At 41.1% G+C, this 144,179-nt stretch overlaps 2 protein-coding genes and 1 pseudogene across 2 annotated transcripts; 2 read left to right on the top strand and 1 right to left on the bottom strand.

Moving 5' to 3' along the window:
• Positions 1–51,713: 51,713 nt before the first annotated feature.
• LOC133766151 (U2 spliceosomal RNA) lies at positions 51,714–51,829 on the bottom strand (annotated as a pseudogene).
• A 6,381-nt stretch (positions 51,830–58,210) lies between these two features.
• LOC133765856 (probable ATP-dependent RNA helicase DDX60) lies at positions 58,211–112,185 on the top strand. Its single transcript, XM_062199414.1, has 16 exons — positions 58,211–58,335; positions 63,105–63,268; positions 66,821–66,976; positions 68,089–68,238; positions 69,719–69,838; positions 70,722–70,817; positions 89,562–89,677; positions 91,000–91,139; positions 94,508–94,617; positions 94,713–94,817; positions 96,103–96,228; positions 98,121–98,248; positions 100,344–100,496; positions 102,441–102,585; positions 105,192–105,344; positions 112,155–112,185. The coding sequence occupies exons 1-16, from the start codon at positions 58,281–58,283 to the stop codon at positions 112,173–112,175; spliced, it is 1,938 nt and encodes a 645-aa protein (XP_062055398.1). The 5' UTR covers positions 58,211–58,280; the 3' UTR covers positions 112,176–112,185.
• LOC133765855 (la-related protein 1B-like) lies at positions 59,255–61,561 on the top strand. The gene is given in 1 exon segment (XM_062199413.1): positions 59,255–61,561. A coding segment is annotated over 1 exon segment (2,277 nt). The 3' UTR covers positions 61,532–61,561.
• Positions 112,186–144,179: the final 31,994 nt, after the last annotated feature.

Raw genomic sequence — 144,179 nt, forward strand, 5'->3', positions numbered from 1 at the left:
CAGCTCCTTGATCAAGCTCAGCCCACACGCTCAAAGACTGGAACCCCAGAGCTTCTGCAGGATGTCTGCATAGATCGTGCCTGGGGCCCTATCCTTTACAGAGCAATAGTAAACAAATCATCTAAGTTTCTTGAAAGAGGCTGCTTGGCCTCCCCTGGTGAACAGTCCTGGATACATTGTTTTGCAAAGCTGAAATGTAAGTTTTCCAAGATCCACCTTTGGTAAAGAATAAAATAAGTACACCAAGTGTCATGAGGGCTTTGTTCTATCTGGAATCTGCGAAGCAAGACAATATAACAAAATACATTCCTCAGGAACTTTCTCACACAATTAGGGAAACACTGGGTATCACAGAGGCAGAATCAGAATTCAGTGGGGCCATAACACACACCCAACCATCTATTTGGTTTCCCAGTCAATGCTATCACTGCTGTGCTGGAGAACCTTCAAGGCAAGCTGAGATAAACTATCTTAGCAAATTAGGTAAAACAGGAGTCAAAGAACTGTGAGCAGAAACATCCTTTCTGGATGACTAGATCCATTTCCCAGCTCCTAGCCACAAAATCCAGAAAATAATAAGAAACCTGAAAATCAACACATTGGCTGGGCATCTTAATCGCCCATCTAATGGGAGATACCCACCTGGTGGTTCACCCATCCTGGAATCAGAATTCAGCCAGCTAGGCTCATGACTCCTAGAACTGTATGTGATACCTCCAAGCACATATACTTCTTTTTTAAAGATTTATTTATTTATTTGAAAGTCAGAGTGACACCGCAAGAGGAGAAGCACAGAGAGAGAGGTATTCCATCCACTGGTTCACTCCCGAATTGGCCGCAATGGCGAGAACTTCACCGATCCGAAGCCAGGAGCTTCTTCCAGGTCTCCCACACAGGTACAGGAGCTCAAGGACTTGGGCCATCTTCTTACTGCTTTCCCAGGCCACAGCAGTGAGCTGGATCAGAGTGGAGCAGCCAGGTATCAAACCGGCGCCCATATGGAATGCCGGCACTTAAGACCAGGGCAGTAACCCACTATGCCACAGTGCTGGCCCCTATACCTTTTACAATATACAATTTGAAGTACACTTATAACATACAAAATATAATGTATAATACTTACAAAAACAATTTATAATATAAAATATAGCATTTCATTGGTAAGATGCAATATAATACACAATTTGTTCTTCCTTCCATCTAGTTCCTGAAGGCCTGCGTGTCCCTGACATGTGGCTGGGACCTGTGGCCAATAGAAGATCAGGGAGACTAAAATACAACTCTTGAAAACTCAGTGAACCTGACAAAACGTGTATCCCCAGGAAACAAGGAAAAAAAAGAGAACAGACTCAAGGGATTTAACCACAGAAATGACAGAGAGCACACTACTACCAACCTTACCAAAAACGTAATATAAAAAAAATAAAAGAACACTATGGAAACACCAAGGCACAAGAATTTGGTGATCCTAGGTACTCTTAACACTTTATAAGCATTTACCCACCTACTTAAAAACTTTTCATAACAAAATAAATAGCTTTCGGGGCTGCCGTTGTGGGTCAGTAGGTTAATCCTCTGCCTGCAGCGCCTGCATGCCATGTGGGCGCCAGTTCTAGTCCCAGCTGCTCCTCTTCCGATCCAGCTCTCTGCTATGGCCTGGGAAAGCAGGGGAAGATGGCTCAAGTCCTTGGGCCCCTGCAGTCGTGCGGGAGACAGGAAGAAGCTCCTGGCTCCTGGCTTTGGATCGGCACAGCTCCAGCCGCTGCGGCCATTTGGGAAGTGAACCAGTGGACAGAAGGCCTTTCTCTGCCTCTCCCTCTCACTGTCTGTAACTCTGCCTCTCAAATTAAATAAATAAATAAATAAATGCAATCTTAAAAAAAATAAATAGCTTCGTAACATTTTGCTCTGTGGATGCAGCAGAATTTACTACTTACTTATATATTATTCTTTTCCACGTATATGTTATTCCTAACTTCATTTGTCCTCCCTCATCAGAAAGGAAGACATGCTCAGTTTTGAAAAAGTGTAAATCACAATCACTCAAAAAGGAGAGGATAAAAGCCACCATAACACCTTCACTAGAATTATCATCCCAACGTTGAGGAATACCTTCTGTGCATGTATCCCCTTCTTCATTACAACTAAGGTGATTTTAAACATCTTTGCAGGTCAATGTTTGTTTGCATTCCTATTTCTTTAGAGTAGAAGATTGCAGAATAAGTGGCTCATAAAGTACTAACTGTTTTGTGATCCTAGAATGTAATATCTAATTTCCTTTGGGAGCATTTCTTTCAATGCTGTTTTCCTTAATGCAACCCCAGATTACTAAGAGTCTGAAGCTAAACCAGAAAATCGTAAGGTTCCAAATCAACCATACACACATTTGACATCCTAGGAGCAGTAAGTCTCCCTATTCATGCTCGCAGCCCAGGCAGGATGCCAGGTGTCTTCCCTGCGAGAGCTCACAGGCTGAAAACTCAACACCTCCTGGGCTGAGCTCACTCACTCCCTTCTTCCTTCTCCTGACAGGCCGGCACCACTGATCACCAAGCATTAGAACTAAGTTATCCTGAACAACCAATGTTACCTAAGTTCAATTGGTTAAGTTGTACCAGTAGCTACAACTGCACTGTCACTAAGGCCAACTGGTCCTATTTCACACAGACCTTGCACATCCTCCCCCTCCACAGCCACTGTCCCAGTTCAGAGTCTCATCATGTCACCTACATAACTGTAACAGCTTCTCCCAGAAATTCATTCTTGATTTTAATCTATCCCAATCATCTAAAATAAAAAGTCATACCATTTCATTCACATCTGTCCTTACACAACCACAACCACACGCACATGAAACTCAATGTATCCAACACCAAACTGCTGATTTCCCCCACGAAACCTCTTGCTCTGGCCCCCTAGCTTCCCCTGCAATAACTGACCCACCATTTCACCAGCAGGTCAAGTCAAACCCTAGCATCAATCTCGCTCCTTCATTTCCATCAAGCCATCAGTGCCACCTATAAACTTTCTCCACTTCTCTCCATTTTCAGCCTGAGCAGATGTGAGCTAAGCAGATTTGAAGCCAGGAGCCTGCAGCTTCCTCCAGGATTCCCAAACAGCTGCAGGGGACCAAGGACTTGGGCACTCTTCTACTGCTGGGCCGGGCCACAGCAGAGCTGGAACGGAAGTGGAGGTGCTGGGACTCGAACCACCACCCAAATGGGATGCTGGTACTGCAGGCAGCAGCTTCATCTACTATGCCACAGCTCAGCCCACCACCACCCCAAATGCCCAGGTTGTTCCACTCATGATCCAGCTGGCTGCTAACAAGCCTAGGAAAGCAGAGCAAGAGGCCCAAGGACTTGGGCACCCGAACCCACACTGGAGTCCTGGATAAAGTACCTGGCTTCTGCTTCAGCCTGGCCCAGCCCCAGGACATCGTAGCCACCTGGGGTGTGAACCCATACACTGAATCTCTCTCTGCCACTGCCTTGTCTGTAACTCTGCCTTTCACACCAATCTTTGACAAGAAAAAAAAAATCTAGTACTTATCATGAGGTGTCAGAACCTTGGGCAGGCTGCAACAGAGCACAGAGGGATTCTTGGGGTTTCTCTAAGCTTCTGCTTTCTAGTCCTTGTGTGCGGTCTGTGAAAATTCACCGGATTACATGCAAGTTAATTCGCATGCCTCAGGCCAGTTTTCCCGCACACACATTACAGTTCTGAACAACCCAGGGAAGAGAGGCCGGGAGTCAAGGCCGCTTCTCACGGACACGGCCAAGACTGCTTGCAGCCAGGGCCAGGAAACCCCCAAAATGGAACCCGGGCTGTGGGAAAAGTCCTTCCTCTCCCAATCCCCGCCTCCACCCGCACTCCGGCACTCCTGTCACACTCGCCCTCCCTTTACGCTGCCCCACACACCTTTCTTCCCCTTCCTTCCATGCCACCCCACCTTCACGCCACATTTTCCTTCTCCCCCCTTCCTCTCTCCTCCAGAATCTCCCTTGACTGCCTCTCTCCTCCTCCTTTCCCCCCCAGCCCTCACTTGCACCCACCTTGCCCACTATCTGAACCCCAGGCCCCACCTACCCCATGACAGGAAGGCCATCGCGTCCAACTCATCGCGCCTGTTCCTCTGGAACAGGAACCAAGTCCCGAGGGGTAGTCTTCTGGAAGCTGTCCAAAAAGAGAACCGTGCCTACCAATGTCCAGAAGTGCAAGGGAACTGCCGCAGCTGTCTCGGGCCGCAGCCTCTCTGAGCCCGGCCTGACCCCGGGACGCTGGGTCTCCTGCAGGCTCCGCCAGCAGCCTCGAGGCTGGCTCCCGACGGCTCGCAGGGGCTCTCAGGCAGGAGTAGACAGGACCCGGCGAGGCCTCTCCAGTCTGCGACCCAGGGACCACGCCTCCCTGCCTCCTGGTCGCCCTGAATGGAGGTCAAGCCTCCTGGCTTCTGCCTGGTCTGGTGCTGGCTGTTGAAATCACTTGGGGAGAGAAGCAGAGCATGGGGCATCGCGAGCACTCTTGCCTCTTGCTCTCTCTCCAGGATCGGCCATCTGGGGGTTCAAGCCCCAGGTGGCTACTAAGGCCGGCACTGAGCCAGGCCAAAGAAGAGCTAGGGGCTCTATCCCGTGCTCCACTCTGGGTTCAGGGGCTTGAGTCCTTGGGCCGTCTCCCTCTGCTTTCCCAGGCATGTCAGCAGACAGCTGGATCCCAGAGGGAAAGGCTCCCAGGAGGGGCCGGCGCTGTGGGGGAGCAGGTAAAGACACCGCCCGCAGCGCCTGCATCCAGATGGGTGCTGGTTTGAGTCCCGGCTGCTCCATTTCCAGTGCAGCTCTCTGCTGTAGTCTGGGAAGGCAGCAGAAGAGGGCCCAAATCCTTGGGCTCTTGCACCCATGCAGGGCACCCCAGGGAGGCTCCTGGCTCTTGGCTTCAGATCCGCTCAGCCCCGCCCATTGTAGCCAATTGGGTAGCAGACCAGCAGATGGAAGACCTCTCGATCTCGATTCCCTATCTCTCTCTCTCTCTCTGAATTCCAAATAATTAATATCTTCAAAAAATAAAAAATTAAGAAAAGGAAGACACAGCTATAAATAAAATACTACATTGAGGCCAACTACTACAGTTCCTTTAGAATTTCATATTGTATGCATTACATACACCCTATTAACACAGAATTTGAAAACAAATTTAACTCACGCTTAGAAAGGGTGTTGGTACCCATTCTTTCTCTTCTGCCTTACAAACGTTCCGTGTGGTATTATCTATGACTTACACATGAGGAAATCAATGTAGTCTATTTATTCAGACACCTGGGTACCCACTCGCACAGGGACTTGAGACACCTGTGATCTACAGAGTTCTCCACTGAACACAGGTCTGCTCCCCAACCTCTGCCCTCCACAGTCTAGCCCTGCATTTAACAGATGGAGCATGTTTGAACTAAATAAACCGTGTCTTCCACAAAGCATGATAGAATACATAAAGGGTGTCCCTGAGGTCTCCCTCTTGGCACTTTCTACGTGCATGTTATCACATTGGTACTTTTTCTCTCCTTTCTCAACATTAGATACAAATTGGAAGGGAGGAAGTCAAACTATCCCTGTTGGCAGAGGACATGATTCTATACTGAGGAGATCCAAATGACTCCACTGAGAGACTATCGAAAACTCAGAGTAGAGTTTGGTAAGTGGCAGGATAGAAAATCAACAGCCTTTGTATACACAGACAGAGCCATGGCTGAGAAAGAACTTCTAGGACCAATCCCGTCCACATAGCTACAAAGAAAATACAGGCTCTTGGAATCAATGTAACCAAGGATGTCCACTATCTGAGAATCACAACAGATTACAGAAAGGAATAGAAGAGGACAAAAAGCAAAAAACCAACTTGAGAAGCTTCTGTGCTGTAAGAGAAACATGCGGCAAAGCACAGAGGCAACTAACAGAATGGGAGAAATTATCTGCAAAGTATGCAGCTGGTAAAGGATTCACTACCAGAGGTTTTCAAGAAACTCAACAGCAGCAAAACAAACCACCCACTCAAGAAACGGGCAAAGGACTTCCGCAGGCATAGTTCAAGAAAGGAAATCCAAATGGCCAACAAACACGTGCAAAAGTGCTCAGGGTCACTAGCCATCAGGGAAATGCCAAGCAATACTACAACAGCCTTGAAGATGTTGGGGGAAAGGCGGCCTACTCCACTGTTGGTGGGAATGTAAACTGGTATAGCCAATGTGGGAGACAGTATGAGAAGCCTCAGAAACCTGAATATAGATGAACCAGCCATTCCACCCTGGGGAATATACCCAAGGGAAATGAAATCAACATATGGAAGAGTCATATTTACTGCAGCTCAATTCACAACAGCAAAGATATGCAATCAACCAAAATGCCGCTCTCCTGAAGACAGAAGAAAGAAATTATGGGCTATGTATACCACACATACATATACAGACTGCAGGGGAGAGGAAAGGCCATCATTTTGAAATAGCCCTGCCTGTATGTTCTCCATTTGAGAACAAGGAGACCACTCTACCCTAGAGCCTAATCGACCTTGGGGAAGGGTAATTGGCCAACTCCAGCCCCTGGAAGTCTTGCTGTCTTACCCAGGGGATAAAAGAGCAAAGAAAAAGGCTAGAAAATTATTGTGAGAGCTACAGGCTAGGGATGTAGGCCAAGGAAACCAAATTTTCAATCCTAAGATTAGACATGCTTTCTTCCTCTAATACTTTAGCACATCATCCGGGCTCCAGATCTATACAAGACACAGGTTCTATTTAAGAAGGAGTTTCTAGGGAAACCCCAAAAAAGGGTGTGAGAGACCAAAATAAAGGCACAAAAGGAAAATGAAACCTCTGATACCTACAGCAAAGCAAACATTAAGTAGCCTAACTCCCACACAGAGGAACATAAACCTCACACTAAGAGACCTGCTTACTTTGCTTTCTGTTACCTGATACATTATGTCCAGCTTTCAGGAAAAAAAAGCTAAACCAAGAAAAATGCATAGTCTGAAGAGACAAAGCAAGCATCAAAACCAGGCCCTAACATGGCAAAGATTCTGGAGCCGTCTGACTGGGTTATTAAAACAACTGTAATAGAAAAATTGGGCGATATACAGGACCACGTGAATAATGCAAACAGATAGATGGAAACTCTCAAAGAATCAAAAGGGACCGCCAGATCAAAACAACCACGGAGACAGAAACAAAGAATGTCTTTCAGGGGCTCATTATCAGACTAGACACTAGAGAGAAGACAATCCGTGAGCTGGGTATGTATCAATAAAAACTTCCTAAACTAAAAACCACAGAAAGAAATGGGGAAAACGCTAGTGGAACACCTAAGATTATGGGACAATTACAAAGGTATGACACACACAAAGCAGGAATACTAGAAGAAGAAAGGAAGGAACAGGGGCAATATTGGAAGTAATGATGGCTGAAAACATTCCAAAAGCTGAAGGTAAAAACGATAGAAGTTGAGGGGCTGGTGCTGTGGCGTAGCAGATACAGCTGCCACCTGCAGCATCGGCATCCCATATGGGTGCCGGTTCAAATCCCATATGCCCCACTTCCGATCCAGCTCTCTACTGTGGCCTGGGAATGCAGCAGAAGATGGCCCAAGTCCTTGGTCCCCTTCACCGACATGGGATATCCAGAAGGTCCTGGCTCCCGCCTTTGAATTGGCACAGCTCTGACCATTGTGGCCATCTGGGGAGTGAACCAGCAGATGGAAGACTTCTCTGTCTGCCTCTGCCTCTCTGTAATTCTGCCTTTCAAATAAATAAATAAATAAATGAATAAAACTTTAAAAAAAGGTTGAATATCACTGGTAGAAGATGTTTGGTGATAGAAATATCTAAGATGAGAAACAATGACTTGATCAGCCCTTGTTCTGACTGTCCAGGAACAACTTATTACTTTATTCCTTTTAGTATTTGTTTGTTCTACTTATTACCATTGGTTGAACTCTTTAATTTACACACAATTATTCTTAGGTGTTTAAATTTAATTGAAAAGTGATCCCTGCTAAGTAAGAGAGGGAGGGGATGTACAGTTTGGCACATGCTCACCCAGACTTGCCCTTAATGGTAGAGCTAGAAACGTGCCAGGGGATTCCAATTCAATCCCATCAATGTGGCATGTACCAATGCCATCTTACTAGTCCAAAGGGATCAGTTTCAGTACATAATTGATCATAATGAGAAGATTAAATTTCAAAGGGATCACATAAACAAGACTAGTGTCTGCTACTACTAACTGAGAGAATTGAAAAGGAGAAAACAATCCAACATGGGAAGCAGGATACACAGCAGACTCATAGAATGGCCAAAGCCCAAAACAGCACTCTGGCCTCCGAATCAGCCCCTAAGGCATTCGGATCTGGGTAAAAAGCCCATGAGAGTATTTCAGGCATGGGAAGTCAAGACACTCTGGCAAAAGGATAAACAACCTAGACCTAAATTTAAGAACACTGTGAGTGAGATCCCAGAGGAAAGAACAGGGCAGCAAAGAAGGAGGTACTTTTCTCTGAAGGGAGGAGAGAACTTCCACTTTGACTCTGGCCTTGCCTAAATGAGTTTGGTGTTTGTGAACTCAAGAGGCTTCCATAGTCTTGGCAGCTCATGACAAAAGCCTCTGGTGATTACTGATGTCATCAATAAGAGTGTCAATTGTTAAATCAACAACAGGAGTCACTGGGCACTTACTTCCCATGTAGCATCTCTGTCCTTAATGTGTTGTACTCTGTGAATTAATGCTAAAACTACTACTCAAACAGTACTCTATACTTTGTGTGTCTGTGTGGGTGCAGTCTGTTAGAATCTTTCCTTAGTATATACTAATTTGATCTTCTGTACATAAAGAGAATTGAAAATGAATCTTGATGAAGAATGTGACGGGAGAGGGAGTGGGGGATGGGATGGTTGCGGGTGGGATGGATGTTATTGGGGGAAAAGCCGCTATAATCCAAATGTTGTACTTTGGAAATGTATATTTATTAAATAAAAGTTGAAAAAATAAAGTATCTGTGTATGTTGGTACAGTAGAGCATATGTGTAGTTTCTCAAATGGTAGCATCAACAGGAATAGAACAAAATTTTTCAAATTAAAATAGAAGTCAAAAAATCTATTAAAACAGAAAAAGGAAAATCAATGTATTTAAAACTATTTTGGAAAATAAGAAAACAAGTATTCAAAATCAATCCCACGAAAACCCCTTTTGATGCCAGCTTACCAACAGAGGACGTATATGCTCATATAATCATAGGCTCAACTAGGAAGTGATCCTTAACACTTTATAAGCATTTACCCACCTACTTAAAAACTTTTCATAACAAAATAAATAGCTTTCGGGTCTGCCATTGTGTGTTTGTGGGTTAATCCTCAGCTATTCTTTAAAACCACATGTGTACTTCTTGAAACTGTATTTTTGTTAAAGAAGATGATTGTAGAGTTTGTAAATTTGTAAATGTACCAGAAAAGTTTATCAAGATGTTGCTTTATTTGTAAATAGCGCTGGAACGCGAGGTGAGCCGAACCTCAATAGCCTGAGACACCAGCGGGCAAGCAGAAAGAGGAGACTAGAGGGAACGAGGCTTGAAACTCCGTGGGGAAAAGCTCACCAGGCTAACTAGAAGAGAGAGAGGAAAAAAAAAAGTGACCAATACGGACACGAGTTTCTCTCTCTCTGCTCACCCCTCAAAGGCGAGCAAGACAAAGAGCAGGTGCCATTTTGGACATACGTCATAAGCAAGGCGAACTCAGGTCTGCACCGGCCCTGAGCCTAGCAGAAAAACCTGACTCTGGGGGGAGGGGTGAAATAACAGGAGATTAGGGTCTAACTTGGCAACCCAGTGGGAGACTGCAGGAGAATTGGAGCCCACACTGAGGGCAGCAGAGATTCCCTGTGTGGTCCTTGGGAAAGAGCTTCCAATCTCTGGCTCCTGTGGGTATATCATTAGCCTGCTAACTACCTCCAATTACGTTCAGCTGTGCGGAATTACTTCCCTTTTGAATCAAAAAAAAAAAAAAGAAAGAGAGATTTACCACGCCTAACCTGGGAGTGTCATCTTTGACACACCCCCAAACCTGAGGAACCAAACACAGCTCTCAGGCCACACTTATCTCAAGCCTCTAAGGCTCCACTGAAAGCAGACAGTCCACTTAATATAGAGCCATAGTGTAACAAGAAAAAACACCACAGTGAAGAAACCAAATATCTCCAACATGCCATACAACAAATGCAAAAACCGAGGTAACAAGAACAAGGAAGACACCATGATGCCCCCAAATGAAAAAGACACCCCAATTCAAGATTATGAAGATGATGAGATAGAAGAAATGCAAGAAGTGCATCTCAAAAAATTGATAAGAACATTAAGAAGTTCTCAAAAACAAATTCTTGAACTACAGAAATCCTTAATGGACAAGATAGAAAATCTCTCTCGTGAAAATGAAATATTAAGGAGGAATCAAAATGAAATGAAACAACTAGTAGAACAAGAAACAGTGATAGTGACAAAAAACCACAATGAAATGAAGAACTCAATAGATCAAATGACAAACACATTAGAAAGCCTTAAAAACAGAATGGGCAAAGCAGAAGAGAGAATATCAGACTTAGAAGACAGAGAACAGGAAAGGAAACAGGCAAACCAAAGAAAAGAAGAAGAAATTAGAAATCTAAAAAATATTGTCGGGAATCTACAGGATACTATTAAAAAACCTAATATTCGGGTTCTAGGAGTTCCTGAAGGCATGGAGAGTAAGAAAGCATTAGAAGGCATTTTCAGTGAGATACTAGCAGAAAATTTCCCAGGTTTGGAGAAGGACAGAGACATCTTAGTACAGGAAGCTTATAGAACCCCTAATAAACATGACCAAAAGAGATCCTCACCAGGACACATTGTAATCAAACTCACCACAGTGAAACATAAAGAAAAGATTCTAAAAGGTGCAAGAGAGAAACGTCAGATTACTCTCAGAGGATCTCCAATTAGACTCACAGCTGACTTCTCATCAGAAACCTTACAAGCTAGAAGGGAATGGCGAGATATAGCCCAGGTACTAAGAGAGAAAAACTGCCAGCCCAGAATATTATATCCTGCAAAGCTCTCATTTGTGAATGAAGGTGAAATTAAGACTTTTCATAGCAAAGAGAAACTGAAAGAATTTGTTGCCTCTCATCCTGCCCTGCAAAAGATGCTTAAAGATGTGTTACACACAGAAACACAGAAACATGGTCACCAATATGAAAGAAGGTAAAGGAAGGAAACCTCACAGCAAAAGATCATAGGAAGCTCAATTTCTCTTTGACATAGAATTACACTCTGATGCTCTGTTAAAGCAATGTGTTAAAGTAATCTAAAAACAAAAAGCAATTCAAATCAATTGGCAATCTACAAAAAGATTTAAAGATTTTAAAAGCTATTATTAAAATTGCTATATTGGTCTATTATGCTATGTTATATGTGTGTACATATTGTATGTCCACATAGGAAATTTTATTAAGAGTTTTATTTTAAATGGCTTATAGATAAGATTGTCCATAAATTTAAGCTGCTAAAATCAATCAAAGATACATTTTAATTCGTGTGACCTGAATCTGTGTATCATATGTTTTAAACTTGTTGGTAGAAAGAAACTAAAAACATTTTACATGGTTGTGCTTAGGTTTACTGGTTAAACAAACTACACCATGTTAGATATTTAAGAGGTGTTTTCAAATACATGATTCTTAAAATTTATAGAAGGCATTGGACCTTCTGGTAAATGTTTTCTTAAGTTGTTATCTAATGGTTGAAACGGTTTGCTAAGTATTCATGTAATATTGCTATTGTCAGCAAGCGATCTAGGACTTGCTCCCTCTTTTCTCTATTCTAAGCACAACTTGTTCTTTCATTTCTCTATTCTCTTCAAGGTAGGAAACTAATTCTATTATAAAGGAATCTGTAGGACACACAATTTAATCTTTATACCTTATAAAAGAGATGGCTAACATTTTTCTGTAATAGCATAGCCAAAATAAGAATTTAAATAATAATCTCATAGCTAGATTCACTTCGCCATCAGCGAAGTATACAGTAAGTAGAAAAAACCTCCCTTTCAGACCAAAGGGAAAGAAAGTTTTAAAGTGAGAATATAATTTTCCTCATGGGCATTGTCTACCTTAGAAAAACTACTACAGAACATGCCTGTGACTATAGACTTGTAGTTCAGGCCACCGAAGATTAGAGATGGGATACAGGCACTCCCTTGACTTGCATCCTCTGGTCTGCTTGAACACAAACCAGGAGGAAAAGAAAGCTCGGCATCAGAAGCAATGGGTGGCAGGCCTATTAATGGCTGATCTGTACAGTGATCTGCCCTCAAGGAGACCCAACAGGCCAGTCTACTGCAGTGGCTTTCAATGTGGTAAGCCTGGGCTTCAGCAGAAGTCAGCTTGTGAAGAGCCCTGGCAGCTCTGCCAAGAGTTGGATCACTGGAAATGGACCTGCCCTGGAGTCGAAGGATGCCCAGGTCAGAGCCACAGATCTTATTGGCTCTAAGCTGAAAAGCCCTTCACTCAGCCCAACTTCCAAAGTGACCACTGCAGCTGAGGGGATGGTCAAGTAGGGTCAGCAACATTGCAGGCAGAACTGTAAATTTCTTGTTAGAGATGCCCCCTGCCTTTACCTGGCCAGCTCTCCTCCCAGGCCAGCCAAGTAATGAAAGTCAACAGAGTGCCTTCCCCTAGGAGGTTCACACCTCCCTTAGGATATACCCCATGTGAAGAGATAGATAGGTCTGGGCCTCTTAACTTACAAGGCCTAAAGCCCACCAGATTATTATCAAGCCCCTTCTATCAGGTTCTATTTGCCTCTCAATCAGAAAACTTAATTGTAGCTTAGACAGCACCTTTCTTAGTACATCTAATAATGACTCTGTCCTTTGTTCTAGACCCTGTCTAGTGTACTTGGGCCTCATTCCTTTGTAATCATAACCTCTACTCTACCACCAATGGCTCTACTCCCAACCTGTGTGTACTGATGGTCCTCTTCCCCACTTAATGCTGTATAATTGTTCAAACCTGGTAAATGCCACTCTTGGGATCATTGGTTACTATCCTCACTCTGTCTTTTATGACCTTGTCTAAATATGATCAGAGTCGGCAAACTTGGAAGGCTTCCATAGCCTTGGCAACTCATGACGACAGCCTAGGATGGTTACTGGCGCCATAAACTAGAGTGTCAATTTGTTGGGTCAACAACAGGAGCCACTGTGCACTTGCTCCTCATGTGGGATCTCTGTCCTTAATGTGCTGTACATTTTGATTTAATGCTATAACTAGTACTCAAACAGTATGTTTCACTTTGTGTTTCTATGTGGGTGCAAAGTGTTGAAATCTTTATACTAAATTGATCTTCTGTATATAAAGAGAATTGAAAATGAATCTTGATGCAAATGGAAGGGGAGAGGGAGCGGGAGAGGGGAGGGTTGTGGGTGGGAGGGAAGTTATGGGAGGGGGAAGCCATTGTAATCCATAAGCTGTACACTGGAAATTTATATTCATTAAATAAAAGTTAAAAATAAAAAAAAGTAAAAAAAATAAAATAGAAAAAATTAAAAAAAAAAAAGATGGCTACTCCCGCTCTTTTTTCATTTCTGTTGGCTTGGTATATCTTTTTCCAGCATTTCACTTTCAGTCTGTGTGCATCTTTGTTAGAAAGATGAGTTTCTTGTAAGCAGCAGTTAGAAGGGTTTTGTTCTTTTACCCAATCACCCAATCGGTTTCTTTTAACTGGATTGTTCAAGCCTTTAACGTTTAATATGTAGTAATAAGTAGTAACTTTGCCCTATCATTTTTGTGTTTCCTGTGATCTTTTGCTGTGAGGTTTACTTCCCTTACCTTCTTTCATATTGGTGACCACATTTCTGTGTTTCTGCGTGTATCACATCTTTAAGCATCTTTTGCAGGGCTGGATGAGTGTCGACGAATTCTTTCAGTTTCTGTTTGCTGTGAAAGGTCTTAATTTCACCTTCATTCACAAATGAGAGCTTTGCAGGATATAATATTCTGGGCTGGCAGTTTTTCTCTCTTAGTACCTGGGCTATATCTCGCCATTCCCTTCTAGCTTGTAAGGTTTCTGATGAGAAGTCAGCTGTGAGTCTAATTGAGGATCCTCTGAGAGTGGTCTGATGTTTCTCTAATGCGCATTTTAAGGTCTTTTCTATATGTTTCACTGTGGTGAGTTTGATTACAATGTGTCCTGGTGAGGATCTCTTTTGGTCATGTTTATTAGGGGTTCTATAAGCTTCCTGTACTAAGATGTCTCTGTCCTTCTCCAAACCTGGGAAATTTTCTGCTAGTATCTCACTGAAAATGCCTTCTAATGCTTTCTCCCTCTCCATGCCTTCAGGAACTCCTAGGACCCGAATGTTGGGTTTTTTAATAATATCCTGTAGATTCCCGACAATATTTTTTAGATTTCTAATTTCCTCTTCTTTTCTTTGGTTTGCCTGTTTCCTTTCCTGTTCTCTGTCTTCTAAGTCTGATATTCTCTCTTCTGCTTTGCCCATTCTGTTTTTAAGGCTTTCTAATGTGTTTGTCATTTGATCTATTGAGTTCTTCATTTCATTGTGGTTTTTTGTCACTATCACTGTTTCTTGTTCTACTAGTTGTTTCATTTCATTTTGATTCCTCCTTAATATTTCATTTTCGCGAGAGAGATTTTCTATCTTGTCCATTAAGGATTTCTGTAGCTCAAGAATTTGTCTTTGAGAGCTTCTTAATGATCTTACCAATTTTTTGAGATTTGCTTCTTGCATTTCTTCTGTCTCATCATCTTCATAATCTTGAATTGGGGTGTCTTTTTCATTCGGGGGCATTATAGTGTCTTCCCTGCTCTTGTAACCTTGGTTTCTACATTTGTTTGGCATCTTGGAGAGTGCAGAGAGAGGCTAGTGTCCCAGCTGGTTCCCTCCCCTTTTTTTTCTTCCAGTCAGGCTGGTGTAGATCCCCCTCCCCCCCCTCCCCCGCGTGAGCTCCGACCATGATCTAACCTTCGCGGCCAATTCTCTGGTTACCTGTGCTTCCAGCACTGGGGCTCAAGTTCTGTGGGTGGGCTTCTGTAGCTGGGATCGTTGTTTTCCCAACTCTAGTGGCCCCCATGTCCATGGTGCGGCTCAGTGCGGGTCGGGTCGGGTCGGCGCGGCACGGCTGGGCGCTGCTAGGTGCGGCTCAGTGCGGCTCCGTGCGGCTCGGCAGGGCTGGGCGCGGCGCAGCAGTGGGTCACCTTACTCTCCCCGTAGGTCCTCCTTGTAACATCCACTCGATCCGGAAGAGTTTCCTCTGCAGTTTTTTCCTCTGAGTCTCTTCTTAAGCGTGCAGTAACTCCACCCTTGTTAAAATTTCTTTTCCCAAACTGTTGTGTGCGCCCTCACTCTTCCGCCATCTTGGCTCCACCCTCCTGAGTGTTGTTTTTAGCCTCTGAAAATTCCAAGTCCAGAGGCTTCTAATTAATGGGACATTTTGAGCTAACTTGGATTATATATTTACTTAATGTTTGAATGTGAGAGGTGGAGATACAGATAAACATGCAGATATCTCTCACCAGCTGGTTCATTTCTCTAAGTGCCAGCAATAGACAGGGTTGGGACAGACCAAAGCTGAGAAAGGAACTCAGCTTGGGCTCCCATACTAGTGGCAGGAACCCAATTACTTGGATCATCACACTGCCTCCCAGGGTCCTCGTTGCTGGGAAGCTGGAGTCAGGAACCTGAGCATTTGAGTCAAACCCAAGCAGTCTGGCATGGGTCGTGGGCATCTTAATTGCTAGACTAAATTCTCATTCTCTTGAACTCCGTAGAGCTAGGTGAGTTGCATGAAATAGAGCAGGCGTCACAGAGTTCATAACACTTCTGCACTATTTATGATGCACCTTCTCACATTGCAAATGTTATTGCTTTCATGAAAACACTTGTAAATCAGACCCTAAATCCCATCTAAAAGTCAGAATGCATAAAGAATACAATTACTTTCTCATTCCCATTCCCATGCCCAAGTCAAACTGATGTTTGATGCTTGAATGTTTGCTCACCTGTTTTTAGAATAATATGAGTTTATCTATATGCATAATTTTCTCCATGCAGAGCCATCGGCTACAACATGTTCGTCAATATCTGAGTGAGGACTACTTAATGCAGATAATAACAGTTCTAACTTGATGAAGACAGGTTGGGCTTGCATGACAGTGAAAAACATCTCCTGCAATAATTAATCAGTAATAAGTCAACGTTTTTAGACTCCTAGAGTGTTTGAGCTGCAGGCTCTTAGTTCTATTTCCTTCCTGGGCTGCTCTTACAGAGTCTCACAAATTGGGTTCCTTAAAACTTACAGAAGCTTTTGGCTTCCCAGTTGTGGAGGCTGGAAGTCTGAAGTCCAATGTCTGTGAGGGGCCCTTCCAGGTCTGTTTCTAGCTTCTGCTGGTTTGAAGCAGTCCTGAAGCTCCCTGAACAGCAGCTGCAATACTTGATCCCTGCTTCCATCTTCACGCCGGCTTCCCTCATGTGTCTCTGCCTTTGCTCCTCTTCTTATAAGGCAGGGAGTTATTACAGGGTTAAAGACTTGCCCTACTCCAGCAAGACCACGTGTTAATTAATGGCATCTTCCAACACTCTGTTTCCAAATAAAGTTATAATCCAAGGCTTACATTCAATGCCTTTCTGCATATGTTCCGAGACTAATACCAACATATCTTTTGAGGGAGACACAATCTATCCCTTAACAAAACACCTCTCTCAAATCACTTTCTTCAAGGATAAGAAACTAATCTGCATTGAGAGAAGCATCTTTATAAGTTAAGGCTTTGTGTGCATCATTTGCTTTCTCTGTAATAAGCTTTGAGCTTAAAAGACATTAGGTGCACATGCATTCATTAAGCACTTGAGGTTGTTGTGGAGGAAAGTTGTCATTATTGTGGCAAAATCATGAGATGAGTCCTAGGAGTCTTTTTTCCTATGTTGAACATGTGGGTTGTATAGCAATGCTTTTCATTAAGTTGTATTTCTCTCTGTAGCAAAGTAGGCATTTGATGAGTTCCACACTATTTCAGGCCACCCGAAAAATCGTTCATTATTACAAAGGGGCATTTGCAAGCACTTGTAGCCGTGGAATCTCAAAGCTTGTGGAATCGCAGACACCATACAAATTCTAGTACAGCTCGCAAAGTACGTCAGGAAACAGCTCGTTCCAAAGGAGCATTACTGAAGAAATCATAAGTCACTGATGCCATTGATTATGGTGTCAGGTTTTCACATACAGTTCTTGATGCCGAGAAGAAAGGAAGCCAGCTGTGGTACTTTATTTTGATATATTATACCACGTAGTAGAATATAAGGGTGACTTATAGGCAGAAAACAGTTTCTTCCAAACAAGTCAGGTACAGGCCTTTTAATGCTGCACCTGCTAACTATTTGCAGTGCCTGACATTAGTATTTGCAACTAAAGTTGAAATTTCAATGCGACTTTGAAATAATTTTAGCTCCTAAAAATTGTATTAAGTGTTTCAGGGTGGATTAGGCCATGGATCCCTGGAGGAATCGGGAAAACGACACATGCCCTGCAGGAAATTGTGTGTGTCAGAATCATAGAGAAGCTTGAGTGACATTTTTGGGACCTAACAGGTTGCTTATTCTGTACCTCCACCTTCAGGGGTTTCCCTAGAAGGATGACTCTTAGGTTTTATGTAAAAGAATGAAATGTGAATCATGAAGGAAATTGCCATTTTTGAGGCATTCAACCTAGAACATCATAACCATTCTCACTGGAAACCATGCTGAGGGATTTGGGCTCCTTTGAAAATCAGATTCTTCCGTGATAACACTAGGAACCCAGTATAACACCAAGCAACTTAGAACATATGCTTACTTATGCCAGCCTTTGAAATCAATTATTGAATGGAATACATTTGGCTTTTTTTTAACTGGCCTGAAATAATCCACAAAAATTAGTTAAGATAGTAAACAGCATTTCAATACAAATGTTTGTTCTACATTTCTAATTGGTCTTTTTCTCAGAAGTTGTATACATGGCACACAGGTTAATTTCACTAAGCATAATGGCCCCCAAAAGACAATATATTTTTTTTTCTGATTTGTGGTAACTAATACGTAGAGTACAAAAATGTAATATAGCTCAGTGAAATCGACATTATGATATTTGATTATTGTTCATATCCCTTGTCTAAACTCCTGAGGAACAGCGGTTTTCCAATAATAATTATTTTAAAAAAACAGATTCAAAAGAAAAGTATAAAGAAGTAAGTATATTATTTGGGTGCAAATTTGTGAGTTAATATAGTAGTTCTGAGTCACTCACATTCTGTCACATAGAGATGAACCATGAGAAACATTTGTAGGTCACTTTATGCTGACCTTGGACTATGACCTTTTTTTTTTATTAAACTTTTATTTAATGAATATAAATTTCCAAAGTATAGCTTATGGGTTACAATGGCGTCCCCCCTCGCATAACTTCCCTCCCGCCCGCAACCCTCCCCTTTCCCGCTCCCTTTCCCCTTCCATTCGTGTAAAGATTCATTTTCAATTCTCTTTATATACAGAAGATCAGTTTAGTATACATTAGGTAAAGATTTCAACATTTTGCCCATATAGCAACATCAAGTGAAAAAACTACCATTGGATTACTAATTATAGCATTAAATAGCAATGTACAGCACATTAAAGACAGAGATCCTACATAATTTTTTTCAAATTAATTAATTTTCTATGCCATTTCCATTTTAACACCAGGTTGTTTTTTTTTTTTCCTTTTTTTTTTTCATTTCCAATTCTCTTTATATACAGAAGATCACTTCAGTCTATAATTAGCAAAGACCTCATCAGTCTGCGCCCACACAGAAACGCAAAGTATAAAAATACTGTTTCAGTACCAGTCATAGCATCACTTGGCTTTAGACGACACATTAGGGACAGATCCCACATGGGGTGTAAGTACACAGTGACTCCTGTTGCTGACTTAACAATTTGACACTCCTGTTCATGGCGTCAGTAATCTCCCTAGGCTCTAGTCATGAGTTGCCAGGGCTATGGAAGCCTTTAGAGTTCGCTGACTTTGATCTTATTCCGATAGGGTCATAGTCAAAGTGGAGGCTCTCTCCTCCCTTCAGAGAAGGGCACCTCCTTCTTTGATGGCCCCGTTCTTTCCACTGGGATCTCACTCACAGGCTGACTCATGTCAGTACCTCTGGGAGCTGTGATAACACAATCTAATAGAGTCCATCACTGCTTACTCCACAGCTCAGGCAAGCATTGCCACATTAGCCTTTGTCTTACTACATTGAGCACAGATCATGTCCATTTTGCCACAGGCTTAAGAGAAAGACCAGGTTATTTTGTCTATATAGGCCAACATTCAAAACAAAAAGTATATATTTCTTTTTAAGGTAAAAAATATGTAGGTAATAAAACGGGCCATGCAATCCATGGCATATTCTACTAAACCTTCATTGTTGAGAGAAATAGAGAGAGAGGGTGGAAAGAGACAGAGAGAGAAAGAATGGAAAGGAAGGAAGGGAGGAAAAAGGAAGAATGGATGCTGGAAGGAAGGGTGACCAAAGGAAGGTTGGAGGGAGAAAGGAAAGAAAGTCTTACCATAAAAGCACTAGAAATCATTGACAATGCGGTTCAATATGTATCCACAGAATTCTGAACAGTATTTTTTTCTGGGCAAGCATTGATTATGTATGCAAACACACGTGGGTTCCTGGAAAATTCATGATATATTTTGCCTCTAGATCTTACTATATTTTTATTAGTTCCCCTTGTTTCCTCTGCCTACGGCTCTCTCTCATGATCAATCATATCAAGGTTTGATGCACCTGCACTGGGTTTCCCTGCACCCATCCTGCCCATATACCCTGAGACAGGCCTTGTCCCTCTTGTTCCGTTTTTCCCATCTCCAGAGCATGCATCCGATGTTTGACATGGTACTTCCTGTATGCATGACATAGGCAGGTGTGAATAATCGATATGTGGAGCAGTTCTTTCTTCTTATCCACAACATGGCGTAACATGATGCATCCTGAGTTTCCACATTTAGTCTTCCGTTTTTATTCCTACACCTACTAAATTATCTTCCTCAATCTTTGATTTCTCTCCTGTTACTTGGAAGTTTAGAAATATCTCAAAATTCCTGCATAAATAATATTATACATATGATTCTGAAAGGCCAAACTAATCAAATTATCATCACGTCTAAAACTATATAGAACCCACTTAAGTGAATTGCTTAGAATTCTGATCCAAGATAATCTTTCATGTATTTAATAATCAATAGTCAATATTCAATTTAATATTCAATTAAGTGCTAAGTATGTGTTAATAACTATGGTAGGTGCTAGGAAAAAATCATAAATGAACATGATCTCTCACAATCTAGTGGGATCGACAAAAATATAAATAAATAAATTTAGTCTTATTTCTACATATGAATGCTTTTCCATGTTACATTTGTATGTGAGTTTTGTTTTAAAATAACTTGCAAGGAAGGTTATAACAGTATGATAAATGCTAAATTAAACATTTCCCAAAGCACTGGAGGCAAATTGACAAGATACAGATCCTTGCATAAGCTTCTCTGGAGGCTGAAACTCCCTGGCCCACAGGCCGATGTTTCTGTTATGTGAATATACGAAGTAATGCAGTGAAAATAGTGACGTCTTCTCTGTCTCATTGTCACCGTGTCCTTGTATATCAGGGTTCTGCAGGGCAGCTTGCCTTACTGAAGATGGCACAGTGACTGAAATCCAGTATTGCTGTAGTGGGGCCTCTGTTCATATTTGTGAATGAAAATAGCCAGCCGAGGGGTATCTACTCATCATACAATGAGTTTACAAATCTGCACATCAGTCCAGGAACTAATTCTCCATTAATCAAGAAAATTACTTTGTTGTTTATGTAAGAGTACTTCCAGAAGTTCATGGGAAATATAATTGAAAGAACTTGTGTTGCCAAAATTTTAAAATCCATACATATCTTCAAAAAGTTCATGAAAATACAAGTTATGGGGAAATAAAACTGTGTTGTTGTGGCACAGCAAGAGTGTCTGGTATCAAGTCCTGCCTTCACTGCCAGTCCAACTTTCTGCTGATGGGCACCCTGGCTCAAGTATTTGGGTCCTTGCTTTCCATGTGGGACATGGCTTCAACATGGCCCAGTCCCAGCTCTGATGACATTTCAGAAGTGCACCAGAGGATGGAAGATATTTCCCTCTCTCTCCCTCTCTCCCCCTTCCAAATACAATACAATATATATAATACAATACAATACAACACCTTCTACAATGAAAAAAACTAGGCATCGATTTCAAAAATTTTAGCACCATAATAGACATCTTTTAGTTCTGTTTTTCTACAGACTTTTTGGAAATATTCCCATAATCTTAAATCACTTTGGGGATTACTTCCTCAATTCCAAAAATGTAGTGTGACCCTCCCATTTCCCTTCTCTTTATTATTTTATATAAGCCAGGTAATGTCATACTGCTTTTGAATGGTATCCTTCCATGGTTTCTTGTGTCTTGTGATCTGACTCCTATATCCCCGTTCACACCTCATTTTCTTTTTCTTTTTTTAAATTTTTGACAGGCAGAGTGGACAGTGAGAGAGAGAGAGAGAGAGAGAGAGAGAGAGAGAGAGAGAAAGGTCTTCCTTTTGCCATTGGTTCACCCTCCAATGGCCGCCGCGGTTGGCGCACTGCGGCCGGCGCACCGCACTGATCCGATGGCAGGAGCCAGGAGCTTCTCCTGGTCTCCCATGGGGTGCAGGGCCCAAGCACTTGGGCCATCCTCCACTGCACTCCCTGGCCACAGCAGAGAGCTGGCCTGGAAGAGGGGCAACTGGGACAGAATCCGGCGCCCCAACTGGGACTAGAACCTGGTGTGCCGGTGCCGCAAGGGGGAGGATTAGCCTGTTGAGCCACGGCGCCGGCTCACACCTCATTTTCTACAAGGAAGCAATGGCCATCCACTGATCTATTCATTATGGGCTTTGTTGTTTTTCTAAATAAGTTGCCCCTTCCTTGTATTCCCTTATGTTTCAACAGCTTTGATCACCACAGAAATCTTTCTTAGCTTAAATTGGATGCTAGAAGGCACAAGGTACTACAGGAGTAATGAGCATTACTGCTATACAAATTAGATAACATTTGCAGCCACCTTGTACAACATCATTAAATCAAATCAAAGGAGAGAAGTATCTCCAAAATGAGCCCCAACTGTGCATTGTCAGTTCTGTGATCCCCTTAACCTGTCAACTTTCATTACTTCACGGAAGATGAAAACTTATTTAGAATGGCAAGATGAGTATGGTGATACTGTGTTCATAGGTGCACACATTCCCGAAATTGAAACTGACATTTTCCTCTGCACAGTGCTGAACAGAGAGCATCATTGTTCACCTCTGGTCCATCCAAAATTCAAATGAACCATGACTTATGAGCTGTTTTATTTCCAAGACAATGTCACAAAAATATATAAGGCATGCTGTGTTGATAGAGCCAGGGGTTATCTTATGCTGTGTTCTATCTCACATTGTGGCTCAGAAGGTAGGCTGGGTGAAACTCTCTCTCCTAAACCATTAAAAATGTGTCATTAAACAAGCTTATCTTCATGTAACAATTTCTCAGAGTCTGAATGAATAACCCAAAGACATGTAGAAAAACGATTCTAATCATTTTGTTAGTCTAGTCTGCATTTGGAGTTACATTGGATCCAGGAGTATGTCTTCACTGAATTGTGGACCCTTTTTATTTTCCTAAAACTTCTTTCAAACTTCCAGGGATTCTCAAACACCCAAATATTTTATTTAAAATGTGGAGGTCCAGGCTAGCTCCTTTATACTGTTATACATTTTTATCATACTAGTTTCTAGTGATTGTCCATTTCCAATAATTTTACTTTTAAAAATCAGAATTGGTAGAGAAGTATTCTATTTTTTGATGCTGTGAAGTCTCCATGTCGAGTTTACTGAAGCATCAAAGTCCATTGTCGTGTTTTAGATGGTGCACCACTTGATAGCACTGTGAGAGTCACTTGCTTTGTTCTTTGAGCTATAGCAGCTACTATCTTTTTGGGGACTAGATATTTACTGATCTCTCTCCTGAATCACAATAACATTGTAATCCATTATCTTATAAGTAATGGTTAATAATACAAGATGAGTTTCTTCCTTATTTAGTATTTCACTATCTGGAAGGCTTTTGCATTTCACCTTAAATAAGAATTCTAATAAATGTATTTTTGATGGAATGATCATTTTGTCAGAAATTTTCCTTTTAGGTAATTTGTTGTTGATTTGAGGTAGTTGATTGGCCAAGGATATTTGAAAGTATCATTTTACTGGCATGTTCACTCAGCAAGTATTTCTTGGTATTATCTATGGGAAAATCTCAACCCAGTGCCATGGGCACAGGAAGAAAAAAATCATTTAATTGTACTCCTTTTTTCAAATATTTTATTTATTTATTTGAGAGGCAGAGTTACAGAGTGAAAGTTCTTCCATCTGCTGGCTTACTCCCCAAATGGCAGCAATGGCTGGAGCTGGGTTGATACAAAGCCAGGAGCCAAAACTTCATCCAGGTCTCCCACATGGGTGCAGAGGCCCAAGCACTTCAGCCTTCTTCTATTGCTTTCCTAGGCCTTAAACAGAGAGATTGGAAAAGAAGCAGCCAGGACTTGAACCGGTGCACATATGGGATGCTGGTGCCACAGGAGGAGGCTTAGCCCACTATGCCACAGTGCCAGCTCCAGTTGTACGCCTATTTTACACAGATGCCATTCATGTTATCCAGTGATGGGATGACTGGGGCATAATTCTATTTGTCATGCTGTACAAGAACCAAGCAACAAATCCTTCAAACCTCATGCTTTTTCTTCCTCTGTTTTCAAAAATAAGCTTCTTGAAGTACAGCCGAGGCAAGTCTGAAGACCCCTGGCACTTCAAGAGTGTTAATAATTTATTCTGTTTACCAATAGCAAGCTGAGAGTCTAGGGTTCCACAGGGATCCCTTTGGGATTGCATGCTTGTTATTCTGAACCTGAAGTCATGCATGGTAAGATGGTTTCTTAAATTTTCTTCCAGCTTTCTGACTTTCTCACACAGCCCCTTCAGTCCAGGATCACCTCTGTGTAGGCCTCTCCTACGTGGTGCTCAGAGCACCAGAGCACTGGCCAGGTAAGTGATCCTTCAGCGGCTTTCGCCTTTTGCTGACCATTCTAAGCTCCTTCGTGTGGCCTGGCAGCATCCAGGATTTCTTTCCCACTTTCACCTCCTCCTGCCCGGACTGTTTCTGTACAGCGCTTGAGCTGTGAGATTTACGTTCCCAACACCACACACACTTCCAAAGTATTTTTTTTTAAGATTTTATTTATTTATTTGACAGGCAGAGTTACACACAGTGAGAAGGAGAGACAGAGAGAAGGGTCTTCCTTCCGTTGGTTCACTCCCCAAATGGCCACAACAACCAGAGCTGCGCCCGATGCAAAGCCAAGAGCCAGGTGCCTTCTCATGGTCGCCCATGCGGGTGCAGGGCCCAAGCACCTGGGCCATCCTCCACTGCACTCCTGGGCCACAGCAGAGAGCTGGACTGGTAGAGGAGCAACTGGGACAGAACCGTCACCCATATGGGATGCCGGCGCCTCAGACGGAGGATTAACCAAGTGAGCCACGGCGCCGGCCCCCCGAAGTCTTTTCTCTCTGCCTGCAGTGGCACTCTTCCACGTTGGACTGCTAATCGTTTGTTTTTGCAGTATTAAAATTGAGCTCAGGTGCCTCTCTTCTAGGAAGTCTTTTCTATCTTCTCCCATTGAGGGTGCCTTCAGCTCTGTGCTTCTCAGTAACTCATTTTATCTCTAATTTGGAATTCCCGACAGTTCAGTAGTGATTTTGTTTACGTGCTTTCTTTCCTATAACACTACGGGCTCATCCAAGGCGGGACTGCAATGTTCAGATCTTCATGTTTAATGACTGCCATCATAATATCCTGTCCCCAGAAGATAGTTGCATTAATATTTGTGGGATGAATAAATCATGAGTAAATGCTTGATCCTGGCTGGTAGCACAACCATTTCTTTCTTTTTTTATGCTGTTTTAGCTTCAATATTTAATGTTCTTTATTCTTCTTCTTCTTTTTTTTTTTTTTTTGTGAATGGCAGAGTTATACAGTGAGAGAGAGACAGACAGAGAAAGATCTTCCTTTTTCCATTGGTTCACCACCCAAATGGTTGCTACAGCCAGCCCACTGTGCTGATCCAAAGCCAGGAGCCAGGTGCTTCCTCCTGGTCTCCCATGCCGGTGCAGGGCCCAAGCACTTGGGCCATCCTCCACTGCCTTCCCGGGCCACAGCAGAGAGCTGGACTGGAAGAGGAGCAACCGGGACCAGAACCCAGGGTACCAGCGCCGCAGGCAGAGGATTAGGCTAGTGAGCCGCAGCGCCGGCCAATATTTAATATTTCTTAATATTTTGCCACATTTATTTTGTATGTAAACATTATATACACTTACATACTATTCTTTGCCATGATAAGGATTGTAACGTGGGGAAAGTTGCTTATATTGTCATGTACATGGTATGAGTCAATGAAGTAATAATTCTAACTCTATGCCAACTGATAGGACATCCACAGAAATTTTTACACTTTATGTAATTTGTTTCACACAAAAAGGAGAAAAGGGATGTTTGTCATCCGGAGTCTGGCTTATTTCACTTAGCATAATGATCTCCAGTTCTGTCCATCGTGTTGCAAATGTCAGGATTTCATTCCTTGTTATGACTCAGGACCATTTCTTTACATGTTGTTACTCCCTATTTCTTCCTCCTTTGCAAACCCTCAATGAAAATGTGTGTGCCCTCCTCACCTCCTGGCCACAGGCTACCTTAGTGACTGCTGTTCATGGAGAAGACCCAAAATCTGCCACTGAATTTTAGGTTGTTGCTGCGTGAAAGGGTAAGGAAGCCAATGAAATGGCCACACCATTTGCCTAGGAAAAAAATAATTAACTGTGACACATTTCCCTGAGTTGTACTTATGTTTTGGAAAACAGTTTGCTCATGACCTAACCATTGTTTCTTAAAAGGTCACCAATAAATCTAACAGCATGATATGAAGTATTTTATAAGAGAAACCTTAGCCAATGCAAGCAAAAATTCAACTACCATGAGTTACACATTTTCATGAACTTTGTTCAACCCCAAAATATAAATGCTCATCATTTCAAAACATCCAATATGATGCTGTGTAGGGAGACTTAAGTCCATATTGCCTAACGTCCATTAAACATTGAGGAGCAGGAGATAAGGAGTTTTTATCCCCAAAACTCTTTTACTAAAATCATTTTAAGGAGTTTAATTGACAAATATTTTCTACTTAGATCCAAGATGGACATCCTAGAATACTGGTTTCATACGGATTGTCTCCATGTTGGCATCATTACAAGCTTTCTTTACATCACAATTCAGTTGCTTTCCCTCCTAACTGTTGTGTGGCAGGGCCATTATTGAGTGGATGCAGGGATGTGATACAGTTCAGTTCAAGTTAACCTTGCTTCCCAGCAGTGACATGAGTTAATTTAATTCCTGTCACCAGACTTCACAAGGGTATATTGCATATTATGTCTCCTTATTACAGCCACAAGTCATTATCTCCAAATCACCTCTTGTAAAACCTATATGTGACCCTTCTTACATGCACTCCATACAGATAGAGACAGGCAACATAAGGAACATCCATAGAGAAATACAGCACAAAAATGCACCTTACAGGAAGTTCTTACAAACTTACAAAAAGTTCGCTTAGGAGTTGGCATTATGGCACACCCCATATCGGAGCACCTGTTCAAGTACTGGCTGCTCTGCTTCCGATCCCGCTTCCACCTAATGTATCCTGGGAAGCAATTGCAGATACCTGAAGTATTTGGGCCCCTCTCACCCATATAGGGGACCAGGATGGGGACTGGGGCTGTGGTGTAGGGGGTTAAGCCTCCGCCTGTGACGCCAGCATCCCATTTGGGCACCAGTTTGAGTCCTAGCTGCTCTATCTGATCCCGATCCCTGCTAATGTGCCTGGTTAAGCAGTGGAGGATGGTCCAAGTGCTTGGGCCCTTGTACCCACATGGGAGACCTAGATGAAGCTCCAGGCTCCTGGCTTCAACCTGGCTCAGCCCCTGCCACTGAGACCATTTGGGGAGTGAACCAACATATGGAAGATCTCTCTCACACGCTTGCTCAGTTGCTCTCCTCTCTCTGTAACTCTGCCTTTCAAGTAAATAAAAATAAATCTTAAAAAAAAAAAGGAGACCTGGATGGAGCTTCCAGTTCCTGGCTTCAGTCCAGAGATTTAGCTATGGCAGCCATATGGGAAGTGAACTAGAAGATGAGGTGAAAGGCTTCTCTCTGTCTCTTCTTATCTTGGTGTATCACTCTGCTTTTAAGATTAACACTGAAAAAGTACTTTTTGAGTTCCAGTCCATTTTTCCCTTCCTTCTTTCTTTCCTCCTGGGCTCTCCATGCCTCCCTTCTTGCCTCCCTTCTTGAGGGTTAAGTGGGTGCTTAGTGTGTGCTAACCCTTGTTCTTCTGTTAGTGATTTACCAATGTAAAAATAGACAAGGCCCATGCTCTGTTGAACTTTAATTTTTTTCTCATTATTCATTATCTTCAGTCACAAAATTATTTATTGAATGCCTGTTATGTGTACAATATTCATGAGTAAGCCTCCACTAAATATCTTAATAAAATCTCTTACTGGTAGGGGTGTGCACCTGTGAGCAGGAATACAAAGTCTTGTTGTTTGTTTAGAATGTTGATTGAAAATTACATAACTCGATGTATGCAAATTCTCAAAATATTCCACTGATCAATAATTTGAAAAGTCAAGCAAGCTCTTACAGGGTCTCCTCTTGTCCTAACTTAAAAAATAGCAAGTCGGAGAACCTATGACAGATCTGAATCTTTATGCTGTCATGTTTCAAGCCTTGACACAAGGATCAGGGAACTGTGAACTCTGACAGCCTCCTCCATCCCCACACCATCCTGCTGGACAGAAAGAAACAGCTAAGGTCACCAAAGCCACAGATGAATCTGAGTCCCCTAGGAAAAAGTTGTCATCAGTCATTCCCTCTGCTCTAATCAGAAAGGAAAAAAAAAATTGAGGGGGCAGGAAGAGAAGAGAACCTTTCCAGCAATGGTTCCTGGAAGTAATTCCCGGATGTATCATGAGAAATTCACTCCTTTATCTTTGGGAACCAGAATCTTCTCTCCCCATGCAATCTGCATATGCAAGCACAGAATATTTATATACATATATAATATTTATATATTATATTTCTACTTTTATATATTATATTTTTATCTATATATATATTCCCCCCCAAAGACACCTTTTATTTAAGGAATACAGACTTCAGGCATTTCATAAGTACAACTTTAGGAATACAGTGATTCTTCCCACCATACCCACCCTCCCATCCCTCCTCTTCCTCCCTCTCCCCATTCCCAGTCCCATTCTCCACTAAGATCCATTTTCAATTAACTTTATAGACAGAAGACCAACTCTATACTAAGGGTTCAACAAATTGTATGGCAAACAAACAAAAACAAAACAAAACTAAAAAAAAAAAAAACAAAAAAACAAAAAAACTGTTCCTCAATAGTCACAAGGGTTGTTCAAAGTCATTGCATGTTGAAGTTAGTTGTACTTTCTTTTTATTTTTTTAGAAACTTAATTAACTTTGAGATTTTTTTATTTATTTTACTTGAAAGTCAGAGTTACACAGAGAGAGAAGGAGAGGCAGAAAGAGTGAGAGAGAGAGAGAGAGAGGTCTTCCATCTGCTGGTTCACTCCCCAGTCGGCTGCAACAGCTGGAGCTGTGCCTATCCGAAGCCAGGAGCCAGGAGCCTCCTCTGAGTTTCCCACGTGGGTGCAGGGACCTAAGGACTTGGGCCATCTTCCACTGCTTTCCCAGGCCACAACAGAGAGCTGGATAGGAAGTGGAACAGCTGGGACTCAAACCAGCACTCACATGGGATATCACCACTGCAGGCAGCGGCCTAACCGGCTATGCCACAGTGCCGGCCCCAACTTAACTTTAAAGAAACACCTAAGACTGATATATCTTTTGTGAGCACTTAGGCATAGTTATAATAAAACTCTTTAAGGACAGAGGTCCTACCCGGGGAGTTAGTGCACAGTGACTCCCGTTGTTTAACAATTTACACTCTTACATATGAGGTCAGTGATCACCCGACATGAGCTGCCTAGGCTATGGAAGCCTTTTGAATCCACAAACTCCATCAGTATTTAGACAAGGCTGTAAGCAAAGTGTCAAGCACAGATTATATGTGCATACAATCAAGACAACCCTATAGACTCAGTAAACAGGAGTGTATCTACAAATCTTTTTCTTTTCTGCTTCTATTTTTTTTATTTTTATTTTTGATTTTTTTGACAGGCAGAGTGGATAGTGAGAGAGAGACAGACAGAAAGGTCTTCTTTTTTGCCGTTGGTTCACCCTCCAATGGCCGCTGCGGCTGGCACATCTTGCTGATCCGAAGCCAGGAGCCAGGTGCTTCTCCTGGTCTCCCATGGGGTGCAGGGCCCAAGTACTTGGGCCATCCTCCACTGCACTCCCGGGCCATAGCAGAGAGCTGGCCTGGAAGAGCAGCAACGGGGACAGAATCTGGCGCCCCGACCGGGACTAGAACCCAGTGTGCCTGTGCCGCAAGGCGTTTGCTTCTATCTTTTCTATCATGTTTTTATGTTTGGATCTTTGGAGCTACTCATGCCTGGCAACATACAATTATTCCAATAAGTATGTGAGTGGCACAAAAGTTTATTTGAAAAGACAAATGAGAGTCAGATGTTGCCACAAGCCTCTGCACTGCTAGAGTAAACAAACTATGGAAGCAGCAGTGATGACATCAGCTGCAATGAGCACAGCAAAATTATTGCAAGAATCAGCAAAATCCCCAATATGACCACAAATAATGAGACTGGCTTGTCATTCATGGTTTATAGATTATTTTAGTTTCCCAGAAGTAAGTAGCAAGGCTGCCTTTTTTCACTCAAATTCTATCTTACAAACAAAATATGCAAAATTCATACCAAAAAGAGTCTGTTCTTTATTGTGTTGATAGTTCTAATTTTTAGAAACATATAGAGGGGCCGGTGCTATGGCAAAGTAGGCTAAGCCTCTGCCTACATTGCCGGCATCCCAAATGGATGCCAGTTCACGTCCAAGCTGCTCTTCTTCTGATCCAGTTCTCTGCTAATGGCCTGGGAAAGCAGTAGAAGATGGCCCAAGTGCTTGGCCCCTGCACCCAAGTGGGAGACCCAGGAGAAGATCCTGGCCCCTGGCTTCAGATAGGCCTAGCTCTGGCTGTTGCAGCCATTTGGGGAGTGAACCAGCAGATGGAAGACTTCTCTTTCTCGCCCCTCTCTCTCTGTAACTCTGGATATGAAATAAATAAATAAATATTTTTTAAAAAAGAAATATATGTATATACCTATAGTGTGTGTGTGTGTGTGTGTGTAAGGAGTAGGGGATAGAGAGAGAGACTTCTAATATAATCTTAAAATAAGCCTCCTCCTGTGTTGCCAGTGCCCCGGTTGCTCCTCTTCCAATCCAGTTCTTTGCTGTGGCCTGGGAAAGCAGTGGAAAATGGCCCAAGTGCTTGTCCCCTGCACCATGTGGGAGATCTGGAAAAAGCTCCTGGCTCCTGGCCTCAGATCAGCCAAGCTCTGGCTGACGGCCATTTGGGAGGTGAACCAGCAGATGGAAAACTTCTCTCTCTCTCTCTCTCTGTCTCTCCCACTCTCTATAATTCTGCTTTTCAAATAAATAAATAAATCTTTAAAAAAAAGGTTCTACAAAACAAAAGGCCTCAAAAGAGGACACCTTGCAACTCAGCTAGGGTAAAGGAATCAATTATGTCACTGCAATTAATCACTTCTATTGAGTAATATTTAAACATCATACATTTCATTACAGGTGAAAAGTTTACAGTGGAAAAATTATGATATGAAAACATTTTCTAATGAATATTTAATTCAGTTTCAAGGTTACAAAATGAAATCAAATGTCAATTTCTTTATTAATCAAGTACAAATAAAATTTATTTTTAAGCAGAAGAAACCTAATGTTACTTAGAAATTTAATTTACAAATAATGTAAGTATACATCTGGAATTTTATTACTGAGCATTAACTGAGGGAGAGTGTACAAATAGCAAAATTGACATGTAATAAATTTTTTAGATTATTTGTAGGTGTTTAAAATATACTTCTAATTTAATTATTTAACCAAAAAAGTTAATATTTTTAATCTTTATACTTATGAACCATAAACAAAATAATCATTAAATCATTATAAATATAGAAAAATGCAATGGAAAAATAAGATCTGATGACAAAATTCAGTGTATAGATAATTCTATATTATCTTTAATATAATGACATGCAGAAAGGTAAGTCAGAAATAACTTAAAATTTTACCAATCATTATCTTTGGATAGTAAAAAATACATAGTTTATTTAATTTTTAGTTTGAATTTTTAAGTGTTCTTAAGTGAAATTCAACGTGTTCACAATAATTGATCAAACACAAACCCCATAGATAACAAATGTCAGATCTAGGAGCTGATCTAGTTCTAAAATATACTATCTTAGCCTTTACTGTAGCTATTATAAAATTTATTGGATTAAAGAATTTAAAAATAGCAGGGCTGGTGTTGTGATGCAACAGGTTAAGCCACTGCTTGTGATGAAGGCATCCAACATTGCAGCACCAGTTACAATCTTGGATGTTCTGCTTCTGATCCAGCTTCCTGCAGATATGCCTGGCAAGGCAGTAAATGATGATGGCTCAAGTCCCTGAGTCCCTGCAGCTCATGTGGGAGACAAACATGGATTTTAGGCTTTCCTGGCTTTAGCAGCCATTTGGGGAGTGAACCAGCAGATAGAAGACCTCTTTCTCTCTCTCTCCATCTCTTTTTCTGTATGTGTGTTGTCTGAGAGACTCTTTCAAATAAATATATAAATCTTTAAAAAAAAGCAGCATAGATTAGAGAAAGTACTATCATATCTCAAAACATAATAATATATGCATATTATTCCTGTAGGAGAAATGTAGAAACAGAAAACATGCCAGAAAGAATGTTTGGAAATAAATTATCTTTCAAATAATTGAACCAAGACAAAATCTGTCTAAAAATCAGGAGGTAGATTGGGAAGGATGATACCCATACCTATTACTAGAATTCAGATATTTGGTGTGCATTGAGAAAGGAAGTTATTAATAGGAGCCATAAGACTATTAATATATTTAAGGAGCACTGTTGTCCCAGACATTCTGTTAGGAAGATGGTGTGTGTGTGTGTGTGTGTAATGAAGTTGGGAGCTAGTGGTGGTCTGGTGAGGATTGCCTTGAGTTTTATTGAATAAGAGAGCTTTCATAAATAATTAAAATATAGGGAGCAAGCACGTAGCCCAGTGGTTAAGGTGCTTGCATCTCACATCTGAGTGCCTGTGTTCAAGTCCTGGTTCCAGCTCCCAACTCCAGCTTCTGGCTAATGCAGACCACAGGAGGCTGCAGTGAATGCTCAGTTGGATTTCTACCACCTACATGGAACATATGGACTGCATCTTGCCCCTGGCTTTGATCCCAGCCCTACCCAGCCCATTGCTCTCATTTTGGGGGTGAACCAGTGTATGGACAATCAATTCTCTCGCTCGCTTGCTCGCTCCTGCTCTTTCTTTCTCCCTCTCTCCTTCTCTGTATCTCTGCCTTTCAAATAAATACATAACTCTTTTTTTTTTGACAGGCAGAGTGGACAGTGAGAGACAGAGAGAAAGGTCTTCCTTTTGCCATTGGTTCACCCTCCAATGGCCGCTGTGGTAGGCGTGCTGCAGCCAGCGCACCACGCTGATCCGATGGCAGGAGCCAGGTGCTTCTCCTGGTCTCCCATGGGGTGCAGGGCCCAAGCACTTGGGCCATCCTCCACTGCCCTCCCAGGCCACAGCAGAGAGCTGGCCTGGAAGAGGGGCAACTGGAACAGAATCCGGTGCCCCGACTGGGACTAGAACCTGGTGTGCCGGCGCCGCAAGGCAGAGGATTAGCCTGTTAAGCCAGGGCGCCGGTCCATAGCTCTTTTAAAAAAGAAAAAAGCAGCATGGATTCTTGATCTTAAACATGTTAGTTGATATTGGCAATGGATTTCTGATATTGGGCTGCATAGTTGGCTCTCTAGTCTTTATGACGGTCGTGTGAATATGCTTCGAAAACATGTCTGCCAACACAAGGTATCTGAAGTGTTGAGAACTGCAGAATCTCAGTTCAGTCATTACTCATGTTAGGAAACTGGTGCAGCTTTAGCCAGGTGGCCGCATGGCCCAGCTGCCTGAGCCAGGCTCCACCCCCATCCTAATGGGATTCGCTGCTCCTGCTTCTCTGCCCTTCCCTCAGGCAAAGTTTTAAAAGGGCCTGTTCCTGAACACGTGCTCCCTTGGTTCTTCTCTCCTGGCCCTTCTCTCCTTCGCTCTCTTGGTTCCTCTCTCTAGCCTCCTCCTCTGGTCTCTTGGATCTCTCTCTTGGCTCCTCTCTGCTCTCTTCTCTCCTTGCTAGCTCCTCTCCTCTCTGTTTCTCTCTTATACTGTCTTTCTCTCTCTTTTTCCTTCACCACCCCTTCAGTCCGGTCTGTTGGGTGTTCCCCAGTAAACCCTTTCCCTTACTCCAGTGTTCGGTGTGTTTTGCAATGGCTAACATTAATATATAACAACTCAGGAAACAGAAAGACTTTGACTTCCAGAACCAAGGTTCTCCTAACACCTGGTTTTACTCAAATTCACATCTGCCCTGAGATCACAACTTCTCAGTCCACACGTTCCTGTCCAAATCTCTTACACCTCTGAGCCTAGGGGCAGAAGCTGGCCTTAGCTTGTTCTTCATTCACCAATGTCCTAAGAATATTCAGCATTAATGGAAACAATTAAAAAAAAGACCACAGGAAAACGGTTATTATTTTAAGCAAGACTAATGCATTTTACAGCAATAGTTTCAGCTTCTGGCTGTCATCTGCCATCTGGCAATTTTTCTGTGTCATTCTAGTTCTCCATTTGTTCCTTAAATCTTGCCATCATTTCTGAATGTTCAGGTCTGCATGATGTATTTACTCTTTGACTCTCAGTTCTGTGATTCCTAAACTCTAATATTCACTGCCATTCAACTCATGTCAGACATGTGTGTGTTAACACATCCACAAAAATACAAAAATACACCCTCACTTTCTTCCTGCTGAACTTCTCAGCAGTCTCCTCTCTTAAAGAAAAGGCCACATCCATTGTGTTTAAGCCTCTTTTAATTCATTTCTCAGTGCACCTCACTGTGGGTTCTGCCGCTGCGTTTGTCTTATCAAGGTCATCAGCGCATTTTAAAAACATGTAAATGTAATCTGTGAGATGACTTCCAGGATAACCACTACAGCAGTGAGGGGCTCAGCTCAACCTGTGTGTCCTCACAGAAATTACAGAACATTTCGAACAGGAGAACATTCGCCATGGAGCTGCAACTCAATGCAGAAGAGGAATAAGAAAAAGTATAGAGACAGCAGTAAAATATCAAGAACTTGTGTAAGTAAGTCCTTATGGTGTGGTCCCTCAATCAACAGTTCAACATCAACTTGGAACTTATTAGAAATTTAAATCCTAAGGATCTATCCCAGACATACTGGGATATCCCAGAATCAGAAAGTTTGGGCTATTGAGCATAGCAAACAGTATTGTAAGAGGCTTTGAAGATTGTTTTGATACATAATAACTTATGAGCCAATTTCTTAAGTGTGTATGTCAGTATGAACATATATCAATCAATTTATACAAAACATATGTGTGTGCATGTGTGCATGTAAACAAAGCGTGGCATTCTATGAAGAAAAATAGCAACGTGCACACATTTGATGTAAAATAATTATTTGAAAGAACAGGAAAAAAAAAAAGCAATGGGTCTAGAATGGGTGATCCAGTGAGAAAGTAACAAGATGCTAAGAGGCTGAGCAGATCATGTGCAATCCTGAAGGTAAGGAAAGAGGCTTGGATTTCATTATGTATGGAATCGGAAGACATTGGAAACTTACAAATAAAGAAGTGTCATGACTTGATTGACTTTTAAGTTACTCTTGCTGCTTTGGAGAAAATAGATTGCAAGAGACAGAGTGAGAGTGGAGATACTGGGTAGGACACTTTCACGGTGCTTCGGGAAACAGTTGGTGGTGGCCAGCTCACGGGCCATGGCTGTGATGACCGAGAGACATTCACAGGCACCAACCAGAGGAACTTTGTCAGGAAGTCCTAACTCACTAGTAGGATACCCACCTGGAATTCCTCTTTCTTTTCCTTCCCTAATCCTTATAACAATCTGTACTTTTTCTTCAGAAATGTGATCAAACTTGTCCCTAAAACATTTGTGATTCTGTACTCATAGATGTGTATGTGTGCTGGAGATGAAGCTTGATTTTAACTACAAAGTGCACATCCACTATCCCTGTTTTGCTTTCATTAGCATATTTTATGCTTTTTCATAAAATTTTTAATGAGTTTTTCACATTTAGCTTCATCTAGTTCTCCATTCTATTTGCTGTTATATCCAAATAAGTGTATATAATATTATTTAATGGTTCCCTAAGTTCTGTTTTTATTATTAGTTTTTTCAGCATTGCCAAGGGGTTTTTGTTTTAGTTTGGTTTTCATTGCTTTTTTTTCTTTTGCAAGAAAACAAGTGGTTGAGTATACTGATGGTCTCTGCTTTCTAAATCACTTGGCTCTGCCTTTACCATCTTTATTTCTCTTTTTATTTTGGATTTTACTTTCTTAAAGTTATGAACTGTTTTTCTGAATTCTTGAACTTAGTGCTTAATTCATAGTTTTACATATTTTCCAACTGAAGACCTTAAATTTGCTTCTCTAGTTACCACTGCAGATCTGATTGTTTGATATTTTTGATTGTTATTGTATTCTAAGAGTTTGTTATTTCCATTAAGATGTGTTCCTTAGCCTGTAGAATAATTGTAAGACTCATTTTCAAACTTGTTTGTTATATCTCAATTTGTACTTTAATAAGATTTTTCTGAAATTTAATTTTTTGCACTGAATTTGTTGATCAGAGACACTTTTGTTGATCAATGGATACTTTCTTTTCTTTGTAGGCTAAAATGTAGCTGTGATAACTATGGTTCCATAGATTCTTTGAAAGACTGTATATCCTGCTATGTATAAATTCCTATGCATATTTAAAGGAAGCTTCTTATTTGTAGATCTTAAAGATCTGCAACTTCCCAGAGATATGTCAAGGTGAACATTTTTGAAATAGCATTATGGACAGCAGTTTACATAGAATAATATATTAAACTACAATTATTTCAGCCACCCTTGGAACAGCACTATTGTGTTTATGAATTTATCGTGCGACATGCATGTTCTGTGACATGGTTTTGTGCTGCAGCCTACTCTGGTTTTCATTTTGGCCATGAACTCATCCATAGCAGGAGAGCCCCACCCCACCTATGGTATAGAGACCTACAGATGGATCAGTTCTTATTTGCCCTGCTAGTACTGTTTAGAGTTTACTGATCTTGAAACGCTTTCAATTTTTTTTTCTGGCTGGATGCTCCTGTATGGGAGGGAGACATATGTGCAACACAGTCTCAGAGTTCTGGGTTTGTTGAAGGTGTTGTATTTCTACTCTTAGGCTTGGCTCCACTCCAACCATGGTTCAGAGAGTAAATATCTTCTGATCTGTTTGGGTTTCTGGATTCTCACATCAAGTCTATGTCAAGCTCCTGTACACATGGTCCCTGAGCATAAAATCACTTCCTTTAATAAGAATTAAATCTCCACATGCCCTAAGGCCTCTATGCATTTGCAGTTCATGTTGCTTTGAGAATATCTATGTACTTAACATGTTTGAGTGGTTTTGTGTATGTTGTGGGGATGAAAGTCAGTTCATTCAGAGGAGTTGCTCCAGCATTTGACCTAACCAGCATTGGATTATTTTTTTTTTAAATTTTCTGATTATCTACAGATTCTGAGCACCTGGGGACTAGGCCCCATATTTTTCTTTTTCTTCTTTTTTTAAGATTTTATTTATTTATTTGAAAGGTAGAGTTACAGACAGTGAGAGGGAGAGACAGAGAAAGATCTTCCATTTGCTGGTTCATTCCCTAAATGGCTGCAACAGCCAGAGCTGGGCCAATACAAAGGCAGGAGCCAGGAGCTTCTTTTTTGGTCTACCACGTGAGTACAGAGGCCCAAGTGCTTAGGCCATCTTCTACTGCTTTCCCAGACAATAGCAGAGAGCTGGATCAGAAGAGGAGCAGGTGGGATTAGAACCAGTGCCCATATGGATGGAGGATTAACCTACTGCACTACAATGCTGGCCCTCCATATTTTTCTTGGATTTCTCTTTTCAGCATGTTGCCCAAAACACAAGTGTTTACTGACTGAATTAATATTTCAATGTAGTCTTATAATTTTCTTCCAAAAACATGAAGACACAAACAATATTCATCCTTCCTTTTCTGACGTTTACTGAGAGAGGATAAAATTTCAAGCCTATTTGAATCATAGCATATCAAGATGGAGTCAGTAAAGGAAAAAACATATTTAAGAAAACTGTAGATGAAATACCTAAAGCCAAGTTTCATTTCAGGATTCATAACTATCGTCAAGTACATGTGTCAGTATGGGAGAAATTTCACACCTATTATATAAGTGTTTGTGATGATTGTTTTACCTCCAGCTGCAAGATACAATGCCACATGCATTAATAAACAAGGGCAAAATGTCATTGACATACAGAGCGTTAACTTCAAATATAAACACATATATAGGCTAGAAGAAAACAGCAAAGAAGTCATAGAGATTGGCTTATAAAGAAAAAGAGAGTATCTCTTATAATCCTATGTGAATTGTCTCCAAGGTAAATTCACAAAAATTGTGGTCCATAGTGTTCCAAATTATCCAGAAGCTTTATCACTCAATTCTGGTTTGGAATGTGTTTGGAAATTTCTTCTTCCTGTCAGTGACAGTAGAGTTAGCAAGTACATTCCATGCTTTAGACTACAATTTCTCATAGGTTTGAGGGACAGATAATTAACAAATATTTTCTTTGCAGCAACAATCTGCAAAGTTTCATGTCAAGGATCATGTTGAGTTATGCATATAGAACAGTAAAATGTAAGGCGCACAGCTTCAAGATATAAGACAGAACGTGGCATTCAGGTACTCACAGGTGAGCAACCACTTCAGTATCATCAGGAAAAATGGATAAATGGAAATGTAATAATTTTAGGAGTATTAAAAGCAAAAGTATTTTGTGATGATAATAATTTCTATCCTAATTAATGATGGATTTATTTAATAATATCTTTTTTCCATGTTCCAGAGCAACAGAGATTACTGAAACTAAATTCCTGAGTTTTCCAAGTGTATAAGCCGGTAGAGGGAGAGAACCATAAGTTGCACACATTTATAAAGTGTAGCAAGATCTATGCTATTTGGAATCCTGAGAAGTGGAAAGGAGAAATGTGTTCCAGTTTGAATGAGGATAAGGGATGCAGTGGTTAACAAATGTTTTATTTAGAATGAAGTCTTTGAATAGTATGCTGATATAGGACAAAAATAAAAATGCTTGTTCATCAGACTAAAACAGGCAGTCATATGTGATGTGTGTTTCTCTAACTTCAACATGTGAGCAGAGAGTGCAACAGATGCACACAAAGCCACAGCTAGGCCTCTGGGGGAGTGCAAAAGTCTAGATGGGACAAATAGTCTGATGGAAGCGGAAGACCCTTAATCCTGGAGATAGGATTTATAGATACAGTTCCAAGAATATAAGCATATTCCCTTCCTACCTCCCCCCCCATCCCTCTTTCCTTCAACCCTTCTATATTCTCCCTTTCTTTTAGTTTTGGTTTTTGAGATAACATATTTTAAATTTATATTATAGTAAAAATGTTTAATATTTCACTGAATAAGAAATTAAACAAGTAAAATGCGAATGACCCTAGTTTAGTGGGAATATAGACAATGGCTGTATATAGTAATTGAATGGAGAAATGACGATACAGTACATTTTAAAGTAATCACAGATCATTAGAACTGTAGTAGTGCAGCATTCTTAACCATTGGCTTGACAAAGGTATGACACAAAGTTTAAAAAACTATATTGCAGCAATACTGATACACACAGACATTTCTTTTTTTAGATTTTAGCTCCCCCATATAAGAGAGAATTTTTGGTATTTGTCTTTCTGGGTCTCTCTGGCTCCAGCTTAATTCACTCAATTCCAGTAGCATCTATTTTGCTGCAAATGGTAGAATTTTATTCTTTTTTAATAGCTGGATAATATTCCAATGTGTATATATACCACATTTTCTTTATCCATTCATCTGATGATGGACATCCAAATTTTGGCTATTGTGCACAGTGCTGCCATAAACATGGTGGTGCAGGTATCTCTTTCCTACACTGTGTTCAAGTCTTTTGGGTATATACCCAGTAGTGAGATTGCTGAGTCATATTGCAGGTATATTTATAGTGTTTTAAGAAATCTTCACACTGTTTTCCACAGTGACTGTGCTAATTTACATTCCCACCAATAATGTGTAAATCTTCCCCTTTCTTCACATCCTGGCCAGCATTTGTTGAAGAGACTGAGCCATTTTATCAAACATCAGTTGGCTCTACATACATGGATTAATTTCTGGGCTCTCTATTCTTTTCCATTGATCTATGTATTGGTTTTTATGCCAGTATCATGCTATTTCAGTTACTATAGCTTTGTAGTTTGTTTGAAGTCAAGTATTGTGATGTCTTCAGCTTGATTTTTCTTGTTCAGGATAGTGTTGGCTAGCCTGGGTCTTGTGATCCCATATGAATTGTAGGATCGCTTTTTTTAGTCCAGTTAAAGAATGTCATTGTTATTTTGATAGGGTTTGCATTGAATATATAGATTGCTTTAGAGAGCATAGACATTTTAAGATATTGAAGCAAGGATTATCTTTCCATTTTTTGTCCTTGATGATTTCTTTCACCAATGTTTGATAATTTTCACTGTAGAGATCTTTCACTTCTTTTTTTTTAAGATTTACTTATTTTTATTTGAAAGTCAGAGTTACACAGAGAGAGGAGAGGCAGAGAGAGAGAGAGAGAGAGAGGTCTTCCATCTGCTGGTTCACTCCCCAGATGGCCGCAGTGGCTGGAGCTGTGCAAATCCCAAGCCAGGAGCCAGGAGCTTCTTCTGGGTCTCCCACACAGGTGCAGGGGCACAAAGATTTGGTCCATCTTCCACTGTTTTCCCAGGCCATAGCAGGGAGCTGGATTGGAAGTGGAGCAGCCGGGTCTCAAACCAGCACCCATATGGGATACTGGCGCTTCAGGCCAGGGTGTTAACTCACAGCGCCACAGCGCCGGCCCTGAGATCTTTCACTTCTTTTGTTAAATGTATTCCTAAATATTTTATTTTTTCACTATTGTGAATGGGACTTCTATCTTCATTTCTCTTTCTGTGATCATTAGCATATAAAAAGCTACTATTTATTGTATATTTATTTTGTAACCTGCAACTTTACTAATTGGTTTATCAATTCCAACAGCCTTTTGGTGGAGTTTTTAAGTTTTTCCATGTACAACATCGAGTCATCTGCAAATGTGGATAATTTAGCTTCCTCTTTTCCAGGTTTTATGCCATTTATTTATTTTTCCTCTCTAATTGCTCTTGCTAAGACTTCCAGTACTACATTGAATAAGAATGACAAAAGTGGACATCCTTGTTTGCTTCAGATCTGAAGGGAAATGCTTTATTTTTTCCCATTCATAATGATCTTAGCTGTTGGTTTGTGATATATACCCTTTATAATTTTGAGGCATGTTCCTTCTGTACCGAATTTGTGGATGGTTTTTTATCATGAAAGGGTGCTGAATCCTAGCAATTACTTTCTCTGCATCTATTGAGATGGCCATATGGTTTTTGTTCTTCATTCTATAGGTGTGATTTTTGATGTTTATTGATTTGTGAATGTTGAACCACCCTTGCATTTCTGGGATGAATTCCACTTGATAGTGAAGTATGATCTTTTTATGTGGTTTTGGATTCAATTTTTTAGTATTTTATTGAGAATCTTTGCATCTATGTTCATTAGGGACATGCATCTGTAGTTGTGTGTGTGTGTGTGTGTGTGTGATGTCTTTCACTTTGGTATCAAAGCAATGCTGGTTTCATAAAAGGAGTTTAGCTGAATTCCACCCTTTTCAATATTTTGGAATAGTTTGAAGAGCATTGCATTTAATTCCTCTTCTGTTGTTTGCAGAATTCAGTAGTAAAGACATCCGGTCTTGGGCTTTTCTTTGATGGAAGACTTCGGATTACTGCTTCAATCCCTGCTTAGATTGACTATATCTTCTTGATTTAATCTTGGTGGGTTAGACGATTCCAGGAATTTATCCATTTCTTCAAGTTTTTCTAATATATTAGCATATACTTTTTTCATAGTAGTTTCTTATGGTCATGTGTATTTCTGAGGTGTCAGTTGCAATATCTCCTATTTCATCTCCAACTTTATTTGAATTTGAATTTTGAATTTCAGGTATCTTAGCCTAAGATAAAAGAAAGACAAATGCATAAACAGGAAAGGGGGATCTCAAGCACTGTAGCTGCTGTTCCAGCAAGCTCCTAAAATGTAGCAGGATTTCTTCTTGTTGCCAGTGTCACTCCATGAATTATTCCAGTCTGACACATGGAAGGCCATCAGTAAATGTTTTTTGATTTATATTTTAAATCACAAGTTAATTAAAAGATTACTGAGTTTATAATTGACAAGCACTGAATTGTGTAGATGAGATCTACTTTTAATTTAACATTGGTTTAGCAATGTAAATTAGGATGTATTAGTAAATCCATCAAATTTTCAAAAGTAGAGTGAATAATATTTATAACAATATTTTAGGAAATAAAATTATTATATATTTCTACTTAATGTAGACATTTAAAATAAACCTAATATTTATTGTTGCTTTTGAATCTTCTTTAATATGGCGGTGTTTATTTTCATTTACCTAGTGTTCATTGATTCCATATTAGCTTATTTTTTTCTCATGTGCCACTTTGCAATATCAAACATTTAGTGTTCGTTGAACATGCTCCAAAATGTGCCACATTAATTATTCAGTTATATGCTTTCCCAGTATTGGGATGCCCCTCCAACCAAATCCTATGTCTACACAAGTCCACCCATCCTTAATACACATCATAAATCCCTGCTTTTTCATAATGTCTTTTCTGATTTATTGGTTAAAATTTGATATCTCACTTTATTGAGTCCCCATCAAACTACTTATGCTTCTTATTATCATGCACTATTTCAAACCACTTAAGTAAAGTCAGTATAGTGTGGTGTGATGTTATAGATCCCTATCAGCTTGTAAGATTCTTAAGAGAAGAAATTGCGTTAGCAATGTTTGCCCTGCCTGAATCCACCAGTACACTGACCTGTACCTAAGAGAGAGCGAGTAATGCACACTTATTTATTACCCACTTTGCTTCAAACCCTATTTGAAAAATAGTTCACCAAATTGTTTAGCTTACTTGAACTGAATTGAAAATAAAGTATCAGGCATAATAATCTGTCCTCTGGAGAACATTATAATTGCCTTTGCAAGTGCTCTAAAAATTTAAATTTCTTTTTAGTCAATTATCTTTTAATAGACATATTTTAGATCCAAAATTTCACAGTTCTTCCTTATGTTAGATTTAAACACCCACCTTTTAGTTGCAGATTTGTTTAAGACACATACAAATACTGTCTTGACACACATGCTGTCATAAAAATAAAATTCGACTTTACGCTGATAACATTAAACACTTGCATTAACATTCCAAGCAGCACCATTGGAAGTGAACACATTAGTTAGCTGCTCTTTTTGAACATCAGGGAAGAAAAGTGATTATAAAACATCAAACTGACTAATCTGTGACACAATGTGGTCTCACATTGAATCTTCAGGCTTATTAAATTCCAAGCATCAATACAGTCCAAGTTGGTCCATGGTGCCAATTTAATGCCAATGGAGACACCATTTTTTATAGAACATAGTTGTTTTTAGTAAGTATCTTCAGGGACATTTATATCTCCACAAAGGCTGTTCCCATCAGCTACATGTAGGAAGGAGCCTAGGATGCATGGATTTTCATAAAACTCTCCATGTATATTGGATCCTTCATCAAAATTAAGGAAATTATAGATCATCATGTTACCTAGCTCTGTGATAACACTCTGGTCCCAGATATGATAATAGTAGTAGGATGCATGGGAAATAGTTAAAACACATTGCCGCCATCACACAAGTAGTCCTTCTTATCCATGGCTTGACTTTCTGTGATTTCAGTTACTTGTATCAAATCATGGTCCAAAAGTATTAAGTGGAAAATCGCACAATTCTGGTTTATTATGGGGAAGCACAGGAAAAATGCATGGTATGTGTAGAGTATGACACTATTCGGTTTCTGGCATCCCTGGGGCTTGCAGAGTGTATCTCCCCTAGATCATGGGAGTTGACTATACATCTGTTATTAGTTTTGGTGAGCTTGAAAAATCAGTGTGAGATAATTTGAATGATTAAATATTTTGAAAAGATCTTTTCTGTGCTTATGTTTTAGCCAACACCAGAAAGAGAAATAACACCTAGATTTGGCCATTACAAATCCCCCATTGGAGCCGGTGCCACGGCTCACTAGGCTAATCCTCTGCCTTGCGGCGCCGGCACACCGGGTTCTAGTCCCAGTCGGGGCACCGATCCTGTCCCGGTTGCCCCCCTTCCAGGCCAGCTCTCTGCTGTGGCCCGGGAGTGCAGTGGAGGATGGCCCAAGTGCTTGGGCCCTGCACCCCATTGGAGACCAGGATAAGCACCTGGCTCCTGCCATCAGATCAGCACGGTGCGCTGGTCGCAGCGCACCAACCGCGGCGGACATTGGAGGGTGAACCAACGGCAAAAGGAAGACCTTTCTTTCTCTCTCTCTCTGTCTCTCTCTCACTGTCCACTCTGCCTGTCAAAAAATAAAAAAAAAAATTAAAAAAAAAAAAAACCAAAAAACAAATCCCCCATTGGGCCATTTTGTAGATATTCAAGTAAATAACTCAGGGCTTTATACAAGAGTGATCCAGTACATTGATTTTATCTATAGATGGAGAAAAGTCGCCATGGTGCTGTGTGGGAAAGATAATCAGGCGGGTGTGTAAAATATCTCCAAATAATTGTCTCATGTATCTTACAGATATGCGTTATGAAAGCCATATATTTCAGTATTTGTTGACTCCTGCAATTTTTTTCTTGAGTTGCGATGCTTTCCAGAAAATCCACCTTACTTCCTCAGGAAGAATCAGAGTCGACCCTGCAGAACAGCCTCTGTCTGTATCATTATCCATAGACAGTGTGTGCCCCGGGATTTTCCACCCATGACAGTCATTAAATGACTGTGTCCTTCACATAAGGTAATAAAAACATCCATCACATGTTTTGCTTGTTTTGGCTTTTCCTTAAAGTTTCTTGAATTTTTTCTGTCTGAGCATATGGTTCATCTTGGTTTCCATTTAACTACAGTAAACTGGAATCAGCTACTCAGACCACTGACCCTGGGTCTTTATTTCTACCAGTCCTATTGTTTGGGATGTGCATTGCATTCTCTACAGAAACCCTCCTCCACCTTGCACTTACCCACCCATCCCCATCCTGCCAGACCAAGGGTGCTCTTCTTTCCAGACCTCACCACCAGCTGCTCTAACTGGCAGCTCTGGAAATCACCTCTATACTAATCAATTACAGGGAAGTAAAGAATTGTTACACAGAATTATCATGTTAAAGTATTAAACTTTTTGCTTTGGGAAGGAAATCTACATAAATATGGTAAGGATTTTGTGAAAGAACACATTGGCCCCTTAGGGGAGCACTGTTACATTATTTAGGTTTTTAGATTATTTCAGAAATTAGTAAGTAATGACTCTAACAGACTTAAACATAACCAGATAGGTCTCCCTATTTAGTCTGCTTTAATTTAACTGACTCGAATCAAAAGATGCCAGCTTCCAGGGTCTCTACAATATCAAAGCCAAACATCTAAAGCAATGTGAATTCAAAAATCCTATGAAAAGGAAAACAAGTAGGTCAATTTTTATGTAGATAAATGAAGTTCAAAGCAATGATTTATTTCATCAATCAAATCTATTTGTAATGAGAAAGAATCCCCACTATTTCCTATTCGATATAGTTAGTCATCCTACTTGCTATTCTGCTTCAAATGAGTACTCAGGGTTCCCATCTACTTCGGCCCAGACTAGGCTCTTTGAAGAGGAAAATCAGTGATGGTGATTTATGTGTGATATGTACTCACTGAGATCTGCAGCACCAGGTTAAGCTCAGAGCTGGGGGGAATTTTGGCCTAGTGTTGAATTATCACTTGAGATGCTCATATTCCATATTGGAGTGCATAGGCTGGAGTCCATCTCAGGCTCCTGTTGGCAGCTTTCTGCCTATGTGAGCCCAGAACGGTCTGGGGTGGGCTAGTAGTTGCATCCTTGTTGCCCACATGAGAGACATGGGTTGAATTAATGGTTCCTGCCCTTGGCCTGGCTCAGTCCCAGTTACTGAGGACATTTGGCCGGGAGGAGGTGGGGAAGGGTGTTAGCCAGTAGATGGAAGATGGAAGCTCATTCTCTCACTTCTCTCTCTCTCTCTCTCTCTCTCTCTCTCTCTCTCTCTCTCTCTCTCTTACCTCTCTCAAATATATAAAAATGAGCCAATAAAGCATTTTTAAAAGAAAGCTCAGTGCTTTTGTGGTAGGAATAATGTTGAATAAAGATTGGAACATGGTTTTGTTCTCTTTCCAGTTACTTCCTTGTGTCAATCCTCGTATTTCACAAACACATTTCTATGTTTGTATTTTTGTTCTTGTATCTATTCATTCATTTTCCTTGGGAACTCAGTTCAAAGGCAAAATAAAAACAATTGAAATATATCTAAAATTTTGAGAAACACAAATTAGCCTATTTTTTCATCAAGCATACCAAATTATGTGGAGTCAAATTTTTGTCTCCTTACTCTTAGAAACATAATTGTTATTGAGCAAATATTTATATATGCCAGAACTCAATATATTAATCTTTGAAACACACATTTTCTCAAAATTTTATAAAAATATGAAATACTAAAATTACAATGGGAAAAACTTTTTTTAAATTTATTTAATCTATTTGAAAGGCAGAGAGACAGACAATGATATCACATCTATTAATTAACCCCAGAGGATGGAAAATCTCTCTTTTTTCCCCTCTCTCTCTCTCCCTCTCTCTCTTTCTCTCCTTCTCTCAAACTGTAACTTTGCTTTTCAAATAAATAAAATAAAAGTCTTTTAAAAACCTATCTTTTGTAAAAGGAACACTGTGTATATGAATGACAGAGGTACACAGGTCTGTGGCACCTGATACTCAGCATCAGAATGGTGGAGAATAGACATCCACTATTCTATTGCTATTCCTCTTTATTGGAGCTGATTCCTTATGAGAAATTGCATAAAAGTTTTCCAAAATCATTAGTAGAGTTCCATGTAGTGGACAATAATATATTTTTTCATAATTGTAAAATAACTGAGCAAATTAGTGGCAGAGCTTGGAATCCAAGATAATTTTGTCTGACAACAAAACTCACACTCTTGATCCTCTTACATTGCTTCTTAGCTGACTTTATCTTTCAGTGGTACTATCACCGTTGGTATATAATACATCCTTGACCCTGAAGTGCTCCTTGAGTAAAATATTCAGATTTTATTCACTGTTTTCTTTCCAGAGCCTGGTAGTGGTAGTGTATTAAGAATACTGAATAATCTAACAGGACCATTCATTCTGTGTAAGCTGATGGAAGCAGGTTAGTTTTCTGCAACATTTAAAAAAATATTTCTTGCAGATTTATGTATTTATTTGAAAGGTGGAGGGGCAAAGAGAGAAATCTTCCATTTTCTGGTTTATTTCCCAAATGGCAGCAATGCTCAGAGCTGGGTCAGGCCGTCACAAGGAGCCAGGGACTTCATTGCGATCTCCCACATGGGTGCAGAGGCCCAGCCACTTGGGTCATCTTTTGTTACTTTCCCAGGGGCATTACCAGGGAGCTGGATTGGAATCCAAGCAGCCAGAACTCAAGCTGGTGTTCTTAAGTGGAGTGTCAGTGTTATTAGCATTGCCTTAACCCACTGTGCCACAATGTTGCTCTAGATCTTCTGCAACATTTTAATTTCTTTTATTTACTTTTTGAAAACATTATTAATATAAACAGAATTGATTTCTTGTATATTACAGATATAATTTGAAGAAGATAATCAAACTTCCCTCCTCTTTCCCCTCCCTCAATTTCCTTCCTTTCTTTTATTTTCCTTGAGCTTTCACAATAACATAATTTCAATTTACTTCATAATCACAGGCCTAATACACCAGTAAACATAATGCTCAACAAGTACAAAATAGACCACTGTCGCACAGGATTATAGACAAGGGCTGTAATCAATAATCAAACCGTAAGATGTCAGTTTCATTCTTATACAGTTTTTGAGTTCTATATTAACCTTCAACCTATCATTTAAAATCTGTATTTGTCTTTTGGGTTCTGTTTGTCTTTTGAGTTCTATATTAACCTACAACATATCATAGAAAGATCTGTATTTGTCTTTTGGGGCCTGGCTTATTTCACTAAGCATAATCGTTTCCAGTTGCATCCATTTTGTTACAAAAGACAGGATTTCATTGCTTCCGTATGGCTGAGTAGTACTCGCTAGTGTATATATACATTCTCTTTCTCTAGTGATCTCTTGATGGATATCTGGGTTGATTCCACTTCTCAGCTATTGTGAATTGAACTCCCAAAACCACGGAGTACAAACAACTCTTCAAATGCTGATTTCATCTCATCCTAGGAGTGGGATGGCTTGGTCACATGATATATCTGTTTTCAGATTTCTGAGAAATCTTTATACTGTATTTTATAATGGTTACACAAGTTTACATCCCAACTAACAGTGAACAAGGGTACCTTTTTCTCCACATTCTAATTTCAATGAGAAACTTAGGAAAACAGGGGCCAGTAACCTGGTGCAAAAGGCTAAGCCACTGCCTGCAATGCCTGCATCAGATATGAGTGCTTGTTCAAGTCCCAGCTGCTCCACTTCTGATTCAGCTACCTGCTAATGAACCTGGGAAAACAGTGAAAGATGGTCCAAGTACTTGGACCCCTGGCACTCATGTGGGAGACCTGGATGGAGTTCCAGACTGTTGCCTTCAGCCTAGCCCACCCCTGGCTGCCGTGGACAATTGGAGATTGAACCAATAAATGGAAGCTCGTTTGCTTGCTCTCTCTCTGTCCCCATCTCTCTGTCATTCTGTCTTTCAAATAAATAAACAAATCTTTAAAAAATTAGGAAAACATTGAGAATTAACATCTATTTTGTTAAATTATTTATTTGAGAAGAAAAAAAAAAGAGAGAAGAGAGAGAAAGAGAATCTCCCATCTACTGGGTCACTCCCCAAGTGCCCAAAACATTCAGAACTGGGCTGAAGCTGATGCTTGAAGCTAAGAAATCAATGCAGGTCTCCTACATGGGTAGCAAGAAGTCAATTACTTTGGGCCATTACTGAAGCTGAATTCAGAAGCCTCAGATGGGCACCAAACCCAGGCATTCCTATATGGGACACATGTGTAATTTTACTAACAGCTCCTTGGTAACATTTCTGTTTTTTTAATGCTAAAAGTAAGAAAATATAATTGACATTCTTCAGGTCAACTTATAGTACTACATACAGAGACGTATATATGAAGGAATGAGCAGTTGTCATGTTCCGCCAACATAATATTTGATTTCTCCCTCATCATTAATCCTTCACTCTTCCTTTTGATTTTCTTTGGATCCAAGAAAAATGGTATTTTGATTACCAGATTTTGTGTTTGAATTTCTGCTTGTGTAAAGGCTAGTCATTTTTTGGTGAAAAGTAACAAAACAGTTTATCTCTGATGTCCCCTGCCTGTGTCCTGTGTCCCTTTCTGAAAGATGTGGCTGATGTGCCTTTCACGGGGATATTCTGCCAGAAGGCATTTTATCTCCTTTTGTGAGGGCATCAAAAACTCAGACTGAAAAATGCTGAAATTGCTTCATTCATCTGTCAGGACATTCAAACCTCTTCAAGGCCAGAAGCCAAAAGAGGTTCTGAAAAAGAAAATGATGTCAGAAATAGATCTGCCAAACAGGACTTGCAACACTAAATCTCTCAGTTGCTGCAGGGAGGTCAAGAGTCTGTGAACCCCTGTGCACAGGAAAGAGCTAGAAAATGCGGATGGCGAGAGCAGTCCGTGAGAAAGCCCATCGGTTGTGTCACTGGAATCAGTAATATCCCTTCTGCTTGCATTTCCTAGGTACACTTATTTCTTTATTATATATCATTAATTGAACCATAGTAACCATATAAGGAAACAATTTTACATTGCTTACTGAGCCATCACCGTACTTTCAGTTTTCACCCAACCTCTTTGATGTGCATCATCTCACCACACCATACAGCTGCAAAGTGAGCATCAGAATAGGCAGTCCTGTCGAGAGAGGGCCCTTCAGCAAGTTAGTCTGCGCCTAACCTCGGAGCTGCTGGAGCTCCTCTGTTAACCAACTACAGCTCATGAACAATAGTTCCCAAATATCTGTATTCACCTCCAAGTAATTCTATTTTATTATGAGGTATTCTTTTCAAGAGAACTAATTTGCTAGATATATAATCAAAATCCCTTAATTTCTTTTTTTTTAATTAATTAATTTATTTTTTGACAGGCAGAGTGGACAGTGAGAGAGAGAGAGAGAAAGGTCTTCCTTTTCCGTTGGTTCACCCTCCAATGGCCGCCGCGGCCAGCGCACTGCGCTGAACCGAAGCCAGGAGCCAGGTGTTTCTCCTGGTCTCCCATGCGGGTGCAGGGCCCAAGCACTTGGGCCATCCTCCACTGCACTCCCGAGCCACAGCAGAGAGCTGGACTGGAAGAGGGGCAACCGGGACAGAATCCGGTGCCCCGACTGGGACTAGAACCCGGTGTGCCGGCACCGCAGGTGGAGGATTAGCCTATAGAGCCTCGGCGCCGACCCCAAATCCCTTAATTTCTATATCAGTTGAATCACATTTGAGTAAGATTAGGCAAAGTCAAGGATAAAGTAATTTGGATCTTGTATTTCTGAGTTTTTTTCTTGTGAAATCCTTTCCCTCCCGCAGAACTTGGCAAGATTTCTCATGTGATATATTCTCTTAGTCTTATTTGTCTGAAAACTTTATTTCATTTTATATTTTAAAATTATTACCAGGTTTAGAATCCTGGGGAAACAGTTTTTTTTTTTTTTTTCTGTTCTTATGGCATTGTGTAGATACTGTTACATTTTCTATTACCTTCTGTTAGTCTCATTATTCTTTTCAAGATAATGTCTTTTTCTTAGACTGCTATTTTTAAAATAAATTTCTACAGTTCTAGTGCCATATACCTAGCAGTGCTTTTTCTCTATTTACCCAGTTTAGAATTTTTTTAGATATTTGCATCAATGCGATCATGTCTTTCATCATTTTTATACAATTTCAGGCATATTTATTTAATTATTTTTTAAATATTTATTTATTTGAAAGAGTTACACACAGAAAGCAGGAGAGGAAGAGAGAGAGAGGGAGAGAGAGAGAGAGAGAGAGGTCTTCCATCCACTGGTTTACTCCCCAGGTGGCTACAATGGCCAGAGCTGTGCTGATCTGAAGCCTGAAGCCAGGAGCTTCCTCTGGGTCTCCCATGTGGGTGCAGGGCCCAACGACCTGGGCCATCCTCTACTGCTTTCCCAGGCCATAGCAGAGAGCTGGATTGGAACTGGAGCAGCTGGGTCTCGAACCCGCACCCACATGGGATGCCAGCACTGTAGGCGGCTGCTTTACCCACTACACCACAGTGTCGGCCCCAGGCATATTTATTTAAATATCTCTTTTTATCCATTTGCACTTCCTTGTTGATAGCACCTCAATTTGCTGCAACAAAAAATATGGAATCAATATAGATGCAAGACGCAAGTTTCCTTAGGTGCCTTTACTGGTAGGGAGATTCATGGTATTGCTGTTGCTGTTCATGTTTTTAATTAAGAATTGCTGCTGAACTTTCTTCAAAGCTTTCTATGTATCTAGATAATCAGATGTATTTTTTTGTGCTTTACTCTTTGAAAATGCTGAAATATAACTATTAATTTTCAAGGGCTAAACTAAACTTTTTTTCCTTGGATAAACCTTGTGATTATTAGGTACTGTTTTATATATTTACAGCTAGTATGAACTTTGAAAGCATTATGTTTAATAAAAGAAGCCAACCACAAAAGACCACATGCCATAGAATTCAATTTACATGAAATGTTCAGGCTAGACAAATTCAGAATTAGAAAACAGATTCATGCTGTCTGAGATAGGGGTAAGAGGGAATGGGAAGTGATTGCTAATATAATATTCCTTCTTTCCTTCATGTCCTTCTTCTTTGCCATGAATATCCATTTTGTCCATGACACCATGATGTGAGAATAGAAGGGAGAAAGTACATTGTCTTCAGGTTTCAGAAGCCTAGAGCCTAATAAAGTAGTAACCTCTATTAAACTGATAAGAACAGATACTACACTTGATCTTAGCCAAAAGGCCGAGAAGCGATAAAGCAGTAACCTCTACTAACCTTGACCTCGTTAGTTTATTACTTAACCTCCCTACTCCCTTAGATTTGAATGACTTGAATCCTGAGCTTCATAATAATCCCCTGCTAATACTAGATATTTTGTCTAATAGTATATAAGCTATTTAGTCCATCCACAAAGTCTGTTTGTCAATAAGTGTTTTCTCACCTATAACTACCTTTGGTTTTATATAAAATCTATTCAAAATTATTGAATATCTGATAGGACTTAGCATTGTGTTAAAGATGGTGACCTGTATGAGTTATCCAAAGTATATGAGGTAGAAAGACAAATATCTTGAACAGAAGGTATGATTTGCACATAAATATCTCTGCACAAATGTGAACAGAGTTCTACAAGAAATATATTGGTGAGCTATCACTTAAGAGACAAATTCTACCCTCATCATTTAATACCACTTTTCTACTATCTGGCTTCTGTATTATCATTGGTTAAGATTCGATTTGGTAAAAATATTTGCTTAAAATTATAGAAATAGCCCATATTTCAGCAAATCAAGGTAAATAATAATGTAATTCAGAATAAAAAGGGCACTATCTGAACCCTGATCATTTCAGCTTTCTTTTAATAAAATAAGAGTTAAGTAGATATGAAAATGACATTCTGAGAAATAAAATGATAATTATTATTTCCAGGTATTTTCAATAACTTACTACATGTATTCTTTCAGGGACTAATTATGAACTGGAGCAGTCATCATATTGTGTAGGGAATATAAATTAGTAAAAAAGCAAAGTTATTTACTGCCAAGAGCTATTTTCCAGGTACAGAAATGGGAAAAAGCTAGTTTTTGTAGGATGAAAAATTCTCATAAATCCATTGAGGGGAAAAAAGTCATTGTGTGCAGCCAAGTCATTGTGTCTAGCTTTCTAATTTTCTTAGATTGTTACAAGTTACTTCATATGTTATTATTGAAATTCCTTTTGTTCTTTGCTGGTTTGCATAAAAATCCCCACTGTATTGTTTCACAGGACCTGGTGTTTATATTAATCAGGCACATAGTGTTGTAATTGCCAAAGTTAATAATTGTATCTATTACTTGTTATAAAACAAGGGTTCATAATTGTATTCATTAATAAAAAATATTTAAATCACCAAAGAATTATTTTGGGTGGTAAGGCATCATGGACCAATATAGTTTGTAGACTTGTCTTCTTGGATTTCAAACTGGTGAGGAAAATGGATAGAGGTATGTATACACAGATATATACAGAAAAAAAGACTAGGGCGTGGACACTAGCAGCCTGACTGGTGTTGCCAATCTGGATTTATTCAGTGTCTGAATTCAGGCGTGCCCTGTCCCTGTTCTTGGCTCTGTGCTGGGCTCTGGACTTGCTCTTGTAGCACTCCTAGGGCAGAGGGAGAGGCGGGATGAGAGCAGCCATGAGAGAGGTCCTTACTGAAAATTCTAGGGAGTGGTACAGTTGGGAGCAAAAGGCAGGGAGGGAGGTGTCCAGGTGTCCGCCTGGAGGACTGGGGACGACTCTAGCCAAACTGGAACCATGCGGAGAGTCCTGCCGGAAGTGGGAAGGGCTGTGACCGGAAGTGAGAAGGGCTGTGACCGGAAGTGAGAAGGGCTGTGACCGGAAGTGGGAAGGGCTGTGACCGAAAGTGGCAAGGGCTGGTGACCGAAGCGGCCCGAGAGTCCCAGTGACGTCAGACAAGTCGGGATCCTGAGGAGGTAGGGGTTTCGTCTTTCCCAGAACCGAAGAACAAGGGGAGGCTGCTTAAACGTCTGGCCCGGTGAGCCCGGCGCTCAGGTTGACGTGTTTAAGGGGAAGGATTTTTGCTTCCACCTTCGTCGTGCGCTCTGTGGGTGGGTGGCCCGTCGGGGCCTTGAGCATCTTGAACTGTGTTCTTGGCTTCTGGCATCTTCCGTTCAGTTCTCGCGGAGCAGTCCCGGGAACGGCCTCAGAGCAGTCGGGGAAGTTGACGTGAGAGTGGAGCTGTGGTTTGAACTAGACGTGCCAGCTTAGTGCAGTGATGATGTTGAGGGCGTGGGGCTGCCTTCCGAAGGGGGTTCTCAGCGGGGCTTGGTTGTTGGAGCCCAGTTGGACCCCCGTTGCTCTGTAGCTTCCTGGCTCAGCTGCTGTGCAACCCTTCCTCCGCCTGAACTCTGTGCCCTGCCTTGACCCTCAGCACGGCCTGAACCATGGGGCTGCCCAATGCTGGGCTTGATGCAGAGTAAACCTTTTTTCTTCCTGCAGTTAGTTTTCTTTTTAAAGGTTTATTTATTTATTTTAAAGGCAGAGTTACACACACACACAGAGAGAGAGAGAGGGTCTTCCATCCGCTGGTTCACTCCCCAATTGGCTGCAACGGCCGGAGCAGCACCTATCTGAAGCCAGGAGCCAGGAGCTTCTTCCAGGTCTCCCACGTGGGTGCAGAGGCCCGAGGACTTGAGCCATTTTCTGCTGCTTTCCCAGGCCGTAGCAGAGAGCCGGATCAAAAGTGGAACATCTGGGACTCGAACCGGTGCCCATATGGGATGCCGGCCCTGCAGGCAGAGGCTTTACCCACTGCGACACAGCACTGGCCCCCTGAAGTTAGTTTTCTCAGGGATTTTGTTCTAATGATAAAAGCTGGCGAGAACACCTGCTCAGGCCTCTGATTTTCTTCAGGACGTGGTGTATGTAGTAGGTGTGGATGGGTGAGTTGCTGACACTCACCTTGAGGCCATGGGTGTTGCCAGCTATAAATGCCTTTGAGTTCAGTGCTGCCGCAGGCTTAGAGTGGTCTGGGAACTGGTGACATCTTGTTTCCAGAGTCCATTCTCTCCTAGAACAAGAATCTGTCTGAGTGGTTGTAGCCAAATGTTTCTGGCCAAATTTGGGTATAGTTTTCAGAAACTCTGTTTCCAAGTTCATGCAGTGCTCATGTGCTTCGTTTTTGATCCTGTGTCCAGAGATAGCAACCATGTCCAAGAGCAGGTGTTTTGTGGCTTTGATGCACTGTAGGATGAGCAGGTCATATGTCACCCTCAACTTACTCTATGGGATGCACCCATAATGCTTAGTAGTTGTAATAAAATGAATAAGTAAATAACCGATGTGATTTTTAAAAAGATGTGTTTTATTTATTTGAAAGCAGAGTTACAGAGAGGGGGAGAGAGAGAGAGAGAGAGAGAGAGAGATCTTCCATCTGCTGGTTTTTTCTGTGAATGGCCACAACTGCTGGGCTGGGGCAGGCCAAAGCCAGGAGCCTGCAACTCCACCAGGATCTCCCACATGGGTAGCAGGGGCCCAAGTACTTGGACTGTCTTCAGCTGCCTTCCCAGGTGTATTAGCAGGAAGCTAGATCAGAAGTGGAACTGCCAGAACTTGCATGGGTGCTCATATGGGATGCTGGTGTTACAAGCAGTGGATTAACTCTCTGAGTCACAATGCCAGCCCCAATAACAGATGTTAATTTGGATCATCTCATGATATTTAAATATGGTTCAATAATTTTACTTTACATTTCCACATCTCAATCTCTATAATATATAATAGATATAGATCTCTATAATATATAATAGTAATAGCTTCTAATTAGAATATTATGAGTTTCTCAAGGAATTTGTCAAAGCCTTTCTCATGAATGCTCTATGGATGCAACCTTTATATATAAACAGTAGAGTCATGATATTTTAATAACTTTATTTCCCTCAGCTAAATCCAAAGATGCCAAAGAAAGAAGAGATACACAGAAACTGTATCATTTTTATCATGTGTTTGGAAGATCTTTGGTAGGAAGTAACAGATCAGTAAGGATTACAAGAGCGGGCTCGCTGCCATCTCCAGCAAATTCTTCCAGTCAGAAGAAAAGACAACATCAGGTGCGTTCTTGGGCTAGTGGAACTCATTGCTCTGGGGGTCTTGAGACTCTACTCCCACCCTGTGAGACCTGCGTTAACTTTACTCAGCATGACAACACTGGTAATCTCATGTTATTGGAGAAAAAAAATTGTTTTAAAAAATACTCCCAAGTACTAACCATGAATTATAACACTGGGAAAATGAAGGGAAGTGTAACAAAGAAAACAAAATCCTAATGGGACCGTCACAGAATTGAGCACTGATAATGTTTTAGTGAATTCCCTCAGTCACACTTCTCTCCAGTGTTATTAAACATCTTTTGAAACATAATTTTGTGGATGGATACTCTTCCATAATATGGCAATGTGATGATTTGTTTAGTTATTTCTTTGTTGGAATATAGAGAAACAAGTAAGGAAAAGAAAAGAAAAGAAACATCCATATTCTCACATCCCACAAGAGCTGTATGAATATTTTGGCATACACCTGTGCAGTCCTATATTGCCTGTTATTTTTTCTATATGTATTCCATATCTACTAATAGTATAGCTGACTTCTTTCTATATCATTAAATATACAATAAATTCACAATAGTATGTTATTTCCCAAATTTTAAGCAACTTTAATAGAAAAATCGAGCACACACACACACACACAGCAAATTCATACTATTCAGAAAGGTACTTAAAGTGTGAAAAATAACTAACATTTTACCTTCTTCAAAGACCTGGTCCTATTAACTTTGGTGAACATCCTTCCACATACTTCCAGTCTATACCCACTTACTAACATGCACAGCTTTACAGTTTATATAAGGCTTTATACTTTTTTCCCATTAAACAGTGTGCTTTCTAAAACGTTTTATTGCAATGAGTGAAAACTAAACTTTCCCTTTAATATTTGCATAATAGTCCATGTTTATTTTTCTATGTTTCCTTTTTAATCTTTAATATGTGTGTATTATTTTACTGTTATAACCCTAGCACTCTTTTCTGTTCAACCACAGAGATACCCAGTATCTTTCTGTGAGTGTGCTTGCTTTTTTGTTTAACATCATCTCCACAAGGGATTTTGATTGCAAATTCAAATACCAGTGATATGAGTATTAGTCTATTTGTGTTTCTTCCCCTGTGACTTTCTGTTTGATATCCTTTACTACTTGCCATTGTTGTTATTATTTTGCTTATTGACTGCTAAAACCCATGATGAGGGTATTTCAGAAAGTTCGTGAGAGAGTGGACCTTTGGCACAGTACTTAAGTTGCTGCTTGGGATGCCTGCATCCCGTATTGGAGTGCTTGGTTCAAGTTCTGGCTGCTCTGCTCCTCATCCAGCTTCCTGATAGCACACACCCTGGGAGGCAGCAGGTGACGACTCAAACACTGGGGTCCATGCCCCTCAAATAGAAGACCCCAGCCCAGCCCAGCCTTGACTGTTGTGGGCATTTGGGGAGTGGACCAGCAGATGGGAGATCTCTCTTCATCTGTCTATCTTTCTGCCTTTCAAATAAAGTTTAAATTAATAGATATTGAAAAGTTTATGTTCAAATAAAATTAGATAACTATTTCAGTGCAAAAATTTTGAAATCCAAGCATTTTTTAAAATAATATACATTTTGGTGCATTTTTGAAGCCCCCTCTGTATTTGCTAAAAAGACTTTCTTAGTGCTCATTTTGGTGCTTAAAGAAGTGCAGTCGTCGGGCTGTTATCCTGTAGACCATACTCTGTAAGCATACTTTCTCCTCTTGCATAGGGTGTGCACTCCCCTCGGGAGGGAGCTCGTATCATGTGCTAGTGCTCAGATGTTCTTAGATGGCTTGTATTTCCATACTGGGGGTGGAAGCCTGGGCTAAGTAAAGATGAGCCCTAGAACTGCACAAGAGAGTTAGCCAGAGAATGGCCATGGTGGCATTTCCCATTGCAAGCAGTATTCCAGCTATTGCAATTTTAGATCTGATTTTTGTCTATTCATAACTGCTTTCATCATATCCTGTTCTCTTGGCTACCACTGCACAAGAGTTGTATTTGATTTCTATACAGTGCAATGTGTCACACCCCAGGGAGTTTTTGTAATTGAACCAGTTGGTCTGGTCATATAAAAGATACTTATCCTAATTGGACCTTTGTTGGGTGTTTCTTAGACTCAGCACATTTTGGACTGCCAAAACACTGGCTTTTAGTATAATGGGCTGAGGGATTAACAGCTGAGAAGATAGAGAAAGGGAATAGCCAATTACCATCTTTGTGCATAAAAAAAGATATTTACATTTAATTCTTTGCAACACCAAAGGTCCAATTTGATATCCTTAAGTGCTCTGAATGCTAGTCTGAGATATTAAATATTTCCTTCCAAATACAAAAATTAATCTGGAAACAATTGCTTTTATGTTTATTTAATTTTATTTCTATTTTTAGAAGAAAAATGCAGAAAAACTTATTGAAGAAATTCAAAAGAGACAACTAGCTAAACTAGAGAGAAAGGAGGAAGAGAGATGGAATAATTTGTCTCTCTCTCTATTGAAAAAGAAATTAAAGAGAATCTTCACTCTGGAATCAAAAGACTAGAAGATTTTCTCCAGATATGTGCTGTTAAATCTGTAAAATTTATTGCAGAAATGGTTGGATTGGATGCCTGTTTCAAATTATGGAAAGAATGCTGTCTAAAACCAGGTATATAAGGGCATCAATTTTAGAAGTTTCTTGAAATCAGAGATTAATAAGGACAGCAAAAGAGCTGGCATTGATTCTTCTGTGATTATGGAACTCTTTTGAAGTCTTAGAAATTAGAAGGATTTCCTCTTGTTGGATCCACAGTTGTTTGTGTGTGAAAGGCATTGGTGGAAAGAGTCAATTCAAAAGTCAATGCAGCAGACAGTTCTTCACAGCCAGCCATTGGTCAAATACCATACACACACACACACACACAATTGTTAAATTCTCACAATTCTTTGGGGTAGGCTTCCTATGTTGATATAATACGTAAGGTTCTAGGAGAACCAATTATGTGCCTGAATATCAGTGACACAGCAACATTTTTAATGAAAAGTCTACTTCACTCTATATGCACAAATTGAATAAGTAATAAATTGGGATATAACCACAATGTTGTGGCTGAAGGCCAGAGAATGAGCAATTTTGATTGGAGATAAGATAAAAAATATTTATCTCTTAATTGTGGTCACAGAAACGTAATTATTAGAAGAGTAATAAAAGAGTATAGAATGGTCATGTTAGAAAATTATTGTATCGGCCGCTAAAGGTCCTGCGGCCTGGCCGCCGGCTCCTCCGCAGCGGCCCGCGCCAGGTGAGGGCTCGCGACTCCCGGCTGCGGCGCCCGGCGCGTGTTAGCTGGCTCTGGGCGTGCGCCGCCGACGAGGGCTGGGCCGGCGGTCGGTTAGCGGTCCGTTCGACGCGGGCCGGCACGCCGGGCGCTGCGCGGCCTCGGCGGGCGGCGGTGGCGGCGACGGCGGCCGGGCTCTCGGGTTCTGTGCCCCAGGCCGGCGCTAGTCGGTGCCCCGGCGGAGCGACGGGCACCCGGGCTCCCTGGCCCCGGGCCCCCCCCGGCCGGGGTGGCTGGGGCAAGGGGACGATGTCTGCTCGCGCCCCGGTGCCCGCCGTTCACCCTCGGGAGGAGCCGCCCGCGGCGGCCGCAGAGCGGGAGTCGCGGTTGGCCGCGGCAAGCCGGCAGGCCGAGCAGCCGCCCCCGCCGGCTCGAGACGGGAAGGAGGCGGCGAGGGAGGAGAGGGCCGCGGCCGGCACCAGCGCGGGGGCGCGGGGAGAGCCGTCTCCGGTGCCGGTGCTGGGACACAGCGTGCCCCAGGCGGCCGTGCCCGTGAGGCCCCTGTCCCCGCACCTGGCGCACAAGGCGCGCGGGCCCGGGGGCCCCTTCGGCGGGGAGCCGCTGCCACCGCCGCCGCCGCGGGGGCCGCCGGCCGAGGACGCCCGAGCTGAGGCGGCAGCGGCCGGCCCCGAGGAAAAGCTGCCGCCGCCGCCGCCGCCGCCGCCGCCGCCGCCGCCCCTGCCGCCGCCGCCGCCGCCGCTGCCGCCGCCGCCGCCGCCGCCGCCGCCTAAGGAAAACCCCTGGACCAAAAAGCCTCCCCAGCACCTGTCCCCCGCCGGGACGGGCCCGCCGCCGCCCCCGCCGGAGACGCTGGAGGCAGAGCTCAGTTCCCCAAAACCTATAAAAGCTGGAAAACTCAAGACAAAGAAACCCAGTAAGCCTAGTGATTTCAGCGATGTGGCGAACTGGCCAACGCCAAGTGAATTAGTGAACACTGGATGTCAGAGCGTCATCAGTCAAGGGAATAAGAAGCTGCAGAATAGAAAGGAAAAAGAAGAGAAGACTGAGAAGAAAAGTAACAATGAGAGTAAAGAAAACCGGGAAATAAAATTAGATGGCCCTGGTGAAAACGTCAGTGAAGATGAGGCTCAATCAAGTAATCAACGAAAAAGAGCTAATAAGCACAAGTGGGTACCTCTCCACTTGGATGATGTAAGACCAGACAGTCAAGAAAGACCTGGTTCCCGGAACAGCTCAAGATGTCAACCTGAAACAAATAAATCAGCACATACCAATAGAAGAAATGACACACGAAGTTGGAGGCGAGATAGAGAAAAAAGAGAAGACCAAGATGAAGTGTCCAGCGTGAGAAGTGAGGGTGGTAATATCCGAGGTTCCTTTAGAGGCCGAGGAAGAGGACGAGGACGGGGAAGAGGACGGGGAAGAGGAAATCCTCGATTGAACTTTGATTTTTCGTATGGTTATTGAGAACATGGTGAAAGGACTGATCAACCATTTCAGACAGATCTTAATACCAGTATGATGTATTACTATGATGATGGTACAGGCGTACAGGTGTATCCTGTGGAGGAAGCGTTGCTTAAAAAGTATATTAAGCGTCAAATTGAGTATTACTTCAGTATAGAAAATCTAGAACGGGACTTTTTTCTTCGGCGAAAAATGGATGAACAAGGTTTCTTGCCTATTTCCCTGATTGCTGGTTTTCACAGAGTTCAGGCTCTCACCACAAACCTTAATCTCATCTTAGAGGCATTGAAGGATAGCACAGAAGTAGAAATTGTGGATGAGAAAATGAGAAAAAAGATAGAACCAGAAAAATGGCCAATTCCAGGCCCTCCTCCACGTAATGTGCCACAGACAGACTTCTCTCAACTGATTGATTGTCCAGAGTTCGTACCAGGCCAAGCCTTTTGCTCACATACAGAGTCTGCCCCAAATTCTCCAAGAATGGGAAGTCCATTGAGTCCAAAGAAAAATACTGAAACAAGTAATCTTCAAGCAATGTCTAGAGGTTTGTCTACAAGTTTGCCTGACTTGGACTCAGAACCTTGGATAGAAGTAAAAAAGAGACATCGTCCACCCCCAGTGAAATTGAAGGAATCAGTATTTGTAACAGAAGAGGCATCAAATCGACTATATCCTCCTGAAGAACAAGAACAAGCAGAACTTGATTTTTTATTTGATGAAGAGATTGAGCAAATAGAAGGACAAAAAAACACATTTGGTGATTGGTCTGATAATGATTCAGATTATGAAATTGATGACCTGGATTTAAATAAGATTTTGATCATAATTCAGACACCACCTTACATGAGAAAACATCCTGGAGGAGATCTAACAGGCAACCATATGTCTTGGGCAAAAATTACATCTGAACTTGCTAAAGTTATCAATGATGGCTTATATTATTATGAGCAGGATCTGTGGATGCAAGAAGATGAAAATAAACACACAGCCTTAAAGGTAATTATTATGGCCAGCATCTCTCTGCCAATGCTTCATTTTATTATATATGGTTGCTTATTTTTCTTTAAACTTAACAAGGTTTATTTTATGAAATTTTGAATGTAAGTATAATTTATATTTAATTGGAAAAATTCTTCACTGTATTTGATAGTCAGAAGTTGAGGAATGATTTTGTGAAAATAACTAATGAATACTAAAATTACAAAAGCAAAAACAAAAAAAACCCTGATACTGACTAAAAACCCTTGCTTTTTTCGGGTGAAAATAGTAAGAAGGCCCTTTCTCGTATGAAGGAATAAAAATGAAATTATGGACAAGCTTAATTTATATACTCCTTATCTGACTGTAACCCCAGCTGTCTGAGCCAGTGGTTTTAGAGAGGGATTACTTTTGTTACCCCCAGCTCTCTTTAGTTCATGTTGATTTCTCTCAAGTAGAAATGTTCATAGACATTCTTTCCTTGTGTAGCATTACCATGTTGCTAGGGGTGCTGTGTGAAACCTTATTCTAACTTTTTATCTTGTAGTTTACACCAGATTCTGACCTGTATCCTAGTTATTAGTAGAAAATATAAGAAGGAGACAGTAGTTTATTGGCTAACTACATTCATTTGATGTGAGTTATAATGATACAGGTAGGGATAAAAAAGGCATTTCTTTTCCTCTATCATTGGGGTTATCAAAAAAGCCTAAAAGTTAAGTATTTGTTTTGGGGATAGAATAATGGGGGAAAGTTATGACATTCTATGCTAAATAGAAAAGGTATCATGGTCAGAAATAGAAGTAAAGTGTGGCCATGTACTGGTTGAATAGAGGAGCTGCCTATCCATGGGATTATCAACAACAGGTGTTCTCCTTGGCCCTTAATTTCTTTCTTTCTGCGGTTTCCATTACTGCTTTCTGCCTCTTCCTTTCTTTAGCCCTGCATCTTTTTGCAGAACCTAAGTCAGGCTATGACTGCTTGTTAGCTGATTTTAAGCCTGAGCAGTTTGCTGCCCATTCTGCCATGGGAAAGAAAGTATGTTTTTATAAAGTTTTTCAGTTAGAAGTCTTTCCTTGTTTAAGCATGTTATTTTATTTGTGATATTTAGATTCTATAAATAGTATCTTCCATAACACTTTTGGAAAGAGCTATAAATTTCTAATAATAGTTTATAATTGTACTGACCCTGTTCATTAAACTTGTACCATGCTTTTGAATAGCATATATCACACACACAAAAAAAGAAAATTATTGTATCATTTTATGTAGATTATTTTGTTTAATCTTGATAATAGCCATGTGAGGTGAGCCCTGTTCTTAATATCTCCATTACAGAGAGAAAGAAAACAAGGCTGAGAGAAGTACTTTGCCATGGTTCTATGTCAGAAACAGGTGCATTAATTTGCATTTCAGGTATGTGATGAATTTTGTGAATATGTGCCCTGTAGTTTTTGTCAAAGCAGGCATCCTGTTTTTTGCTTGCTAAGTCTAGCAGCACTTTTAGAATCTAAGAGCCCACACTTTTAATTGTCATGCAGAACTAGGAGTTAGGAGTTCTTTGATTATTGTGAGTGGTTCATGTGAATATGCTTTCTTTAAAATCTTAAAATTAAGTCAGCGCTGGGGTAGAGTGCAGGTTGTTATCACTCTCTTGCTTCACTTAGGTCGTGCAATTGTTTTACTTCAACAGAAGCAGAATCCAAAGATATAAATGTGGTAATTCAGATGATGAAGAGGATTCACATACTGCACGAGAAATACTCAGAGTTGTTACAGAAAACACACAGGCAAAAATTAGCCAAATATCTAAAATATATCGGTTTTGACAACTTGGCACACACGTTATGTCCTCAGGTAAATGCCACGGAAGATATTACTTGACATTATTGTGAGTGTGTGTGTGTGCATTTGTGTGTGTCTGTGAAATATTTTATGGGATATATTGAGAATCAATACCTGTCACCAGAACTGTATATTCTGAATATATTGAGAATCAGTATACATTAGATTAAGCTAATAGTTCAGTTAACCATGCATTGTACTGTATAGACACAGGTCTAATGTCTATGACTGTGTATTTTTCTAGGAAACATATTTATCCACACAGCTGACTTCCCATCTTACCCAGGACACCAGGGCTTTACGCGTTGGGTCCCTAGTTACCTGTGTTACTATTTCCAAGTGGATTGTGTTGAGTGCAGAGAACTGCGTTTGCTGCAGAGTTTTGCGGCAGCTGTTTTCAGTAGTTCATCCCCTCAGCTCATAGCCGGGCTGCTGCTTTTCCCTGTGCCTGTGCCAGATGAATGCAACGCTGTGGCGAGTCTTCACTGGAGAACATCCAGTATTGTGTAACCTTTCTTCCACTCTTCTCCCTACCCAGGAAGCCACTAAGACATGTCCTTATTTCTCTCCTTTTTTTTTTTTTAATTTTAAGGTATACAAATTTTGTGTATTTCACATATACAGATTTAGGAACATAGTGATACCATACCCTCCTTCCCACCCATGCTCCAACTGTTCTTCCTCCTCCCTTTCATGTTCCCACTCTCAACTTTTACAATGATATATTTTCAGTTTACTTTAAACTCCTAAGATTAACCCTGCTACACTAAATAGTTCAACAAATAGTATGAAGGAAAAAAAAAACAAAAAAACTGTCCCTTAACAGTAGAGACAAGGGCTGTAAATTTTGTAAAAAATCTCAAAATGTCAATTTAATTCCAATACATTACATTTTAAGTACTCTATTAGTTACTACAGATCAGGAAAAACATATGGTATCTGTCTTTTTGGGATTGGCTTACTTCACTAAGTGTAATGGTTTCCAGTTGCATCCATTTTGTTGCAAAAGACAAGATTTCATTTTTTTTTATCACTGAGTAGTACTCCATAGTGTATATAAACCATAATTTCTTTATCTAGTCATCAGTTGTTGGACATCTGGGTTGATTTTGTAGCTTGGCTATTGTGAATTGAGCTGCAAAGAACTGGGGTTACAGATAACTCTTTCACATATGTCATTATCTGAATTTTTTTGTTTGTATTTTATTTATATGTTCATTGTTTCAAAAATTTGTGTGCAAATTTCATAGAAGTGGAACACTTTTTGGTCAAGGTTCTTGTCATGCCTTATATTTAGTTAACTTTTAGAAGAGAATAAATCTTCCATACACTGATTCACTCCCATAATAGTTGTAAAGCTAGGCCTGGGCTAAGGTGAAGCCAGGAGCTAGGAACTCTATTCTGGTTTCCAATGTGGATCACAGATTCCTGAATGCTGCCTTCCCAGGTGCAATAGCAGAGAGATGGGACTGGAATATGGATGCTGACCTTGCCGGTGGGTGATTAACCCCTTGAGCCACAATGCTGGCCCCAGAGAAAAATTGTAGGTCAAAATATCTCTTCAAGGGGCCAGTGCTGTGGTATACAGGGTTAAGCCACCACCTGCAGTGCCAGCATCCCATAGGGGCGCTGGTTCAAGACCCGGCTGCTCCACTTTCAATCCAGCTCTCTGGTATGGCCTGGGAAAGCAATGGAAGATGGCCCAAGCTCCTGGGTCCTGGCTTCGGATAAGCACAGCTCTAGCCGTTGTGCCCAGTTGGGGAGTGAACCAGCGGATGGAACACCTCTCTGTCTCTACTTCTGCCTTTCTCTCTCTGTAAGTCTGTCTTTCAAATAAATAAATAAATCTTTTAAAAAAAATCTTCAAGTAATGCCTTCAAAATAGTGTATTTAGAAATTATGAAGACATGCTTGGGGTACTGCCTGGTCTTAGAGTGGAGATATTTCTGTAAGTAGAGAAATACAAGGATGTGGGAAAAGATACCAGCTCAGGGTGAGAAGCCAAAAAGAGGAGACATAGGTAGCTCTCCACTTCCTGTGCCAAATCTCCCCATTTTAGGCTTTCTGACTTTCCTTAGGCTTCATTGGGACCCCCGTCTTTGCTAGGTTAGCCTTGCTGGGAATCTCAGCAGGGCCTGTGACCCCTTCCTTGGTGTATCTTGCTCTGCTCATCTCAGGAATACTTTCAACCAGTCTTTGGTGATTCTGTAGATTCACTAAGGGTTTGAGGTCAGGTTTCCTATCACACAAACATGGAAAGAGCCCTACATCTCTATTCTCCAAGTGCCACAGACAAAATTTAACTATCCCATCTAATAAGGAATACTGACATATAAGTCTTCTATCCGGAAGACTGACATATTTAACAAGGCCTTTGAAGCCATGAGGATAGAGAAACTAATTTCATTGGAGAGAATTATCTTAATGCAGGATGTGAACATCAAGAGTGGAAATTATGAGTCTGTCGCACGAATCTCTTCCTTTGGTTATTCTATTCCTACCTTATGTTGCACAGGTGTAGGGTTTGTCTGAAGGGAGGAGAGCTGTTCCTCACTTCTTTAAGAGACTTGGGGACCTATAAGTGCTAGGAAAGCAACTCTCTCTCTAAAAAAATAAAACAAACAAACAAAAACCTTGATGGTGATGATCAGAACAGGAATCTAGCTATTTCCAACAGCTGTAGATTTGAAATAGGATATTTGCTTAAACATTGCATGACCAAAACTGCTATTACTTTTTAATTTCTTAAATGAGAAAGTAACTAAATTTTAAAAAGCTTGTTTTTAAACATTTTCAATTAATATTTTTGGCAATTTTTAAATGAAGTCTTCTCTGCTCCAAGCCATCATTGTATCCAAACATGTCTTGGTGTTGATTGACAACCAGAACACTTTGGCACAGAAGTTTTATGTTTTCCATGCATGGCTAATATGATCATAATCCAGTTTTGTCAGAACTCCAAGAATGGAGGCTCAGCCAAGCATGTGAATTTCCTGTGATGTTGAGGCCCTGTAGTAAGAGCTGTTGACCCACGGGGTGGAATTCTCTGAGTAAAATAGTTTGACTTGTAAGATGATAGGTACTTATTATATAGATCTTTACAGAGATATTTATTTTTACCAAAGATGCCTTTTTAAGGTCAGAAAAAAAAATACCTTAAAGGAAATACAGTTTTAGTGTATTTGAGTGTGTGTGTGTAATAATTGTGGAACAGTTATCAAATATTTTACTAATTTGTAACAAAAGATCAATTTCATATTGTCTTTTACTTATATGCCATGGAAAATGATCTTGCCATAAAAATATTTTAAAAAATTATAATGAATATAGCCTCAGTGTTCCCTGTGCCATTGTAATGATATATTAAGTTGAGTGGCACTTTTACCCTCTGGTAACTCCAACATTGGGTTATCCAGTTTTAAGATTTGCAGCTTATTGAAAGAACATGAAACAATAATCTCATTGAGGCAAAGCAAACTACAACAGGATTGGGAATGATTTCTGCACGCCCAGGTTAAGAACTGTAAAGTTGTACAAAGGTCTAATGCACCATACTTGTTTCAGGGGAAGGAGTCAGGTGCTGAGAAGGATATTTATAAATACTCAGTTCACATGGGAGCAGCTCGGTTTCAGTTAACGCACATGGGCCCTTACTTGTTTCGAGAAGAAAGAAGTGGTCCAGATCCCCGGGTGCATCATTTTATACCAGACACGTGGCAGGTATTTCTCTAAAAGATCTGTCATATGGAAAGGCAAAGACGCTTTGGTAAACTGTGTGTTCAGATCTCATTGTGTACGACAAATTTTGAAAATGCCTATTGTTCTAGAAAGCGACTTAATGACAAGAAAAGTAAATCGTGTCTTGGCCCAAGAGATAAAGCAATGCAGTGTAGAGTCAGTTGAGTGACAGATACACTGGTTCTCTTAAATGGAGTGTGGGAAGCAATGCATTGAGAAGCAGCGGTTTGACCTGGTTGTGAAGCCATTGGTCAGGACGCCGTGTCTCAAACCATAGTGCTTGGGTGTCACATGCAGCTCCTGACTCCAGCTCTTGCTAACCCACGCCAGGAGGCAGCAGTGAAAGCTCAAGTGATTGGGATCCTGCCATGCACAGGGGAGACCTGGATTGAGTTCCCAGTTTCTAGGCATTTGGGGAGTGAACCAGCAGATAGGACCTGTTGTCTTTGTCTATCTGTGTCTCTGCCCCTCAAATAAAAAAAAACAAAAGCAAAAACAAAACAAACAAGAACCCAGCTATACAATTCTGTGCAGCCACTTAATTCACATAACAAAATAGGTGCCTGATGTATAATTGGCAAAAATATACTGTTTTTTTTTTTTTAAAGTAGTGTTGCTTTTGGGTTGTCCAATTGTTCAACCACAGAGTCACTCATAATACATCATGATATGTCACGGATCCTATTATGTATTTGCATACATTTTTTGAAAAACTGCCTTTCCACACCTTAATCATTCACTGACCGTAATTAATGAAACATGCAAATAAAAAGAGCAGCAGGTTTTGGTAATTCTGTATCAGCATGAGGTTTCCCTAATCTATGAACTAAAAAGAACTCCAAGAGCTGGGCTACAGACCCGTGGCTCTGTCCTCTGCTGTATTAGAGGGTTTTTCATCTAAGTTTCAGTAAGGACTTTCCTGTCTCCAGTGATTTGGGTTATTTGCACATAGCCGGAAGTGGTGATTCCTGCCATCTTGAGCACTAGCAGGTCTCAGAACTGTAAACACTAGTCTAAGAGCTAGTTGAAGCTAACTTAAAAATGGACAGTAAAGGTGCATTTTCCAATGAAAGGTGATTTTTTTTGCCCTTCAGAGGGAACTCCTGGATGTCATAGATAACAATGAGTCGGCTGTGATTGTTGCTCCAACCTCATCAGGGAAAACCTACGCCTCCTACTACTGCATGGGGAAAGTCCTACAGGAGAGTGATGATGGAGTGGTCGTGTACATTGCACCCACAAAGGTATCGTGCCCTGCGACACTGCGCTGTTCTAGGGATGTTCCTCTGCTGTAGCTGTGTGTCCCACCTGGTAGTGCCCAGCCTCCAGTGTCACACAGTCGTGGACTTGGGTGCTCATGTGCTGTGTGACCTTGGCCAGTTTCCTGGCATGTTTTCCACCTGCAAGGAGACCCAGCACCACTTACTTTGTGCTGTTGTTCCGAGCATGACCTGAGACGAGGCACACCAAGCATCCAGTGTACTGTCTGGGCATGAATAATGATGCGTAAATGGTGCCATTCACAAGCATTTGTTTATTCGTGTTCTCTCATAAATCTCCCTAGGGCCAGCACTTGTGAAAGACAGGGCTGGACACTTCTGAGTCTTGTCAATGGGAACCATTTGGTGTTGGTGCCAGGCTTGTGTACTTAAGAGAGGACAGACAAGTTCATGAGAGAGAGAGAGCGTGAGAGAGAGAGAGGCACTTCACCCCTGTTTTACGAGCTCTGCGGTTGGGCAGGTGCCTGATGGAAGAGCCCTGGATTCTTACAGGGGCCGTGGGTTTCTTCCTTTGCAGCAGCCTGGGTGAAGTAGAGTTAAATGGCTCTTGCTGAAATAAAATATGTTCTTTTTGTCTTGAAAGGGGTTTTGGGGTACGCTCCTTCCTATCACTTTCCCTAGCAAAATACTTAATTCCCAGGCTTACGGCTGCACTGCGAGGAAGCCAGTGTGGGGAGGGACCCTGCGTCCCACAAGCCACATCCTTCACTGTAGTGGAATGAGAAGGCCATGCCAAGGTAGCCACTGGCAAGCGAGCGTCAGTTAGTCAGGAATGGCTTTGAAACTGCCTGGCGACAGGCTGTGATTGGATGGTTCTGGAAACTGCCTGGCAACAGGCTGTGATTGGTTGGGGTATAGACCGCCCCTTGACCAGATTGGCTGGTCTTGGCTATATAAGTGTTGTATCAACTGTAATAAACGAGTCTGCAGGCTGCTCGCCTCAAGCCTGCTCTCACCGGACTCCCGGGGTCTGTGTGTTGACGCCGCGCCTCTTGCCCCCACCACGCTGCTCTTCTCAGAAACGAACCCACTGCAACATTGTAGAGAATTCAACGGCAACACTTCACTGATGAGGACGTGGAAGTTTAGTGAGCTTCAGCGCTGTACCCATTACTGTGCAGCGTTGTAAAATACAGGCGCCGTCTAATTTTACCTGTGTCAGCACATATTACATTGATGGGACGAGGAACCACTGTTTGTGTTTTTGTTGCTGGCTGTCCCATCAACAGGCACTGCATTGTATTGTGTAACATTTAGAAAACTTAAATGGAATCGGTGGAAGGATTTGCTGTGAGGTATTGCCTTATTAGGACAGAACTGTTACCAGTTCGGTACTGCATTGTTGCGTATCAGTGGTTCCAGACGTGGGTTTACTTGAACCAGTTTTTTCAGCGTTGTTGATAATTTACTGAGTAGCCGCTCACTCTGTCTTTTGTGACTCCAGGCTCTGGTTAACCAAGTGGTGGGAACTGTCTACAATTTGTTTACTAAAGCACTGCCAAAAGGCTCAGTGGTGTGTGGAGTTTTCACGAGGGATTACCGCCACGACACCTTGAACTGTCAGGTACATCACAGCTGTCCGTGTGATGAGTCGTAGTGTGAATGTGGCTCTCTGGGAGACACGGTGGGGTTTTAATGGGGTAACATGAAACCCACAGCTACCCTGATAGATGTATTTATATTGGGCTAGATAGTTTGTGTAATTTTTCTTATCTAAGAATTTGATCACTGATGATATTTTAATTCAGTATTAATTATTAAATATTTACATTACATAAATGATACGTAAAGAGAATGCATTACTTTTCTGAAATTTTAACCTGAGGAAGCAACTTCCTCTTTAGTAGTGATGGTTACAGGGCATGATGACTTTTGTATTCCCAGAATACTGTGCCAGAGAATATTTCTTTTTTTTTTTTTAAAGATTTATTTATTTATTTGAAAGAGTTCTACAGAAAGAGAAGGAGAGGCAGAGAGAGAGAGAGAGGTCATCCATCTGCTGGTTTGCTCCCCAACTGGCCGTAATGGCTGGAGCTGTGGTGATCCGAAGCCAGGAGCCAGGAGCTTCTTCCTGGTCTCCCACATGGGTACAGGGGTCCAAGCACTTGGGCCATCTTCTACTGCTTCCCCAAGCCATAGCAGAGAGCTGAATCAGAAGTGGAGCAGCTGGGACTAGAACATGGGATGCTGGCACTGCAGGCAGCGGCTTTACCTGCTACATCACAGCACCAGCCTCAAGAGAATGTTTCTTAATGAAATACACTTAACTGTTTTTGAGTGTATCAGTGGCAGCATATGTGGGGATCAGTTGTACATATTCATTTTACTTTTACATTAATGAAATATTTTTTTGAACATGGAAATGTAAGATGGGTATAGTGTGTCATAAAATTTCTTATTAATGTTTGGAAATTAAAACAGCTTTTCTTTTTTAAAAAAAAAAACAGATATTAGTAACAGTGCCTCAGTGTTTGGAAGTACTCTTGCTATCACCTCATTATCAGAAATGGACAGAAAGAATACGATATGTCATATTTGATGAGGTATGTTGCTTTTTATTCCTTTTATCTCAACAGAATATTTTATGTCAACCAAGACCACATGTACTGTATGTACTTTAATAAAGATGGCATTCATATGGTTAGTTACTAAAATAAATATAAGTTGTTTATAGAAGGATTTACCGATAAGATCTGGGAGAGTTGAGGCTGGATTAAATCTACATGCAGAATATGGGTGGTAGGTGTTGGGTACCGTGATTTAGATGCCACTTGATATGCTTGTCTCATATCAGAGTGCCTGGTTCGAGTCCTCACTCCATTCCGAAGTCCATCTTCCTGCTAAAGCCCCCACCCTACGAGACAGCTGCTGATGGCTCAGGTACATGGGTCCCTCTCCCTGATGAGAGAAACCTGGATTGAGTTTCAGGCTCCTGGCTTTGGCCTGGCCCAGCTGTGGCTTTTGCAGGCATTTTAGGAGTGAAACAACAGATGGAAGATCACTCTCTCTCTCTCTCCCTTTCAAATTAATAACATAAAGAAATAATTTTTATGAAAGAATATATAATGGTGGCAGAGAAAACTGTTGGACACACCAATAACTAATAGAAAAGACTTTCTGATTTTTTATTAGGCAAAGAAATTTATCTGAGGGAACAAACTACCTTTTTTTTTAAAAAGGTTTTATTTATTTATTTGAGAGGTACAGTTACAGACAGTGAGAGGGAGAGACAGAGAAAAAGGTCTTCTTTCCATTGGTTCATTCCCAAAATGGCTGCAATGGCTGGAGCTGTGCTGATCCGAAGCCAGGAGCCAGGTGCTTCTTTCTGGTCTCCCAAACACGTGCAGGGGCCCAAGCACTTTGGCCATCTTCTACTGCTTTCACAGGCCACAGCAGAGAGCTGGATCAGAAGTGGAGCAGCTGGTACTAGAACTGGCACATATATGGGATGCCAGCACTGCAGGCAGAGGATTAACCTATTGCACTATGGCACTGGCCCCATAAACTACCTTTTTTTAAAAAAAAAAGATTTATATATTTGAAAGTCAGAGTTACACAGAGAGAGGAGAGGCAGAGGCAGAGAGAGAGAAGGTTATCCATCCAATGGTTGATTCCCCAATTGGCCGCAATGGCCGGAGATGTGCCAATCTGAAGCCAGGAGCCAGGAGCCTCCTCCGAGTCTCCCACTTGGGTGCAGGGGTCCAAGGACTTGGGCCATCTTCCACTGCTCTCCCAGGCCATAGCAGAGAGCTGGATCAGAAGAGAAGCAGCCAGGACTCAAACCAGCGCCCATATGGGATGCCAGCACTTCAGGCCAGGGAGTTAACACTCTGTGCCACAACACTGGCCCCAAACTACCTTTTTAAAGAAAATATTTACTTGTTTGGCCAGTGCTATGGTGCAGAAGGTTAAGGCCCTGGCCTGAGGTGCCGGCATGCCACGTGGGTGCTGGTTTGAGGCCCAGCTGCTACACTTCTATTCCGGCTCTCTGTTGTGGCTTGGGAAAGTGATGGAAGATGCCCCAAGTCCTTAGGCCCCTTTACCCACATGGGAAACCTGGAAGAGGCTCCTGGCTCCTGGCTTCAGATTGGCATGGCTCCGGCTATTGTGGCCATTTGGGTGTGAACCATCAAACGGAGGACCTCTCTCTCTGCTTCTCCTCTCTCTGTGTAACTCTGACTTTCAAATAAATAAATAAATCTTAAAAAAAGAAAAGAAAAGAAAAGATTTACTTGTTTATTTGACAGGAAGAGTCAGAGAGGGAGCAACAGAGAGATCTTTTATCTGGTTTACTCCCCAAGTAACTGCAAGGCTAGGGCAGGGCCAGGTTGAAGCCTGAACCCAGGAACTCCATCTGGGTCTCCTACATGAGTGGCAAGGGCCCAAGTCCATGGGTCATCTGCTGCTGCCTTCCCAGGCACATTGGCAGTGAGCTGCATTGGAAGCCAAGAGCCAGGACTTGAAGTGGTGCTTTATTGTGGGCTGCCAGTGTCCCAGGTGGTAGCTTAACCCATTGTGCTTCAATTCTGGCCCCAGAACTAATTTGTTTTGTAGGTACTTTTCTCTTCACCTGTCACCAGGTATGTACAGGGCAAGATTAGTCATATTTGCTCTATTGCCGATTTAACTTCCAGTTAGCACTATTTTGATGCAAACTAATGGGAAGGAAATAAGAAGCAAACTACAATGGTCAAACCAAACAAGCAAATTTAAAATAGGGAGGCTGCAGAATTAGGAAGATGACCTGTAATTTGAATTCAGTTTTTTTTTTTTTAACACATGCACAAGCACTGAAGTTTATACATAAAGTACTGCTTTAGGAACCATTCTTTCTTTTAATAATTCAGTTTAGAATGACTTTTTGTTTTCATCATGATTTATTTTGTGTCTAGGAGTTATCTAGCAACACATTTCTTAATTTCTAAACCTTTTTTTGTTTCAGTATTTAAGTTTTACAAGTTCCATGCATTTCATATATACAGATTTAGCAACATAGCGGCACTTCTCCCTTGCCCCTCCTACCCATCCACTCTTAGTTTTTACAAAGGTCTGTTTGCAATTTACTTGATGATCATGTAGTTAATTCTACACTAAGTTAAATATTTCACCAAATAGTATGGAGAAAAACAAAAAGAAAAAAAGCCCGAAAAGCACTGTTCCTGAATGGAAGAGACAAGGCTATAAACAATCATCAAGTCTCAAAATGTCTATTTCTCTCTAATACATTACATTTCAGGTGCTCTGTTAGTTACCTCAGATCAGGGAAAACATATGATATCAGTTTTTTGGGACTGCCATATTTCACTAAGTATAGTGGTTCTAGTTGTGTCTACTTTGTTACAAAAGACAAGATTTCATTTTTTTTTTTACAGCTGAGTAGTAATCCATAGTGTATGTGTACCATACTTTCTTTATCCAGTCAACAGATGATGGACATCTAGGTTGACTCCATATCTTAGCTATTGTGAATTGTGCTGCAATGAACATGGGGGTAGTGATAACTCTTTGATATGCTGATTTTATTTCCCTTAGGTTAATTCTCAAGGGGGATGGCTGGGCCATATGGTAGGTCTATATTTAGATTTATGAGGTATCTCTATACTGTCTTCCACAGTGGCTGCACCAGTTTACATTCCCACCAACAGTGGACCTGGGGTACCTTTTCCCCCACATCTTGCCAGAATTTCTTGTTTGTTGATTTCTGTATGAGAGCCATTCTAACCAGGGGTGAGGTGAAGCCTCATTGTGGTTTTGATTTGCCTTTCCCTGATGGCTAGTGATCTTGAGCAGTTTTTCATGTGTCTGTTGGCCATTTGAATTTCCTCTCTTAAAAAATGCCTATTCACATCCTTTCCCATTTCTTAGTTGGATTTTTTTTTTAATTGAAATTCTTGAGCTCTTTATAGATTCTGGATGTTAACGCTTTATCAGCTGTGTAGTTTGTAGAAATTTTTTCTGATTCTGTCAGTTGCCTCTTCACTTTGCTGAGTGTTTCTTTTGTAGTGCAGAGGTTTCTCAGTTTGATGTAATCCCATTTGTCAATTTTGGCATTGATTGACTGTGCTTCTAGGGTCTTTCCAAGAACTCTTTACCTATCCCAATGTCTTGCAGTTTCTCCAGTGCTCTCTAGTAATTTCATGGTATCAGATCTTAGATTTAGGCTTTTGATCCATTTTGAATGGATTTTTGTGTGAGGTAGAAGGTACAGGTCTAGTTTCCTACTTCTACCTATGGAGATCCAGTTTCCCAAGCACCATTTGTTAAAAGAGACTGTCCTTGCTCCAAGGATTGGTTTTAGCTCCTTTGTCAAAGATAAGTTGGTTGTAGGTGCATGGACTGATTTAGCAAATTTCTATTCTGTTCCATTAGTGTACAAGTCTCGTTTTGTGCAAGTACCAGGCTTTTTTGATTATGTATGTATGTATGTAGTATGTCCTTTTTTTTAAGTAGCCAGACCATTTGTACTTGGTACATTTTCTTTTTTCTTTTCTTTCTTTTTTTTTTTTTGACAGGCAGAGTTAGACTGTGTGAGAGAGAGACAGACAGAGAGAAAGGTCTTCCTTTTTCTGTTGGTTCAACCCCCAAGTGGCTGCTACAGCTGATGCGTTGTGGCCAGCGTGCTGTGCCGATCCAAAGGCAGGAGCCGGGTACTTCCTCCTGGTCTCCCATGTGGGTGCAGGGCCCAAGCACCTGGGCCATCCTCCACTGAACTCCTGGGCCATAGCAGAGAGCTGGACTGGAAGATGAGTAAGTGGGACTAGTAACTGGTGCCCCAACCAAGACTAGAACGCAGTGTACCAGTGCTGCAGGCAGAGGATTAGCCTAGTGAGCCGTGGCATCAGGCCTGTAGTATGTCTTATAGTCAGGTATTGTGATGCCTCCAGCTTTTTTTTTTTTGTATAAGAATGCTGTATTATTTGGGGTCTCTTGTGTATCCATGTGAATTTCAGCATCATTTTTTCCTAGAGCTACAAAGAATGTCATTGATATTTTGATTCGGATCACAGTGAATCTGTAAATTGCTTTTGGTAGTAAGGACATTTTTTAATTAAACTTTTATTTAATGAATATAAATTTCCAAAGTACAGCTTATGGGTTACAAGGGTTCCCCCTTCCAAAATTTCCCTCCCACCCATAACCCTCCCCTTTCCCGCTCCCTCTCCCCTTCCAATCACATCATGATTCATTTTCAATTCTCTATATACAGAAGATCAGTTTAGTATATATTAGGTAACGATTTCTTTTTTTTATGATTTCCATATTTTTCTTTTTTTTTTTTATTAAACTTTTATTTAATGAATATAAATTTCCAAAGTACAGCTCATGGGTTACAATGGCTTCCCCCTCCCAAAACTTCCCTCCCACCCACAACCCTCCCCTTTCCCGCTCCCTCTCCCCTTCCAATCACATCATGATTCATTTTGAATTCTCTTTATATACAAAAGATCAGTTTAGTATAGATTAGGTAACGATTTCAACAGTTTGCCCCCATATAGCAACACAAAGTGAAAAAAAAATACTGTTGGAGTACTAGTTATAGCATTAAATAAGAGTGTACAGCACATTAAAGACAGAGATCCTACATAATATATTTTTTAAAAAATTAATTAATTTTCTATGCCATTTCCAATTTAACACCAGGTTTTTTTTTTCATTTTCAAATATCTTTATATACAGAAGATCGATTCAGTATATAATTAGTAAAGATCTCTTCAGTTTGTACCCACGCAGAAACACAAAGTGTAAAAATACTGTTTCAGTACTAGTTATAGCATCACTGCTCATTAGACAACACATTAAGGACAGATCCCGCATGGGATGTAAGTACACAGTGACTCCTGTTGCCGGCTTAACAATTTGACACTCGTGTTCATGGCGTCAGTAATCTCCCTAGGCTCTAGTCATGAGTTGCCAGGGCTATGGAAGCCTTTAGGGTTCGTTGACTTTGATCTTATTCCGATAGGGTCAGAGTCAAAGTGGAAGTTCTCTCCTCCCTTCAGAGAAAGGTACCTCCTTCTTTGATGGCCCCGTTCTTTCCACTGGGATCTCACTAACAGAGATCTTTCAGTTAGGTCTTCTTCTTCTTTTTTCTTTTCCATGGTATCTTGGCTTTCCATGCCTACAATACTCTCATGGGCTCTTCAGCCAGGTCCAAATGCCTTAAGGGCTGATTCTGAGGCCAGAGTGCTGTTTAGGACATCTGCCATTCTATGAGTCTGCTGTGTATCCCACTTCCCATGCTGGATCTTTCTCTCCCTTTTTGATTCTATCAGTTAGTATTAGCAGACACTTGTCTTGTTTGTGTGATCCCTTTGACTCTTAGACCTATCCAAGCCATCGAATGTGAACTGAAATTGATCACTTGGCCTAGTGAGATGGCATTGGTACATGCCACCTTGATGGGATTATATTGGAATCCCCTGGCATATTTCTAACTCCATCATTTGGGGCAAGACTGATTGTGCATGTCCCAAACTGTGCATCTCCCCCCTCTCTTTTTCCACTCTGAAATTTAACAGGGGTCACTTTTCAGTTAACATTTAAACACCTAAGAATAATTGTGTGTTAATAACAGAGTTCAACCACTAGTACTAGAACAACAACAACAACAACAAATACTAAACAGGATAAAGTATTTCATTGTACATCTAGAGTCAGGACAAAAGCTGATCAGGTCATTGTTTCTTATAGTGTCCATTTCACTTCAACAGGTTTCCCCTTTGGTGCTCAGTTGTCACCGATCAGGGAAAACAAATGATATTTGTCTCTTTGGGACTGGCTTAATTCACTCAGCATGATGCTTTCCAGATCCCTCCATCTTGTTGCAAATGACTGGGTTTCATTGTTCCTTACTGCTGTATAGTATTCTATGGAGTACATGTCCCATAATTTCTTTATCCAGCCTACTGTTGATGGGCATTTGGGTTGGTTCCAGGTCTTAGCTATTGTGAATTGGGCTGAAATAAACATTAATGTGCAGATGGCTTTTTTATTAGCCAAATTAATTTCCTTTGGGTAAATTCCAAGGAGTGGGATGGCTGGGTTGTATGGTAGGGTTATGTTCAGGTTTTTGAGGAATCTCCAGACTGACTTCCATAGTGGCCTAACCAGTTTGCATTCCCACCAACAGTGGGCTAGTGTCCCTTTTTCCCCACATCCTCTCCAGCATCTATTGTTGGTAGATTTCTGAATGTGAGCCATTCTCACCGGGGTGAGGTGAAACCTCATTGTGGTTTTGATTTGCATTTCTCTAATTGCTAGTGATCTTGAGCATTTTTTCATGTGTCTGTTGGCCATTTGGATTTCCTCTTTTGAAAAATGTCTATTGAGGTCCTTGGCCCATCTCTTCAGTGGGTTGTTTGTTCTGTTGTTGTGGATTTTCTTGATTTCTTTGTAGATTCTGGTTATCAACCCTTTATCTGTAGTATAGTTTGCGAATATTTTTTTCCCATTCTGTCAGTTGCCTCTTCACTTTCCTGACTGTTTCTTTTGAAGTACAGAAACTTCTCAATTTGATGCAATCCCAAATGTTAATTTTGGTTTTGACTGCCTGTGCTCCTGGGGTCTTTTCCAAGAAGTCTTTGCCTGTACCTATATCTTGCAGAGTTTCTCCAATGCTCTCTAATAATTTGATGGTTTCAGGTCGTAGATTTAAGTCTTTAATCCATGTTGAGTGAATTTTTGTGTAAGGTGAAAGGTATGGGTCTTGCTTCAAGCTTCTGCACATGGAAATCCAATTTTCCCAGCACCATTTATTGAATAGGCTGTCCTTATTCCAGGGATTAGTTTTGGATCTTTGATCAAATATAAGTTGGCTGTAGATGTTTGGATTGATTTCTGGTGTTTCTATTCTGTTCCATTGGTCTATCCATCTGTTTCTGTACCAGTACCATGCTGTTTTGATAACAACTGCCCTGTAGTATGCCCTGAAATATGGGATTGTGATGCCTCCGGCTTTGGTTTTGTTGTACAAAATTACTTTGGCTATTCGAGGTCTTCTGTGTCTCCATATGAATTTCAGCATTATTTTTTCCAGATCTGAGAAGAGTGTCTTCGGTATCTTGATTGGTATTGCATTGAATGTATACATTGCTTTTGGGAGAATAGACATTTTGATGATATTGATTCTTCCAATCCATGAGCATGGAAGATTTCTCCATTTTTTGGTATCCTCTTCTATTTCTTTCTTTAAGGTTTTGTAGTTTTCATCATAGAGATCTTTAACGTCCTTGGTTAAGTTTATTCCAAGGTATTTGATTGTTTTTGTAGCTATTGTGAATGGGATTGATCTTAGGAGTTCTTCCTCAGCCGTGGCATTGCCTGTGTATACAAAGGCTGTTGATTTTTGTGGATTAATTTTATATCCTGCTACTTTGCCAAACTCTTCGATGAGTTCCAGTAGTCTCTTAGTAGAGTTCTTTGGGTCTCCTAAATAAAGAATCATATCATCTGCAAAGAGGGATAGTTTGAGTTCTTCCTTCCCGATTTGTATCCCTTTAATTTCTTTTTCTTGCCTAATAGCTCTGGCTAAAACTTCCAGAACTATATTGAAGAGCAGTGGTGAGAGTGGGCATCCCTGTCTGGTACCAGATCTCAGCGGAAATGCTTCCAACTTTTCCCCATTCAATAGGATGTTGGCCGTGGGTTTTTCATATATTGCTTTGATTGTATTGAGGAATGTTCCTTCCATATCCAGTTTGCTTAGAGTTTTCATCATGAAAGGGTGTTGTATTTTATCAAATGCTTTCTCTGCGTCTATTGAGAGAATCATATGGTTTTTCTTCTGCAGTCTGTTAATGTAGTGTATTACGTTGATTTTTTTGCGGACGTTGAACCATCCTTGCATACCAGGGATAAATCCCACCTGGTCTGGGTGGATGATCTTTCTGATGTGTTGTTGCATTCTATTGGCCAGAATTTTATTAAGGATTTTTGCGTCTATGTTCATCAGGGATATTGGTCTGTAATTCTCTTTCAATGCTGCATCTTTTCCCGGCTTAGGAATTAAGGTGATGCTGGCTTCATAGAAAGAATTTGGGAGGATTCCCTCTTTTTCAATTGTTCTGAATAGTTTGAGAAGAATTGGAGTTAGTTCTTCTCTAAATGTCTGGTAGAACTCAGCAGTGAATCCATCTGGTCCTGGGCTTTTCTTTGTTGGGAGGGCCTTTATTACTGTTTCAATTTCTGTGTCAGTTATGGATCTGTTTAGGTTTTCTATGTCTTCCTGGCTCAATTTAGGGAGGTTGTATGTGTCCAAGAATCTGTCCATTTCTGATAGATTTCCCTGTTTGTTGGCATACAAGTCCTTGTAGTAATTTCTGATGATTCTTTTTATTTCTGTGGTGTCTGTTGTTATGTTTCCTTTTTCATCTCTGATCCTATTGATTTGGGTCTTTTCTCTTCTTTTTTTAGTTAGTTGGGCCAATGGGGTGTCAATTTTGTTTATTTTTTCAAAAAACCAGCTCCTTGTTTGGCTGATTTTTTGTAATTTTTTTTGGATTCAATCCTGTTGATTTCTTCTTTGATTTTAATTATTTCCCTTCTTCTACTAGGTTTGGGTTTGGTTTGCTGCAGATTTTCTAGATCCTTGAGATGACTTGAAAGCTCATCTATTTGGTGCCTTTCCAATTTCTTGATGTAGGCACCTATTGATATAAACTTTCCTCTTAACACTGCTTTTGTTGTATCCCATAGGTTTTGGTATGTTGTGCTGTTATCCTCATTTACTTCCAGAAAATTTTTGATTTCTCTTTTAATTTCTTCTATTTCTCTTTAATTTCTTCAGGAGCATGTTGTTCAATCTCCATGTGTTTGCACGTGCTCTGGGGATTCCCGAGTTGCTAATTTCCAATTTCATTCCTTTGTGGTCTGAGAAGTCGCATGGTATGATTCTAATTCTCTTGAATTTGCTGAGAATTGCTTTATGGCCTAGTATGTGGTCAATCCTAGAGAAGGTTCCATGTACTGCTGAGAAGAATGTAAAGTCCTTAGATGTAGGATGAAATGTTCTGTAGATATCTGTTAGATCCATTTGGACTATAGTGTCGTTTAAATCTGCTGTCTCCTTGTTGATCTTCTGCCCTGTTGATCTGTCTATCTCTGAGAGTGGAGTATTGAAGTCCCCCAGTACTATTGTATTGGGGTCTAAGTCTCCCTTTAAGTCTCTTAACAAGTCTTTTAAATAAGCTGGTGCCCTGTGATTAGGTGCATATACATTGATAATCGTTATATCTTCCTGTTGAATGGATCCCTTAATCATTAAATAGTGCCCCTCTTTGTCTCTCCTGACAGTTTTTGTGGTAAAGTTTATGTTGTCCAATATTAAGATGGCTACGCCCGCTCTTTTTTCATTTCTGTTGGCATGGTATATCTTTTTCCAGCCTTTCACTTTCAGTCTGTATGCATCATTGTTGGAAAGATGAGTTTCTTGTAAGCAGCAAAAAGATGGGTTTTGTTCCTTAACCCACTCAGCCAATCGGTGTCTTTTAACTGGATAGTTCAAGCCATTAACATTCAATGTGACTATTGAAAAGGAGTAACTTTGCCCTGCCATTTGCCAAAGATATTTTTTAATATCTGGTTTGAGGTTCCTGTGATCTTTTGCTGTGAGTTTTCCTTCCTTTACCTTCTTTCATATTGGTGACCGTGTTTCTGTGTTTCTGTATGTAACGCATCTTTAAGCATCTTTTGCAGGGCTGGACGAGTGGCGACAAATTCTTTCAATTTCTGTTTGCTGTGAAAGGTCTTAATTTCACCTTCATTCACAAATGAGAGCTTTGCAGGATATAATATTCTGGGCTGGCAGTTTTTCTCTCTTAGTACCTGGGCTATATCTCGCCATTCTCTCCTGGCTTGTAGGGTTTCTGATGAGAAGTCAGCTGTAAGTCTAATTGGAGATCCTCTGAGAGTAATCTGGCGTTTCTCTCTTGCACATTTTAGGATCTTTTCTTTGTGTTTCACTGTGGTAAGTTTGATTACAACGTGTCGTGGTGAGGATCTCTTTTGATCATGTTTATTAGGGGTTCTATGAGCTTCCTGTACTAGGATGTCTCTGTCCTTCTCCAACCCTGGGAAATTTTCTGCTAGTATCTCACTAAAAAGGCCTTCTAATCCTTTCTCCCTTTCCATGCCTTCAGGAACTCCTAGAACCCGAATGTTGGGTTTTTTAATAGTATCCTGTAGATTCCCGACAATATTTTTTAGATTTCTGATTTCTTCTTCTTTTCTTTGATTTGACTGTTTCCTTTCCTGTTCTCTGTCTTCTAATTCCGATATTCTCTCTTCTGCTTCACCCATTCTGTTTTTAAGGCTCTCTAATGTGTTTGCCATTTGATCTATTGAGTTCTTCATTTCATTGTGGTTTTTTGTCACTATCTCAGTTTCCTGTTCTACTAGTTGTTTCATTTCATTTTGATTCCTCCTTAATATTTCATTTTCACGGGAGAGATTTTCTATCTTGTCCATTAAGGATTTCTGTAGTTCAAGAATTTGTTTTTGAGAACTTCTTAATGTTCTTAATAATTTTTTGAGATATGCTTCTTGCATTTCCTCTATCTCTTCATCTTCATAATCTTGCATTGGCGTGTCTTGTTCACTTGGGGGCGTCATAGTGCCATCCTTGCTCTTGTTACCTCGGCTTCTATGTTTGATGTTTGGCATGTTGGAGATAATTTGTGGTGTTTTTGCTGTGGTGTTTTTTTTTTCTCGTTATACTATGCCTCTAAGTGAGCTGTCTGCTTTGTTGGAGCCTTAGGGGCTGTGATGGGTGTGGCCAGAGAGCTATGCTTGTTTCTTCAGGTTTAAGGCTGTGTAAAGAGCGACTCTCCCAGATTTCTCACTCACTTGCTCCTTGCTGGCTCGCTCTCTCTCTCTCTTTTTTTTTTTTTTTTTTGACTCAGTTGGGAGTGGAGTTGAGGGTAGTTGAAATCTGGCCTCTGTGAGTATTCGTTTGATCTACCCCTGGGACCATACACAGAGTTTATGCAGCCCTCAATGTGTTCTCCAGTTTCGCTAAAGATACTGAGTTTGGCTGAGCTTTACATATGTAAAATCGCGGTGTTTTTGTTTTGCTTGGTGAGTGAAGGGAGAGGCCTCTGTTCCCCCTCCCCCCAATGTCTTGGGGCTTCTGAGGTCTTTGTCTTACCCTCCTGGGTTCCCGCGCTGGCGAGATTCTGTGGCTCTGGCTTCTCTCCCACCGCTGCCGCTCGGCTCATCTTGGTTGGTTTTCCACGCGGTGGGCTCCCTGTAAGTCCTCTGTGTCTCATCCACAAGATCTGGAAGCGTTTCCTCTGCAGTTTTTTTCTTGAGTCTTTTCCTGAGGCTACAGTAATTCCACTTTTATGAAAGTTTATTTTCCCAAACTAAGGCACACGTCCTCACTATCCGCCATCTTGGCTCTGCCCCCTCGGTAACGATTTCAACAGTTTGCCCCCATATAGCAACACAAAGTGAAAAAAAATACTTTTGGAGTACTAGTTATAGCATTAAATAAGAATGTACAGTACATTAAAGACAGAGATCTTACATAATATATTTTTTAAAAAAATTAATTAATTTTCTATGCCATTTCCATTTTAACACCAGGTTTTTCCTTTTTTCATTTCCAATTATCTTTATATACAGAAGATCGATTCAGTATATAATTAGAAAAGATCTCATCAGAAACTCAAAGTGTAAAAATACTGTTTCAGTACTAGTTATAGCATCACTGCACATTAGACAACACATTAAGGACAGATCCCACATGGGATGTAAGTACACAGTGACTCCTGTTGCTGACTTAACAATTTGACACTCGTGTTCATGGCGTCAGTAATCTCCCTAGGCTCTAGTCATGAGTTGCCAGGGCTATGGAAGCCTTTAGAGTTCGCTGACTTTGATCTTATTCCGATAGGGTCAGAGTCAAAGTGGAAGTTCTCTCCTCCCTTCAGAGAAAGGTACCTCCTTCTTTGATGGCCCCGTTCTTTCCACTGGGATCTCACTCACAGAGATCTTTCATTTAGGTCTTCTTCTTTTTTTTTCTTTTCCATGGTATCTTGGCTTTCCATGCCTACAATACTCTCATGGGCTCTTCAGCCAGATCCAAATGCCTTAAGGGCTGATTCTGAGGCCAGAGTGCTGTTTAGGACGTCTGCCATTGTATGAGTCTGCTGTGTATCCCACTTCCCATGTTGGATCTTTCTCTCCCTTTTTGATTCTATCAGTTAGTATTAGCAGACACTTGTCTTGTTTGTGTGATCCCTTTGACTCTTAGACCTATCCAAGCCATCGAATGTGAACTGAAATTGATCACTTGGCCTAGTGAGATGGCATTGGTACATGCCACCTTGATGGGATTGTATTGGAATCCCCTGGCACATTTTTAACTCCACCATTTGCGGTAAGTCTGATTGTGCATGTCCCAAATTGTACATCTCCCCCCTCTCTTTTTCCACTCTGAAATTTAACAGGGGTCACTTTTCAGTTAACATTTAAACACCTAAGAGTAATTGTGTGTTAATTACAGAGTTCAACCACTAGTACTAGAACAACAACAACAACAACAAATACTAAAAAGGATAAAGTATTACATTGTACATCTAGCGTCAGGACAAAAGCTGATCAGTTCATTGTTTCTTATAGTGTCCATTTCACTTCAACAGGTTTCCCCTTTGGTGCTCAGTTGTCGCCAATCAGGGGAAACAAATGATATTTGTCTCTTTGGGACTGGCTTAATTCACTCAGCATGATGTTTTCCAGATTCCTCCATCTTGTTGCAAATGACTGGGTTTCATTGTTTCTTGCTGCTGTATAGTATTCTATGGAGTACATGTCCCATAATTTCTTTATCCAGTCTACTGTTGATGGGCATTTGGGTTGGTTCCAGGTCTTAGCTATTGTGAATTGGGCTGAAATAAACATTAATGTGCAGATGGCTTTTTTATTAGCCAAATTAATTTCCTTTGGGTAAATTCCAAGGAGTGGGATGGCTGGGTTGTATGGTAGGGTTATGTTCAGGTTTTTGAGGAATCTCCAGACAGACTTCCATAGTGGCTTAACCAGTTTGCATTCCCACCAACACGACATTTTGATTATGTTGATTCTTCTAATCCAAGAACATGGAGGATTTTCTCCCCATTTTTATTATCCTCCTCTATTTCTTTCTTTAGTGTTTTGTAATTTTAATCATAGAGTTCTTTGACAACCTTGGTTAACTTTTTTCCAAGATATTTGATTCTTTTTGGAGGTACTGTGAATGGGACTGATATTAGAAATTCTTTTCCAGCTGTGACATTGCCTGTGTATACAAAGGCTATTGACTTTTTCTTTGGTAAAGCAGCAGGATATAAAATCAGCAAACTCTTTTATGAGTTCCAATAGTCTCTTTGTGGAGTCTTGGATTCCCTATATGTACCATATTTAGGATCATGTCATCAGCAAATAGGGATAATTTGATTTCCTCCTTTCCAATTTGTATCCCTTTGATTTCTTTTTCTTGCTTAGTGCCTCTGGGTAAAATTTCCAGGACTATATTAAGTAGCAGTGGTGAGAGTGAGCATCCTTGTGTGGTTCTGGATCTTCGGGAGAATGCTTCCAGCTTTTCTCTATTCAATAGGATACTGGCCATGGGTTTGTCATAAATTTCCTTGATTGTGTTGAGGATTGTTTTATCTGTACCCGATTTGCTTAAGGTTTTCATCATGAAAGGATGTTGTATATTATCAAATGCTTTCTATGTGTCTATTGAGATAACTATATGGTTTTTGTTTTCATTTTTTAATGTGATGTATCACATTTATTGACTTGTCAGTGTTGCATACCAGGGATAAATCCCACTTTGTCCGGGTGGATGATGTTTCTGATGTTTGGTTGGATTTGATTGGCTAACATTTTTTGAGGATTTTTGCATCTATGTTCATCGGGGCTACTGGTCTGTAGTTCTCTTTCTCTGTTGCATCTTCTTCTGGCTAAAGAATTAATACAATGCAGGATTCATTGAAGGAGTTGGGAGGATTCCCTCCCTTTCAATTTTTTTGACTAGCTTAAGAAAATTGGAGTTAGTCCTTTTTAAATGTCTGATAGAATTCAGCAGTGAACCCATCTGGTCCTGCACTTTTCTTTGTTGGGAGGGACTTTATTTCTGATTCAGTTTTTTCTTGGTTAGGGGTATACGTAGGTTCTCTGTGTCTTCATGACTCAATTACATCATTGCATGTGTCCAGGACTCTGTCTATTGCGTCTAGGTTTCCCACCATGTTGGCATACAGCTCTTTGTAGTGATTCCTGATAATTCTTTTTATGTCTGTGGTGTCTGTTGTTACATTTCCTTTTTCATCTCTGATATTTATTGATTTGGGTCTTTTTTTTTTTTTGGTTAGTTGCACCAATGGTCTATCAACTTTGTTTATTTTTTCAAAAAACAGCTCTTTGTTATGCTGATCTTTTGTATTGTTTTTTGGTTTCATTTTTTAAATTTCTTCTCATTTTTTTTCTCTAATTTTAACTATTTGTTTCCTTCTACTAGTTTTAGGTTTGGTTTGCTGTTGTTTTTCTAGATCCTTGAGATGGAATGAAAGTTCATTTATTTGGTGCCTTTCCAGTTTCTTGATGTAGTCACCAATTGCTATCAATTTTCCTGTTAACACTGCTTTTGCTGTATCCCACAAATTTTGGTATGTTGTATTGTTGTCTTCATTTGTTTCCAGAAATTTTCTGATTTCTTTTTTGATTTCTTCTATGACCCACTGTTCACTCAGGAACATGTTGTTCATTCTCCATGTGTTTTCATATAATGTAGAGATTCTTGAGTTGTTGACTTTCAGTTTCATTGCATTGTGGTCCAAGAAGATGCATGATATGATTTGGTTTGTTTGAATTTGCTGAGACTTGCTTTATGGCCTAGTATGTGGCCAATCCTAGAGGAAGTTCCATGTGCCAGGTAGAATAATATGTACTCTGTGACTGTAGGGTGGAAGGCTCTGTAGATAGCTAATAGGTCTATTTTGTCTATGGTATTGATTAACTCTGTTTTTTTCTTTTTTGATATTCTGTCTCATTGATCTGTCCATTGCTGAAAGTGGGGTATTAAAATCTCCCATTACTATTGTATCTGAATCTATATCTCCCTTTACATTTCTTTTAAATAACCAGGTGCCCTGTTATTATGTGCATATGCATTTATAATAGTCACATCTTCCTGTTGAATTGATCCTTTAATTATTGTATAGTGCCATTCTTTATCTCTTTTAATAGTTTTTGTGTTACAGTTTATTTTGTCTTATATTAGGATGGCCACACCAGCTCTTTTTTGGTTTCTGTTAGTGTGGAATTTCTTGTTTCATCCTTTCACTTTCAGTCTGTATGCATCTTTGTTGGAAAGATATGTTTCTTATACGTAGCAAGTAGATGGATTTTCTTTTTTAATCCATTCAGCCAGTCTGTGTCTTTTAATTGGTGAGTTCAGGCCATTTACATTCACTGTGAGTATTGTTAAGTACCGACTTTGCCCTGCCATGTTTCCGTAAATAGTTCTGTTTTTGTATTTTGTTTGTACTTTTGCTGGGTCATTTTCTACATTCAACTACTTTTGTAGGGATGTTCCTGTTTCTGTGTTTTTGTGTGTAGCACATCATTGAACATCTTTTTAGAGCTGTGCAGGTAGTTAGAAATTCTTTGAATTTCTGTTTGTTGTGGAAGATCCTTATTTTTCCTTCATTCATAAATGAGAGCTTTGCAGGGTACAGTATTCTGGGTTGACAATTTTTTTTCCCTTAGGACTTGGAGTATGTCTTCCATTTTCTCCTTGTCTTTAGGGTTTGTGATGAGAAGTTGGAAGTGAGTCTAATTGGGTTTCCTCTGAGTGTGATTTGTCTTTCTCTCCTGCAGGTTTTAAGATCTTTTGTTTACGCATTACCGAGGAGAGCTGTGCTACAATGTGTCAAGATGCAGATCTTTTCTCTTCCTGTCTGTTGGGAATTCTGTGTACTTCCTGTACTTGGATGTCTCTTTCTCCAGATTGCAGAAGTTCTCTGTTATTATTTCATTAAGAAGGCCTTCTAATGCTTTCTCTCCATGCCTTCTGGCAGTCCTAGGATCTGTGTGTTGGGTTGTTTGATAGAATCTTGTATATCTCCTACCATGTTTTTCAGTTTCCTAATTTCTTCTTCTTGTGTTTGGTCTGACCTTATTATTTCCAGAAAATTGCCTTCTAGTCTGATATTCTTTTTTCTGTCTCACTTATTCTATTGTTAAGACTTTCCACTGCATTTTTTATTTGAATTATGGAATTCTTCATTTCTAGTATTTCATTCTAACTTCTCTTTTTTTAAACTTTTATTTAATAAATAGAAATTTCCAAAGTACAGTTTTTGGATTACAGTGGCTCCCCCCCCCCCCCATAACTTCCCTTTCACCTGCAACCCTCCCATTTCCTGCTCCCTCTCCCATTCCATTCGCATCAAGATTCATTTTCAATTATCATTATGTACAGAAGATCAATTTAGTATATATTAGGTAAAGATTTTAACAGTTTGCACCCACACAGAAACACAAAGTGTAAAGTACTGTTTGAGTACAAGTTATAGCATTAATTTGCATGGTATAACACATTAAGGATAGAGATCCTACATGGGGAGTAAGTGCACAGTGACTCCTGTTCTTGACTTAACAATTGACACTCTTGTTAATGGCATCAGTAATCACCCTAGGCTCTTATCATGGGTTGCCAAGGCTATGGAAGCCTTTGAGTTCACCAACTCCAATCTTATATAGACAAGGTCATACTGACTTCTCTTTAATATCTCAATTTCTTGGGAACACTTTTCATTTAGATTGTGAGTTTATTTCTGATTGCTTCTAAGTAATCTGGTGATTAATTTTCTGAATTCCATATCTGGCGTAACCTCAGTCTCTTCTTCAGCTTCTATTATTGAAGAGTCGTAGTGTTCCTTTTGGGGGGACTCATATTGTCTTCCTTTCCTTATTAAGGTTTTTTCTTTTGTTTTTTTGGCATTTCCGGTTGCTTTTCTCTTTAATATGTGTCTTGGTGCTTGTGGTGATGTAACCCGTGAATGGCAGGGTTCTTGTCTTCGTAAGAAAGAATTCAGGCGTGAGACAGAGTAGTGGAAAAGTAAAATAGCAAAGTTTATTAGGGAAGGGACATCCGTAAGAACGGATGGGCACCTCTCCAGACAGGACCTGAGAGAGAGTCCCCAGTCGCTTGGACTGGGGGGGAGGGAACAAGGTTACATTGAGTGGAGAGATTACACCTGGCCAGGCAGGCGGGCGGCTCAGCAGAGAGGCAGAGGGCTGAGCGCACTGTCTGGTGGAGGCTGGGGGTTTTTAAGGAGATGAGTATTTGTCTTCACACATCTCCTCCTGAAACAAAGGATTTTATGGATGCAAATATTAAGAAGCTCCTATCTGAGTTTTCCTCTGAAGGTATCAGACAGGAGGCAGCCTAGCTGGCGCCATCCTATCCCAGGATCTGGAGCAGGGTGTTTAAAATGCAGATACTGGGCTGCAATTGTGGAAGATTGTCAGGCAGAAGGGGCAGGGACCCCCACCTGGCAGATTATCGGGTAGGAAGGGGCAGAGTAGGATGCAAACACTGGGCTGCCCCTGAAACGTTATCGGGATGACTTTGAGATGCAGATGCATATGCTGGACATAGACATCTTCTCTTTAAGCCTTTGTGTCATACACACATAAGCTCATATCTGACTTCCTACCTAACAGTGAGATTTCCCACTGCTATGAGCTGCTATGTGTCTGTGCGTTGCAAATGGAAGCACGCAGGGCCGCCTCCAGGAGTCCTCCTGTTCACTTCTTGATCTTGATGGGGGCAGGTACGAGAGCTCTGATGCACTAAGCCCTGCCTTCTGGGGTTGGGCTTGCTTCTCACTTGTGCATGGAATGAGCCTGAGATTTCGATATTTAGGACTTCTCCTTGTACAGCTTGCTGGTGGTGATGGGGAAATTACTCTGGAATGTTGTGATCCTGTTCCTGGGGTCTTATGAAGTGGCCCCCCCAATTGATGGGCATGAGCATGAGCAGCAAAGGCAGTAGCCCCCTACTTACATTTGAAGATGTAAACAAACAATATGGCTTCTCCCAGCAGGCTGCAGGTCTGGTTGTGGGGCAGGGGAGACATGGATGGTAGGGGGTGCCCAACCTCTCCATTTGTTCCCCTGTTCTTCCAGCTTGGAGCTTCAAACACAGTTCGCCAGGCTCCTCCGCCCACTTCTACCTGCAGCTCCGTGGACTCGAGACCTTGTGTCTCACCTGGTCTGCCTGTTTACACTGACAGGTTCACTGCCTTGGGGGAGAAGTTGGAGCAGAAGTGTGGGAACATCTCCTTGTTATGATTCGTTGTCCCTTTTTGGCCCTTTCTGCTATTATCAGTAACCCTGAGCATCTCACTGAGTGATTCTGAGATTTATATGCATTCTTTTTTTTTTGAAAATTAAAGCTTTTCTTGTTTAAAAAATTTTATTTAATTTAAAGTATACAAATTTCATCCATTTCCTGTATGCAGATTCAGGAACGTGTGCAGAGCTCTCTGTGTGCACGGTCCAGCTGCAGTGGCCTGCCCTGGCAACCTAGGAGTTCTGAACGTGTGGCTCTGCACCCAGAACTTACCCAGCTCCCGCTACACCCTGCCCCCTCTCACAGTCACAGCACCCTGGGCTCCCACAGACAAGGACTGCAAGAGAGTGCACTCTGCCCCGCTGGGCTGTCCTGTCCACAGGGAGGCTGTGTGTTTCACCCTGAGCAGACTCAAAGCCCACAGGGGTTTTTCCCCTTGGTAGAATCCCTGGGTTGCAATCAAGCAGAGTACTTGCCATCCGCAGCCCTGCTGCTGGGTGGGTACAGGAGCCCTGAGGGTGGCACTTCCCTTTGGTGGGGATGGCTCCCCCTCCCTGCCCTTTGCCATATGGGTGCAGAGGAGCTGGTGTTGTTGGCCTGATGACAGGTGGGGACAGACCCCACCAGTTGATTCGAACTGCTCTGGTTGCCCCTACCAACAGTTCCCACTAGCTGCTGGGTGCGCTCAGAGAAGCTGGAGCTGTGGTGAGGGAGGTGCTCCACTTTTCTTCCCCCACTCTGGGTGAGCAGTTGCCCCAGCTCCCCTGAGGGTTCTGGGCTGGACTCAGACACTGCGCAGTCTACTAGATTCTTCTTCCAGCTGCACCAGCCGTGGTGGTGGCAAGGGCCGGTGCAGTCTGACCCCACCTAGCTATCCTGGGCTGCTGGTTCCTTTGTTGTGTTCTTGCTCCAGGCTCCAAGCTCCTTGCTGTGTGTCTGTGCCTTCTCCTTAGGTCCAGGCCGTTTCCACTGCTTTTGCAAGATCTCCCACTGCAGTTTTCCCGAAGAATGTAACTTCTCCACTTTTTTTTCCTGCTAAGTTCGCGGAGCCTATAGAAGACCTCTCTGTCACTATTCCACCATTGTGCCTCCCTCCAGTTGTATCTGTTTTTTAACATCTTACTTAAGAATAATTTTAAATTTGCAAGCAAATTGTGAGATACAAAGAGTTACCATATTCCCCTTCACCCGAGTTCTCCTATTATACTTTATGTTGATATCTTTGTCAAAGTTAATGAACCACACCCATCATTTCCGATTTTTCATTTTATCTTTTTAAAATTTTTTTTATTTAAGGAAAACAAATTTCATGTGATTCATATATACAGACTTAGGAACATGTTTTTCTGCAACAATGATTGTTCTCTTTTTGTAACTAGGTGGTTGGCGTTAGTTAAAGGATATTGGCAACGTGTTGAAAGCACAATGGAAAATGCTGATCCATCAAGAAATGCCTTAAAAAGCTCAAAGAGACAACAACGAGCAAGAGTAGGAAAGCCATCGTACAAAGTTAGACTGGGTATGAATTTCTTCACTCGGGAGAAGGGGAGTGCAGAAGTAGCAAGCATACCCCGTGTGCTCGTCACATTTGAGGGCATTCTATATACGCAGAGCAAATTGTTCCTTATTGTAACCGTGAAAGGCAGTACATCTTACTTTCACTTACAGAGGAAATGAAATAGATAGGAAACAGCTCTAGGAGGTGATATTCCATGTTGATGTCCACAGAGCTAACTGACTGAACTTGGAGATCAAATTCTTTCCAAATATTGTCTAATTGGTGTCGTGCAAATTCCTTCATGATTTAATGTGATTGATATGGAGTCATAGCCAAGATAAGCATTTCACTCCTGTTCTGTGAGAAAAGACTCAAACAAACCTAGAGGACAGTTCTGGCTCACTGAACAATGACTGTTTCAAAATGTCCTGTTTCACCTGTGGTCCCAGCTTCTGTGCTATCCCCTGTTTCATCCAAGAAATCTTCTCCTTTCAGAACTTTCTTGATAGTTCGGATTATTAATTGTGCGAAATTTGCCTTTGAGTTTCAGTTTTATTTTTTTTTTAGAATGCTCTCCCTGTGTCACTTTCCTCTGTACTTGGCCAAGTTCTGTCTACTCTTCATTTGAAAGATTCTGCCTTGCGCCACATCCCGAACACCACCTTGATTTTTCTAGTTCAGGTCCCATAGGATGTCCTATGTTATGCAATTTCCTACCGTCTATGGTAGTTATTTTTGTATGTGCCTCTCTTTTCCTTGGAAAATACTGGATATTTGAAATCATATGCTTTTATCCATATCATAATTGTTTTTATTATGTACATACTCTAAATGTTTTACTATTGAATTAACGAGTATTGTTATACCTCATGCATTTGGGACTATTTCGTGAGAATTCTCTGAAGTAGTATAGAATCATGTTTATCTGACTACTTTTTTATTTTTCTTATAACGAGAACAGTTTTCAAACATACAATTTGCAGGACATAATGATACTTCCCACTCTCCCTACCACCCTCCTCCATCCTTTCTTTTTTCCCTTTCAATTTTTGCAATAACATACTTTCAACTTATTTCACCACAGGCCTAGTCCTCCACTAAATAAAGGATTCCACCCATAGGAAGACCACTATTCTGCAGGGGTGTAGACAAGGGCTATAAACAATAATCAAATCTCAGGATGTCAGTGTCACTCATATACATGACTTTTTGTGTACTCTATATCTTGCTTACCACAAATCAGAAAACCTACTATTGTCTTTTTGGTTCTGGCTTATTTCACTAAGTAAATTGGTTTCCAGTTGCATCCATTTTATTGTAGAAGAGGATTTCATTCTCTCTCTCTTTGTTTTCTTTTTGGCTGAATAAATTCCATCATGTATGTATACCACATTTTCTTTATCTAGTAATCAGTTGATGGGCATCTAGGTTAATTCCATCTCTTAGCTATTGTGAATTTCAGATTCCTATATGTGACATTCATGCTTTTTAATTTCATTTTTGTTTTAATTTTAATTAATTTTAAGAGTCAATATGCTTATAGGTACAAGTCTAAGAACATAATGATATTCCCTTCCTCCCTCCCAGTCTCCTTCCTGCTACCTTTCTTTTTTTTAGGTTTTGAGATAGCATATTTTGAGTTCCCATTACTGTAAAAAGGCTTAGTACTAAAAAAAGGTTAATACCTTACCTAATAAGAAGTTTAACATGTAAAAAGCAAAACAACCCTAGTTTAGTGGGAATATACACAGCGGCTACAAATAACTGAAGAGAAAAAGTGACCATTTCACCTATACAGTTTTTTAAATGAAGTAGAACCAACGACAATGTAACATTTAAATATTTCCTGTGTGGTTACAGGATAATGATTAAGTTCATTTAGACTTTAAGCCATTTTATCTCAACTTTACACACAAGAATAATTTTGTGTAGATTGCAATGCAAATAATTATACATTACTTTTTGGTACTCTTTTCATTACCACAGATCAGGGAAAACATATGGTATTTGATTTTTTGAACTGGCTTATTTCACTAAGTATAATCATTTCCAGGTACATCCAATTTATTGTGAAAGACAGAATTCTATTTTCTACAGCTGAGTAATATTCCAAAGTGTATGTATTCCACATTTTCTTTGTCTAGTCACCACTTAATGGACACCTGGGTTGATTCCGTATCTGAGCTGTTGGAAATTGAGCTGTAATAAACATGCATGTACAGATAACTCTTTCATATGCTGATTTTATTTTGTTTGGGTAAATTCCCAGGGGTGGGATAACTGGGTCATATGGTATATCTTTTTTCAGCTGTCTGAGGAATCGCCATACTGTCTTCCACAATGGCTGTGTTAGTTTGCATTCCCACCAACAGTAGATTAGGGAAACTTAAAAAAAAAAAGGTTAATTTCTTTGAAAGACATAGTGACACAGAAAGGGAAAGATTGTCCATTTGCTGGAACATTCTCTCAATGGCCATAATAGCTGAGAATGGGCCAGGCTGAAGCCAGGAGCCAGGAGCTCCATCTGTCTCTCCTATGTGGTTGGCAGGGGCTGAAGTACTTGGGCCATCATCTGCTTTCTCAGTACAATATCAGGGTGTTGGTGGATGGAAGTGGAGCACCCGGGACCTGACCTGTCACTCTATGGGATGGCAAGGTTGCATACAGAAGCTCAACCAGGTGTGCCACACAGGCCCCATATACATGTTTTCACTTGACAATGTCAAAGTACCTCATCTGTGCCAGATCCCACTCAAGTCCCTAGAGATAGAGCAGGAAACAACTCCTTGCTTTCCTAGAGCTTAATTTTTATGGAGATGGAGGGGTTAAACAATGGGTAAGTAAAATAGATAACATGTTAGGTAGGTAAATGCTAAATTGTCCTAACATTAAGTGGCATATTAACAGAGCCCTGTGGCATATTGGATTCCTGGATTTAAAAAATTAGTAAATGACAGAAGAAGACTCATTTTCTCTGGGAGATGGTGATACTGTTCTCAAAGACAGGGAGATAATCCAATAGTAATAGCAGCAGTAACACCCGTGTTTCCTATTGAAATAATTGAATGGGTTGCAGGCCTTTTTATTCAAACCCTGTTTCTTGTGCAAAAGCATGCTTTCCAAGAATATTTAGAAAAATATACACTAGGAATTACAAGAAGCAAGGATGGACTGTGACTGAAGATTCAGACCAGGAGGGCAGGTAAAACATCTGTGTGCGGTATAGGCACAGAGGCTCCTCCTCCACTGCATGGCCCTGTTGTCGTTTTGTCGACAGAGGCCTCCAGCACAGCTCTCCCTAGGCCTGGCTGTCTTTAGAAAATCGGAATTACATCATTGTTGAGAGAGACAAACCCATCTTAATCCGCATTTTAATTCCACTTTCACAGTGTGGTACAAAGAACGATACAACGATCTAGAAAAGTATGTGTGTTCTCTAAAGGATAACGATTTTGTCATTGCACACTACCACCCGTGCGCTGCGCTCACAGTCAACCATGTAAGTACAAAAGCACTTCGGAAAAGGAGGCGTCTAGGTGGTTAAAATCTGCATATGGGACGGAGATCAATGGCTTTTCATTTTCTGCTTTTTAGATAGAGAAGTATGGAGTCCCTGCAGACCTTCAGTTTTCTCCTCGGGAAAGCATACTTCTGTATGATGCTATGGTACACATTTGGCCAGAACGGTCAAGAATGCAGGTGCGTGTACGAAAGTAAACACTAGGCACTGTTTCTCTCTGTGTGTGTGTAAATACGTATAGTATACTTACATATGTATATATATTTCAAAAATTAGAGGAAATGGAGTTGTAAGTTTGTTTTGGTGCAAAGTAATTTTGAAATTCATGCAGTTTGTTTCACAATACACATTTCCATGAACTTTTTGGAGATTTCTCGTGTGTGTGTGTGTGTGCATTTCGCGTATGTCTGTGTATGTGGTGTTTGTGTGCATGTATATTTGCATGTGCTGTGTGTGTGTGTGAATATGGTATATGTATGTGTGTGAATGTGATGTATGTGTATGTGTGAAGGTGGTACATGTGTGCATGCGCGTGGTGTATGTGTGCACGGTGTGTGTGTGTATATTGTGTGTGTGTGTACGTGGTGTATGTGTTCACGGTATGTGTGTGTATATGTTGTGTGTGGTGTATGTGTGTATTTGTGTGTGCGTGGTGTATGTGTTCATTGTATGTGTGTATGTGTATGTTGTGTGTGGTGTATGCGTGTATGTGCATGTGGTGTATGGTGATATGCATGTCTACATGTGTGTTGTGTATGTGTGTATGTTGTATATGTGCGCATATGTGTCTGTGAATGGTGTATATGTGTGGGTGTGTGTGGGGTATGTGTGTGTGTGTGTTTGTGGGTATTCCTTAGCTGGTATCTCTAGTCCTGTGGCATGATAGTCCGTTAAGAATGAACAAATTAGATAATGGTGTTACTCTGATGTAGATGAAGGCATAGTATTTCATAGTTCAAAGCATAAACTTCAGAGACTCATTTCTCTAGATTTAGAAAAATTAGTTAAAAGAGCTAATAATGCCTATTTTGTAGCATTGTTATTAAGGTAAGCCAAATAATTAAAAGTTCTTAGAATAATACCTTGCTACAATAAGAATGATATGTCTTTTTTTTTTTTTTTCAAATTGATGGGTTTTGTCCCTGCCTGTAACTGAATGTCAAGCTGAGAAGTTTTTTTCCTACCCCAAAACTGTGCTTAAAAACTCCAGCGCCACGGGCCCCTTCTGGTTTTGCCTCTCTTGGGGCCCCCTACACGCCACTCTGGCTGGAGGCCTCTGGCTCTAATAAATCTTGCTTTTAAATACTTAAAAATATTATGTGTTCAACTCCTCATGTAGTTAACGCTGTTCGTAAACATGAATGCAGTGAACTGAGTGATTTGCCTCATAACCGTGCACGTGGCAAACTTTAGACCAGGTGATAACTGTATTTTCTTTGGTATTTGTGCTTGTTCATTTTCAAGGAGTTAGAACCTGAAGAATTCAGCTGCTTTAAAAATAAAGTAGTCATCATGAGGACAGATGCCAAGAAATATGAAGAGGAACTGAAAAAGGAAATGCTTAGTTGGATGCAGCTGGACCCAGGCAAGGTTGTGACAGACATTTAGGATTTTTTATTTAATATAAAATGAATCTCATTTATTCAGTTACAGTCAAGAGAATCCCCATAGGGCTCTTTAGTATTTGAATATGGAAATCCTATTACTGTACTTTGCCATTCTACCTTAAATTTAGCCAGCTAGATAAAGAAAGATGTAGAGAATCATTACTTCAGTTCCATCTGGGACAACCCACACCTGCTACTACTATATCCTCTTTGGATGTGCACCTCGGTCAGTAAAACTCACTGGGACAGACTACATTGATCTGCAAATGTTAAAACACCTAATGTCCCAAATTGCTATTAAATTCATGAGAGGTTTTCAGCCCTGGCTGCTTATCAGGAATCATCTAGGAAGCCTGATCTCATCTAGAGATTCTGAGCTGATTGACCTCCAGTGGACTGGGGCACGGGAATTTTAAAACAACCTCCTATGTAATTTTTTAAAAAAGATTTATTTATGTATTTGAAAGGCAGAGTTACAGAGACGGGGGGGAGAGATAGAGAGAGAGAGAGAGAGAGGAAGGAAGGAAGGAAGGGAAGGGGGGAGGGAGGGAGGGAGGGAGGGAGGAAAAATATCTTCCATCTGCTGTTTTAATCCCTGAAATGGCTGTAATGGCAGGAGCTGGCTGATCTGAAGCCAGGAGCCAGGGTCTCCCATGTGGGCACAGGGGCCCATGCACTTGGGCCATCTTCCAGTGCTTTCCCAGGCCATAAACAGAACAGCCAGGACACGGACCTGCACCCGTATTGGATGCTGGTGCCATAGGAGGAGGCTTAACCTTCTATGCCACAGTGCCACCCCCTCCCCCCACCGTATAAGTTTAATTCTCAGCAGGGTGGAGAATCTTTGGCCCACTATTGCCATTGTCTGGTTCCTAATACACTTGGGTGTAAAGACAGCACTTAGATCAGACTTTCATTGAGTATTTCATTGAGTATTTTTGCCATTTCCTAGGAGGTGGAAAACCTCTAGACCCAATTAATTCCCACATCCCTTCCAGCCATATACTTCATTCCTTTGGAGCCTGAGATGGATGGGTGGATGGGTGGATGGGTGGATAGATAGGTAGGTAGGTAGGTAGGTAGATAGATAGATAGATAGATAGATAGATAGATAGATAGATATAGAGATCTTCCACCGATTGGTTCACTTCCCTAATGCCTTCAATAGTTGGGGCTAGGCCAGCTGAAGGCAGGAGCCTGGAACTACATCTGGATCTCTCACTTTAGTGGCAGGTGTCCAGGTATTTGGGCCACCACCTGCTACCTCCCAGGGTGTGTATTAGCTCCTGTTGGCTCCAAAGCAGAGCTGGGTCTTGAATCCAGGGACTCTGTTTTGTGATGTCAGCATCCCAGGTGGCACCCTAACCACTGTGCCCAATGCACAGCCCCTACTGAATCTATTACCTTTTCTCTGGTAACTTATACCACGTAAAAATTGTAGCTTAAAAAATAATGAAATATCCTATTAAAATACTATTTGTAGACCATAGATGTATATGTGATATCTATAGATAAGAAAAACTATTTCAGATTTTCTTGCCATTAAATGTTGAAATCATCCTTCGGTAGTCTGTATTTAGTGTTGATCAGCATTAAGTCGTGACAATCCTTTCAGTAAGCACAACACCACAGTATTACATAAACTTGATCACAGTATTGTAGAACTATGTCATTCAAGTTTTCTGAGGTTTTCATTTTATTTAAATGTTTAGTATATGACTGGTTGAATTCCTAATTTTCTACTTACATTTGTCATTCTGAATATACTGTTCAACTGCAACTTGCTTTTCACCCTCAAATATCTGCGCATCCTGTTGCCTTCCTTTGTGGTCATCAGTACCTTATCTACCTTTTATTTGTGGTAACTTTATTCAGGTGAATCAGCTACTGCAGTACCTTAAGCCTCAAACTTTTGACAGTGCAAGGATTGAAAAGGAACGAATGTTTCCTTGTTTTGTGGAAAAACTTAAAGAAATGGATAGGCTACCAGCAATATTTTTTTCGTAAGTAATTATTTTCTGTGGAAAGCATTATACATTGATTTATATGAATTTGCAGACTATTGAAAAATATAATTAAGGAAGAACTTATAATCTGACATATATTAGAATTTCAGGAATTTTTGAGCATATTGAAGTTATATTTTCTTTTTAAATTTTTAGAATATGGGGAACAGATTTCATGCATTTTATAGATATACTTCTAAGATAAGCACAATTCCCTCTCTACCTCCCTCAATCCACCTTTCTCCTTTCCTTGATTTTCCTTTAATTTTTGCAATAACATATTTTCTTTTTTAAAAAAGATTTATTTTATTTATTTGAAAGACAGAGTTACAGAGAGAGGTAGAGACACAGAGAGATGTCTGTCCACTGGTTCACTCTCTAGATGGCCACAATGGCCAGAGCTGCACTGATCCGAAGCTAGGAGCCAGGAGTTTCCTCCAGGTCTCCCAGGTGGGCGCAGGGGCCCAAGGACTTGGGCCATCTTCTACTGCTTTCCTAGGCCACAGCAGAGAGCTAGATGGAAGAGGAGCAGCCAGGACTTGAACTGGCACCCATATGGGATGCCGACGCTTCAGGCCAGGGCTTTAACCTGCTGTGCCACAGCGTCAGCCCCTGCAATAACATATTTTCAATCTATTTTATGACCACAGGATTAACACACCACTAATCATGATGTTCAAAAAGTAAAAAGTAGGAAGACCAGTGTTCCACAGGAATATAGAAAAGGGTTATAAACAATAATAAAATCATAAGGTATCAGTTTCATTCTGATATGTTATTTTTGTATTCTATATCAACTAGCACATATAAGAGATATTTTCTATAGCAACTTGGGTATAATACAACAAAAACAAACACTCTCTTACTAAACTTTGTTTGAAAATCTAATTGTATGGCTTGGTAGAGTGGAATTTCCTGGGCCATAAGTTAATGGAAAGTTCAACATATTTGTAGAATCAGATATGGTAAAAAGAGTAATGTGTATTTGGCAAAACAGAGTACATACATTAACATACAACTATATACACATATGATGGCATATTGAGTGTTTAGTCTGCCATTTTTCTTTTGTGAAGTTTCATTATATATAAGCTCTTTAAGTGGAAAGAAAAGACCTTGAAGAATATTTATGACAATCACTTCAAAGAATTAAAAGAAAAATTAGATAGGGCCTGGTAGCAAGATGATTGAATTAGCAATCATATTTTCATCAGCTCTTTGTATAGGAATGTGCATTGATCTTGTAGTAAGTTTGAAAATTTTTGAGAAAAGTGAAGAGAAAAAGGTTAAGCCAAATATGAGGAAGTACAAAAGTATCCCTAGAAATCCAATCCCTAACTCAAACTTCATGTCACAGGTGAAAATGAACTAACTAGGAACAATGACAAGTAGGTGCTGGTCTGTTCTTTACAAAGATTCAGCAGTCTTAATATGGGAACTGTGTGAAATGAGAAAAGAGCAGGTTTTTTTTTTTTTAATTTTTAAAAAATTTTTTGACAGGCAGAGTGGACAGTGAGAGAGAGAGACAGAGAGAAAGGTCTTCCTTTTGCCGTTGGTTCACCCTCCAATGGCCACCGCAGTAGGCGTGCTGCAGCTGGCACACTGCGCTGATCCGATGGCAGGAGCCAGGTGCTTCTCCTGGTCTCCCATGGGGTGCAGGGCCCAAGCACTTGGGCCATCCTCCACTGCACTCCCTGGACACAGCAGAGAGCTGGCCTGGAAGAGGGGCAACCGGGATAGGATCAGTGCCCCGACCGGGACTAGAACCCGGTGTGCCGGCGCCGCAAGGCAGAGGATTAGCCTATTGAGCCGCGGCGCCGGCCCAGAGCAGGTTTTCTTTCCCTAGTAAAGAGCCTTTACCTAACTACTCTTACCATAGTATCAAAATTCACCTTTGTAACTAACTCTGATCTTCTCTTCCATTCACATGAACTCTGATTTAGGAGTTAAATGGGCAAAAATGAACGAATGACAGAGATTGATGTTACCCAAACAAATGTTCCTACATCCAAAAATGGTCTTCATTAATGAATGCAGGGCTGGACTGGAATGAACATGCAGTTATCCAGTGTTCTCACATCCTTCACTTTAGATTCAACATTCACTCAGTGGAATGGTCAGCTTCACGCCTTCTTACTAATAGGTTGACGAGACAATATACTCATAGTCACAACTCTGAAGGAGAGAAGAACTTAAACAGGAAACTGGAGAAAGCGATTAAGTCTCAAAGGAGAACGTACGCTGCGTGAGTATTTCTGCTGGAATTGCGGAATTCAGTGTGTACTGAAACCTTGAAGTGTGCAATTATTTATAGAATTAAAATCGTATTTCACTGCTTTATGTTTTTATGATACACCAACTTAATTTAATTAGAACATCATTTTGGGGGACTTACGTGGGAGAAGATTATTGAGTATTTCAGTAATTGTACAATGTTTTACAGTAACTTTCTTCAGTTGATTAGCTTATTTCTAACATTTTCTTAGGTCCACAAAGTTTAAGTTTATGATTAACAACCTAATCATATATTTAAAGTCCCACAACACTCAGTACCATTACAGGGACCAAGCTTCATTATGAGTTCTGGGACAAAATATATTCAAACGATAGCAGGTCCAAAAGCTTCCTACCCACTTATTATTTCATTCTTTTTGTTGGTGTTTCTTTAACTAGATAATTGAAATGGTCTGTCTTTGAATTTGTGGATTATTTCTTTCACTGAACTAAGTTTGCTATGGAAACTCTTGAATTTTTTGTTTCGATGATTGTGTTCTTCAGCTTCAGAATTCCTGTTTATATATCTTCGTTGAACCCTCATTTTGTTCATGTATTATTTTGCTGATTTTAAAAATATTTTATTTCTATGTTCTCTTATATATTGCTCACTAAACTTCTTTAGGATGATTATCTTGAATTCTTTGTTAGGCAGTTCATAGATCTCCATTTTTTCTATTTTAAAAAGATCTATTTATTTGAAAGGCAAAATTAGAGGGAGAGAGAGATATTTTTCATCTGCTGGTTTATTCCACAAAGAGCTGCAACAGTTGTAGCTGGGCCAGTCTGAAATCAGGAGCCGGAAGATTCTTCTGGGTCTCCCATGGGTGTGCGGGGGCTCAAGAACTTGGGCCATCTTCCACTGCTTTCCCAGGTGTGTTAGGGAGCTGGAGTGGAAGTGGAGCAGCCGGGACTTAAACTGATGTCCATATGGGATGCTGGTACTGCAGGCAGTGGCTTTACCCACTATGCCACAGTGCCAGCCCTAGATCTCCATTTCTTTCTTTTTTTTTAAAAAAATATTTATTTATTTATTTGAAAGTCAGAGTTACACAGAATAGAGGCAGAGAGAGAGAGAGAGAGAGAGAGAGAGAGAGAGAGAGGGAGGGAGGGAGAGGGGCCCTCCATCCGATGTTCACTCCTCAATTGGCCACAACGGCCAGAGCTGCACTGATCCAGAGCCAGGAGCCCCCTTGGGGTCTCCCACACGGGTGTAGGGGCCCAAGGCCTTGTGCCATCCTCCACTGCTTTCCCAGGCCATAGCAGGACTGGAAATGGAGCAGCCGGGCCTCGAACCCGCTCCCACATGGGATGCCAGCACTTTAGGCCAGGGTATTAACCCGCTGAGCCACAGTGCCAGCCCCTAGATCTCCATTTCTTTAAGCTTTGTTATTGGAATCTTATTTTATTCCTTTGGTGATGTCATGTTTCCCTGATTCTTTGATTCTGGTAACTACATGTTGCTCTCTGTGCATTTGAAGAAGCAATCATTTCTTCCAATCTTTATAAACTGGCTTTGGCAGTTTTACCAGTTGGCTTGAATGGAGATTTTAGATGGGCCACTTAGTGGAGCTCATGACTCACTGGCTTGCCAAGTCTGGCGACAGACCTGTTGCTGGAATCCACAGGTGAGCAGGCCTCATACCAGAATTTGTTGTCAAGCAGGACCAAGAATGGTTTTTCTGTTTTCTGTTAAGAAGGTATCAATGCATATGTTAAAAATAACAGATGATAAGCAATGAGAATTGAAGTAATTAAGGCCTGGTGAATATCCTTTAATAAGGGCAATCATATTTTGGGTTCAAATTACCAGGCATTCTTTTATGTTGGCACTTACAGACACAATTTCAAATGTTGAAAAGAAGAGGGCATGTTATAATCAATATTCACAATGTTCCTGATTTTTTATATTCAGTTATTTACATTCAAATTCAACTGCTCGAATTCAAAGATTGATTTTATGGGACGCTGAAATAAAGGAAATAAAGAAGAGTCTTAAAAAGAGTAAAGAAGTTCCTCCGGACTGTACTTATGTTGATCGAGCAGGTGTGGATAGCGAGGTAAGAGACGAGAACAGGGGGCATGCCTAGGTGGATGGATTCATTTGCTAAGGCTTCTGCACCAGGGTACCACGTGTTAGGAATTTATTTCTTACCAGTGATGCCTGCTGGAAGTCTGGGACCCAGTAGGATTACTTCCTTCTGAGGTTTCTGAGGGCAGGGTCTGCTCCAGGTCTCTCTCCAGGGCTTACATGCATTACTTTAGAGGGCTCGTGAAAAACAGAATTAAAAAATAAGTTTATTTTGTACAAAAGAATTTTGAAATCTGCCCACACGAGGCATCTTCCCAGAGGCCATGGAGAATACATGTTATGAGAAAGCTCTGCATGAATTTCTAAAGTTTTTTGCACCAGAATAAACTTAGTTTTTCGATTCGATTTTTCCATGAACTTGTTGCAGTCCTCTTGTATAATGGGTACCTTCTCCCTGCTCTCTGTTACCACCACATCGTGTTTCCTCTGTATGTGTCTGTCCGAAATGCCTCTTACAGAGATAGTAGTCATATTGGATTGCAGCTCACTGTAATGATTCACTTTTAACTTAATTAACTCTGTATCAAGTACTCCAAAGTTCAGTTTTGGTGGTGCACAATCCAGCACATAACCTTAAGTGTGTGTGTGTGTGTCTATACTGTACTATGCAGTTTATAAAACACAACCTATTTCATCTAAATTGATCTTAATGTAAGGGAAACTGGAGTTGGAGGCTGAAGAAGTTAAGATTATATATGTAAGCTTACACAGCTATTAAAAGTGGTCCAAAGATTCATAACAAGGTATAGCAAGTGCAGGCTTTTTCTTTGTGCAGTCGCCTGCATCTGTTAAAGTTAATGATAATCCTTTATGTAGACAGAAATAGAAAAAGTAAAAGTAGTCACCAAGAGTCACCCTCCAGTAAGTAAAGAATTCAACAAGCAGTCAGCAAAAAACCCACTGTTCCTGAAGAGTATAGACAAGGGCCATGAGCAATAATTGAATCTTGTGACTATAAAGTGAATTCAAAGTATATCATTGTAGAAATTAAAAGAAAGTAAGAAAGGAAGGAGGAAGTGGATGGGAGCAAGGGAGGGAACAAGGGAGGGTGGGAAGTATCATCATGATATTTTTAAAAAATATTTATTATTTTGAAAGGCAGAATTACATGAACACACACACACACACACACAGAGAGAGAAGTCTTCCATTTGCTGGTTCACTCCCCAAATTGCCACATTGGCCAAGACTGGGCCAGGCTGAAGCCAGGAGCCAGGAGCTTCTCCTAGCTCTCCCACATGGGTGCAGAGATCCAAGCACTTTGGCCCTCCTCCACTGCTTTCCCAGGCACATTAGCAGGAGACTGGATAGAAAATGGAACAGCCGGGACTCAAACTGGTGCCCATATAGGATGCTGGCACTGCAGGCAGTAGCTTTATCTGCTGCACCACAGTGGTGGCCCCATCATTATGTTCTTAAAACTGTATATATAAAATACATGAGATGTGTTCTCCTTATATCAATAAAAATTTTAAGAAAAAGAAAAGGTAAATGTTAAATATTTTTTCTGAGCTAAAGCAGCGACTTGCTACCAGGAAATCAAATTCAGATTTGTGTTTCATTTGAAAGCTTCTCCCGTTTTCTGTGCTTCATGTCACCAAATCATCACCACATGCCCAGTTCTACAAACTAGAAACTGTTGCCCTCTTCCCCACTGCTGTGTGTCTCACTCAGAAACTAAGCCCAGAACACTGAGAGACACGCCAGATAATGGGTGTGCGACCTGCTGGACCATGTAGTCAGATCAATGGCTATTACTTGTGTATGTTTGCTTTTTTCTTTTAGTGATGGTGCAGGTTGGAAAGGGGGAGGGAAGCAGAATAAAAGTAAAAAAAGAGGGTGGGAAAGAGAAGAAAGAGAAGAAGAGCAGTAGTGACTGACAGAGGTAGAAACTGTTCAGGAAAGACAAAGTGAGTTTCAGAGAAGGAGCTGGAGGACAGAGATGGGGAGAGGGTGTGGAGAGAGAGACAGGAAGTGAGAAACACAGAGGTGCCAGCCTGGAAGCACAGGGAGACACAGACAGACACGGGCTGACCGTGGTCAGATGTGATTGGAGTGAACAGGGTTAGTTTCAAGTCAGCAGCAAAAATAGAGCAAAAGGCAGTTGATAATCAGACTCCGCTGAGAGCTGTGTTGGGGCCAGGGGTGGATTTTGCTGCTTGCCTGGGGGGACGCTGGGCCTGCATGGAGCATCTCCTCTTGGACTTCTTACCGTTGTGCTTCAGTGTTTCCTCATTACCCCAGGATGAGCTGGAGCTGCCTCCAGCATTATGGGAGTGATGTCAGCAGGTACACGAGGGAAAACTGGGCACATGGCTGCTGTGAGGGAGGTGTGTGAAGAAAGGACCAGTGCATTTGAGGTTGGATTGCGTTCTACTTTACCAGGTCTTACGCATGGATGCCACTTAGGACAGAACTGCTCTATTTATGAACTTGAGGTTCTAGCATAAAACACTACTGCTCCTCCCAGAAATGCGTCTAACTGCCTGCTAAAGCCTTCTAACACATAAAATCAGGCTTCAGTTAAAGGACATATGCCTTCATTTGATTTTGCAAACTGTGTGGGTGTTTCAGACTTTCAGGAAGATTGTATCCAGGCTGAGATGGACAAGAGGAGGCTCCGGTCTGATCAGGCTGTTACAGCGGGGCATTGGCTACCACCATGGTTTAATGGAGTACAAACAGAGACAAGTTGTTGAGACCCTTTTCAGACTGAAGCACGTCAAGGTAGGTGAACTCACTACAAAGCACAGCTTTCACTTCGATTGGGTAGAGGAAAGCTGCAGTGGCTATGGGACGGAAGATGCTCTATTTAGCTCTCTCTGGGGAGAGATGCGCCACCTACATTTATCATATTTCCTTCCATACATTTTTACATAGTTAATATGATAATGTGTACACAATTTGGGATCTTGTCTGCCTTGCCTAATATTATTTAAGTATTTTATTAATTAGCATGAGGTAATAAATATGTGTGCAACAGAAAATACACATATTTAATTTACTTAAGCATTATACTAATGTTAATTTTCTGTCAACATAGATCATCATTTTTTTTAAAAGATTTATGTATGTATTTGAAAGACAGAGTTACAGAGAAAGAGAGAGAGAGAGAGAGAGAGAGAGAGAGAGAGAGAGAGATCTTTCATCTGCTGGTTCATTCCCCAAGTAGCTGTAATGACCAGAGCTGGGACGATCTGAAGCCAGGAGCCAGGAGCTTCTTTTGGGTCTCCCACTGTGGTTGGTGCAGGAGCCCAAGTGCTTGGGCCATTTTCTGCTGCTTTCCCAGGCCATCGCAGAGTTGGAGCAGCCGGGACTTGAACTGGTGCCCATATGGGATGCTGGCACTGCAGGCAGTGGCTTTACCCACTACACCACAGTATTGGCCCCATAGAACATCATTTAAATTATTTATTTAGAATTGATTGATTCTGCTAAGTGAAAAAAATGTCTCAGAAGGCAAAGGTAGCAGGCTCTGGAAATACATAGCCAAATTTCTTTCCAGAATGACTCTTTTTAACTTTATTTAGATTTTGAGTATTATGGTTAAAAACTGAAGTTGTTATGATGGTACAGAGAATATCTCATACCACCCAATTTCTCCTTTTATTAACATCTTATACTATTACAACATATTATTGCCACAGATGAATCCATATTGTTACATTTTTATTAAATTAAGTCCATTCTTTTTTTGAAGATGTATTTACTTATTTTAAAGACAGTTACACACACACACACGGGGCGGGGGGGAATCTTCCATCTATTGATTCACTCCCCAAATGACCACAATGGCCAGAGTGGGCCAAAGTGAAGCCAGGAACCAGGAAATCCATCTGGGTCTCCTACATGGGTGTCAGGGGCCCAAGTGCTTGGGCCGTTTTCCACTGTTTTCCCAGGCACATTAGCAGGGGGCTGGATAGGCAATGGAACAGCCAGAGCTCAAACTTGCTCTCCTATGGGGTGCAGGCACCTCAGGTGGCAGCTTAACCTGCTGAGCCACAGTCCCAGCCCCTAAAGTCCATTCTTGATTCAGAAAGCCCAATCATTCCCCAGTGATCCAGAAAGATAACTGTATAAACTTCACAGTGTGAAAATTAAGAGTAAATTAATGGGCTAAAGGAGAACTAATAATGGAAATAAGAAAATTTATTTATTTATTTATTTACTTATTTTTAAAGAATTATTTATTCATTTGAAAGTCAGAGTTACACACAGAGAGAAGGAGAGGTAGAGAGAGAGATCTTCCATCTGCTGGTTCACTCCCCAGTTGGCCGCACTGGCTGGAGCTGTGCTTATTGAAGCGAGGAGCCAGGAGCTTCTTCTGGGTCTCTCATGTGGGTGCAGGGGCCCAAGTGCTTGGGCCATCTTCTACTGCTTTCCCAGGCCATAGCAGAGAGCTGGATTGGAAGAGGAGAGCTGGGACTCGAACCGGCGCCCATATGGGGTGCCAGCACTGCAGGCGACAGCTTTACCTGCTATGCCACAGCGCCGGCCCCAGAAAATTTATTTATTTGCTAGGTAAATAAAATGCTGTATAGACAAACTTCTGTGATGCAGCTAAACTAGTAGTTGGAGGAAAATGTATAACCTTAACTATGTTTATTTTCAAGAGAAGAAAAGGCTACATGAGAAACAAAAATGTATCTGAGCAACCTTAGGTAGGTTTGCGATAAGACAGTTTCCAGCAATAGATTCACCTTTCTCTAAGAAATGTGAACCTCTCGGTATCTGCAGGGGATTGCTTCTAGGACTTGCACATATACCAGAATCCATCAGAGTGCTCTAGTCTTTTATATAAGACAGCATAGCTTTGGCATAGAACCAATGCGTATCCTGTGTCTCTAGGTTACTTACATTACTTAGTGCAATGTATTGTATGTAAGTAGTTGCTACAGTATATTATTTAGAAAATAATGACAGGAAAAAAAAAGACTGTAAGTGTTCAGTGCACTTTTTTGTGTGATCCCTTTGACTCTTAGACCTATCAGAGCCATCAATTGTGAGCTGAAATTGATCACTTGGACTAGTGAGATGGCATTGGTACATGCCACCTTGATGGGATTGTGTTGTAATCCCCTGGCACATTTCTAATTTCACCATTTGGGGCAAGTCCGATTGAGCATGTCCCAAATTGTACATCTCCTCCCTCTCTTTTTCCACTCTTAAATTTAACAGGGATCACTTTTCAGTTAAAATTTAAACACCTAAGAATAATTGTGTGTTAAATACTGAGTTCAACCACTAGTACTAGAACAACAACAACAACAACAACAACAACAAATACTAAAAAGGATAAAGTATTACATTGTACATCTAAAGTCAGGACAAGAGCTGATCAGTTCATTGTTTCTTATAGTGTGCATTTCACTTAACAGGTTTCCCATTTGGTGCTCAGTTGTCACCGATCAGGGAAAACAAATGATATTTGTCTCTTTGGGACTGGCTTAATTCACTCAGCATGGTGTTTTCCAGATTGCTCCATCTTGTTACAAATGACCGGGTTTCATTGTTTCTTACTGTTGTATAGTATTCTATGGAGTACATGTCCCATAATTTCTTTATCCAGTCTACTGTTGATGGGCATTTGGGTTGGTTCTAGGTCTTAGCTATTGTGAATTGAGCTGCAATAAACATTAATGTGCAGATAGTTCTCACAAGAGCAAGTGGTTTGCAATTTCTCTTCTTCCATTGCCCATATCTTTTGACATAGTCGTAAGACATTGCTCCAGATAGAATCACTCTGACTTACTACTTGGTAATTTACCTTTCCATATGATCCTGCAGGGTCCTTGGTGAAGCCTGTCGTGCTATTTTCTTATCTTTAAAGTAAATGCAAGGTGTCAGGTGCATAACAATAACATGAGCAGATCTAAAAATACTGCTCAGCTTTCTAATTAATACTAAGATGCTGTTACTCCCTTTTTATTTCATCAGTAGTATATTATTTATAAATAACTGATATGACACTTAAATATAATAAGCATAAATGCATTATTTAATAACTGATACATTTGAGCCTAACGAGCATATTTAAGTACCAACTAAAATAGTGTGTAAAATTTGCAAATCATGTTTTTTGAGGTGAGGGAAACTACTAGGATTTGAATAGCACCTTTATATACTTTATCTAATTTGGTGGTATCAACAAGACTGTATCAGACAAGGTAAGTTTTCCTGGTTCTCTATTATATATGAAAAATGATGATTCAATATTTATACAAAACTACTGGCTTAATAATTGGCCACCCAGGTTTAACAGTGTTATTCTGACTTTAGACCTAGGACTCCACTGGTGTAGCTGTTAATCTTTTGAAAATATTCTTTGTTTGCTATTATTCTCATATTTCAAAAAATTAAGGAAACTTTATATTTGCATATGCGCTAATAACCTTTTAAGCTGTTGAAAGGCCTACTACACATGAATTAATCTAGAGGTGATAAAACATATAAAGACTTAAAATTTTGAAAAGGTTACATGTGAGGCAAATTCAGTACAGGCTCTAAGTGAGTTCTGGTGTTTGGGAAATGCACCCAGCCCCGCATTTCACATGTAAGGCAGAGATTATGCTGACTGTTAATATGTGAAGAATTTCATTCCAGAGATAGATTAGAATAATTTCTACAAAACGATGTTGTTGTCTCAGGTGAATGGTGATTCTAATATTGTAGCACCTTTTGTCTAATTTGATATTTTTAGAGAGGTTGGTCGTTAGCACTCTGAAAGCATAGTAATCTGTTTCACAAATAGAACCAGACTGCTGGCGATTACAGATTCTTCAGGTTTCAGTAGCGGACATCAATGATATCGCTATGCAGTGTGAACTGTATGTTCTTGAGGTGTTAATGAGGAAGAGTGGTCCTTTGCTTTATCATTTTTCTTCCCTTTTGGACACTGATAAAAGACAATGGAAAGTATCATAAAGTTCTATTTGCGACGGATTTTTACGTTTAAGAGAATACCTGGTTGTGGCTAGTTTTACTTTATTTTATTTTTCCTTTCTCTGAGTTAATACTGGCTACAGCAAGATAATATGATTGCAAGGAAAGTCGATATTCAGAGAAATAAAACCTTGACTGGGTGATCCATAAGTAGGTTGTTTAACTGCATAAGGAGTCTTCAAAAGTTCATGAAAAATGTGTATTATGAGCAAACTTGGCATGGATTTCGAATAGTTTTGACCAAAAGGAGCTTATTTCTTAACTTATCTTTTAAAAATTTTTTCACAAAATTTTGGGAATACCCTTGTATAATAAAGATAGTGTCTATTTTCCTGTTAATGAAAACACGAACAAAATTTAGAATTTATCTGGACAGACATGATTAATATTTATTACCAAGGTAAGGGCAGCTTTATTGAGAGTGCTTTTTACCTTTAGCTGTTTTAAATAAGTGTCTTGCATAGTGTTTCTATTCTATTCAGTGAATAAAAAGATATAAAAACCTGTAAAACAAGAATTACATGGGAAAAAAAAAACCCTCGAGGTATCATTAACATGGGTTGAAGGCATTCCATTGTGAGAATGTGTTTTATAGACATTGTTTGAACATCTTCTATAATTTACTTGGGGCATGGAGACAAAAGCAGCACTGCTAGTCTTGATTGGTTTTATATAAGTTGGTGAACAGGTTTCTACTTATAAAATGAGGAGTATTGATTACACGATAGGAAAATAAGATAATTTAGATAATTTAGTTGCATGTAGCTGTAATCATTTTAAAAGTTTAAAGTATTTGAAACTAAATTTTGATTTCTCAAGGGTACCTTGTTTTATATAGACATTGACTTGAAGTGTAAATGTTAATCAATGTTCTATAAATATCAATTAATAAGTGATCTCATTATGAAGTACATGTATCAGAAGGTATAGGAAGGAAAAGATGATTCAAAAACATTGATGGTCATCAAATTATGTGATACGGAGTCTTTCTCTCTGAATTTTCAATATTTAAATTATTCTTTCATCTATTTGCCAAATCACACAACAATGCCTGAAAAAGATGATCACCCACTCAAAGAGGGCATTGCACTGCTTTTTTTTTTTAATTTGACAGAGTTAGACAGTGAGAGAGAGAGAGAGACAGAGAGAAAGGTCTTCCTTCCATTGGTTCACTCCCCAAATGGTCGCTACAGCTGGTGTGCTGTGCCAATCCAAAGCCAGAAGCCAGGTGCTTCTCCTGGTCTCCCATGCGGGTGCAGGGCCCAAGTACTTGGGCCGTCCTCCACTGCACTCCTGGGCCACAGCAGAGAGCTGCACTGGAAGAGGAGCAGCTGGGACTAGAACCTGGTGCCCATATGGGATGCGAGTGCCGCAGGCAGAGGATTAACCAAGTGAGCCACAGCACTGGCCCTCATACTGTTTTGTTTTAAAGAATACTCAATTGGCTACTTATTTTTATACAGTGAAGCATTGGGAAGGCCCCTAAATATTTTTTATATGAACTCAAGTCCAACTTTATCTTCAGCTATAAATTACATTTGGGGTGCTTTAATATAATTTTCTTCATTTAAAAAAGGTATTAGCTGCAATGATGGACAGAGTAACATTTAAATTTTGGTACTTTACCAAAAATAGAGATCATATGCCTAAGAGATGAAAGCTCATCAAAATTCATATGGTACTTTATATTAAAAGGAAAACTTCTGCCGTGTCAGTATGCTTTGTTGAATGGGAAGCAGTTATGGATAGGCACGCACACATACAAACTCACACACACATACACATGCACACATAAGGATATATGGTTTACTTTCTATAAAGTGAGCATTAGAAATGTTCACTTATAAACAGTAGAAAGAAAGGGGTTAACGATTAGAAATGTTCACTTATAAACAGTAGAAAGAAAGTGGTTAATGATCAAGAGGGTTATATAACAATTAGAAAATGAAATTATTAATGTGCAGAGAGGTATTCACTAGAAAAAAAAAACTTTAAACACTTAAATTGCTCCATTTCCTTCACTAAAACTGATGCTTTTGCTTCACTCTAATACTCTCCTTCACTGATTTTTCTGTATATGTTCATTTCACCCCCAAAGATCTATTTTCTATTTAACAGATTTATAATCAAGCAAATCAGTATTTTCTCCTTTTGCTAGATGTGCTTATACTATTGTCAATAGAGTCCATGTGAAAGGAATCTCAAGGAGGTGATGGTTTCCCGGCACCCTTTGCTCTTTTGAAGAGGCTCTCTTCTTTCTTTTTCTTTTGTGACTTGGGGGATGCTCCCTCTCCAAACTCCATGAAAGTGTCAATGCTTAAAAGTGACTAGCTTCAGTTCCTCCAGCCCATGGGAAATACATCTACAAATAACAGCCACTTCTATGTCCATTGCATCTTTGTTCTGCACGGTTGGCCACATTCTGACTGGGAGAGGAAGGGTAGGAAAAGAAGCATGCGTCTAACCCAGTGAGTGAAAGTTGGAGGAAACAGCATGTGACCAGGAATGGTCTGGTGTTTGCCTGCTTCCAGCGCTGGGATAAACAAGGGGCTGGCAGTGAAGACTCCTCCTCTCCTTTCTGCCCCTTCTCTCCAGATGAGGAGCACATCTCACTAGCAAACGGCAGGCCTGATTTCAGCTCATTTTTGTTCCTCGCTGGACATTGCAGCAAGTCACCTAGAGTCTCCTGCTTCATACTTTGTGAGTTAATTATTTATTGGTATGTTGCAAGCTTGAGTTATTATGAGATGCATTCAAGTCCTGGCTCCACTCCTGATTCCAGCTTCCTGCTAAAGCCTACCCTGGGAGACAGCAGGTGATGAATCAAGTACTTGAATCCCTGCTACCCATGTGGAAGACCCAGACTGAGTTTCTGGCTTCTGGCTTTGTCCTGTTCCAGTCCCAGCTGTTGTGGGCATTTGAAGAGTGAAGCAGTGGATGGGAGTTCCATCTTTATTGTCTCTGCCTTTCAAAAAACTTAGATATATATATATATATACATATACATATATATGTATATATATAATTATATACATATATTTTAATATATATTTTAAAATATCCGTCTGCAAACTTGGAACCTGGAACAAACCCAGCTGGGGATTTCATTGCCCACAACAGTAGAACTGAATGCATTAATCTCCCTGCTCCCCTGCCCTAAACTGGGAACAAGGCAAGAATGGCCCCTCTCAGAACTTCCTTAGTATACTCCTGAAAATCCTAAGCAGTGAAACAGGAGAATCAAAAGAATTAGAAAGCATACATATTGGAAAAGAAGCAAAATGATGCCAACAGTAAGTAAAGAAGGCCTGTAGAAATGAAGCCATATTATTTCCATGCCTGGAAGGCTTTATATTGTTATGATGTTGAGTCTCCATAAGTTGGTTGATGGTTTCTGCAAAATTGCAGTCACAATTCCACTTTGTAGATCTTGATAATTTTATCCTACTGTTTTTTTTTTTTGTGGAAATATAAAGTACTTTGAATAGCTGAAACAAATTTTAAGAAGGAAAAAACTAAAGGAATAATGCTAATTGATTTTAAGAAGTATTATAAAGCCATGATGATAATAAAAGTGTGGTATTGGTTGGAAATCTGTAAAAATAGATTGGTGGAACAAAAAAGGAAATTCACGATTGACATGTACAGATAAGAAATTCTTGACAAAGTTTGCAACGACAATTCAATGGAGAAATAATAGTTTTCCCCCAAAATTACACTAGAATAGTTGTCATCACATTAAAAAATTAAGCTCAACAATATCTTATACCTTACACAAAATTTAACGTAGCTATCATTGACCACGTAAGTAGAAATGCAAGTCTAGAACTTCTAGAAGAAAATATAGGAGAAATTCTGATATGTGTGATTTGGGCTAGACAAAGAATTTTTAGACATAACAACAAAATATGAGGTATAAGGCAAAATAGATAAATTGGGTTTTGTAAAAATTGGAAACTTCTGCTCAGTTCTGCTAAAGGAATGAAAAGTTACAGAATGGGAATAAATATTTGTAAATTACATTTCTTGTGGACAAATTCATCTAGGATATGTAAAAGGCAATAATTATTAAAAATGTCAAGCTTTATAGACACATCCCCCAGAAAGGTATGACAAATGAGCATATAAAAAAGATGACCAATTTCATTATCCATAAAGAAATGTGAAGTGAAGCAATAATGAAATGCTACTTTAATACATTGATTGTAAGAATATAAAATTATACAGCCACTTTAGAAAAATTGTTGGTTTCTTTTTTTTTTTTATAAAGATTTATTTATTTGAAAGGCATAGTGACAGAGGGAGGTTGCTGGTTTCTTATAAACATACTGTTGCCTTAGTATGAGTATGTTACTGTTAAGTATTTACTCAAAAGAAAAGGAAGCTTATCTTTATTCAGAATTTTTCTTATGAATATTTATAGGAGCTTTATTCTTGATCACTAAAATCAAGAAACAACCAAGATATCTTTCAGACAAAATAGATAAATTATATTACATCCATAGAACAGATAACTGCTGAACAATAAAAAAAATTATGGGCTAGTACAGCAACATGGATAAGTATTAAATGCATTGTACTAAGTTAAAGAAGCCAGATTCAAAAGTTTTCATTGTCTCTGATTTCATTTAGATGACATTCTGGAAAAGCTGGAGCTACAGGAAATGAAAATATTCAACATTTGCTAGAGTTTAGAGTCCGGGGACAGTAGGTGAGTGCAGATGTGGGATGTGAAAGGGTTTTTGGATGATGGAAGTCTTCTATAAGAGAATGTATTGGACACATGACTCAAAATTCAAAATTGTATACTACAGGTAATATATTTTATTACTAGGAACTTTAACAAAATCAGCATGTATGTGAGGGGAACCCAACAGGGCATGAAATTTGAAGCAAATTATACTATGCTAGAAAATTACATATTGAAAATGAATATCACAACCACAATAAAGTCACTGAAGGGAAAGGACAGGTTGTAGTATTTTGATAGAATATTGTAAAATTAGAAATGAAAAGCATTCAGAAAATGTACTCTTCTGAGTGAAGGTGTTTCTCATGAGGCCATATCTTAGTGAACTTTAAACTACTTGAATGGTAGCGTTGAAAAAATAAGAAGGTGTATTTCACATATTGGTAGTTATGGTTTTATTATCAAGAGAGAAGTTATAAATAATGAGGAAGTTTCTGGAATTGTGATGTCCATTAGGTCAGAGTTATTGGAATGAAGCTAGAGGATAGTGATAGAAAGATATAGTTACATACATTTATATGAAAATACATATAGGTGGGTAGAGATAATTGGGTTAGTGTATAAAAATATTACTTCGCTTTGTACCCTGAAGGGACTTATGAGCAATGACATCCCAGTAACAATGAGTATACCTAACATTCAAATCTTGATCTTAGCCTTCATCCAAGGGAATCAGAGATCCTTGAGAAGTAGTTAATTCCAGGGTTGGGGTAGGAAAAAATACTGGATGAGACTAGTGTATCTTGTACCAGCTCAAAGTTAGGAAAAGCTTACACTAAAGGCGATGCTAAAAATAAGAGTCATGGTGGAAGTATTCCCAGTGGCCAAAGATAGAAATATTTGAGCTACTCAACTATTAATGATGATAATGGATTATAAACTCAAGAATGAAATACATACCCTCTTGTCTTTGCTGTACGGATAAATACATCAGTAAAAATGGTTTAAAAAGACATCTCTTCCAAAAAGAATAATTTTTGGAAATTAGTAAGAGAAAATTTAGAAAGAATAACAGAATTAGAAAAATATCATCATACAACACCACAGGAATAATCCTGCAGGTAAAATCCACTGTAGATATTCAAATCGTGATAGAAAATTTAAAGAGCAACAGGATGACTGGATGTCCTCAGAGTGTTTGCACTCAGTAAATATTTGTTAATTGCAAAGAGAGTCATACCATCTTCACGGTGAAGAAATCTGCAAAACACAAGTGAGCTAAGTGCATGGTAACTAAGTGATCCTCACCCTCACCAGGAATGACATGTCCACTTCATGTCTCCTCTCCTAGGGTGCACATTAGAGGGGTACATTGCACACATGTTGTCCCTCCTAACAAGATCCATTCTGAACCTAATCAAGAAAAGTATACGGTTCCGTATTGAGGGACATTCTATATACAATTGATGTGGCTCTTCATCAATCTCAAGATCTTAAATCAAAGACTAAGCAACCATCACCGATTAGAAGAGATTAAGAGACCTGGAAAATAAATGCAGTGTAGAATCCTACATTAGTTCTTGGAAGAGGAAAACAAAAGAATACTTCCAGAAAACCTGGTGTAATCCCAATAGTGATTCAGGAATAGCATTATGATTAGTATCCTTGTGATAACTTCAGTATCATCTTATAAAATGTAAACTGGGAAAGCTGGAGAAAAAGCCAGTGGGAATTTGACTTATTTTTGTAACTTATCTGTAATCTGAACTTTTCTCAAAATAAAAAATTAGGGACTGATGCAGTGTAGGGGTTTAAGCCATGGCTTGAGAGGCCAGCATCCCATATCAGAGCCCCAGTTTGAATACCAGATGAATTCTGATCCAGTTCCCTGCTAATGAGCCTGGGAAAGCAGTGGAGGATGGCCCAAGTGCTTGGGTCCCTGCCATGCATGTTGGAGACCTGGATGGAGTTCCTGGCTCCTGGCTTCAGCTTGGTCCAGCCCCGGTGTTTGTGGACATTTTGAGTTCACACTCAGTCCCACTGGTTGGGGCCATTTTGGGAGCGAACCAGTGTATGTAAGATTTCTCCTTCTCTCTTTATTTTTTATTTTTGACAGGCAGAGTGGATAGTGAGAGAGAGACAGAGAGAAAGGTCTTCCTTTTGCATTGGTTCACCCTCCAATGGCCGCCGCGGTAGCGCGCTGCGGCCAGCGCACCACGCTGATCCGATGGCAGGAGCCAGGTGCTTCTCCTGGTCTCCCATGGGGTGCAGGGCCCAAGGACTTGGGCCATCCTCCACTGCACTCCCTGGCTCTCTTTTTCTCTTTGTCTCTTCTTCTCCTTGTCACTTTGCTTTTCAAATAAGCAAATATGTTTAAAAAGTTGAAACTGTGTTATTTATAGGTGCAAATCAAGTCTCATGAAACCAAACATTGGAAACTTTAAATCAGAAATTATTACATTGTCTTCCATTTAGCTCTAAACAGTGGTTAAACAGGATACCACAACAAACAAAGCTGGAGGATTAAGATACAGGTTCAAACATGAGACTAATCAGGGGGTGTAACAGAAAACACATCCCCTTTGTGTTTTGTTTTTAAGATTTATTTATTTATTTGAAAGAGTTACAGAGGGAGAGGGAGAGTAGAGGGAAGGAGGGGAGGGGAGAGAGCGAGAGAGAGATGTCATCCATCTGCTGGTTCACTCCCTCAGACATCCACAAGGAACCAGTGTGCCTATATGGGGTGCTAGGGTTGCAGGCCATGGGTTTACCCACTTAGCCACAACACCAGTGCCTTCCATAAGTTTTTTTTTTTTTTTTGACAGGCAGAGTTAGACAGTGAGAGAGAGAGAAAAACAGAGAGAAAGGTCTTCCTTCCGTTGGTTCACTCCCCAAATGGCCGCCATGGCCGGCACACTGCGCTGATCCAAAGCTAGGAGCCAGGTGCTTCCTCCTGGTCTCCCATGCGGGTGCAGGGACCAAGCACTTGGGCCATCCTCCACTGCACTCCCGGGCCACAGCAGAGAGCTGGACTGGAAGAGGAGCAACCAGGACAGAATCCGGTGCCTCAACCGGGACTAGAACCCGGGGTGCCGGCACTGCAGGTGGAGGATTAGCCTAGTGAGCCGTAGTGCCAGCCCTCCCATAAGTTTTTAACTCTGCTTGGAAAAGCACCCATTACAAGGGGGAAAAGCAAAGCTCTCAGAGCTACAAATGAGTCAAACTGTAGGGGTCTCAAAAAGGGATGGCGTTTGTGAGTAGGGGTTCACGGTCATGATGGCTTTGTGGAGTGGGTCTCACATGTTAACACACTCAAGTGCTACAAGGTCTCACCAGGGAGTGTGATCCTGTAGGACTGTCTTCTGTCCCACTCTGAGCCAAGAAGTTTCTTGCAAATCCAAATGGGGTGAGAGGAAAATAAACTGCCACATAGCTGAGGAGCTTCGGACCTTGGATTTATCCTTTCTACCTGTCTGTCTAAACCACAGAGAAAAAGAATCTCAAGTGAGAAGTGAAATTGACACTTTCGGTGCGTTGACTTTGAACAGCCCTTGTCTCGACTGTTGAGGAACAGCTTTTTTTTTTTTCTTCCATACTATTTGTTGAACTCTTTACATTTCCATGCATATAAAGTGTCTTCAAAACATTTGTGAAAATTGAAAATTATAAAAAAAAAACTATGTATGGATTGCAAATGTTTTTGCACTGAATAAACATATCTTCTAATTCTATTTTCCTGTGAACTTCTATGAAGTATCTCACATATAAGAAAAAGACCATGTCCATCAAGTCACGAAATCAGAAGTCATTGAGGATCTTGAGGGAAAAATCCGGCATAGTCACAGTCATCCTGGCATTCGCAATACTCAGGATCAAATAAGACCAGAACTGTAGAGGCGTGAGATGCTGAAGATGTTCTACTGGCTGTCTAAGTTGTGACAGGTTCAGTTGTGACTCCCCGTTTCAAAGCTAGTAATTCACATATCACTGAGCATTCGATTCTAACCCTTTTTGCTGAGAAGAGATTACTCTATTAGCTGTGAATATTTACTTTCCTATGTCTGAGCTGCATGCCTGATTAAACACCAGCAGTCAGAACAGCAGGTGATGGAAAGTACACAAAAGGTGTGCCTGCCCCCAGGTACGAATGCCTCTACTTGTTACCACCTGTGTCTGTTTTCCTACTTACCCTTTATAACAATGATATTTTGAGCCTGGTATCTAAGTGATTGCCTAGAGGAGCATGAATGAATATTCAAAGTCCCTGAAAAACTGAATGATTATTCAAGAAGATGCAATTGTGACCGGGTGACCACAAAAGAATGATGCAGCTTTAATTACAGTATGATCTATGTGTCTTTAAAAACCATTAGTAGCAGATATGTGTCTGCTAGGGTTAACATGCTTTCTTTTTTATAACTTGAAAAATATCATTACATTGCTTTTAATTCTGGCCTATTTCAAAATAAAATAGCACAACTGTTTCAATTAAAGGCTAGGATGATAACACATACTGAGGCATCCTGTTACTTTATTATCTATTGCCACAAAATAAAGAGGAATAGTCAATCCATTGTAGTTGTGAGTGAAGTTCATCCAACTTTATCCATAATAGGAGTGCAGAGAACACATTATCTTGTCTACAAATTACTTTTATGTTTTGTACATGAGACTTGTCATGGACTGTTAATTTTTTTCTGGGTCCATCTAGTATAATTACCCGAATGTCTGAGGACATAAATAAAAGAGTAATCGAGAAAGAATGTATTCAAAGCTATGTATTGTGCTTATGTGTGAAGCTGGTCAAGAAAATGGGCCCTAAGAAGCACTTTGTACTCCTCCTGGGACAAGAAATACTATAAGCTATCAGCAAAGCTTTATGAATCATTGGAAATTATTCAGAAGAGACTGAGACTGGGAGATTGACAGCACAAACCCTAAAAAAACTTTAAAAAATTCAGTAATTCCTTCCTTTTGGATGATTCAGGTTGAGCTACTTCTGACTGCAAAGATTTTCTGCTGATGGAAGAATTCCATAGGAGAGAGAAGTTCGATTTGCCAAGGAGGCTGACCTCCAAAATGAGACATCCGTGAGTAATGCCCTGTAAATGGATTCTTTTCCGCATTTTCCACGCCACCTAATTACAGAAACACATGACTTATTAAAAAGAGTGTGACTCATTGCTCAAACATGATTTCTCTTATCTTATGATTTAATGAAAGACATATGGTTTTTGAATTTGGTAAACTGATCATCTAGTGATTTCCTTTCTGTAAGGTTTGTTAAATGCATTGACCAATTAGGATAAATAATATAAAAATACAGGTAACTATCATTTCTTTATTCATTGAGGATTTTAAAACTCTTATGCTGTTTAAATTCAAAGAGAGTTCTAGGTTGAAATTTATGATTATTTGAAAGAATATAATATATTAATGTTACTGATAGAGGTGAAACAACAAAAATAGTTTTCCAGATAGTTCTATAATCATCTAGAAAATTCTAGCATTCCAAAGAAACTAATAAGTCTAGAGAGATGTCTTATTTCTACAATATCTCTGATCTGCATTGTGAAAGCATGTGGGAAAATACACATGCTACTCCTAATTTATTTCTTACTACTGTTCTTGCTATTTCTCAAAGAAATGGTGACCCTGGACCAAAGGCTCTTGTCAAAACCTCCTCTTGGGTGATTTTGCTTCCTAGTCCATTACTTTATCCAATTTCGAATGTATGATGGTTCCTGTACATCAGTGGAATGCGGGTCTTGAGAGGGCACCATTTTTGACAGTCATCTTCACAGCTGGATCCCCAGTATTTGAAGGGCAGCAAAGCGTGGATCAGCAAGACCAGGTAGAAGCCACTGCATAAATTTGGTGGGTGATGACTATGTAAGGTGTGAGAGAAAAAGGAGAGTCAGGGAAGCTGTACACTTTTGCTCTTGCATCCTCCCCACCCCCTGTACTAATAAGAATGAAGTTTCCACTCACAGAGTATGTAGGTACTTAGTTAAATGCATTTGGGGGTCAGGAACAAGTGCCAGGTTCAGATACAAATTCAACAAAGATTATGATTAAAACCATTATATCTGATGCTATGACCCAAAGAGTGACTATAAGTAGAGAGGGGAAGAGTTTCCAAATTGTAGTTCTGTATTAGTAGTTTATGTGTCCAGTAAGATGAGCAGTGAGATTTGGGTATGGAATTCTGCCATGTGGAGATCACCACCTACCATAGTAAGAGGAGTTTAGGTGAGGGTTGATGGGAGATGTCCAGTTAGGGTGGATTTAGGGAGAGAACTGGAGGAAACAAATCAGATATAATGAATGCAATACAGTTTTTAGTTTTTTTTTTTGCCATAAAAAAGCAAAACTGGCAGTACATTGATGAAGGAAGTAAGTTTATAAAAATTTTTACCATGCTAGAGTCTATTTACAAATAAAGATGATGCTGAGTTTAAGATTAAATAAATTTACATTCATGAACTTTTGATATTCAAATTTATTCATGAAATTTGGGATAATTATAGAATAAATTTATAATAAATTTATTCAAATGTATTCATGAAATTTGGGATACTTATACAACCACTCACACACATGCACACACACGTATGTATAGTCATTTGTAATCAGTGGAAATTTCGCCCCCTCTCTTAAGAGCAGTTGTCCTGGGCTGTGAAGCTGAAGGCTTCTGAGTTAGAGTTGAATTCAAGTTTTGGCTTTGGTGCTTAATAAAACTGAATAACACCTCACTTTTGGGAGCTGTTTTCTAAGCCCCTATTTCTGTTCTTAGTGATTTATCTGCCAATTAATTCTCAAGAGACCCTCAAATGGCAGGAGCTATTATCACACCCTCTTAATAGGTAGGAGAATTGAGATGCAGGAAGATGAAGTCGCTTGTGCTTGGTCAGGTGGATCCTGCATGCTGAGTGTAGGGCTGACTGTGTGGGTCACCTCTGCTCCACGGCCATGCTGCCCAGATCCTATATTAAAAGCCATAGTGGTCATTATAATGGGAGTTTTTGAAAAGATTCCAGACCAGAGCATGCCCATATGTCACTTCAGTGAAGAGCGAACACCTTTAATTTTCCAGTCCAATACTAGTTAAGCGTCACAAAGCTTCCGTAAAGGTTGAAGCCATGGCCAGTGTGATTCATAACTTCTGTTGAATCAGTGTGTAAAGTTCAGAAAATGTGGTCTTGTGATAGTGAAAAGCAATCTGAAGAGTGAATAATAACCTTTTAATAATATTTGTTCAGTAAGTCATAATGCAGATAAACAATCAAAGTTAGATTTCGTGGATGGAACTTTTCCTCCCAGGAATACTTGGCCATAGAAAAAGTCTGCTTTGAAAATAATCCAGCTTTCTCAGCAGCCTCTGCTCCCAGGCGAGTTTCCTCTCAGCCTACAATCACTGTGGGGTAATACGAGAGGTCTTGAAAAAGTTCATGGAAAATGGGCATTATGAAAAAAAAAAAAAACCTATGCATGGATTTCAAAATTATTTTTGCAATAAAATAAATACATCTTTTAATTCCTTCTGCCATGAACTTTTTGAATTGCTCTCATATGCCCTGAATTTGTTTCTTTCCTTAAAGAATTTTTTGTTTAGGGGCCGACTCTGTGGCATAGTAGATGAAGCCTCTGCCTACAGCGCTGGAATCCCACTTAGGCACTGGCTCAAGTCCCAGATGCTTCTCTCCCAATCCAGCTCTCAGCTAATGGCCTGGGGAAGCAGTAGACGATGGCCCAAGTGCTTGGGCCCCTGCACCCACGTGGGAGGCCTAGAGGAAGCTCCTGGCTCCTGGCTTTGGTTAGTCCAGCTCTGGCTGTTGAGGCCATCTGGGGATTGAACCAATGGATGGAAGACTTCTTTGTCTCTCCCTCTCTGTTGGTAACTCTGCCTCTCAAATAAATAAATAAATCTAAAAAAAAATGTTTATTTAAGACTCAGACAAAAGGAGAGCAGGAGTGAGAGTGAGAGCAAGAGAAAGCTCCAGTGCCCTGGCTCACTCTGCAAATGCCTTCAAGTGTCTGGGACAGGGCTTAAGTTGCGAGTGGTGAGTGCAGTCCAGGTCTCCCATGTGGATGGAAGGAATCCTATGATTTAACCCATCACTGCTGCCTGCCAAGGTCTACACTAGCAGGAAGCTGGATTAAAGAGCCAGAACATTGTACTGAACCCAGGTGTGCCAGTGTAGGACCTGAGAGTCTCACGCAGCAGGCCAAATGCCTGCCCTGTTTCTGATTCATGGAGTGCTTTTCCATCACTACGTGAAATTCATTGTTGAAACCCAAGGCATCTGTCCATCCTAATTGGGCCTAAATGCTCTTGAGCCATTCTGGAGGCAAACTCATGAGTAGGAGCATCTTTGTAAAGATACTGCTGCTAATATGACGTCTCTGATTTGTGTTCACAAAGAATCTACTCTGCTTCCAACATGAAGCTGGAAATTACATAGCGTGAAAATACTTAGGTGCTTCTCTCTCTCTGTCTAGTGCTTGGCATGATGGTTTTGGAGTTTTACAAAGTTCTATATCTGCACTTTCTGGCTTTTTGCCATTGGGAAGATTATTTAACCCCTTCAAGTCTCAGGGTTTTCATCTGGAAAATGGGGATGACAGTACTTTCTCAGAAGGCTTTGAATACTAAAAATTATGTAGGTAGAAGCACCGAGTAGAATTTCTAGAACCTCCTAAAAAGCCTTCAAAACCTTTGCATGTTAAATGGTGTTCTTGCAAATCAATTTTCTGTGAGTATCATGTTACATAAGGCAGGCAAAACCCCAGTTGTATAGTGAGTGCTCAAGAAATCCTAATAATGATTTTTCTTCATGTAAAACATAATGCAATTTCAGGTGTGGAATATGGTCAAAACGTTAGCTTGCTTTTAACACTACTATGATTATCATTTTTCTGTCAGTCATTGATAAGAGAGCAGGCACTGTGGCACAGCAGGTGAAGCCACTGCGTGGGACATCCCCCTCCCATGTTGGAGAGCCAGTTCCAGTCTGGGCTGCGCTGTTTCCCATCCAGCTTCCTGCTAGTTCACATTCTGGGAGGCAGCAGATGATGGCTCAAGTACTTGAGCCTCTGCCACCCACATGGGAGACCTGGATGGAGTTCAGGTCTCCTGGCTTTGGCCTGGGCCAGCCCCAGCTGTTGCAGGCATTTGGTGAGTGAACCAACAGGTGGAAGATTCTCTCTCTCTCTCTGTCTGCCCCACCCAACCCCCATCATTCTTCCCTTTTAAATGATAAATAAATAGGGGACTTCTGTCCTAAATTGTATAACACGGGCATAAAGGTAATTTAATATGTAAAAATTGGCAGAAGTAGGAAAAGGCACAAAGGAATAGAAGAGTAAATAGGATTAAAGTTGATTTAGAGGACAAAAGGATTTCATTACATTAATAATCATACAGTAAGTAAAATGCTAATATTCCCAAAAAAAAGGGTCTCTGTTGATAATGAAACAGGACAAAATTAGTCAAAATTTCTCTAGAAGAAACAATATGGCTAACGAGGCAGTGCGTTTTAGTAGAATACAGTCTGAATTCTAGGGACCCATGGATGCCTGGATTTGGATGTTGGCTTGGGCAAGTTTTTTTTTTTTTTAAACACACTTTAATGAGATTTTCTCCATTCTAAGATGGAAAGATGGATATTACAATAACATCTTCCTGAAATGTAATTTATATCTAATTAATGAACCAAAATATTTCCATGTTTGCAGAAATCACTTAAAATCCTGCTTTCAATAAGATGGTTTTACATTCCAGCAAATAAAGTAGATCTTTATATGTAATAATAAATATATATTTCTTGGGGCTGGCACTGTGGTGTAGCGGGTGAAGCTGCCGCCTGCAGTCCCAGCATCCCATATGGACAGTGGTTTGAGTCCTGGCTGCTCCGCTTCCTGTCTGGCTCTATGCTGTGGCCTGGGAAAGCAGTAGAAGATGTCCCAAAACTTTGGGCCCCTGCACCCACGTGGGAGACCTGGAGGAGGCTCCTGGCTCCTGGCTTCGGATTGGCACAGATCTGGACATTGTGGCCAGTTGGGGAGTGAGCCAGTGGATGGAAGACCCCTCTCTCTCTGCCTCTCCTTCTCTGTGTAACTTTGACTTGCAAGTAAAGTAAATAAATCTATAAAAATAATAAATATATTTTTAAAGTAAATAATAATCTATAAATAATGTGTATTTATATGGAGTGTATAATAATAAAGTAAATTTACCTTCTTTTTGAGGATTTATTTTATTTATTTGAAATGCAGAGTGATAGAGAGAGAGGGAGAGACAGAGAAAGAGATCTTCCATCCACAGGTTCACTCCCCCAAAATGGCTGCACCAGCTGGGCCCAGGCCAGGCTGAAGCCAGGACCTGGAACTCCATATGGGTCTCCCACATGGATGGTAGGACACTAGGCATTTGGACCATCTTCTGCTGTGTCTCCCAGGCACGTTAGCAGGCAGCTGGATTGGCAGTAGAGCAGCTGGGACTTGAACCAGTGCTGTGATATGGGATGCCAGCAGAGAAGGCGGCGGCTTAACCTACTGCACCACAGCTCTGGCCTCTCTATTTACCTTCTTAATGTCAGAAGCTCACTTAAACTACCTTAATCATTGGTGACCATCTGACCCCATCACTGCAGAAAGTAATTCTAAATATTAATTATGCATATTTCTAACAGAAATGTAACAACCTTTCTGTGGTTCACACCTCTTGATTATATTGAAATTTTCTGTATTTTGCAATAGACAGTAAAGAAATACCTGGGTGACTCTCAGAAGTGATAGCGCTTATATCAAGTGTGTACATTCAGATGTCATATATATTGAGTTAGAACAGCTCAGTAGGGGTCTAACAAGAAATACAGTTAGTAGTTATCTGCTGTGAGACATTTCTCTCTAGCGAGGAGTTGTCTCTTGTTGAGAACACCAGATCCCAAATAGAGATGAAATAGATGAAAATGGCCTTAAACATGGATCTCCTTAATACCAAACTCCAATCACTCAGACCTTATGTTTTAGATAGAAAATGCTTTATAATTAATTATATTGATGATGTGAGACCATTTTACCATGCACAGTTGCTGAGAACATATGCAAAACATAATATTTATGCAAATATAGACAGCCAAGAAGACTTAAATTTTTAGGAATGCTCAAATCCAACTCTTTAATCCTCAGTTTCCTGTATGTGCTCTAGAATAATAGCAAATCATTACAACTGTTAAAAAGTTTTCTATCATAATCTATAATAATCCTGGAAATGTAATTTAAAAATTCTTTAAATATTTATTTTAATAAATAGACATAAATAGTAAGATTAGGCTATCTAGCACATAGAATAATATGAATTTGTTCTAAATTACTTTACTTGAATAAATGGAAAGAGAAAACTACATGCGTTTACAAATTTAATCATTTACTACACTGACATTTTATTTCTTTGTTGTAAAATACAACTGTCTTGTAATTAATAAAACAAAAATGGGAACTTTCCAATGCAAAATGAGATCTAGCAATCTGAAGATGAAATTAGTATTGCTAAAACAGTGGAATGTAGCCACATTTGAAGCCTTCATTTCAATATTTAATTTGAAGCAAAATAAATAAAATTTTGTAAGAATTAATACTTTGTGACTGAGTGAATTGTATAATACACATACACACATAATTTTTTTTTTGCCAAAGCTTATTTAAATAATAATATGATTTTTTTTTTGACAGGCAGAGTGGATAGTGAGGGAGAGAGAGAGAGAGAGAGAGAGAGAGAGAGGTCTTCCTTTTTGCCGTTGGTTCACCCACCCAATGGCTGCTGTGGCCAGCACACCACGCCGATCCGAAGGCAGGAGCCAGGTGCTTCTCCTGGTCTCCCATGCGGGTGCAGGGCCCAAGCACTTGGGCCATCCTCCACTGCCTTCCTGGGCCATAGCAGAGAGCTGGCCTGGAAGAGGGGCAACCGGGATAGAATCTGGCACCCCAACCGGGACTAGAACCGGGTGTGCTGGTGCCGCAAGGCAGAGGATTAGCCTGTTAAGCCATGGCACCAGCCAATATGATTTTTTTATATAAAAATTTCCTGGAGGTGCCGGCACTGTGTCATAGTAGGCTAAGTAGGCATCCCATATGAGTGCCTGTTTGTTCCAGGCTACTGCTCTTCCAATCCAGCTCTGTGCTTATGGCCTTGGAAAGCAGTAGAAGATGGGCTAAATTCTTGGGCTCCTGCACCCACGTGGGAGACCTGGAAGAAGCTCCTGGCTCCTGGCTTCAGATTGGCTCAGCTCCGGTGCTGTGGCCATTTAGGGGGTGAACCAGAAGGATGGAAGACTTGTCTCTCTATTTTGCCCTCTCTTTCTGTAACTCTACCTTGCAAATAAAGAAATAAATCTTTAAAAAAAAAGTTTCCTGCAAAGCCTTTTTCCATAATATAGATTAAAAATCAACATGTAGATTTATATTTTTGAGGTCATATGAAAAGGATACATTTTCAGGTAATATATATTTAGATAAGTCTTTTTCAATTCTTTTATTTTTTTAAATTTTTTTTTTTATTTTTGACAGGCAGAGTGGACAGTGAGAGAGAGAGACAGAGAGAAAGGTCTTCCTTTTGCCATTGGTTCACCCTCCAATGGCCACCGCGGCCAGTGCGCTGCAGCGCACCGCACTGATCCGAAGGCAGGAGCCAGGTGCTTCTCCTGGTCTCCCATGGGGTGCAGGGCCCAAGCACTTGGGCCATCCTCCACTGCACTCCCGGGCCATAGCAGAGAGCTGGCCTAGAAGAGGGGCAGCCATGACAGAATCCAGTGCCCCAACCGGGACTAGAACCCAGTGTGCCGGCACCGCAAGGCAGAGGATTAGCCTATTGAGCCACGGCGCCGGCCTTTTTCAATTCTTAACATGTTTGTGCACTGTTAGAGTAGTTGTATGAACTGATTTAGGAAAGGGGAAATATGAAATTATTAAACTGAGGTAACCATTGCTCATATTCAATAGGTGATTATTCAAAATCAACCCAGGTAATTGATCTTAAGAGAACTTTGGGTTAAAATAAAAAAAAGATGAGAATTAGTCTAATTTCTTAATTTTTGTTAAAATGTTCTAAATAGACATATAAAAATATCCTTATTTATGGGGTACTGTGTGATGTTTCTATATTTGTCTACTTTGTGTAATGTCAAATTAGGATAAATTTGTCATCTCAAACATTTAATATTTCTTTATGATCAAAAAATCAAAAATTTTGTTGGCTAGTTTTTTTGAAATAATAATCTTATATAGCGAAATTAAACTGGAGACAAAAATCTTAAAACCTTTGTTTGAATTCTGAGTCAAGCTAAGTAGGAGAGTGCACACAACCAAATTGCTTCCATGGGATAATATACTAGTACAGAACTGAAATTTAGTAATAGTAACTCTATTTAATCATTACATTAAATACCTACTGATTAAAAAGTTAATGAAAACATCCATATTTTCTGTAGAAAATATCAAGTAACACAAGTGAAATTTTATAGGTAAAGATCAGATCTTGAAAGATTAGAAATTTTTACAGAAATAACCAGTATACTTACATAGTCCCCACAAAACATTTTGATGACAATGGCTAACTTCAAGGCAGATAACAGGACTCAGCAAGTGTTCAGTTGCATAGACGAGTCTCACTGTGAAGCCAGAAAGAACTGAGGGTCACGACTCCCTCTGACTTATAAGCGTCAGGCAAGACAATGGAGGCATGGCTGCGGATAGAGCATGACTCAAGATAACAGTGCTCTGGTTAGCCACCAGTTGTGAGCAGGCACAATTGCACAAAATAAATAGAACCATTAGCCTAATCCCTGGTTGTGTGTTGATTTAAGAAATATAAATTAGCCAAACAGTGAAGGAAGGGTAACCTTTGGAGAAAGCCAATGACTCATGGGAAGGCAAGCTGATTAACCACAAAGTTAATGATTTATTTTCTGCTCGGTCATTGTTAACACCCAGACTCTTTTAGGCGTTCTGGCCCTGGGTTCATATTATAGCTTGCTGGATATGATGTGCATCTATACTATTTTTTTCCCTAAAGATTTATTTTTACTTATTTGAAAGAGTTACAGAGAGAGGTAGAGACAGAGAGAGAGGTCTTCCATCCACTGGTTCACTCCCCAGATGGCCGCAATGGCCGGAACTGCACCCATCTGAAGCCAGGAGCCAGGAGCTTCTTCTGGGTCTCCCACATGGGTGAAGGGACCCAAGGACTTGGGCCATCTGCTACTGCTATCCCAGGCCACAGCAAAGAGCTGGATTGGAAGAGGAGCAGCCAAGACTAGAACTGGTGCCCATATGGGATGCTGGCACTGCAGGCCACAGTTTTAACTCACTGTGCCATTGCGCTGGCCCCTCTGTACTATTTTTAAACATTTCAACTACTGCGAATTTGGCCTTATGTTTAAAAGCAATGTATTTAGGGCAGACGTGCTTGCCCAGGGATAAAAATCTTGGAGAAGTATATTCACCACTGTTTTTCACATTTAACTTTCAAATGTATTATTTTCATGTTTAACTTTATTATGTTTTGAGGAAAAAACTAACAAACAAAAACCACTTTCAAAGTCCAATATAATGTTGGGATTCGCTTGTCCTCCTAAATTACATGCATCATTCCAAAAATAATAAAAAGTGTGTTACATTGCTATGGTTTGAACAAGATTTGGCTCCTGAACTCATGAGATCTTTAAACCCCCAAATTGTAAGTTAATGATATGAAGAAGGTGGAGCTTAATCCAGTTATACTGTTAATCCAGGGTGGAGGTTGCTCGTGGGAGACCCAAGGTTGCTGGGATAGACCCTGGGGAGGTAGCTGTCATGAGAACCTTTTGGAAAAGCAGAATTGGGCTGAGCCACTGCCTCTGCCTTCTGACTCACCACACTGTGCTCTGTCATTGCCACCTGCCAGTCTCACAAAACACCCAATCCAGGAGGCCACCCAATTCTGGACTTGATCCACCAAAACCATGAGCTAGAAATATGCCTCTCTGTCCTTCATAAATAGTTTGTCTCAAGTATTTCATCGTAGTAACAGGAAACTTACTGATTATCTGTCTATCTATCTATCTATCTATCTATGTCGCTGAAGTGCCACTTAATGAATAATGTAATACTCATTTAGTCTATATAAATTCTTAAAGATTTTGAAGAAGATTTAAGGATAAATATTGGTTAAAATAACAGAATATTGCAAGATAAATATTAAAATTGATGAGCATCCACAATTCTAGAACTATTTTACCGAAATGGTGTTAGTTTATGGATAAAAATCTTTAAGCAAGATATATTCACACACACCTATACACATGTATCTTTTATACAGACACAGATACACACACATACTTACACATACAGTGACAAAATATCTAAGTTCTGCAGCATCCATTTCATAATAGGGGATCGGATAAGCACAGACTGCTCAGAGGCACTTGGTGTCTAGCCAGGCTTATTGGAGTTAATAAAGGTTATGTAATGTATGAACATAAGACTTCAGGGTTTAATATGCCTGCATGAGTTTGAGGAGCCAAATAATCTTTAATCCATAACAACTATTAGGAACGATTATATGCCAATGGATTGGATCATCTAGAAGAAGCAGCTAAATTCCTCAACACATCCAACATACTAAGGCTGAATCACAAAGAAATACATTACGCTCCTTAGTTCAGTGAGAAATTTGACTATTCTTTTGAAATCCTGTCATGTGAATCATGTATCTTCATTTTACTAGGCTCAGCTTCTAGAGAGCTGTGTTGTTCCTTTATTGGGAACATTCCTCTTGTTTCTTTGTCTCCCTTGTAGCTCTGTGTTGATTTCTGAACACTAATACAACAAACTCTCTCAGTCTTGTCAGATCTGTCTCATGTAGGACTTGTTTCTCCCCAGTCAACCTGGCTAGAGATTCTAAGTACCTCTGTGCAATTTTCTATCATCTAACTCAGTGATTTTTATTCCTGGTTGCCTGCAAGAGATTAGAGAGTATCTGGTATGTTATTAACTTGAGGGTTGAGATAGAAGCCAGTCCTTTGGTTGCGTTTGGAGAGACTGGGTTATTAGACGTGTGTTCCAGTTCCTCCTTTCCTTGTGGAGTACCTGAGAGCCAGAGCTTATTTCCCACCTGTTTAGGCTGCTTACTGTGGACCTAGGAAGACAGCCACTGAGCCTTTACAAGTTTAAAGATCACAGTTCTGTTCTCTGTGGTCTAGGAGACTCGGGAGTGTGCAGCCCTCTCACTTCCTTCAACTCCTCAAGCTAGGCGACTTAGGGGCCAGTCCCTTGCACAGGAGATATAGCAGTTGAGGTGCTCTGTGTGTGCAGAAAGTACTTTAGGGGGGATCTGCATGGAGTAAGACATTCAACCAAGCCCGAGTCTCTTGCCGCTTTGCTTGGGGAGACTTCTGATCTGGAGTTTCAGATTGGAGCAAGCTAAGAGAGAAGGAGTAGGGAGTGCCTATTTTCTTATTCAGGCATGGAGAAGCATCCTAACTTCCTTCCAGTGTGAGATTGCCTGGATTTATCACTGCAGATCGCTGAAGTGAAAGGTCTGTTGAGCATTATTGCTTTTTTGTGTTTAGGCTCAAGGAAGTTTATTCTTTATGTGTTGTGTTGGCTTCCAGATACAGGCTTGTTAGAGGCCAGAACCCCAGGGAGCACCTGGAAAACTGTGCAGACAAACCCTTTGCGGGGGAAAGTTGGCGACTGGATTGATCCTAGGGGCTACGTCTGCTGGGAGCAGTCACACAGTTTATCTCCTCCTCAACTCCCTACTCCGATGCCTTTGTTCATTGTGCTCAAAGGAAATGTTCCAATGCCCAGGTCCTGCCAGTCTTCAAGCAATGTGATGTGAGACAAAACTCTGCAGCAAGCAGTGCATAAGGTGGGCATTGTATGTGTGGTACAGACCCTGCCCACTCGAGATCCAAGTGGATGTTGGGGACTCCTTCTTGATCATAAGGTGCAGTGTTGCTGGTAGACTTCACGATCCAGTTTGTCTTTGCTTTCCCTACCCATATAGCTGTGGACACTTGCTCAGTTGTCTGGTGTGTAGAACTCTTTCAAATAGAGTCTGGCTTTCTCCTGGAGAAATTGATTTTCTTAGGGAGTTGATTCATGTTTTGATGTTTACTTAGTGTGAGAAGAGGGACCCTCAGGAGCCTCCTGTTCTGCCATATGACTGATAGCAGATTCTAGGTTAAACTCGAATTCCCGTGTGGTGTACTATAGTAAATAGTAAACTCCTTCACAGAGGAGTTCTGTGTTAATAGGCTAGGTGATGCATATAGTATCAAGTTCGATATAAACTCTGGTAGTTGGCCTTGATGTAGTATTTTATTTATAGCTATGTCTTCCTTTTCTTAATTTTTTATTTTAGTTTTTTGAAGATCTTATTTATTTGAAATTCAGAGAGAGAGAGAGCGAGCGAGAGAGAGAATATCTAGATCCAGAGGTCTTCCATCTGCTGGTCTGCTACCCTATTGGCTGCAATGGGCGGGGCTGAGCGGATCTGAAGCCAGGAGCCAGGAGCCTCCCCGGGGTCTCCTGCATGGGTGCGGGTGCCCAAGTATTTGGGCCCACTTCTGCTGCCTTCTCAGACCACAGCAGAGAGCTGCACTGGAAATGGAGCAACCGGGAACTCGAACCGGCGCCCATGTGGATGTGGGCGCTGGGCGGTGGCTTTACCCGCTCCCCCACAGCGCCGGCCCCTCCTGGGAGCCTTTCCCCGTGGGATCCAGCTGTCTGCTGACATGCCTGGGAAAGCAGAGGGAGACGGCCCCAGGACTCAGGCCCCTGATTGCAGAGTGGAGCACGGGATACAGCCCCTGGCTTCTGCTTCGGCCTGGCCCAGCCCCGGCCTTCGTGGTCACCTGGGGGTTGAACCCCCAGATGGCCGATCCTGGAGAGAGAGCAAGAGGCAAGAGTGCTCGCGATGCCCCATGCTCTGCTTCTCTCCCCAAGCGGCTTGCACGGCCAGCGCCGGGCCAGGCAGAAGCCAGGAGGCTTGACCTCCATTCAGGGCGCCCAGGAGGCAGGGAGGCGTGCGTGGTCCCTGGGTCACAGGCTGGAGAGGCCGCACTGCAAGCGGCCCTGGGGCGTCGGACGCTGGACGCGGCCGGCAGCGCGCAGGCGCGTCCCGTGGCGCCATGGCGGCCGCCCGTGGGGAGTGCGCCTGCGCCTGGCGCTGGGACCCGGAAGTGGCCGCTGGTGCCCCGCGGTGCTCAGGTGGGAGTCCTCGCCGCGTCCCGTCCGCTCCTGCTGCAGAGCCCGCGCGAGCCCTCGCGAGCCTTCGCGAGCCTTTGCGAGCCGTCCTCCAGGCTGCCGGCGGAGCCTGCGGGAGACCCAGCGTCCCGGGCTCAGGCCGGGCTCAGAGAGGCTGCGGCCCGAGGCTGCCACGCCGTTTCCCAGGCGCAGTTCTCTTCTTCGGCCCCTCGTGGAAGCAGCGGCCTTCGCGGGCCTCTGTCCAGCCAGCAGACCAGGCCCCCTTGGCGGTGAGTGATGCGATGCGGGGCTGCTGGGGTTTCCCGCTGGGAGTCTTCCCTGCCCGCGTGCCTGTTGCTCTCAGGTCCCGAAGGCGCGGGTGGAGTCGCGGTCTTGGTGTGCAGATGGTCGGTCTGGAACTTTCCCCAGTGTGCGAGCAGCTGTGCGAGAGCAGAGGTGGCTCCGTCTCCTGCCGGAGCGGCCCCGCACTCCTGTTTGCGTTTGGATGGCCCGGCCGCCCTGCTCTAGACCCCCGAGCCTGTTGACGGGGAGGAATAAGAGCGAAAACGCTCGTCTGTTTCCTGGTCTAGGAGGACAGTTTCTGGCTGACTGGCATTTGGTGTGAGGTTAGCCTTCTGTGGGTTTTCAGTGAGAGGCCATTGTCAGGCCGAGGTTTACCTTCTGTTCCTGATTTGATGATTTCTTTTTCTTTTTCTTTTTTTTTTTTTAATATCGCCAAAGTAGTGGGAGTTTTTGTGAACTAGGTTTTCTGTGTCAATAGGGATACTTTGTGGGCTTTCCCCATGTATGTTCTGTTCTGTGATATATTGATTGTGTATGGTAGCCATCCTTGCATTCCCGGAGTACCGCTCCGTTGCACCCAGCGTGCTAAGCTTTGGTTGTGCTTCTGGAGCGCGTTTGGTAATATTTTGTTGAGGAAAGTGACACCGCAGTCATGACAGATACGTATGTGCCTTTTCTTTATGATGTGCTTGTTGTGGATGTTGGAAAAATGTTGGTCCGATGGGATAAGATGGAAGATTTTTCTCCTTCATCTCCTTTTAGGAAGGGTTTTCAAATCATGGATTTTAACTCTCCTTCACACCGGAGTTCTGTGTTAATAGGCTAGGTGATGCATATAGTATCAAGTTCGATATAAACTCTGGTAGTTGGCCTTGATGTAGTATTTTATTTATAGCTATGTCTTCCTTTTCTTAATTTTTTATTTTAGTTTTTTGAAGATCTTATTTATTTGAAATTCAGAGAGAGAGAGAGAGAGCGATATCGAAAGAGAAAGTAAGTCTTACGTCTGCTGGTCCTCCCCAAATTGGCTCAACTCAGGAGCTGAGCAGATCCAGAGCCAGTATTCAGTAGCCCAGGCACAGTGGCAGGTTTTCAGAATGGAGCACCAGATAGAGTCCTTGGCTTCTATTTCAGCCTGTCCCAGCCCTGGGCTTTGTAGCCACCTGGGAGGGGGGAGAACCACCAGATGAGTGATCACTGAGAGAGAGCAAGAGTGCTTGCGATGCCCCATGCACTGCTTCTCTCCCCTAGCCGCTTCAAAGGCCAGTGCCGGGCCAGGTAGAAGCCAGGAGGCAAGAACTCCATTCACGACTCCCAGCAGGGAAGGAGGCAGGGTCCTAGTACCAGGGCCATCAGCAGCTGCTGCCTCCCTGGGTCCCAACCTGGAGTAGAGGGACTGGAATTGGGTCTTGGGCACCCCACACTGAATGGAGCTGCGTGCAGATGCGAACCAAGCACCATAGTGGCCGACTGTGGGGAGTGAATTTGCGTGCTGTGCTGTAACCAGGAATTGTACTCATTGTACTCATCTCCTGCTCAGCCATCCTCAGATGCAAGTCTGCGCCTCATCTGTTCCTGCCCAAAAGCCTGTTCAAGCCTTGAAGAGCTGTCCTCGATGCTGCTGGCGGAGCCTGAGGGAGACCCACAGTCCCCAGGGTCAGGCCTGAATCAGAGAGGCTGCCGCCCGAGACGGCCGCGGCAGTTCCCTTGCACTTGTGGACATTGGTAGGCGTGGTCTTCTTCTTCGGCAGCTTCCGGAAGACTACCCTTCGGGACTCGGTTGCTGTTCCAGAGGAGCAGAAGGGCTTGTTCTTTGGTGAGTTGGGCGTGATGGCCTTCCTGTTGCGAGGTAGGTGGGGCCTGGGGTGCAGATAGCGGGCAAGGGGTGTGCATGTGAGGGCTGGAGGGGACAGGAGGAGGAGAGAGGCGGCCAAGGGAGATTCGGGAGGAGAGAGGAAGGGGGGGGAAGGAAAAGGTGGCGTGAAGGTGGGGTGGCATGGAAGGAAGGGGAAGAACAGTGTGTGGGGCAGCGTAAAGGGAGGGCGAGTGTGACAGGAGTGCCGGAGTGCGGGTGGAAGCGGGGACTGGGAGAGGAAGGACTTTTCCCATGGCCCGGGTTCTGTTTTGGGGGTTTCCTGGCCCTGGCCGCAAGCAGTCTTGGCCGCGTCCGTGAGAAGCGGCCTTGACTTCTGGCCTCTCTTTCCTGGGTTGTTCTGAACTGTAATGTGTGTGCGGGAAAACTGGCCTGGGGCACGTGAATTAACTTGCATGTAATCCGGTGAATTTTCACAGACCGCACACAAGGACTAGAAAGCAGAAGCTTAGAGAAACTCCAAGAATCCCTCTGTGCTCTGTTGCAGCCTGTCCAAGGTTCTGACACCTCATGGTAAGTACTGGATTTTTTTTTCTTGTCAAAGATTGGTTTGAAAGGCAGTTACAGTCGAGGCCGTGGCAGAGAGAGATTCAGTGTGTGGGTTCACACCCCAGGTGGCTACGATGTCCTGGGGCTGGGCCAGGCTGAAGCAGAAGCCAGGTACTTTATCCAGGACTCCAGTGTGGGTTCGGGTGCCCAAGTCCTTGGGCCTCTTGCTCTGCTTTCCTAGGCTTGTTAGCAGCCAGCTGGATCACGAGTGGAACAACCTAGGCATTTGGGGGTGGGGGCGGGCCGAGCCATGGCATAGTGGATGAAGCTGCTGCCTGCAGTACTAGCATCCCATTTGGGTGGTGGTTCGAGTCCCAGCACCTCCACTTCTGTTCCAGCTCTGCTGTGGCCTGGCCCAGCAGTAGAAGAGTGCCCAAGTCTTTGGTCCCCTGCAACTGTTTGGGAATCCTGGAGGAAGCTGCAGGCTCCTGGCTTCAAATCTGCTTAGCTCACATCTGCTCATGCTGAAAATGGAGAGAAGTGGAGAAAGTTTATAGGTGACACTGATGGCAGAGTTACAGACAGTGAGAGGGAGAGACAGAGAGAAAGGTCTTCCGTCCTCTGGTTCACTCCCCAAATGGCTGCAGCGGCTGGAGCTGTGCCGATCCGAAGCCAGGAGCCAGGAGCTTCTTCCTGTCTCCTGCACGACTGCAGGGGCCCAAGGACTTGAGCCATCTTCCCCTGCTCTCCCAGGCTATAGCAGAGAGCTGGATCGGAAGAGGAGCAGCTGGGACTAGAACCGGCGCCCACATGGGATGCAGGCTCTGCAGGCAGAGGATTAACCCACTGACCCACAACAGCGGCCCAGAAAGCTATTTATTTTGTTATGAAAAGTTTTTAAGTAGGTGGGTAAATGCTTATAAAGTGTTAAGGATCACCTGTTAGTTGAGCCTATGATTATATGAGCATATACGTCCTCTGTTGGTAAGCTGGCATAAAAAGGGGTATTCATAGGATTGATTTTGAATACTTGTTTTCTTATTTTCCAAAATAGTTTTAAATACATTTATTCTCCTTTTTCTTTTTTAATAGATCTTTTGACTTCTATTTTAACTTGAAAAATTTTGTTCTATTCCTGTTGATGCTACCATTTGAGAAACTACACATATGCTCTACTGTACCAACATACACAGATACTGATCCCTGTTAAATATCAGAGTGGAAAAAGAGAGGGAGGAGATGTACAATTTGGGACATGCTCAATCGGACTTGCCCCAAATGGTGAAATTAGAAATGTGCCAGGGGATTCCAATACAATCCCATCAAGGTGGCATGTACCAATGCCATCTCACTAGTCCAAGTGATCAATTTCAGTTCACAATTGATGGCTCTGATAGGTCTAAGAGTCAAAGGGATCACACAAACCAGACAAGTGTCTGCTAATACTAACTGATAGAATCAAAAAGGGAGAGAATGATCCAACATGGGAAGCGGGATACACAGCAGACTCATAGAATGGCAGGCGTCCTAAACAACACTCTGGCCTCAGAATCAGCCCTTAAGGCATTCGGATCTGGCTGAAGAGCTCATGAGAGTATTGTAGGCATGGAAAGCCAAGATACCATGGAAAAGAAAAAAAAGAAGAAGACCTAAATGAAAGATGTCTGTGAGTGAGATCCCAGTGGAAAGAACGGGGCCATCAAAGAAGGAGGTACCTTTCTCTGAAGGGAGGAGAGAACTTCCACTTAGACTATGACCCTATCGGAATAATATCAAAGTCAGCGAACTCTAAAAGCTTCCATGGCCTTGGCAACTCATGACTAGAGCCTAGGGTGATTACTGACGCCATAAACAAGAGTGTCAAATTGTTAAGTCAGCAACAGGAGTATTTTTTCAACTTTTATTTAATAAATATACATTTCCAAAGTACAACGTTTGGATTATAGCAGCTTTTCCCCCAGTAACATCCATCCCACCCACAACCATCCCATCCCCCACTCCCTTTCCCATCCCATTCTTCATCAAGATTCATTTTCAGTTCTCTTTATGTTCAGAAGATCAAATTAGTATATACTAAGGAAAGATTCTAGCAGACTGCACCCACACAGACACAGAAAGTATAGAGTACTGTTGGAGTAGTAGTTTTACTATTAATTCCCAGAGTGCAACACATTAAGGACAGAGATGCTACATGGGGAGTAAGTGCCCAGTGACTCCTGTTGTTGATTTAACAATTGACACTCTTATTGATGATGTCAGTGATCACCAGAGGCTCTTGTCATGAGCTGCCAAGGCTATGGAAGTTCCTCTGGAGTTCACCAACTCTGATCTTATTTAGACAAGGCCATAGTCAAAGTGGAAGTTCTCTCCTCCCTTCAGAGAAAAGTACCTCCTTCTTTGCTGGCCTGTTCTTTCCTCTGGGGTCTCACTCACAGTGTTCTTAAATTTAGGTCACTTTTTTCTTTTGCCAGAGTGTCTTGACTTCCCATGCCTGAAATACTCTCATGGGCTTTTTAGCCAGATCCAAATGCCTTAGGGGCTGATTCGGAGGCCAGAGTGCTGTTTTGGGCTTTGGCCATTCTATGAGTTTGCTGTGTAGCCTGCTTCCCATGTTGGATTGTTTTCTCCTTTTTAATTCTATCAATTAGTAGAAGCATACAGTAGACTTGTTTATGTGATCTTTTTGACATTTAATCCTCTCATGATCAATTATGTACTGAAACTGATCCCTTTAGACTAGTAAGATGGCATTGATACATGCCACGTTGATGGGATTGAATTGGAATCCCCTGGCACGTTTCTAGCTCTACCATTAAGGGCAAGTCTGGGTGAGCATGTGCCGAACTGTACATCTCCTCCCTCTCTTTTTCCACTCTGATATTTAACAGGGATCAGTCCTCTGCCATTAGGGATAGTTTGACTTCCTCCCAGTTTGTCTCTAACGTTGAGAAAGGAGAGAAAAAGTACCAACGTGATAACCTGCACGTAGAAAATGTCAAGAGGGACCTCAGACACTACCTTTATGTATTCTATCATGTTTTGTGGAAGACACGGTTTATTTAGTTCAAACATGCTCCATCTGTTAAATGCAGGGCTAGACTGTGGAGGGCAGAGGTTGGGGAGCAGACCTGTGTTCAGTGGAGAACTCTGTAGATCACAGGTGTCTCAAGTCCCTGTGCGAGTGGGTACCCAGGTGTCTGAATAAATAGACTACATTGATTTCCTCATGTGTCAGTCATAGATAATACCACATGGAACGTTTGTAAGGCAGAAGAGAAAGAATGGGTACCAACACCTTTTCTTAGCGTGAGTTAAATTTTTTTTTCAAATTCTGTGTTAATAGGGTGTATGTAATGCATATTATATCAGATTCTAAAGGAATTGTAGTAGTTGGCCTCAATGTAGTATTTTATTTATAGCTATGTCTTCCTTTTCTTAATTTTTAATTTTTTTTTGAAGATCTTATTTATTTGAAATTCAGAGAGAGAGAGGGAGAGGGAGAGGGGGAGAGAGAGAGAGAGAGAGAATATTGAGATCCAGAGGTCTTCCATCTGCCCGTCTGGAACTACTTGTTTTATTTCTGTAATCCAGTCGTTGAAAAACAAAAACCATTCCCAATGCGTGAGTCATAGAAAAGCAGTTTTACTTTATTTGAACACTCTAGGGAGAAAATCAGAGGAGTATGTACTGTATGTAAAGAGAAAAACTCTGTCAAATTTTAAATCGAATGGTGGAATAAATTCCATGACAAAAGTGAAGCAAAGTACTGCCCTGTGACCCTATCGCACTGGAGCCTGGCCTCGCTGTCTACTTGGTACAGACAGCAGGAGCTCTGGAGAAGCCTGGAGCCACAGCCCGTGTGCAAGCCTGCGCGTGCTTGGTCTTTGTTTTCTGATTGGTTGGCGCCTGAAAGGAATCCAATCAGAATTGACACATGCTGTCGAATACTGAGTTTATAAAAAGGGTGCTCAGTGTTGCTCTTTCCCTTTTCTCTTCTTGGCATCCAGCGTCGTGGAGTTCTTTGTTGGAACATGTGCTGAGCACTGGCGCTAAGCCTTCGAACAAGGAGGTGAGCAGCCAAGAGCAACACCTGCAGGAAGGGCCGGGCTGCCGGTGTCGGAGGAGTGGCAGTAGATTCAACAGGACCCTCAGGTTTGTCCCTCCTCGCCTGGTGAGTCTTCTTGAAATGTTTGTGCGTATCATATGACAGCCCTGGCCACAGGCAGGGGGCACTTGGGCCTTCAGGAGCCAGGGGAAAGGAAGAATAAATTGTGTATTCTATTGTATGTTATAAATTGAATGCCGTATATTCAATTTGTATTATATATTATAAATTTCATACCACATGTTCTATTAGGTTTTAAATTGTATATCGTAAAATGTGTATGTGCTCAGAGGTATCACATACGGTTCCAGACGGAATGAGCCTACCTGGCTGAATTGTCATGCCAGGATGGGTGAACCAGCAGGTGAGTCATCTTCTGCCGGGTGGGCAATTACAATGCCCAGTGACTGTGTGTTAATCTCCAGGTTTCTTGTGTTATTTTCTGGATTTGTAGTTCTACTTGGTGGCTAGGAGCTGAGAAAATGGATCTAGTCATCCAGAAAGGAAGTTCCTGCTCACAGGAGAGACAGAGGTCTTCCACATGCTGGTTCACTCCCCAGTTGGCTGCAAAGGCCGGAACTGTGCCAGTGTGAAGCCAGGAGCCAGGAACCTCTTCTGGGTCTCCCACGTGGGTTCAGGGGCCCAAGGACTTGGGCCGTCTTTTACTGCTTTCCCAGGCCATAGCAGAGAGCTGGATCGGAAGTGGAGCAGCCAGGACTTGAACTGGTGCCCGTGTAGGATGCCATTGGTGGCCTCGCCCGCTATGCCACAGTGCCAGCCCCAATCATGAATGTTTTAACAATCATTTCTGTCCCATGAAGCCTACCAAAACCCCACAATATTAACCTAAGGTCCTTAACTTTAAGGATGCATTTTAAGTTTAGGAACCTATTTTTGAATGCTTTATTTTTCCAGCCTTTTCACAGTGTAACTGAGAAACAAAAATTCTATCTGTTCAAGGCACGTAATCTGTGTTTCAGTATGAGTCTGATCTCTATATTGCATTTTCCGACAAACCGTTTGACTTTCCTGGTACTTACAGTACACTATGAAAGGATTAGTACAATGAGGCCACTTAACAAATTCATCACTTTTACTGTGTTTTGTAAATTTTTTAGATTTTATTTATTTATGTATTTTCCCAGACAACTTTTATTTAAGGTATACATACTTTCTGCATTCAATAATTACAGCTGTAGCAGCTGTATTTATTGGTAGTGGTAATTCTTCTACCGTACCTGCCCTCTGATTGACACTCCTATATGCTTTTTATAGTGTTTTTACCATGATAGTTATCTTAATGAGAAAGCCCCACAGGCCTAAAGGGTTAAATACTTGTAAAATCCTATAGGTGCTTTCAAAACTACTGTGAAGTAATCAAGTGCCTCTTGTTGGTTGAAGAGTTTACAATTTTAAACTTGGGAACTTAAAGTCTTTTGTCATCCACAGTTATATATGATTTGCTGCTCATAAAACTAAAGCGTTGTTGGTTCTGTGTTTAGCTGTCCTCCTATAGGTTCCTATGGACTTTTTCCAGCCACTTCTATTGTATTCAGCACTTTGGGATGGCTCTGTAAACAGATGAAGCCAATAATGTATTAACAGTACCAACTGAGAGAAAGTATGGTTAACTGTGGTTACTAAAAACAAAAAGCAATTCAAACCAATTGGCAATCTACAAAAAGAGTTAAAGATTTTAAAAGCTATTATTAAAATTGCTATACTGGTCTATTATGTTATGTTATATGTGTGTACATATTGTATGTCCACATGGGGAAATTTTATTAAGAATTTCATTTTAATTGGCTTATAGATAAGATTGTCCATAAATTTAAGCTGCTAAAATTAATCAAAGATACATTTTAATTCGTGTGACCTGAATCTGTGTATCATATGTTTTAAACGTGTTGGTAGAAAGAAACTAAAAACATTTTATATGTTTGTGCTAAAGTTCACTGGTTAAACAAACTACACCATGTTAGATATTTAAGAGGTGTTTCCAAATACATGATTCTTAAAATTTATAGAAGGCATTGGACCTTCTGGTAAATGTTTTCTTAAGTTGTTATCTAATGGTTGAAACTATTTGCTAAGTATTCATGTAATATTGGTATTGTCAGCAAGCGATCTAGGACTTGTTCCCTCATTTCTCTATTCTAAGCCCAACTTGTTCTTTCATTTCTCTATTCTCCTCAAGGTAGGAAACTAATTCTATTATAAAGGAATCTGTAGGACACACAATTTAATCTTTAGACCTTATAAAAGAGATGGCTAATATTTTTCTGTAATAGCATAGCCAAAATAAGAGGTTAAATAATAATCTCATAGCTAGATTTACTTCGCCATCAGCGAAGTGAACAGTAAGTAGAAAAAACCTCCCTTTCAGACCAAAGGGAAAGAAAGTTTTTAAGTGAGAATATAATTTTCCTCATGGGCATTGTTTACCTTAGAAAAACTACTACAGAACATGTCTTTGACTATAGACTTGTAGTTCAGGCCACCGAAGATTAGAGATGGGACTTGGGCACTCCCTTGACTTGCATCCTCTGGTCTGCTTTAACAAAAACCAGGAGGCAAAGAAAGCTAGGCATCAGAAGCAATGAGTGGCAGGCCTATTAATGGCTGATCTGTACAGTGATCTGCCCTCAAGGAGACCCAACAGGCCAGTCTACTTCAGTGGCTTTCCATGTGGTAAGCCTGGGCTTCAGCAGAAGTTAACTTGTGAAGAGCCTTGGCAGCTCTGCCAAGAGTTGGATCACTGGAAATGGACCTGCCCTGGAGTCGAAGGATGCCCAGGTCAGAGCCACAGATCTTATTGGCTCTAAGCTGAAAAGCCCTTCACTCAGCCCAACTTCCAAAGTGACCACTGCAGCTGAGGGGATGGTCAAGTAGGGTCAGCAACATTGCAGGCAGAACTGTAAATTTCTTGTTAGAGATGCCCCCTGCCTTTACCTGGCCAGCTCTCCTCCCAGGCCAGCCAAGTGATGAAAGTCAACAGAGTGCCTTCCCCTAGGAGGTTCACACCTCCCTTAGGATATACCCCATGTGAAGAGATAGATAGGTCTGGGCCTCTTAACTTACAAGGCCTAAATCCCACCAGATTATTATCAAGCCCCTTCTATCAGGTTCTATTTGCCTTTCAATCAGAAAACTTAATTGTAGCTTAGCACCTTTCTTAGCTCCTCTAATAATGACTCTGTCCTTTGTTCTAGACCCTGTCTAGTGTACTTGGGCCTCATTCCTTTGTAATCATAACCTCTACTCTACCTCCAATGGTTCTACTCCCAACCTGTGTGTACTGATGGTCCTCTTCCCCACTTAATGCTGTATAATTGTTCAAACCTGGTAAATGCCACTCTTAGGATCATTGGTTACTATCCTCACTCTGTCTTTTATGAACTTGTCTAAATATGATCAGAGTCGGCAAACTTGGAAGGCTTCCATAGCCTTGGCAACTCATGACGACAGCCTAGGGTGGTTACTGGCACCATGAACTAGAGTGTCAATTTGTTGGGTCAACAACAGGAGCCACTGTGCACTTGCTCCTCATGTGGGATCTCTGTCCTTAATGTGCTGTACATTGTGATTTAATGCTATAACTAGTACTCAAACAGTATGTTTCACTTTGTGTTTCTATGTGGTGCAAATGTTAAAATCTTTACTTAATGTATACTAAATTGATCTTCTGTATATAGAGAATTGAAAATGAATCTTGATGTGAATGAAAGGGAAGTGGGAGCGGGAGAGAGGAGGGTTGCGGGTGGGAGGGAAATTATGGGAAGAGGAAGCCATTGAAATCCATAAGCTGTACATTGGTAATTTATATTCATTAAATAAAAGTTAAAAAAAAAAGAATACTGACCTAGGCAGTTACAAGTACAGAATAGAATATGAACTGTTTCCCTAGGGTATATATTAGAGTTACAAAACTGTATCTTGTAATAACTGCAAATTTGATTTTTTGTTTGTTTGTTTGTTTGACAGGTAGAGTTATAGACAGAGAAAGAGAGACAGAGAGGAAGGTCTTCCTTCTGTTGGTTCAGTCCTCAAATATCCGCCATGGCCAGAGCTGGGCCATTCCGAAGCCAGGAGCCAGGTGCTTCCTCCTGGTCTCCCATGCGGGTGCAGGGGCCCAAGCCCCCGGGCCATCCTCCACTGCCTCCTGGGTCACAGCAGAGAGGTGGACCTGAACAGGGGCAACTGGGACTAGAACCGGTGCCCAAATGGGATGCTGGGCGTCGCAGGCAGAGGATTAACCTAGTGAGCCATGGTACTGACCCCTGCAAATTTCATTTGAAAGGCAGGAAACAGAGAAAAGGGGAGAGAGGGAGAAAGAGAGTATGGCAGAGATAAACAGGGTGAGCGAGAGGATGAGGGATATCTCATCTCATGCATTATTTCCCTCCTCAAATGTCCTCAGTGGCAGGGCTGGGCCCCAGGTCTCCCACTTTGGCACTGGGGCCCACGTCCTTGGATCATCTTCTAGTGCTTTCCCAGGCACATTAGCGAGGAGGTGAATGGGAAGTGGAGCCGTTGGGACTTGGTCTGGTGCTTATACAGGATGCTGGCAGTCCCGGTGGAGGCTCAAGCTTTTTTTACACCCGAGCTCCAGCCCCATAACCATATATTTGTATCGTTTGAGTACCCTCTCTTCAGTTTCATGCTCCCAGTTCATCACAGACACCATCCTACTCTCTGACTGTTAGTTTGACTTTGTATATTCCACATGTAAGTGTGATCATGTAGTATTGCTTATTTCTGTGTCTTGTTTCCCTCATGGTAATGTCCTATAGTGCCATACTTTTGGATGCATCTGTGACAAGTAGTAATATTTCCTTTCTTTTTAAGGTTTGGCGAGGATGGCACTGTGTGTATATCCCATTTTCCCTTATGGGTCCCTCAACAAACATTTGGATTATTTCCATATTG

Source organism: Lepus europaeus, chromosome 8 (genome assembly GCF_033115175.1).
Source record: "Lepus europaeus isolate LE1 chromosome 8, mLepTim1.pri, whole genome shotgun sequence".
NCBI lineage: Eukaryota > Metazoa > Chordata > Mammalia > Lagomorpha > Leporidae > Lepus > Lepus europaeus.

Excerpts from the sequence above, each read along its gene's own strand:
- LOC133765856 (XM_062199414.1), top strand. The coding sequence starts at position 58,281 with ATGGTTGGATTGGATGCCTGTTTCAAATTATGGAAAGAATGCTGTCTA. Across the intron at positions 89,678-90,999 it reads AACCCTGAGCATCTCACTGA|GTGGTTGGCGTTAGTTAAAG; the intron begins GTGATTCTGAGA and ends TTTTGTAACTAG. Across the intron at positions 94,618-94,712 it reads CTGCGCTCACAGTCAACCAT|ATAGAGAAGTATGGAGTCCC; the intron begins GTAAGTACAAAA and ends TCTGCTTTTTAG.